This window comes from Pelophylax lessonae (assembly GCF_965119305.1).
Source record: "Pelophylax lessonae genome assembly, chromosome: 11".
NCBI classification, from domain to species: Eukaryota; Metazoa; Chordata; class Amphibia; order Anura; family Ranidae; genus Pelophylax; species Pelophylax lessonae.
The window spans coordinates 231,767,962-231,894,617 of NC_138778.1; the positions used below are offsets into that span (position 1 = coordinate 231,767,962).

The 126,656-nt window shown below is 48.5% G+C and overlaps 1 protein-coding gene across 1 annotated transcript; it reads right to left on the minus strand.

Annotated features, from left to right (window-relative positions):
* Positions 1 to 11,006: 11,006 nt before the first annotated feature.
* BPTF (bromodomain PHD finger transcription factor) lies at positions 11,007 to 120,023 on the minus strand. Its single transcript, XM_082272102.1, has 32 exons — positions 119,477 to 120,023; positions 100,533 to 101,355; positions 91,402 to 91,619; positions 91,075 to 91,245; positions 88,236 to 88,403; positions 84,954 to 85,079; positions 82,389 to 82,573; positions 79,903 to 80,258; positions 79,690 to 79,821; positions 75,861 to 75,990; positions 75,645 to 75,777; positions 75,365 to 75,562; positions 60,153 to 62,247; positions 57,288 to 57,412; positions 57,064 to 57,192; positions 56,824 to 56,974; positions 48,317 to 48,431; positions 43,193 to 43,445; positions 41,952 to 42,113; positions 41,714 to 41,865; positions 39,780 to 39,909; positions 37,926 to 38,140; positions 36,771 to 36,999; positions 32,227 to 33,164; positions 28,104 to 28,186; positions 27,800 to 28,025; positions 26,939 to 27,714; positions 20,891 to 21,064; positions 20,223 to 20,415; positions 18,456 to 18,540; positions 14,599 to 14,785; positions 11,007 to 11,547 (listed from the first exon to the last, which is right to left on the minus strand). The coding sequence occupies exons 1-32, from the start codon at positions 119,895 to 119,897 to the stop codon at positions 11,514 to 11,516; spliced, it is 9,513 nt and encodes a 3,170-aa protein (XP_082128228.1). The 5' UTR covers positions 119,898 to 120,023; the 3' UTR covers positions 11,007 to 11,513.
* Positions 120,024 to 126,656: the final 6,633 nt, after the last annotated feature.

Here is a 126,656-nt window from a genome sequence, read left to right on the forward strand (position 1 = left end):
CCCTTATGTATTTATACATGGAGATCATATCCCCCCTTATGTATTTATACATGGTGATCATATCCCCCCTTATGTATTTATACATGGAGATCATATCCCCCCTTATGTATTTATACATGGTGATCATATCCCCCCTTATGTATTTATACATGGTGATCATATCCCCCCCTTATGTATTTATACATGGTGATCATACCCCCCCCTTATGTATTTATACATGGTGATCATATCCCCCCCTTATGTATTTATGCATGGAGATCATATCCCCCCCTTATGTATTTATACATGGTGATCATATCCCCCTTATGTATTTATACATGGTGATCATATCCCCCCTTATGTATTTATACATGGTGATCATATCCCCCCCCTTATGTATTTATACATGGAGATCATATCTCTCTTATGTATTTATACATGGAGATCATATCCCCCCTTATGTATTTATACATGGAGATCATATCCCCCCTTATGTATTTATACATGGAGATCATATCCCCCCCTTATGTATTTATACATGGTGATCATATCCCCCCTTATGTATTTATACATGGTGATCATATCCCCCCCTTATGTATTTATACATGGTGATCATACTCCCCCCCCCTTATGTATTTATACATGGTGATCATATCCCCCCCCCCTTATGTATTTATGCATGGAGATCATATCACCCCCTTATGTATTTATACATGGTGATCATATCCCCCTTATGTATTTATACATGGTGATCATATCCCCCCTTATGTATTTATACATGGTGATCATATCCCCCCTTATGTATTTATGCATGGAGATCATATCACCCCCTTATGTATTTATACATGGTGATCATATCCCCCTTATGTATTTATACATGGAGATCATATCCCCCCTTATGTATTTATACATGGTGATCATATCCCCCCTTATGTATTTATACATGGAGATCATATTCCCCCTTATGTATTTATACATGGTGATCATATCCCCCCTAAATCTCCTCTTCTCAAAAGAGAATAAATTCAGTTCCTCTAATCTTTCCTCATAGCTGAGCTCCTCCATGCCTCTTATCAGTTTGGTTACCCTTCTCTGCACTTTCTCCAGTTCCCCGATATTCTTTTTAAGAACTGGTGCCCAAAACTGAACTGCATATTCCAGATGAGGTCTTACTAATGATTTGTACAGGGACAAAATTATATCTCTCTCTCTCTGGAGTCCATGCCTCTGTTAATACAAGAAAGGACTTTGCTTGCTTTGGAAACCGCAGATTAGCATTGCATGCTATTATTAAGCTTATAATCTACCAGAACACCCAGATCCTTCTCCTCTATAGATTCCCCCAGATCCTTCTCCGCTATGGATTCCCCCAGATCCTTCTCCGCTATGGATTCCCCCAGATCCTTCTCCGCTATGGATTCCCCCAGTTCCTTCTCCGCTATGGATTCCCCCAGATCCTTCTCCGCTATGGATTCCCCCAGATCCTTCTCCGCTATGGATTCCCCGAGATCCTTCTCCACTATGGATTCCCCCAGTTCTACTCCCCCTAGTATGTATGATGCATGCATATTCTTCCCCCCAAGTGCATAACTTTACATTTATCAACATTAAACCTCATTTACCACATAGTTGCCCAATATAACAGTGCATTGAGGTTGGCTTCTACATTGGAAACATCCTGTGTGGAAGTTATTCCACTGCAAAGCTTGGTGTCATCTGCAAACTGAAACAGTACTTTTAATCCCAGACCAGATATCATTTATAGCGGCCAAGGCATTCCCTGTTCCGCAGCAACACATATACAAGAGGTGTGTCTGCATTCGGCTGGGGAATGTCTTGGCAGCTTACGATTGGTGGTGTGCAGTGAGAGCTTCCTGGCAGGATAGCGGAGGAGGGGTCAGACAAGTTTCCCAACACCCCTCAGCTTATCGCTGCTAATCAGAATGCTGCAGATGACTTTAATGCCCCGTACACACGTGCAGATTATCTGCAGACTTTTGTCTGCAGACTTACCTTTTCTATGTAGTGCAAGGGCCTGCTGGATTGCATACAAATTGAAAGTGTTTAGGTTTGACCTCATATTATATGGTTTTGGTAAGTCTGCAGACAAATGTCTGCTGATAATCTGCACGTGTGTATGGGGCATAAGGCATAAATTTTCCTTAAACCTTAATGTACATCTATAAATCAGCTGAAGCCTTGCACTCCGATTATTTCAAATCGTAATGTGCTAATTTATTAACATTACATGGTTAGTCTGGTTGAAAAAAAAAAAAAAAAAAAGAGGACATAAATTCATCAAAGTCCTTTTCTTTATTTAGGCAGAATTGAATGATGAAGCTGCATGGGTGCCCCTGTTGAGCTGATGGGGCCGGGGCCCAGGGCCAGTATAATAGGACCGGTTGTACTGCCTTAACGGAGGCCTTCTCATTCTTCCAGTCCTGCTTACAGATATCTTGTTCCAGTGGTCATCATTGGTCACATTTGGTTTATTGCCTTTACATATCGAACCCCTGGGTTTATAATTGGAGCGTGTCATATTTCACGGTGGGGCACGCTTAGTTAAAACTCCTCCTGCACCCCCCCCCCCTACAACTTACCTCACATGCACCCCCTTGCAGCTCATCGCTCCTATGCAGTCAGTGCTGAGATTGGGTATGTTGGTGACTGGGGCATAGCAATGCGATCACTTCCCCAGTCATGTGATAGCGCTCGGTTTACAGCCAACTAACCAGGACCGAGCACCTTCATAAGGTGCCAGATATTCTTGCAGGCTGAAGTACAGGTAAGATGCTTACAGCGGGGTCAGGGACTAGGTGACGGTTTAGGTCAGAGGTTAGCACAGGCTCCTCCATCAGAGCCCCCAAACACCGGGAGTTGGGCCACTTTGTTCCAATTTTTTTTATAACTCCATCATCGCTTCCGGCATACAGTCCCAAAGCCGCTGGAAAGTGATGCATGCTGTCTCCTGAAATTACATGCAGATTACAGTGTTGTATGACTTAACAATAAATGACTTGTCAGAGAATAATGGAAATTTCTCATTTAGTATTTATGGCCTTTGGTGTATAAGGACCCCAGCAATCGTACAGGTAACTATGGAAATTGTTACAGGTGCCTATCCAAAAAAAAAAAAACAAAAGAGTCCGATCAGCACTTTCCACCACCCAGAGGAAGTAAAAAAAAAAAAAAAAAAAAACTTGATTCATCAGCCCAGTAGACCTTCTTCCATTGCTCTCTGCTCCAGTTCTGATGCTCGCATGCGTATTGTAAAGGCTTTTGGCTGTGTACACGGTCAGCATGAGCACCCTGACTGGTATTGTAATCATCAATGAGCATCCCCTTCCCCACCTGCAAAAATGAGCCTTCCCTTCCCCACCTCCACCATTGAACCTTTAACCCCCCCCCACCTCCATCAATGAGCCTTCACCCCCCCCCCTTAACCTGCATCAATGAGCCTTCCCTTCCCCGCCTCCACTATTGAGCCTTCAACCCCCCCCCCCAACCTGCATCAATAAGCCTTCCCTTCCCCACCTCCACCATTGAGCCTTCACCCCCCCCCCCCCCAACCTACATCAATGAGCCTTCCCTTCCCCACCTCCACCATTGAGCCTTCAACCCCCCCATCAATGAGCCTTCAACCCCCCCATCTCCATCAATAAACCTTCACCCCCGCAGCCTGCATCAATGAGCCCTCCCTTCCCCACCTCCATCAATAAGTGCTTAACCACCCCCCACCCGCCAGCCTCAATGAGCACTCCCTTTCCCCACCTGCATCAATGAGCCTTCACACCCCCCCCCCGCATCTGTATCAGTTAACCTTCACCCCCTGCATCAATGAGCCTTCCCTTCCCACCTTCACCATTGAGCCTTCAACCCCCCCCCATCAATGAGCCTTCAACCCCCCCATCTCCATCAATAAACCTTCACCCCTGCAGCCTGCATCAATGAGCCCTCCCTTCCCCACCTCCATCAATAAGTGCTTAACCACCCCCCACCCGCCAGCCTCAATGAGCACTCCCTTTCCCCACCTGCATCAATGAGCCTTCACCCCCCCACCCCCGCATCTGTATCAGTTAACCTTCACCCCCTGCATCAATGAGCCTTCCCTTCCCCACCTCCATCAATAAGCGCCTTCACCCCCCCCCCCCTCAATGAGCCTTCCCTTTCCCCACCTGCATCAATGAGCCTTTACCCCCCCCCCCCCTCACCCCACCCCCGCATCAATGAGCCTTTCCTACCACACCTCCACTGATGAACCTTTCCTACCCCACCTCCATCAGTGAACCTTTCCTACACCACCTCCATCTGTGAATCTTTGCAACTCCCACCCCCCCCCCCCACCACCTATATCAACGATCCATAGCCACCTGTCACCGATTCTCCTTGCTTGGACCACTTTTGGTCGGTCCTGACCACGGCACCCTAGAAACATCCCACAAGAGCTGCCCTTGCAGAGTTGTTCTGACCCAGTCATCTATAGACCTTACACTTTACTCCTTGTCAAAGTCCCTCAAATCCCTACACTCCACTTTTTCTACTTCAGGGACACCATTGATCACTTGGTGCCTGATATAGCCCACCTATTTTCAGGTGCCATTGTAATAAGATATTCAATGCTATTAATTTCACATGTGAGTGGTCAGAATGTTACGCTTATTTAATGGAAAATTGTATCAAATACCAACATTTTCCTTTCTGGAGCCAATCCATGGCAGCATAGGAACTCTCCCGTCTTTGATCTGATCTTTCTGGAGAATGGAGGAGGTTGCTCTAGCTTTCCTTTTATAGTTTAAAACGTGTTGGCGCCAGGAGAGATCTATTGCTCCCTATCCATCTCTTTTTCTCTACACATTTACACCAGGACACACATACCCTGCCCCCCCCCCCCCACTTACACTGGCCACTTTATTAGGTATACCTTGTTAGTAGAGGGTTGGACCCCCTTTTGCCTTCATTCTTGGTGACATAGATACAACAAGGTGTAGGAAACATTCCTCAGAGATTTTGCTCCATAGTGACATGATAGTATCAAGTAGTTGCTGGAGATGTCCGCCGCACATCCATGATGCCAATCTCACATTCCACCACATCCCAAAGGGTCTCTATTGGATGAGATGTGGTGAGTGTGGAGGCCATTGGAGGACGGTGACCTCATTGTCATGGTGAAGAAACCAGTGGTGAGATGATTGGAGCTTTGTGACATGGTGCATTATCCTGCTGGAAGGAGCCATCAGAAGATGGGGACACTGTAGTCATAAAGGGATGGACATGGTCAGCAACAATACTCAGGTAGGCCGTGGCGTTTAAATAATGCTCAATTGAGACTAAGGAGTCCAAAGTGTGCCAAGACCCCCCACCCCATTACACCACCACGAGCCTGAACCATTACCTCCCCTCCTCTGCCACATCATTACACCACCACCACCACCCTGAACCATTACCTCCCCTCCCCTCCCATACCGTTACACCCCCACCACCACCCTGAACCATTACCCCTCCTCTACCACCAGCCTGAACCATTACCTCCCCTCCTCTCCCACACCAGTACACCACCACCAGCCTGAACCGGTGATACAAGGCAGGATCAATCCATGCGCCAAATTCTGACCCAACCATCTGAATGTCATAGCTGAAATCCAGACTCATCAGACCAGGCAACGTTTTTCCAATCTTCTATTGTCCAATGTTGGTGATCCTGTGCCAATTGTAGCCTCAGTTTCCTGTTCTTAGCTGACAGGAGAGGCACCGGGTGTGGTCTTCTGCTGCTGTAGCCGATCTGCTTCCAGGTTCAATGTTTTGCACGTTCAGAAATGGTATTCTGTATACCTTGGATGTACGAGTGATTATTTGAGAAACTGTAGCCTTATTATCATTTGGAACCAGTCTGCCCATTCTTCTTGGATATCAACAACGCATTTTCCTCCACACAATTTTCTCTTTTTCCCACCATTCTCTGTAAACTCGAGAGATGGTTGTGCACAAAATTCCCAGAAATACTATGCGAATCCCACAAGCTCCCTCCTGGAGAACTGTTTCGTTATCTGCAACTTAAGCACTTCTATGCACGATCTACACCCTCCCAAGATAGCCCCTCACACTTTTCAACTTTTGAATGCGCATGTAAAACTGACCCACCCAGGCGAGGGCTCGTATCAGACATCTATGCCTAACTCCTGGCTACGCAAACTGCCACTCCACCAATCTACACCACTAAGTGGGAGAGGGACCTAGATCTCACACTCGATGAAGCAGACTGAATAAAAATATGGCAGGTGACTAAATCTGAGTCTTCAAACATTGTGGCCTTTGAGAGACTACAAAGCACTCACCAGGTGGTACTTCGTCCTGGCCAGGATTTCCAAATACGTGCCTCAGTACCCACCTCGTTGCTTGAGGGGCTGCGAAGCTCTGGGCACCAACGTACACATACGGTGGGAATGCCCTATAGATCATGCCTTCTGGTTTGAAGTGTACAAAATTCTATCAACCATTTTTTCCACATGCCTCTCACCCCTGAGCCAGCGACTGCACTCCTGAATCACAAACCACTCGATCTTACACACCAACTTTTACTGCTTATACCCACCGCAGCCAAACAAACCATAGCAAAAGCTTAGAAATCCTACACGCTATGTATCTTGGCAATGACAAGCAGGGTCACGCAAGCCATTATCCATGCAAAAACTGAAGAGGTAATATTAGACAAACTGACCCCTTATGGAAAAACTCTGGAGGCCTTAGATTGACAACTGCCTGCCTCCAGGCTTTGACGACTCCCTTGTACTTTCTTAAACTATGGTCCAAACTATTATACCCTACAAGCCCGCCAGAGCCCACTATGGTAAACCGGGACTCTCTCCGGGCACCCACTATACCCTGCCTTGCCTCTTCCCCCTAGTTCCCTCCTTACCCCCCCCCCCCTTTTCTGCTCCCCGTCACCCTCTACAGCCCTGTACCTGCTCCGTGTACCCAACGCGACTGGGCCCCTTACCCATGATATATTTGAGTCCACAACTATACCCAGCAATCTTACTCACTCATCCACTCCTAAAACTTGTGGTTTTCTTATGTTATTGACGTTCCTGTTGCAACGCACTTTAACCGATTTTATTGTTACCTGCTTATTAGTTATGTGTTTATTTAAGAACTGTTCCTACTCTATGTATAGCCTTTGAGGATATTCAATCGTACCTCTTTTCACATTTCTCAAAATAAAATTATTTGAAAAGGAAAATCCCAGAAATATTCAGACCAGCCCATCTGGCACCAACAACCACGCCACTTTCAAAGTCACTTAAATCCACTTTCTTCCCCACTCTGATACTCGGTTTGAACTTCAGCAAGTCATCGTCACCAAGTCTAGATGCCTAAATGCATTGAGTTGCTGCCATGTGATTGGTAACACGAATTACGGAACAGCCAAACAACTGAACAGGTGTACCTAATAAAAGGTGATTGTACATACAGACAGAGAGAATAGACTGTTATGGAAATGCAATATTCCCCACGCACACATTCAAGAAAACGGGCAGTTCAGTGATGCTGGGTGCTGTAATGACCACAGCTTGGAAACCGTGGAAGCTCAAGGTGAAGAAATGTCACCAGCACACCAAGGATTCCTCTAAAGCAGGGGTCTTCAAACTACGGCCCTCCAGTTGTTTAGGAGCAACAATTCCCATCATGCCTAGTCATGTCTGTGAATGTCAGAGTTTTACAATGCCTCTTTGGATGTGTAGCTCTGCAACAGCCGAAGGGCCGTATTTTGAGGATCCCTGCTCTAAAGGGTCCAAAGCTTTATTCCGTGGTCTCATAGTAGATATGTAGCAACATTTCGGAGCCACGCAGGGCCTCCATCAGGCAAGTGACGTCACTTGCCTGATGAAGAGGCCCTGTGTGGCCCCGAAACGTTGCTACATATCTACTATGAGAACAGGGAATAAAGCTTTGAACTCTTTTGAGGAATCTTTGGCATGCGAATGACATTTTCACTTAGATCAGTGGTTCTCAACTCCGGGCCTCAGGGCACACTAACAGGCCAGGTTTGCAAGATAACTGAAATACATCCCAGGTGATATATTTTGCTGCTCAGTGATTGCAGTATTCTAGTCTGCATCTCCCCGAGGCAAGGGCGTAACTACAGGGGTTGTCATTGCAACCGGGCCCCATGCGGCTCCCCTGTACACCTGGATAGGAGGAGCGGTGGAGGCAGCGTGTAGAGAAATCACTGTCCTCCTTTCTCCTCCTGTAGCTGCAGGAGGAAAATGGAGGCGATTGGTTCCTCTGTATGCTGCCCCCGCCACTCCTCCTATCCAGTTCATTTGTGTTCTGCTGTCTCTGGGCCCCTGTGTGCTCCCATGGTCCCCCTTCTGGGCTGGGCCGCCCCCCCCCTACTGTGCTCTCTCCCCTCTCCTGCCTCTCTCCCCTCTCCAGCTGTTGCAGGGAATGTTTCAAAATAGAGAACCAGGAAGGGGTCAGTAAATATGTAATTTACCAGCTCCTTCCTTTTCTGAATGGACAGAGTCATAGTCAGTGAAAAAATAAAATAAAATGATAAAAAATAATACAATTAAAATACCAATAAATAAAAACTACCGTCACCAGTGGGAGAACTTCCATGATCTCAAAGGTCACACTTGCAACCGGGCCCTGGCATTCCACCACCGTGGGGAGGCCCCAAGATGGCAGGAAGGTGGCCCACTGCAGAACTTGTGAAAGGGTCCTGCAGCAGGACCGTAATAAAGGGCCTAACAATGAGAGTGAAGGGCCCCAGGATCAGTGGGAAGAGCCCCAGTCTTGAAGGGAAGGGCCCTGGCCAGGGATCCGATGGGCCCTTCATGGTTTCTTGCACTGAACACACTCAAACTAACACCCGGTGCATAAAAAAGTGCACACACGCAAACGTGAAGAACACAAAAAGTGCACAGGGTGTGCAGAATGATCCTCCTCTGAAGAGGGTGGACCCTGACCTTGATCCCCTGGGGCGCAAGACTCCTGACTGGGACTGAGGTACTTCACTTTGGTTTGCCCTGCCGAAACCAGGAAAGCCCTGTTCTCTGGGAGGACTGCCGAAACAGCCCACCCCAAGTACTAGGTGGGGCTACCCCGAAGGGAGACCCCATGAGAGAGGGCGAACTAAGCCAGAAGGCCATATTCACCCCCTCCCAAGACTTTCAGGGCAGGCCCGAGGACCCACACCCTACTCATCGTGAAAAAAGTTAAATAGGAAAGGTGACAAACTACAAATAAACACACAAGAGTGGGGAAGGGGAAGTGTAGAAGTGCTGGTAGTGTCAAGGTGTGAGACCTTGACAGGCCCCTTGGCCAGGAATAAAAAATTCCTCTGGTCCTAGCCAAAAGGCCCATCCCAAGAGGCAGGTGCGTAAAAAGTGTGTGTGGTGCAGTGACCAAGGCAGTGGTGTATTTTGGTTTTGTGCTGCCCTAGGCAAGACTAAAATTGGGCACCCCCCCAATTTAAATTTGCCCAGCCCTTCCTGTGTGATGCACCTACCTCCTGCCTTTCCTCATCTTTTGGGCCCTCAGTCAGCCTGTTGATGTCCCAGCTGGGAACAGAGAGGTTTGAGAAGGAGTGCAGGCTCTGGGAGGCGCCAGGGATGCTGCACTCGCTGCTGCTTAGGACAGGGTGGCGCCATGGCAGTTGAGGTCTTCTCCCTCGCAGGTTCTCAGTCCTAGCCAGGTTCCAGGGTCGGCCGGCTGCCCGCTTGCTGTGTGAAGACGTCGCAGCTCAGCAGCAGCAGCTGCTGTCGGCGGTGGATTGGTCAATTTTGGTTTATTGCCCTGCACCCCACTGTAACCGGACCAGCAGGACTCTTTGGGCCCCACAAGCACTAGGTGTGGAGGAGGAGGAAGTTAAAACCTCCTCCACTTTGAATCATGGCCAGGGCGTCACAGCCGTGACGTCACTGGTTGCTAGATGCCAGCCTGCTCTAGCAAATAGTGGCTAATAGAGTCTCAGGTGGAGGTGGGGGCAGCTATTTTGCTGCCCCCCTGCAAAGTGCCGCCCTAGGCCTGGGCCTAGGCCAAAATACAGCATTGGACCAAGGTGCCAAAAAACTCAAGATGAGCTGCCCCTCACCAGTGAGAATTACGGCACCCCTAGGCTGCCACCCTAGGGGCACGTACACCACAGGCTTCTTTCGGTCCCGGCCTCCCTGCAACGGGGCCCTGAAGGTTCTAGCTACGCCTCCGCCCTAAGGTTTTGCTTAAAATCTGTCCCGTTAGTGGGTCCTGAGGACAGGAGTTGGGAACCACTGACTTAGATTGTTATGGAGGTAAATAGATCTAACACCTCCCTCCTTTCAAAATAAGAAAAACAAATAACTATTTTGGCTTTGGCTATACCTTGATCTATCTCCTCCCCCTCATTTTGCATATCACATCAGTCTCATTTGCATATTCCCCAAATCAGTTATTTAAAATATTTACCTCCTCATTGACATACAGCATCAGAAGCCATTTTCTTGCTCTGCTGCTATATATATATATATATATAAATAAAAATAAATAAAAAGCCTCCTCCCCCTCATTTGCATACCAATGAACATAGAAAACAGTAAATAAATGTCATGTGCTCTTAAAATTAGTGAGACGTAACTTACAGATCTCTAGGGAGAAGATCATCTCCATTTATTGGGTCATATACATCCATATTTTCAGTTTTACATACAAAAGAAAAAAAATTTTAAATTCTGACAAATTTGTACAAACAAGATACCTTGAGACAGGACGCCGAGAGCTGGTCCGGAGCGCACAAGTTCGGTTCCCCTAATTCCTTGTTTTGTGTGGTCACCCTCTCTCTGTACCATGAACAAGAAACTCTGCTGAATCTCCACTTATTTGGGGGGGGGGGGGTGGAGAAGGTAGAAACTCCTTTCATAGAAAGAAAAGACTTGTTCTTTATCTGTTTTTTTTTTTTTATTACAGGAATCGTGTTAAAATACAGGACAAATTTAATTGGATCGGGCCCAATCAGCCTCCTCCCTTCTCTCGTCTTTTTTTTTTTTTTTTTGTTTTTTTTTGTTTTTTCGTTTTAGACAAATTTTCTTTTTTTTATATTTTAATAAGAAAAAATAATTAGTCGACAAATGAGAGTAGCGATAAAAAAGTGTCTCTGAACAATAAATAAATACAAAGAAATCTGTGAGTATTTTTTTTTTTTTTTAAACCAGCTTCTTCATTGAAGAACATGCGTCGTCATGATCCATGGAGCTCTCGTCCAACTCCATCGCTGAATCCAAAAAGCCCGCCTTCACCAAAAAAAAAAAAAAAAAAAATGTTCCTGCCCCGCCTTCTTCCTGCTTGTGCCTGCAAAAAAGACTTTCAGTCGGTGCTAGAAAACCGCCAAACCCGCCCCCCCATTGCCCGTCTCTCTCTTCCGCTTCTTGTCCTTTGGACAAATTAATTCTTCGATCAGAAATAGCTTGAGGAGGAATAAGAGTTCAAAGTCTCGAGTCCTGTTCTCTCTCTCTCTCCAACCCAAGCAGAGAGTGCGCAGCTCCGCCTGTCACCGACAGTTAATGGACCGACTGCAGTTTGTTGCTGTGAGACCTGTAAACAACGTCAGGATTGTACTGATTACGTCTGCCGGGCGAAACATAACTGCATGGAGGATGCCATGACAGGGGGATGAATTTAATGGATTTCTCAAAATGAATTCAGGAATTCGGAAACAACTGTAAACATTTGATGTATTTAGTGATCAGATTTAGAAAGAAAAAAAAAAATATACATATGATGAAAAGGTTCAACACATCAACTTCTGCCGATAATGGATATTCACAAACAGTGTCAAATGTTCACCATCTATGTACAAAAATATATACTATATAGTACAAGGACTGCCGAAGGTGGAACCGGACATGAAGACGACAGTCAGGCACTTGGGCCCAGCATCCAAAAAGGTACAGAATGGAGGCCGTCTGGCCGTGCAATGGGTGACCATGCGTGGTGGAGAGATGGCGGGGAGGGGGGTGGCAAAAAAAAAAAAAAAAAGCAAGCTGATGGAGACAACATCCGACTTCCGGGGCTACAAGAATCACAATCTGCAAGAGAAGAAAGAAGTGTTGGGTGACTGAGTGCAGCATGCAACGCGTGGCGGGACGTCAGGTCCGAGCTGCCACCGGAAATGGAACATATAATGGACACCGTGCCAGGACACTTCGTCAGGCAGATGCATGATTTATGACAAATACGGTAAAATTATAAAATGATCGCATTCAGATCATGAATTTTTTAATTCTATATTTATATTATTCTTACAAATAACTATTTGCCGCAAATTTAAGTCCCCGTTCACACTAAGGCGACCTGTGAGGCGACCTGGTCGCCTCACAGGTCGCCGTAGGTCGCCTTCCATAGGGAAGCTGCGGACCCGTTCTAATAGGAGCGACACAAGTCGCTCCGACTTAGAAAAAGGGTCCGGAGCTTCTTTGGGGCGACCGGGAGGCGACCACCATAGACTTCAATGTTATGAAGTCCGTGGCGGCCGCGAGCAGCGCGCTGCGACCTCGGAGGTCGCCCCCCCAAGTCAGATCGCCCCTATGTGAACGGGGCCTAACACAGGCGGCTTTCAGTACAGAAACATTGGCAATCAATGGATGTACATGTGCAGCGTTCGGGCGTTAAAGCCCCCCTTCTTTGCTTCCCCACACACAGTATCTCAAAAAAGTGAGTACCCCCCCTCACATTTTTTGTAAATGTTTTATTCTACAATTAAAATTTACTACAAATCCCATCATGCCTCTGAGCCATGCCTGTGGCAGTTCTCTTGCAGTTCCACAACAGCTGCAGTGGTGGGGTTGCCCATATCTGCATTAGACTGTCCTCTTCCAAGACCATCACCATCCTGGAGGTCATAAGAGACCTTGCCACTTGGCCAATATTAGTTCTCCACATAGATACCCCCTCCCCCAGCATATACAGTATCTCACAAAAGTGAGTACACCCCTCACATTTTTGTAAATATTTTCTTCTATCTTTTCATGTGACAACACTGAAGAAATGACACTTTGCTACAATGTAAAGTAGCGAGTGTACAGCTTGTATAAACAGTGTAATTTGGACATTGTCACTTAGGGGTGTACTGACTTTTGTTGCCAGCGGTTTAGACATTAATGGCTGTGTGTTGAGTTATTTTGAGGGGACAGTAAATTTACACTGTTATACAAGCTGTACACTCACTACTTTACATTGTAGCAAAGCGTCATTTCTTCAGTGTTGTCACATGAAAAGATAGTAACATTTTAGGCCCATTTGTTTTCTGCTACATATTTTTGGTAAAAAAAAATTGCAATAAGCGTATTTTGATTGGTTTGAACAAAAGTTATTGCGTTTACTAACTACAGGAAAGATTTACGTCATTTTTATTGTTTTTTTTTTTTTTAAACTAGCAATGGCGGCTATCTGCAATTTTTTTTGCAGGACTGCGACATTGCGGCAAACAGATCCGACCCCTGACTGACATTTTTGACACTTTTTGGGGTACCAGTGACATTACTGCAGTAATCAGTGCTATAAATATGCACTGTTACTGTAAAAATTACACTGGCAGGGAAGGGGTTAATTTTATTGGTGATCCGTGGGTTAAATGTATCCCTAGGGGCGTGATTCTAACTGTGGGGGGGGGGGGGGGCGTGGCTTGTGATGTAACCACAGAGACATGCGATCCTACATAGCAGGATCATGTAGTTTCTGCAGTTACATCAGGGAGAATGACAGACGGCTGTGTTTACATCAGCCGCCTGCCTTTCTCCCTCTCCAGCGGGAGATCGCGAGTGACCGGCGGACATCGGAGCCGTCGTTCACTCGCGCAGGGATGTCAGGGAACGAGCGGGGGCGGGATCGCGCCTCCAGCGGGCGTGCGCTCGCCCCCTAGAGGCTCGTGGGCGAGTGATGTACCGGTACGTCACTTTGCCCAGGAGGGGCTGACTGCCGCAGTATATAGTCGTGCGGCGGTCGGCAAGTGGTTAAAAGGGATACCGGGAAGGGGTTAAAGTGGTTCTAATGCCTGAGGGTTTTTTTTTTTTAACCTTAATATATTCTCTGCATTAGGGACAAAAACAATCGGAGTGCAGCCCCTCCGAGCTGATCTCCATCCAGCGCTGTGCATGAGAGCAGTTGTTCTCCCGACTCAGTCCTTCCTCATAGGCTCAGAGACAGCAGCAGTAGCCACTGCCTCTCGTTGCTGTCAATCACAGCCAGTGAGGAGGGAGCAAGGAAAGGGGCTGAGCAATGGACACACAAAGCAGGCTCAGGAGTGAGCCCGTAAGAACGCCCCCATAGCAAGCAGCTTGCTATGGTGTGGAATCGACAGGCAGAGGAGCCAGAAGCACCGGCGGGGGACCCAAGAAGAGGAGGATCAGGGATGCTTTGCGCAAAACCAACTGCAGAGAGCAGAAAGGCGAACCCTTTTGCTGCCTCTCATGTGTGAAAGAAATGCAGCCCTGTTTAATTATCGCTATGATAACCCAAGGAGTTTCTGGGCCCCAATAGCTGACCAAGATCACAGCTGATATTTCCGTGCCAACGTAAGACTCCTTAATAAATAACCGACAAGACACGTGAACTGGTCAGAGAAGAAGGGGGATCCCCATCGCTCACCTGCTGGCTTTAAATGATTTCAGCTTCTGTACAAAGAACTTCTCCAGGGCGTCTGCGCTCTTGCAGAATAGCGACTCGCTGGAGTTGTAGTAGCGGCAATTGTCAAATATTTTGGTCATGTCAGCCACAAACTCTGTCAGTTTCTTGTAGTATCGGGTGTGGATTCTCTCCTCCATGGTGGACAGGTCTGTGACATGCAAAGGAAGAAAACATAAAAGATAAATAATCGAATTACAGGATCGCATAAATCCGCTCTTGGAAGTGGAAATCCAGATACATGGCTAAAATACACCCCTCTATACAACCCTGCCAACTGCCGCTACAAAACCCGTCCCCATTAACAAATTCTACCAAATGTTTGGAAAACTTTCTAGTACATTTACCCCTAACCCTGCAGGATGGTGTAGGCAACTCTGGCCCAAACTAGCTTCCGCTATCTTGTATGCGTCTCAATGTTTACTTACCGTGTGCAATGAAGAAGGGCCATCTTCTTCCTCCTCCTGCTATGTGAGGAGGGGGGTTTAAGAGGAGGGGGAGGGAGGCGTGAGGAGGAGGAAGGGTGAGGAGGAGGGGGGTGAGGAGGAGGAGGAGGGGTGAGGAGGAGGGGGGGGAGGAGGAGGAGGAGGGGGAAGGGGGAGGAGGGGGGAGGGGGAGGAGGAGGGGGAAGGGGGAGGAGGGGGGAGAGGGGGAGGAGGAGGAGGAGGAGGAGGAGGGGGGGGGAGGAGGAGGAGGAGGAGGAGGAGGAGGGGGGGAGGAGGGGGGGAGGAGGGGGGAGGAGGGGGGAGGAGGAGGGGAGGGAGGAGGGGGGGAGGAGGAGGAGGAGGAGGAGGGGGGGAGGAGGAGGAGGAGGAGGAGGAGGGGGGGAGGAGGAGGGGGGAGGAGGAGGAGGGGGAGGAGAAGGGGGAGGAGAAGGGAGGGGGTGAGGAGGAAGGAGGGTGAGAAGAAGGAGGGGGGGTGAGAAGGAGGTAACTGGCAGTAAGGATGTCCCAGCTACCACAGGGCACTTAGCAGGCCAGGCACAGGACCCCCTATCCTTCACTGCAGACATGGTCACAAAGGACCTGCAGGGACTGGATTCCCCAGCTCGGTATCACTGCCCTGGACCTGTAAAGCACCCTATTCAGCAGGAAACAGAATTGCGCAGGGTTCCCTGGGTTCAGTGCCAGCTAGCAACATTATGTGAAAGGGGCCTAATAGCAAAGAAGATCATGGGGGTGCTTTTTAACAAAAATTGACAAGGGGGCAGGAACTCCACTTCAACACCGGCACTGTCACCCCCTTCCTGCTCAGGCCAATTTTCAGCGCTGGCACACTTTGATTGATAATTGCTCAGTCATGCTACACTGTACCCATATGAGGTTTTTATCATTTTTTTTCTCACAAATAGAGCTTTCTTTTGGTGGTTTTTAATCACCACTGGGGTTTTTTTTTTAGCAAAAAAAAAAAAAAGACTAAAAATTTGGGGGGGAAAAAAAGTTTTAGTTTGTCAGAAAATGTTGTAAATAAGTAATTTTTCACTGATGGGCACCGATGAGCACCAATGAGGTAGCACTGATGGGCACCAATAGGCAGCACTGATGGGCACCAATAGGCAGCACTGATGGGCACCAATAGGCAGCACTGATGGGCACCAATAGGCAGCACTGAGGAGGCGGCACCAATAGGCAGCACTGATGGGCAGGCACTGAAAAGTAGCATTTATGGGCACAAATTTCCATCACTGATGGGAAGAAATTTGCATCACTGATGGGCACAGATTGGCATCACAAATGGTCACTAACTTGCATCACTGATGGGCACTGTTGGGGCTGCACTGATGATCAGTGCCAGGTTTACATATACAGGTCTCCCCTGTGAGAAGATTCCGCTGATTGGCTCTCCTCTCCTCACACGCTGTTAGTGTGAGGTGAGGAGAGCCAATAAACAACACTTCCGTGTTTACATGATTGGACACAGCCGATCACATGAGTAAAGAGCCGTGTCATCAGCTCTTTGCTAAGATCGGGGTCCCTACAATCGCCACACTGTGTGCCCCCGCACAATAGCGGAGTCGTTAGAGGAGTCATTCTATGACCTCACCCCAGAACGAGAGAGGATCCCATCTGCAGTCTTTCCCTATACGGCGAGCAAGAGGTGGTTAACCACTTGCCGACCGCTGCAAGTACATATACTGCGGCGGTCAGCCCCTCACAGGCAAAGTGACGTACTGGTGAGGCTCTGGGGAGCGAGCACGCGCCGACGGAGGCGCGCTACCGCGCGGTCACGAACCCCCCACGCATGTGACCGGCGGACCCGATGTCCGCCGGTCACTCGTGATCGTCGGGGGGAGAGGGAGAAAGGCAGGCGGCTGATGTAAACAAGCCGCCTGTCATTCTCCCCTGTGTAGAAACAGTGATCATACAGTTCTACTATGTAGGACCGTTGATCACTGTTCCTACAGCTCAAGCCACAGCCAATCACAGTTAGAATCACGCCCCTAGGGACACACACAGCCCCTCCCTCTCAAAAAAAGTTAACCCCTTCACTACCAGTGTCATTTTACAGTAACAGTGCATATGTATAGCACTGATTACTGTAGTAATGTCACTGGTACCCCCAAAAGTGTCACAAATGTCAGTCAAGGGTCCGATCTGTCCACCCCAATGCCGCAAAAAAAAAAAAAAAATAATAAAAAAAAAATAATAAAAAAAAAAAAAATTGCAGATCACCGCCATTATGCGTTAAAAAAAAACAACAAAAATGACAAAAATCTTTCCATTTGTTAGTAAACGCGATAACTTTTGCGCAAACCAATCAAAATAGGCTTTTTGCGATTTTTTTTACCAAACATATGTAGCATAAAACAAATTGGCCGAAAATGTTAAAAAATTTTTGATTTTTACATTTTTTTGGGGGAATTTCTTATAAAAAAATGTGAAAAATATTGTTATTTTTGCAAAATTGACACTTTTTTTGTTTATAGTGCGTGATCAAAAAATCGCACAGGTGATCAAATATCACCAAAAGAAAGCTCTGTTTGTGGGGAAAAAAAAGGACGTCAAATTCATTTGGGTACAGCGTCGCACGACTGCGCAATTGTCCGTTAAAGTCACGCAGTGCCAAATCGCAAAATAGGCCCTGGTCAGGAAGGGGGTAAAATCTTCCGGGGCTTAAGTGGTTAATAATTGAGGCCAATGTCAGGACTGTAAAGGATAGATTTCAGATATTTGCTGCTGTGAGAGGCCAGGCCGGAGTCCAGCCGGCACGTCTATGTGACAAGGTTAATAAAACTCGTAGAACAACTGAGCAAACACTAATTGAGGGTACAGTTAGGAACATTCCAGGTCTGTGTTTGTGTTTCCTGTTATCCCGGGGAGAGCAATAAAATGTCAGCCTTTAGAACGAGGCTTTTGTGATGTGAGCCACTGGACTGTGATAAACGGCGAGCCTGGCAGGACAACAAACAAACAGCCAATGGCTTTACTGCGCTGTAAAACTTGCACGACCTCTGTCTGCTCCCCCCCCCAGCAACCTGAATTTCACCAGACAAGGCTCGCGTCATGATGATGGCGAAAGGCAGAGCGCCGCTGGCGCCCGACCCCATTCCGAACATATTCAACGCGCAGAGTCTATAATAATTCTATTGTATGCGGCCAGCAATCCGTATCCTGATCACAAATACACCCAGACCTCAGATTACACCATAGAAGGAGACCGCCATACAACAGACAGACACTCATACTCGTCTAACGCCTCCCCCCTACACACCGACATAACATTTCATTACTATAGAAAGATGCAGGACTACCTGCACTGACTTCATACTATCTGTGTTGCCTGTAGCAGCAACCAATCATTTTACAGTCTGCAGTACTTACCCATTGGCTCCTTGATCACAGCATAATAATCAGGGGCATCTTCAGGATCAACAGCCTCCAGAAAGGGCCAGGCTTCTTTATGAGTCTAGAGGAAAGAATGACAGTGATAACGGATTAGGGAAGCTGGTCATGTGACCTGCTGAACATAACAGCGGCCATTTTGGTGCAGGATTGCAGCATGTGTTAAATTATAGGCAATCTTGACAATTGAAATAGAAATGCTTAACCACTTGCCGACCGCTGCATGACTATATACTGCGGCAGTCAGCCCCCTACAGGCAAAGTTACGTAGGGGTACGTCGCTCGCCCACACGCCTGTAGGGGGCAAGCGCACACCGCAGCGCTCCCGCCCCCTCTAGTTCCCTGCTGAGCCAGCGCGTGTGACTGGCGGCTCTGATGGCCGCCGGTCACTCGCGATCTCCCGCAGGAGAGGGAGAAAGGCAGACGGCTGATGTAAACAAAGCCGCCTGTCATTCTCCCTGAAGTAATCACAGAGGCTATGTGATTCCCGGTGTCTCTTTAACCACTTGCCGACCGCCTCACGACTATATACTGCGGCAGTCAGCCCCTCCTGGGTAAAGTGACGTACCGGTACGTCACTCGCCCACAAGCCTCTAGGGGGTGAGCGCGCCGCCGGAGGCGCGCTCCCGTCCCCGCTCGTCCCGATATCCCTGCGCGAGTGACCAGCGGCTCCGATGTCCTCCGGCCACTCGCAATCTATCACTGGAGAGGGAGAAAGGCAGGCGGCTGATGTAAACAAAGCCAACTGTCATTCTCCCTGAAGTAATCACAGAGGCTATGCGATCCTTCTATATAGGATCGCATGTCTCTGTGGTTACTTCTCCAGCCACGCCCCCCAACAGTTAGAATCACGCCCCTAGGGACACATTTAACCCCTTGATCACCAATAAAGTTAACCCCTTCCCTGCCAGTGTCATTTTTACAGTAACAGTGCATATTTATAGCACTGATTCCTGTAGTAATGTCACTGGTACCCCCACAAGTGTCAAAAATGTCAGTCAGGGGTCCGATCTGTCCTCAGATCCTCAGTCCCGGCATGGTTTAGGAGATATTTGCACTGCATGCAGCCGCTCACGCGAGCGTCGCATGCGCTCTGAAGGTCCGGTGGACCTCCAGCTTTCCTTGCCGGAAAATGACTCCCGCACGCATGCGCAGGAGTGACGTCATCGCGGCTCCGGCCAATCACAGCGCCGGAGCCGCCGAACCCGGAAGAGATGCTGAGGGATCATGTCAGCTCCCACAGCGGTGTCCGTGTCGGGGCTTCATTCTAATGTAATTCATAATGAGCTAGTATGCGATGCATACTAGCTTATTATGCCTTTGTCTTGCAGGGTTTTTTTTTTTTTAGGTTTACAAGCGGCAATAAGAAAATGTAAAAATAATAAAAAAAAATAATAATAATAATCGCATACAAATAAATTGCATAAAAGGTAAAAAAAACTTATATAAAAGTATGTGTGTAGGCATACAGATCAAAAAAGCACTTTATATGATGAAAATACATGTGACAATCTGAAAATGTAATCAAGAGGAGGAATAGCAGATGGGCAGAAATATAAAAAAAAAATGTGAAAAAAGGGGCGAGGAAAGGGGGGGGGGGTAAGATGAAACAACGATGAAGGGGGGGGTGAAGGGGAGGGGGAACAGGGGTTAAAAAAAAAAAAAAATAGGGGGGAGAAGTATAGGGAGGGAGAGGGGGGGGGGGGGGAGAAAGTGAGAATCCTGCCACCATATGAACCAACCTACCTGCAGCGATCTCAGGAAGCGCTTCAGTCCTTCATAATCCTTATCTGTAAGCGGGCTTAGAACAGTCATGGCATCCTCAGTCGACTGGCATTGCGGGCACACGTACTCATCTATTAAATCCGCCTCGCTCTGTAATATCCCGACGCAGCGTCCGTGGAACCAGTTCTGGCAGCGATCACAGCCAATATAAAATCTGCGCACACCAAACATAAATAAGTAAAAGACAAGGCGGGCATACAAAAAAAAGAGCTAGACATATGGCAGTGTGATAGGATATCTAAAAGGAGCATCTAAGGTGCAGGTACGGTGCTCCCTACACAAAGCTGGACACATCTAGAGCTGCAGTACACGTAGCCAAACAGCAGAGGCCACCAAAGCCCCCAGAAGATGGAAGCCCTTCCATAGCTTGTTTCCCCAGACAGGAAGCAGATAATAGATATGATGCTCAGAAGTTATCAGTCCAGAAAACATGCATCATATATAAAAGGAAGATCCTTTACTACCAGGGGGACCTGGGATTGGCAGGGGCCTGCGCCCCCCATGGCAGGAAAGGGGTGAGAGCATGCTCTGGCCAGGTTAATAAGGGAAGGCACGAGACAAAGCATCTACCGCACAGGACCAGCGAGCGCTGTCTAGTTAGTGCATAAGAAGTTATCACCGGAACTCACTGTGAATCGTCATAGGGTGTCCTGCAGATACAATACAACTCCTCACTGCTGCCCTCTTGTGACCGTTTACACTCATTACAGATGTACACATCCACTTTCTTGGCTTCCGCCTCTGTGATGCCAACACAATCTCCGTGATACCAGTTAGCACAAAGCTCACAGCCAATATAGAACCTAGAACACATTCACAACACAACGACACGACAAAGGTCATTGCAGAGAAGTCATCCTGGCTGTCACAGCTACATAATTAAAGGACAGGCCACACAGCTAGCATGGATGGCAAATTGCTGGTAGGAGGGGGGAGGGGGGAGGAGGGGAGGCGATCATTCCTCCGAGAACACAGGGGGAGATGCGGCATACATCTTTACAATGAATGGAGATGAATGACTCCTGTTCACAAGTGACACAGATCCACAATGATGCCAGAAAACACTATATACTAATCTATCTCCAACACTACAGATATTGCAAGGAATCGGACCACGCCAAGTTAGCTCACAGCACCACATATTATATTTTAGTATAGTATAGCAGTGGAAAACCAAGGGGTGGGGGTTGCCTTCTAAGTAAATAGACTATATAACAGGTGCAAGGATTTGGGGACAATGTTAGTCACACGGGCCATGCTGACAATTCTATATAGCGTTCTAAAGCGGCATTCCAGGAATTTAGCTACTTTGTAAAAACCGCAGGCATACCATGAGGTGCCTGCAGCCACGCAAACTTATCTCAATTATTACATTTCTGGAGCTCTAAGGCTGCTCACTGTGGTCTCAGTTCCTTCAAAAGCAGAGTTGCTGGAACTGCTGTGCCTGCCCCTCCTTTCCTACTGCCCATTCACAGAAGCTTTTGTATTGGGTGAACTCATTCACAAAATACAAAGGCATCTGTGAATGGGAGGCGGAGGGCCTAGCTGCTCTGTGTGCTTTTCTCCTCTAACAGCCAGTTTATCCTGACCCTACCCTCCTCCTGCCCAATCACACAAGCATTTGTAGTATGTGAACTCAATCACAATATACAAAAGCTTCTGTGAATGGGAGGCATAGCTGCTGCGTGTGCTTTTCTCCTCTCACAGCAGGAGTGTATCTTTCCCATTCACATAAGCCTATGTAGTATGTGAACTCAATCACAAAATGCAAAGGCCTCTGTGAATGGGAGGCATAGCTGCTGTGTGCTTTTCTCCTCGCACAACAGGAGTGTATCTTGCCCCTTCCCATTCACATAAGCCTTTGTAGTATGTGAACTGATTCACAAAATACAAAGGCTTCTGTATATGGGAGCAGGAAGGCATAGCTGCTCTGTGTGCTCTCCTCTCACAGCCACAGCATATCCTCGAGGGAATGCACTAAACTTGTCACATATGAGTAAGAGAGATAAGTCCGGGAGGTGACATGCACCTAATCGGACTTAACCCATAGTGTGGCTTCACCATCTGCAAAGTTGAAGAATTCCTGGAAATTTCGGTTTTAATGGTTCATTCACATCAAAGTGAGCTGTCAACACGGATGATTTTTTTATTTTTTAAATACACCACATCACAACCCAGAGCACTGTGGTGTGCAACAGGGCCGGTGTGTTGCAGTCCACTGTAAATGTGCATTGAGGCACAAACGACAAAGGATAGCAGTGCAATGCAACGTTAGCTATAGAGTCCATTACCCACTCAAGTGGATATAGGAGGAGTTCCCTGTAGTGCATTTGCACATTTTTCCCAGCAAGGAGTATTATCTCCATGGGTTAGAAAGGCTGGATTCATCTCTTTTTCATGGATAGTGTAGGACCCACTGGTAATGGGGTACTTTGACACAGTAGTGGGCTTGAGCATGATATGGCCATATGGTGGGACCAAACCCCCATTTTTATTTATGGACTCTCTTCAGATTTGGTAGTAATTTCCTTTGCATTTGCGCGCTATTCTTTTTTAATATACATTACCCATGACATAGGTTATAACGTGTTGTGCGGTGTTATTGGGTTGTAATAACCCGAACCCGGAATGGGCAGGTAACTTGCATCATTGATGGGCACTGTTGGGGCTGCACTGATGATCATATACAGGTCTCCCCTGGGCAGGGATGTTGTACACAATTCTCACTGGTGAGCTTCTGCAGGTCCACCGACTCTTGTATTGTTGTCAGATTGTAAAGCCATTTAACAATAGGGAGAGCAACCTTACCTATTCACTAACCGAGATATCAGCTAAGCAACAACATAGACAATCTGCATGCGGCTACATCCTAAAATTAGGGGACCTAAAGGTAGTCTACGGACCACAAGCAGGAATCTCAGACATCACTGTAGAGGAATCCCCCGCATGACATGAGGACAGGAATGGAGACAAGCATAGCCACATGCAGGAAACACAGATACATGTGGGCTTCATTCAGATCAATGAGCACGCTGATGTGTGTTTCCAGAACAGGATAAAAATAACATTGCTGAACCTTTACAAGACCACAACCCCTTTCGTCTGTCATTTGCCTCCTTGACCAGGGTAAGGTGTGATGGCCAAATATCTCACAGAGGCACCGATCACCACGGGGGAGGGGGGGGGGGGGGGGGGGACAAATCTTACTTTAAACTGGAGACTCCATGCAGGACACAAAAAACAAAATGAGCCCAAATCACAACAAGAATGAGAGTGACACGCATGTCGGGGGACACATGAAAGATAGTGTCATGGCAGACAGGATGGTGGCTCTGTCAACAAGGTGAGATCTCACTTACCTTCTCCTGTCCTAAGATATCCGTCCCTGATACAATAAGTAGTAGCGGTTACACCATCACATCAATGTGGAAATACATCTCTTATTAAGGGAACCTGTCACCTATTACCTGTCTTGAGTCAAAGCCCCAGATCCATCACCTAAGGCTGCCAGGCTCACCTCCCCTCCCCAGCAGCAGCACCTGTTGTGACCTGGCTCCCCAGGTAAGCAATGCCTTGGAACAGGAAGGACAGTCTTCAGTGATGGTTCTGGAGCTTCAGTTTAGACAGGCGTGTAAAGATCTGACAGATTCCCTTTATTACAAACTTCACTGGGGTGGTTAGAGGATATGTGGTCTCCTAGGTGTGCCCTGACAAGGCTTTTATAGCTGTATAAATGACAATTTGTCCCCCCTACTTCATGAACAGGTCTCCCACGAACAGAAATTAGGGGGTTCTTCCCAATGGGGTCACCGATATAGTTAACAAAACTGAGAAAATTAACAAAAGGATTTAGGCTTATATAAATAGAATAATAGAATACAGCTAATGCATAATAAAGCTAAATTCAACTAATTTGGTCCTTTGTAAAAAGTGAAGGCACACTTTGGAGTTAAGTTCAAAGAGGGGCATGACTGTTGCGTTTGAGAGAAAATCAAGGGCGGAACGTGTTGCGTTTTATATATATATATATATATATATATATATATATGCAGAGGGGCATGACTGTTGCGTTTGAGAGAAAATCAGGGCGGAACGTGTTGCGTTTTATATATATATATATATATATATATATATATATATATATATATATATATATATATATATATATATATATATATATATATATATATATATATATATATATATATATATATATATATAATATATAATATATATGCTGTATTTCTGGGAGCCTGACACTGATGTTTCAGGTATAAAACATCCTGTCCCTTCCCTCCTACTGCCCAATCACAGAAGCCTTTCCATTATGTAAACATATTCACAAAAAAACAAAGGCTCCTCTGAATAGGCAGCAGAGGGGAGGGTTGGGTGTAGCTGCTCTGTGTGCCTCTCTCACAGCCCCAAACGTCAGTGTATGCTCTGGCAGAGCCATAAACCGGTCAGATATAAATAATAGATACACGTTCAGGAGATGTGATGCACCTCCTTGGACTTAACTCATAGTGTGCCTGCAATTTTTACAAAGTGGCAAGGGTTCCTGGAATTCAGCTTTAAAGCTAAGTGCCAGAAAACTGAAAAGTTCCTTCTTGCAGTTGTGCTGCACCCTTACTTCAAGGGTGGACTGCTCGTTTTTACCTAGGGGGCCTGTGCAAAGCAGTTTTACCCACAATATTCTCCATACTGGTCCCTGCAGCCTCTTCTCCCCTGCATTCTTGTAGTCTAAGGTCATCAAGACCAATGCACAACACACAGACTTGCACTGGATGTGAGGATGCAGAGAAACCGTGCACAGCCAGAGCAGAGGATCTGGTAAGAAAGTGTTTTTCCCATCCCCTAGATTAAATAAGCAGTTAAACTTTGCAGTGCAAGCTCAGCCCTTACTGCACGGAAGGACTATTTCATTTTCCAGAGTTCAAATTTCAATAATAACCCTTTCCCAAACTAAAGGAAAATATTTAAAAATGAAATCAGATACAGTGTTTACCACTGCTTCATTCAGCTGGACTGTAATAAAGGTCAGCAGTGCTCTATACTGGTCAACTAAAAAACACACTTTGGAAGGTGTTTGGACATGTATGACCCCAGATGCCCATCTGGCCACCTCCTGAGGGTGCTTGGACATTTATGATCTGACCACCTTCTGAGGGTGGTCTGACATGTATAACCTGGCAACCTTCAGAAGGTGTTTGGACGTGTATGATGTAATCTCTCCTAGAGAGCACTTGGACATGTATGATGAAGTGTCCTTCAAAGGGTGCTTGGACAAATATGATGTATCGTCCTTCAAAGGGAGCTCAGACATGTATGGTGTGGTCTCCCTCAGAGGGCGCTCGGACATGTATGGTGTAGTCTCCCTCCGAGGGCGCTCGGACATGTATGGTGTGTAGTCTCCCTCCTAGGGCGCTGGGACATGTATGGTGTAGTCTCCCTCCGAGGGGGCTCGGACATGTATGGTGTAGTCTCCCTCCTAGGGCGCTTGGACATGTATGGTGTTGTCTCCCTTGGACATGTATGGTGTTTTCTCCCTTGGACATGTATGGTGTTTTCTCCCTTGGACATGTATGGTGTTTTCTCCCTTGGACATGTATGGTGTTTTCTCCCTTGGACATGTATGATGAAGTGTCCTTCAAAGGGCGCTTGGACATGTATGATGTAGTGTCCTTCAAAGGGAGCTCGGACATGTATGGTGTTGTCTCCCTCAGAGGGCGCTTGGACATGTATGATGTAGTGTCCTTCAAAGGGAGCTCGGACATGTATGGTGTGGTCTCCCTCAGAGGGCGCTCGGACATGTATGGTGTGGTCTCCCTTGGACATGTATGGTGTGGTCTCCCTTGGACATGTATGGTGTTGTCTCCCTTGGACATGTATGGTGTTGTCTCCCTTGGACATGTATGGTGTTGTCTCCCTTGGACATGTATGGTGTTGTCTCCCTTGGACATGTATGGTGTTGTCTCCCTTGGACATGTATGGTGTTGTCTCCCTTGGACATGTATGGTGTTGTCTCCCTTGGACATGTATGGTGTTGTCTCCCTTGGACATGTATGGTGTTGTCTCCCTTGGACATGTATGGTGTTGTCTCCCTTGGACATGTATGGTGTTGTCTCCCTTGGACATGTATGGTGTTGTCTCCCTTGGACATGTATGGTGTTGTCTCCCTTGGACATGTATGGTGTTGTCTCCCTTGGACATGTATGGTGTTGTCTCCCTTGGACATGTATGGTGTTGTCTCCCTTGGACATGTATGGTGTTGTCTCCCTTGGACATGTATGGTGTTGTCTCCCTTGGACATGTATGGTGTTGTCTCCCTTGGACATGTATGGTGTTGTCTCCCTTGGACATGTATGGTGTTTTCTCTCCATCAAAACTTCCAAAGTGGAGCAAACATGAGCAGTGTAACGATGACATCAGGTCATACACTTACCCATTGTTAAGCCAGAACAAGTTTTGAAAGAGGTGCTGTGTTAAACTATCGAAGATCTGATAGATACCCTGGAAAATATCTGGTGCCATTCTATGACAAAATCACCCAATCAGGTTGAAAATCAGCCAGGTCAGGTGACTCATCTACAAGAAACTGCAGTTCAGACTTCTATGCAGTGCCTTCATTTTTTCATACCCAGTAAACATGAGCAAGGTCCGAAGGTACAAATACTCACTTGGATTCGTCGTAGGGCGTCTTGCAGATGCAGTAGATTTTGTTGTCTTTCTTGGAGTCTTTTGAGGTAGTGGATATCATTTTCTTTTTCTTAGACTTGGAAGGAGGGGACTCTTTCTCCTCTTCTCTCTTCCTCTTATGGGAAGGCAGGCTGGTGGAGCCAGATGTTGGGGAGGTGGGGGTTGCCTTATGGGTTGTTTGAGGAGGTGAAGGTAGAGGTGGTGAGAGCAATTTAGATGGTGGTGGTGAGGGCAATTTAGAGGATGGTGGCGGTGAGGGCAATTTACATGATGGTGGCGGTGAGGACAATTTACATGATGGTGGCGGTGAGGACAATTTACATGATGGTGGCGGTGAGGACAATTTACATGATGGTGGCGGTGAGGACAATTTACATGATGGTGGTGGTGATGAGGGCAATTTACATGATGGTGGTGGTGAGGGCAATTTAGATGATGGTGGTGGTGGTGAGGGCAATTTAGATGGTGGCGGGGAAGGCAATTTAGATGACGGTGGCGGGGAAGGCAATTTAGATGACGGTGGCGGGGAAGGCAATTTAGATGACGGTGGCGGGGAAGGCAATTTAGATGATGGTGGCGGGGAAGGCAATTTAGATGATGGTGGCGGTGAGGGCAATTTAGATGATGGTGGTGGTGAGGGCAATTTAGGTGGTGGTAGCGGAGGCAGTGGGGTAGCAGCTGCAGCAGCCGCAAGAGCTACTGCCTGGGCTCTCTCTTTTTCTTTCTTAATCTTATTCAGGTCTTTCTTTAGGTCATCCTGAAAAACATTTCAAAGTATTGAAAAAAAAAGGCTAAGCACTTCCAAGTTTTGAACCGTTCTCTACAGCAGAATGTCTTCTCACCTGGACCTCAATCTGCAGCTCTTTATCCAGCAGCGCTCTCTTCTTCAGGATCTCAGCCTTCAGCTGCTCTTTGTGTTTGAAGAGTAGGGCGGAGAGCCGGCTGGCGTTCTGCTTGCTCTTCTTTTGCTCTACGCTCTCCTCCCGCTTCCTCTTCTTAGCCGCCTGCTTCTCCTCTTTGTCGATTTTGTCCAGGATGTATTTCATCACCTGGTTACACACGATCATCCTGGAAAGCAGACAGACACTGTAGCGTTACAGACTGTTAAACTCGACAGACAAATAAAAAGACAAGACAAATTCAAACCTCTGATTCTCCTCTCTCTCCACCGGCGTCATAATTTTCTTCTGTTTCAAGTGTTCAATGACTGCATTCTGCTTCATCACCACCTGACAGATGAAAACAGAGAAGTCACAAGTGGCCGATTCCTACCTCACCCGGCAGCCAGCGGGGTTCATCCACCGCTTTCCTTGTTCCTGGAAAGGTTTTAAAAATGAACTGCTCATCCCTTGCAGGTCACCATTAGCCGTGGATTTTGGGGTGATGATTGTGTGCCATATGCAGTCGTGTTTACAATAATACTCAACAACAGAACCCACTTCCAACCAAAATCGGTTCCTCTACTAGTAGGCGCACTGGGCATGCTTTTACCTTTTTATTTTGAATGGTATCAGTGTGTTGGTGTGTTTTTACATTTGAATTTGCCGCCGGTTCCAATCCCCTGCGAACGTCACGTCGCAGGAGACAGAAGCCGGGGCACGGAGACGATCGGGAGGAAGATCCGCCGCGAGACACCGCCGGGACACATCGCTGGATCCCGGTGACAAGGTAAGTAACCCTGCTTACAGGATCAAGCAATGCTTCTGGCGGTACCCCGAGTGTGGCTCGGGGGTACCGTTTTTGGCTCTGAAATGTAACCCCGAGCCACGCTCGGGAATACCGCTAAAAAGGCTAAAGCCCTACGCTAGCGCAATTTTTTTTCCCCGAGTTAGGCTTTAAATGAAAAATAATAAAAATTCTTCCCATACAGTGGGACTAAAGGTGATACTCATCTGACCCACCGATCTTTCAGAAAACCACACTCCCCTCCCCACCCCAACAGTTCAGCATTGGACCGTTCCGGTCTATGGAGCGGGCTGACGGCATTTTTCACCTTTTTGCAGCAGCGTTTTTTTGGCATTTTTTTAGCAGAACTATACTCCCACAAAAGCTTATGCCTCAAAAACGTTTTTAAACACTGAACAGCCGCTTTTTTTCTGCATTTTTTAGCTTTTACCAGAGTTATTGCCGGTTCACACTTCTGCGATGCGGGAACGCTGCGAATATGCAGCCTGTTCCCGCATCACATCCGCACATCTGGCAGTTCACACTGCCATATGCGATACGCAGGGGGTGTCAATTAAAGTGACATCCCCAGTTGCGATCGCATATCGCAGTGCGATCTGCAAGTACGCACAGAATCCGATCGTACAAGTGTGAACCACTGTGCGATCCGATTCTACTGCGGCTCAAAGAAAGCCTCATGTGCGTGTTTGGTGCGGATACAGTGCGAATTCAGTGTATGGCTGAACTCGCATCCGCACATCAGATCGCATGTAATTAGGAGCAGTGCGCTCCGAATTACATGCGATCTCCACAAACACGGATGTGTGAACCGGGACTGAGGGTCCTTTCACATGGTCAGCGTCCGACGAGGTCCGTTCTCTGCTCAGCGGGGGATCGATCCGCCGATCCCCGCTGAGCAGGCGGATGACAGCTCAGTCTTTGCTCTGTGTGCGGAGACGGAGCTGTCAGATCCCCGCTGTCCTCTTTGGGGGAATCGGATGAGAATGGACCGCCTGTCCGTTCTCATCCGATCCGATGGAGGGATGGAAAAAAGGGTTTCCTTCCGTCCGGATTTCCCGGACAGGATTGGAAGCGGATAGCAGCGGGTGTCAGAGGAGATGTCTCCGCTGACATCCGCTGCCCCATAGGGATGCATGGAGCATCCGATCAGGTCCGCCTGAAAAACTGACAGGTGTATCTGATCGCATCGCCCGTGTGAAAGGACCCTTAGAGCGTTTTTACAGCTGAAAAACGCCTCCTAAAACCCACTAAGTGTGAATTTTTATTTTACAGCCAGAAAACGCCCCCTGCCAAAAACTGCTGATAACAGCCTGTGTGTGCGGGGAGACATAGGAGAGCGTGCCGGGGGGGAGACATAGGAGAGCGTGCCGGGGGGGAGACATAGGAGAGCGTGCCGGGGGGGAGACATAGGAGAGCGTGCCGGGGGGGAGACATAGGAGAGCGTGCCGGGGGGGAGACATAGGAGAGCGTGCCGGGGGGGAGACATAGGAGAGCGTGCCGGGGGGGAGACATAGGAGAGCGTGCCGGGGGGGAGACATAGGAGAGCGTGCCGGGGGGGAGACATAGGAGAGCGTGCCGGGGGGGAGACATAGGAGAGCGTGCCGGGGGGGAGACATAGGAGAGCGTGCCGGGGGGGAGACATAGGAGAGCGTGCCGGGGGGGAGACATAGGAGAGCGTGCCGGGGGGGAGACATAGGAGAGCGTGCCGGGGGGGAGACATAGGAGAGCGTGCCGGGGGGGAGACATAGGAGAGCGTGCCGGGGGGGAGACATAGGAGAGCGTGCCGGGGGGGAGACATAGGAGAGCGTGCCGGGGGGGAGACATAGGAGAGCGTGCCGGGGGGGAGACATAGGAGAGCGTGCCGGGGGGGAGACATAGGAGAACGTGCCGGGGGGGAGACATAGGAGAACGTGCCGGGGGGGAGACATAGGAGAACGTGCCGGGGGGGAGACATAGGAGAACGTGCCGGGGGGGGGAGACATAGGAGAACGTGCCGGGGAGACATAGGAGAACGTGCCGGGGGGGAGACATAGGAGAACGTGCCGGGGGGGAGACATAGGAGAGCGTGCCGGGGGGGGAGACATAGGAGAGCGTGCCGGGGGGGGAGACATAGGAGAGCGTGCCGGGGGGGGAGACATAGGAGAGCGTGCCGGGGGGGAGACATAGGAGAGCGTGCCGGGGGGGAGACATAGGAGAGCGTGCCGGGGGGGAGACATAGGAGAGCGTGCCGGGGGGGAGACATAGGAGAGCGTGCCGGGGGGGAGACATAGGAGAGCGTGCCGGGGGGGAGACATAGGAGAGCGTGCCGGGGGAGACATAGGAGAGCGTGCCGGGGGAGACATAGGAGAGCGTGCCGGGGGAGACATAGGAGAGCGTGCCGGGGGAGACATAGGAGAGCGTGCCGGGGGAGACATAGTAGAGCATGCCGGGGGAGACATAGGAGAGCATGCCGGGGGAGACATAGGAGAGCATGCCGGGGGAGACATAGGAGAGCATGCCGGGGGAGACATAGGAGAGCATGCCGGGGGAGACATAGGAGAGCATGCCGGGGGAGACATAGGAGAGCATGCCGGGGGAGACATAGGAGAGCATGCCGGGGGAGACATAGGAGAGCATGCCGGGGGAGACATAGGAGAGCATGCCGGGGGAGACATAGGAGAGCATGCCGGGGGAGACATAGGAGAGCATGCCGGGGGAGACATAGGAGAGCATGCCGGGGGAGACATAGGAGAGCATGCCGGGGGAGACATAGGAAAGCATGCCGGGGGAGACATAGGAAAGCATGCCGGGGGAGACATAGGAAAGCATGCCGGGGGAGACATAGGAGAGCATGCTGGGGAGCATTGGGCACGTTACCAGTTTCACCCTAAAAATGGGTGAAACCTAACACGCTCCCAATGGTGAACTTATCCTTTAACTTTATTGCTATCCAACAAATTCCTTATGTGAAAGAATAGGTAGGTGAAGGGTCCTAATGGAGATATCAGGGGTCTATTACACCTCCAATGTCTCTCCTGCCCTCCACAGCAGCTAATCAAGCAGAGAACATGCCCCATAAAAGAAAATGGGTGCCTCTAGAGGCACTGGGATCGCTTTTACCTGAAAGCGGATTGCCAGCAGTAAACAAATACCAAGCGTATAGCTGCTTGTTTTAACCCCTTGAATACCAAGACATTTATAAATGGTCCTTGTCTGCGGATTTCAGAAAGCTCACACAAGAGTCTGCTTCAATCACAATCTGATGAGTGCTGCCATTTTTGAGATCACATAATAAGCAAGCCCTGATGAAGAGGGTGTGTCTAATCTCCTGAAACGCGTTAGCACTCTTATCTAGTAAAATCTAAAACAATGGATGGTCTACATAACTATTGGTGTGCCACCCTTACGGCTTATAACATATTTGGACTTCTCTCAAGATTTGATGTGCACCCGTTTGTCCCTGTTGCAGATTTTCCAGCAGTAAATAAAACCCTGTCAGGGGTGATTCTACTTCCTATGACTATCCAAAATTAGAAAACCAAGTTATTGGTTGACACATGCTCGAAGCGTTCTCTAATCTATTGCACATTAGACATGGACTCACCTGTTTCTGGATGATCTCGCTCTGGTTGGTGCCCTGCAGACTCTGCTCACGTTTCACCTCCTGCTGTTTCTTCTTTAGCTGTTGCTGTTCCTGGATCTGTTTTATCCTCTGCAGATGCTCCTGAACGCTGGAAGCCTGAACGGTCACCACATTCTGAATCTGGTGGGACTGCGTGGCCCCTGCCTGCTGGATCTGGAGGGGCAACTGTAGTTTGATCTGCTGGGCAATGCCTCCTTGTTGGAGCTGAGCCACCACTTGTGACGGAAGGTGGGAGAGGACCTGGACCTGTTGGTGGAGTTGCGGCATTGTGATGACCTGGGTCTGGGTGGGTTGGATCTGCAGTTGAGCCCGTGACGGAGATTGCACTGTCACCTGACTGGCTGACGGCATGAGAGACTGAGGTTTCGACTGGGCCTGGATGGGCTGTTGCTGAGGAAGCTGGGATTGAATGTGAAAAGAAGCGGGCAGGGTCATCTGGATCGAGGCCTGAGGCTGGCTGACTGCGGGTGACAAAGTCTGAACTGAAGGTCGACTCACAAGCTGAGTCTGGCCTTGTAAGGAAGGTTGAGGCTGCATTTGGACAGCAACTTGCGACAAGCAAGCCTGAGAAGGGACTTGAGCAGTTAAAGTCTTTGCCTCTGCTGACACCGGGGTCTGGACAGGAGCAACTGGCTGCTTTGTCTCTGGTACTGGCTGTGCAGTGCCGACTGACGCCTGAAGATGTTCATTTGCCTGGCTGTCCTCAGAAGTGGCAGAAGACTGTAGATGAGATGTTTGCAGTTGCTGAGGTGTGACCTGAGGAAAGGGCTGTGACTGGGGCGGAATCGTGGATTGATCTGAAGATGGAGCCGATGAACCTGATTGGGATGGAGCAAGTGGAGGCGGCGCTGGCTGGGTACCCTGAGCCACACTCTGCCCTGAAGAAGTCTGCACTGGGGCTGCGGCCACTGGTAAATTAAAAGGTTAAAGAATGCAAAGAGACTTTATCAAACCAAACAGAATGAGGAGAAACTTATAATGAATAAAACATGCCGTATACACCCACACATCATAACCTTAACGTGTTACTAAAGCCTTAAGGGATTTCACCTTAACCCCTTCAATACTGGGCACTTTCACCCCCTTTCTGGCCAGACCAATTCTCAGCTTTCAGCGCTGTCACAATTTGAATGACAATTGCGCGGTCATGCTACACTGTACCCAAATTAAAATGTTATTTTTTTTCACACAAATAGAGCTCTCTTATTTTTTACTAAAAAAAGAAAATAGACAGAACATTTTGAAAATAAGTAATTTTTCTATACTGATGTGCGCTGATGAGGCGGCGTTGATGAGGTGGAAGTTATGGGCACTGATGAGGTGGCGCGGATGAGGTGGCAGTTATGGGCACTGATGAGGTGGCGCGGATGAGGTGGCAGTTATGGGCACTGATGAGGTGGCGCGGATGAGGTGGCAGTTATGGGCACTGATGAGGTGGCGCGGATGAGGTGGCAGTTATGGGCACTGATGAGGTGGCAGTTATGGGCACTGATGAGGTGGCAGTTATGGGCACTGATGAGGTGGCAGTTATGGGCACTGATGAGGTGGCAGTTATGGGCACTGATGAGGTGGCAGTTATGGGCACTGATGAGGTGGCAGTTATGGGCACTGATGAGGTGGCAGTTATGGGCACTGATGAGGTGGCAGTTATGGGCACCGATGAGGTGGCGCTGATGGGCACCGAGGAGGTGGCAGTTATATGCACTGATGAGGTGGCAGTTATGGGCGCCGATGAGGTGGCGCTGATGAGGTGGCGCTGATGAGGTGGCAGTTATGGGCACCGAGGAGGTGGCAGCTATGGGCACCGAGGAGGTGGCAGCTATGGGCACAGAGGAGGTGGCAGCTATGGGCACAGAGGAGGTGGCAGCTATGGGCACTAGTGGACACAGATGGGCAGCACTGGTGGGCAGTACAGATGAGCAGGCACTGACAGGCATCACTAATGGGCACTGATTGTCATGTTTGATGTCATCCTTGTGCATTTATTTTACTGTATTGTAACCAGGCTACTGATCATCAGTGCCCTGATTACTCGTCTTGTACTCCCCTTCGAGGATCAGCTCTCCTCGCCACACACTCTGACAGTGCGGGGCGAGGAGAGCCGAATAACGGCACCTCCTCATTTACATGTGACCGGCTGTGACTGGACAGAGCCGATCAAATGGGTAAAGAGCCAAGTCATTGACACAGAAGGCTTTTTATCTTAATGCAAAGGATGCACCTTCTGCCTTTAAGGTGAAAAACAAATCTGTGCTACAGCTCCCCCCAGACCCCCTCTTTTCCTTACCGGAGCCCATCTGATCCAACAATGTGCACGAGTGCAGCGGTTTCTGCCACGGTCTCTCGTCTCATTGGACAGATGCATAGCAGCAGGGGGGAGCAATTGGGTCCCGCTGCTGTCAATCAACTCAAGTGACATGGGAGCAGGGCCGAGTCCCACTGCCTGTTTCAATGGAGGAAGCAGCAGCGGGACTCGGGAGACACCCTGGACAGGGGGCCCCAGGGAAAGCGGCTTTCCCTGGAGGCAACGGATAAAGAGAAGAGGCCTGGAGTGCCGGTGTGAACCCCAGAAGGGAATCGGGGCTGCTCTGTGCAAAATCATTGCACAGAGCAGGAAAGTATGACGTTTATTTTTTAGGGGAAAAAAAAAAACTGAAGCTTTATAACCACATTCATCAACCGCTTGCTGACCGCCTCATGTAGGAGTACAGCAGCAGAGGCGCTCTCCTGCACTGGATCATGTATCTAGTATGCGATCCGGCACTTCTGGGCAGGCGGGATAGCAGAACCCGATCAGCGAGTGTCGGCCAAAGATTGACCGTCTGCACCCGCTGATCGGTGAACAGGAAGACGGGAAAGAGTAAATGAAACAGATCTCTGTCCTGTCAGCGGAGATATGCCGGTTTTTGTTTCCCTACAAAGCAGGGAATAAAAACTGGCAGGTGCCTTAGTAAAAACCGCTCACAGTGAATGCACCAAGCACTGTGATGCACACATTTAACCCTTTGATCGCCCTAGATGTTTAACCCCTTCCCAGCCAGTGTCATTAGTATAGGGACAGTGTATGTTATTAGACCTGATCACTATACCAGTGTCGCTGGTTCCTATAAAGTGTGAGTTAGTGTCAGATTGCCTGCCATACTATCACAGTCCTGCTATAAGTTGCTGATCACCGACATTACTAGTAAATAAAAATAAATAAAAAAATTCCAGTAAATATCCCAGTTTGTACGCGCATTATAAATTTTGCGCAAACCAATCAATATACACTTAATGATATTTTTTTTATTTTATTTTTTTTACCAAAAACATGTAGCAGAATACATAGACATAAATGTACGAATAAATTTGATTTTAAACTTTTTTTATTGGATATGTTTTATAACAAAGTAAAAAAAAAAATATTTTTTCAAAAGGGTTAATTGTGAGTCTAGGGGAGTATTTTCTAACTGTATGGGGGATGGGCTTGTGAAATGATCAGAGAGACCTGTGTTCCTATATAGAAGGATCACAGGCGCTCTGATCATTTCAGAGAGAAGAACGGTCAGCTGTGTTTACAACATCCGACCGTCCTCTCTTTTGCGGTTGCGGGTGCCCAGCGGCAATAGCGGCTGGCAACAATGGAAGCCACCAGGCCCTGTGGATCAGCATCCTCGCTGCCACTCACCCCCCAGCACCCTGCATGCGACCGACAGAGTTATGTTGGTTCGTGCAGGAGAGCCAGCCTGCCGCGGTAATACTGTGGTGGGCGGTCGGAAACCGGTTAAAGCGGAGTTCCGGGCACAAAAACATTTTTTCAATGAACATACCCCCGGGACAGTCAGGGCTAGTACATTCCACAATGGCTAGCCTCTGATCTGTCCCGGTTTGCACTTACCTGCAAGAAGAAATACTCACTTATAAAATTTCTTCTACAGCGTTGCCATCTCTGTTGTGGGCAGCTGAAGCCAGCGCGATCCTCTTCTGCGTCTTCTTCTCCCAGAATGCGCCTTCACCGGCCCCTCTCGGCATGCCCAGAAGCTGTTTAGCAGGGAATGCGGCGTCGCACCGGAAGTGACGAGCGGGGCCGGTGCCGTCGCATTGATTCCTGGGAGCGATGACGTTCAGCTCCCAGGAATCATTGCAAACCGGAAGTGACAGCGCGGGCCGCGGCCACAGAGGGAGGAAGTGGAAACTAGGGGAGTATTTCTTTCTACAATTACAAGGTAAGTAAAAAAAAAAAAAAAAAAAACAATCCTAACTATCCAATTCCTTTTCAGGTGAAGAAGAGCAAGCGGATGGCCACAAAATCGATTAGGTCGATTTTGTGCCCGGAACTCCGCTTTAAGCAAAAAAAAAAAAAAAAACCTGGTCATGAAGGGGGGGGGGGGGGCAACCTTCGAAAGGGCAAGATTACACCAAAAGACAAAGGAATATGCCAAACTTACACTTCTTTTGCTGCCACCTAGTGGTTTAAAAGCACAGAGGCCGTAGCCGAAATAAGAGACCATTTTCCATGCACATACCTGTTGTGGTGGAGGTGGAAGGGGTCGGTGTCAATGCGGTTGTGACAGTCGTGGTCCCTGGTGGAAGCGGCGTGAAGAGGAACCTCTGTATGGTGCCATTTGGCATTGCGGCCTGCATTAACTGCTGCCCTGGAGAGGGAATAACAGTCACTCCCTGTGGAATGAGCTGCAGCTGCCCGGTGGTCTGGCCCTGACCCTGGACCACAACAGTCAAGCTCTGGTTTCCGCCCTAAATAAAGCAGACACAGAACAGGGGGTGACTGATAGAGAATGAGCAGCAAATCACACACCCTCAAAACAGACACAAGTGGCTTTGACTTCTTTAGATAGCAGCCAGATATATATGCATTGCCTTCTGGGATACTGTGCTCGAGATTACAGCTCCTGTCCTGGATTACAGAGAGCAGCCAGATATATATGCATTGCCTTATGGGATACTGTGCTCGAGATTACAGCTCCTGTCCTGGATTACAGAGAGCAGCCAGATATATATGCATTGCCTTCTGGGATACTGTGCTCGAGATTACAGCTCCTGTCCTGGATTACAGAGAGCAGCCAGATATATATGCATTGCCTTATGGGATACTGTGCTCGAGATTACAGCTCCTGTCCTGGATTACAGAGAGCAGCCAGATATATATGCATTGCCTTCTGGGATACTGTGCTCGAGATTACAGCTCCTGTCCTGGATTAGAGAGCAGCAAGAGCCAAGAAACTAAAAGTGCCTTTACTGAATACAAAAGGAAAGATTCACTACAATTGTTGCACACACAATCTGGTGCAGCTGTGCCTGGTAACCAATCAGCTTCTATCTTCAGCTTTGCCAAAATCTTGAAGCGCATTGGTTACTACGCACAGTTACACCAGTTTTAGTAAATCTCCCCCTAAGCATGTCACTCTCTAGTGTGTGCTCTTCAAAAGTCACATTAGGTTTCTTTTGCTTCCATGCCAAGCTTTCTTTACCCCTAGAACAGTGATGGCGAACCTTGGCACCCCAGATTTTTTGGAACTACATTTCCCATGATGCTCATGAACTATGCAGTGTAGTTGAGCATCATGGGAAATGTAGTTCCAAAACATCTGGGGTGCCAAGGTTCACCATCACTGCCCTAGAAGAACCAATAGGATGTTAGAAATGCTGCCATCCCCCTTTACCTGCTGCTGGGTGAGCTGGGTGAGCTGTGCCATGGTCAGTTTAACCTGCCCGTGCTGCAGCGGTCGCACAGCCTGCGGAGTTGTTGCCTGTGGCTGAGCCTGCTGCACTGGCGTGCCAACCTTCTGCCCTCCACTGGAAACTGCGGTCCCAATGGGCATCGAGGTGGTGACGGGCTGCCCTCGGATGATCTGGGTTACCACTTGCTGGGGTTGACCTGAAAAACAAGAGATAAATGAATGCTCTAGTCAAATGGTAAGGGGAACCAAAATGGTGGGGGGAAGAGGAGCTTTAAAATTCTACCACCTACTTCCAAGATTCTTTTTTATTTTTTATATTTTTAGATCTACATCAGGGGTGCTCAACCTTTTGAAGAGCGCAGCCACTTAACGGGTAACCACTTTTGTGGGGGAAAAAATAATATAGTGCATACAATTGTAGTCATATTGTAATTGAATGTTAATAAAAGTTAATAAATCTGCAGTTGGTAAAAGTTAATAAAAAAGTTAATAAAATCTGCAGTTAAAAGTTAATAAAGCTAAATTTAAATTTAAGCTAAAAAGTTAATAAATCTGCAGCTGCTGTAATTTTCTCAAATTGCAATGCAATATGGCCGCCTGGAGCTGTTCTGTACACAGAATGTATACTGACCACACCCCCAGAAAAATAATTTCCTGCTTGTGTGATTGGCTCACTGATTTTCCCATAAGTCTGCACTAAGATACAAGTCAGATTTCTGGCATCCCCTGCAACAAAAATGTCATTTTTTGGTGAGATCATCCCAATAGGAACACGTCTAAAGGGATGCAGGCCAAGCAGATTTCCTCATTAGAGCCCTGCAGATGCTACAGCTGACTAATAATTATGAAACCACTCCCATTAGACCCACTCAGCACAGAGGAACAAAAAGGGATTTATTCAGAATAACAAAATGTTAGGAATCTGCAACAAAGGTTGTTATAATCCCTGCAATGTAAAGAGATCACCCAGAGGGGAATTAGTTACGCCTTCCGGGATTTGGTATCCGGTCGCGGGCCACAATGAAACTAAATGGTTCAGAATTTAAAAGGTTTTATTTTGAATAGCATAATGAACATTTTCCTCCTGCAGCCGCTGAATGCTCGCGTGGGAAAGAGGAGAAGCCGGATTTCAGCAGGTGGGGGGAGGAATATGAAGAATCGATTCCTGTATATGCCTCCCCCAATGCCCCTCCTGTCCAAGTGTGAAAAAAGGAAAGTGACAGGGAGGTCACATGGGCCAGGGTTACCATGTCCCAACTATGGGGTTTTACTGCCCCCTAAATTGCAAACAAGCACTTAATGTTCTGAGCCCCCCATAGGGCTGCTTTCAGAGTGATGCACTGCGGTTTACCTGCACCGCGGGTGCAGCGAAGTTTGACTGCAGTTTCCAGCGGGCTAGCTGCGATTTGCACTAGACTTCCATTGGGTTTTGCAGGTGTGGTCCATTTTCTGAACGCATACAAAACCTGCAGAATGTAATTGAAGTGGGCTTCCTTGGTTTGAGGTCGCGGGCCTACACATCAGGGGGCTCCGCGGGCCTACACATCAGGGGGCTCCGCGGGCCTACACATCAGGGGGCTCCGCGGGCCTACACATCAGGGGGCTCCGCGGGCCTACACATCAGGGGGCTCCGCGGGCCTACACATCAGGGGGCTCCGCGGGCCACACATCACATAAAGGTGCAAGCTGAAGACCTATTTACTCATTACAAGCAAGGCTTCCTCCTCAGTAATGCAGCACTGTGGTTTTTTACTGTTCCTCCTCTATAAGTCGCTCTCCTGCTGCTGGCTGAACTCTGTTTGAAAAAAACTGTACAAACAATGTGAAAGCATTTACCAGACTGGATGATTCCTTGCTGTACCATCAGTGGAGTCCTCATAATAGGTTTCCCAACAGTGGACTGCTGCAAAGATGGCGTCCTGATCACAGTCATCCCGGCTCTGATCTGGGTCCCTGCGGTTATCACCTGTAAGATAACAAGACTTGGCATAGGTCCAGATATACGTATCACCCACAGAACATCATTTCACACAACTGGAGTTATATCAGAATGCTCTTTGAAACAGAGGAAAGGAGCACCAATGTGTATCGGTGTGGCCCAACGGCTGCCGGTCAGGCATGGCTGATCCTACGAGACCCTCAGTTAGTAAGAAAAAATATATAAAGAAGTGCCTGTTCCCAATCTTTGAGAACCATGTGGGCTACAACTAAATGGTGTCCAGATACATTTTAAATTATAACTTATTATATAAGCCCCCAGGGTGTCATTGGGCTCTCCGGCGCTGCAATGGCGGCATCTAGTGGCTATTGACTGAAACGACGTACAGGTACGTCGTTTCGCACAACACCACCACTTTGCTGCAGTATATATGTGGCGGCGACCAGTCGGTAAGTGATTAAAGTGTTTTTTTGTTGTTATTTATATATTCCACACAATGTAAATACAATACAAAGTGCAGCGCTAAGTAATAATAACTAATACATTGTCACCAATATATTGAAAGTGAAGTTAGTGTAAACAAATTCCTCCGAGAGGGAGTCCAAGTAAAAAAAAATGCTGAAAAAATTGAAAACAGTGTCCTGAAGACTCCAAAACAGGGACTGTAAATCTTCCAAAGCAGTTTATATCATCTAATGGGAACCAAGTGAAGAGCCAAAACCCACAGGAAAGGGATAAAGATGTATGCTCACCGGACTGTGTGGACCCAGGTGCCATATAGCAAGAGGGTCAAACACGCATGGTATTAATCCACAGCTCCCACAGTAATCTTACATGTAATAATAGATCACTGGGGATGGATGACTCAAACCACCAGACACTCCATTTTCCATGTAAAAGATGGTGACTTTTTTCAGATTTAATGATAAAAAAAACAAAAAAAAAAACGACTTTTTCCATCAAAAAAAAAAAATAAATAAATGTGGCCCTTTAAGGCCATTGGGTGGAAGCGACGTCTGATGTTGCTCCAGTCCTGCAAGGGCATAGAGTCACATGGGGGCCATCTTGCCCTCACTCCACTTCCTGCCCAGCACCAGAGAGGATCGGATCGTTTTTCCCCACTACCGACGGTTCCGATAAGCGGGGAAAAAGGACCGGGAAGCGGCAGGAGTGGGGTGGGCACCTCTCCTGCCACCCATAAAAGTGATCCCGTCACAAACCTGCCACTGGGACCACTTTTATAGTAAAGAGGACCACCGGTTCTGTAGGAAAATACTGGGGTTATGGCAGCTATTTGCGGCCATAACCCCGATATTTAATGTCAAAGTAGCAACATAAATACACTGTGGGTGGCCCAGAACTGGTTAAACAAAATATAAAAGAAACATGGAGCAACTTTCAGACTCCAACCTCCTTTAGGTAGAGCCTACATATATATATATATATATATATATATATATACACACACACACACACTCACATAGATACACATATATATATATATATATATATATATATATATATATATATATATATATATATATACATACACACACACACACACACACATACATATATATATATTATACACACACACACACATATATATATATATATATATATATATATATACATACATACATATACATACATACAGTATTTGCCTGTGCTCTCAGAGGGTATTAAGGAATAATCCAGCTAATCTACAGTATTACACGGACAAGGCTTTCTTACACAGAGCCTGGTGCACCTCTCTTACTTTCAGTAGCTGAAGATTGGGACCTTTTGTAACATTGTTTTATTTAGTTTGCTGTATGAATGAATGAAGTACCTGCTGTGTGGTGGCTGTGGTCACCGCTGTCCCCAGGCTGTTGGGACGAATGGAAACGGTTGCCGTCCGTGGCTGGAAAGTGGTGAAGGTCTGCTGTCCGGCTGTGCTGGTTGGAATGATCCCCAGTACCTTCTGCTGTACCTGAACCACCCCTGAGAGACACGATAAGGAGATCTGTCAGCATGACTCGTATACAATAGAGGGGAAGACAATGTACTCGGTCACATCGGACCCTTACCTCCCTGCGTGGAGGGCACATTTAAGGTGACAAGCTTACTGTTGGCTGGCAGAGGCAGCTTGGTGAGCACTTTCCCGGCCACAGTCACAGGGCTCCCAGTGATCTGGAACGTTTGGCCGGACGTGGTGATAGAAGAGGTGGATGACACATCAGTGCTTGAGGCTAGAAGACAGCGGTGTGTGCTTATAAGGACAAATGTCCAGGCGGGTCCCAGATATAAACTAAACCAAATCTCAGAGCCTTTCACTGGACACCCAGGAAGGCGACACCAAAATAACGCATCAGCTCCCGGTCTTACTCCAGGGTACTCACTGAACTGTGAATGAGCATCAACACAGCGGAGGCTTTTCCTGCTCTCTCCCCTCTAGATCTCTTTGCATGAAACACGTTAAAGTGGTTCTAAAGCCTTAAGGCTTTTTTTTTTTTTTTTTTTTACCCTGATGCATTCTGTTCATGAAGGTAAAAAAAAAAACCTGCTGCAGAATCCCCCTCTTAGAAGAAAACCTGTTAGAGTCTGCAAAAGACTTGAGACCGGGGCGGAGGTTCACCTTCCAGCAGGACAACGACCCGAAACATCCAGCCAGAGCTACAATGGAATGGTTTACATCAAAGCATATTCATGTGTTAGAATGGCCCAGTCACAGTCCAGACCTAAATCACATTGAGAATCTGTGGCAAGACTTGAAAATCGCTGTTCACAGACGCTCTCCATCCAATCTGACAGAGCTCGAGATATTCTGCAAAGAAGAATGGGCAGAAATGTCCTCTCTAGATGTGCAAAGCTGGTAGAGACATCCCCAAAAAGACTTGCAGCTGTAATTGCAGGGAAAGGCGGTTCTACAAAGTATTGACTCCGGGGGGTGAATACAAATGCAGCCACACTTTTCACAGATTTATTTGTATAATTTATCGTTTTCCTTCCACTTCTCAATTATGTGCCACTTTGTGTCGGTCTATCACATAAAATCCCAATAAAATACATTTACGTTTTTGGTTGTAACATGGAAAATTTCAAGGGGTGTGAATACTTTTTCAAGGCACTGTCTCACTTTAAAAGAGTGCAGACCCTACCGGAGCGTGGTTGGGCATCTATGCAGCTGATGTACAGAGAGATTTTGGAATTCATTGTACTATTTATAAAGCAGACACAGATATTAAGCCATAGTGACTTCTTAGACGGTGTACAGACAGGCAGCCTGGATCCCTACTTCCAAAAAGTCATTCCCACCCTTCAGACTTACCCGATGTCGTCTGTCCTTGCTTGACCCATGTTGCAAATGTCTGGTGAAAATTCTTGCCCTGCTGGAAAGACACGGCAGGAGACCCGACCTTTGTGGTGAGCACCACTTTGGTCCCGGAAGTCACAGGACTGGCGATAGAACTCATGACAACTTTGTGGGCTGTGGAGAGCGGGGAGACTGCGCGGCTTACGGTGGCGGTTGTGCTGATGGCGGTGCTGCTCGACGGCTGCTGTTTCTGCTGTTCCAGACGTTTCTGAAAGTGCAAGATTGTTCTGTGTTACACGGGGGGGGGGGGGGTCTTACATTTACACACTCCAATCAATTATTGTTGCAGAAGATTATTTTTTTTATCACAAAAACAAGGTCCTTCCATTCACAAAACAATGACAACCTACTCACCTTTTCACTAATCACCCTCCCCTTTCTTTTGGTCAGCTCGTCCTCTTTTCTCCCCTTGGACCATGTGGCGTATTACCCGCCTCAGTCCCGGATCAGACATATACCCTCTGTGTGCATCCCTGCAACGGACTAATTCCTCATGCCTAATATTGGACCCTAGAGTCGTCCCAGTAATTTACTGGTTGATAGTTGAAAAAATATATTTTTTCTCCCACTTGAGATGCAAGTATTCGACTTTCGTATTTGTCGATACAAATCGTTCACAGCATCGGTGCAATTGTCATTTCTAGTTTTTTGGATTAATTGGTTTTTTATTTTAGTTTATGTTATAAAGCTCCTGAAGAGTGGATGCGATTTCCACGAAACGCGTAGAGCTATGTAATGCCTATATGGATCTAAACACAGATCAGGAATCATGCAACATGTATATGACATGTATAATTGTGCCATTGTATGATATGCTTCAATATGTTTTAATATATTTATATTTGTGAATTGTGTACATATATGATATGATATGTTATATTTGCTTTTCTGATCCATGTCCATACTTATGGTCATTCATTATTTATATCTAAATTTATCTTATATATGCTGCGTGATTGTTTATTATCATGTAGCATTAATAAATTAATTTTTTTACATACCATCTTCTTCATTTATTACATGCAGCATTGACCTCATTTAAAGTCCCCCTTTTCCCCTATTTCCCCCCCTTTTCTTTTATGCTTCGATACAGATATAGGGATGGAGGTCCCTGCTGCGATGCCGCAGATCAACTTTTAATTTTTACTGTTTTAATGGCAACCTACTAAGACTTTGCTTTTTCTCCAGGCGACACCCCTTAGTTCCTTCCGACCTAATAAAGGGTTCTACTTATTCACAACCCCTATTCCTGGCACATATAATACAATCAGTGCCCTTCTATGTCATGCCAGTGATTGCAAATCACCGAATAGATTTTTATTTTTAATGGAGCGCCTCAAATTTTTTCTAATGCTGGCGCTTTATTAGGCAATTATATAGTGAGAGGCTTAATAGCAATCCATTACATTATTATCACTCTTTGGGCTACAAAGAGAGACCTCTGCACCGCAGTGAGGGTACAATTATCTAAACCATTATTATCAATGTAGCCAAAAAATTGAATATTTCTAAGGCTTCAATGTACATTTTTGCCAGCACACCACGGATCATCGAATGTCATCTGAAAGTTTTATTAGGGAATGCATTTTTGTAAAAGGTGTTGCGCAAGATCTACAGCGAATGCATGCATTGAATCAATCATATCCATAAAACAAATATGACATATCAGATAAACCAAGTGAATCACATATAAAGTGCATAATAGTGCAGTCCATATCAAAGTGCATAAACAATATATAGTGTATGATTATTCAATCCCCAACGATGAGATATATATATTCGAAATCGACCGATTATCAGCAAAGCCGATATATCGATGGCCGATCTGCACTTTCCCTGATATATCGGAATCGGCCCCTGAGGTTACCGATATTGCCGATATTTCGGGAAAGTGCATATACCGGAGTGATGTCTGCAGCTAGAGGCATCACCCCGACGGTCGGCTGTCTTGTAATGACAACCGATGCGGCTGAGAAGCCGCTCTGCTGTCATTACAAGGAGCGGGAGGGGACGTTCTCCTCCGGCGGCTCACCCGGGTCTCCCGTCCCACCGGGAGACCCGGGCAACCAGCCAGCACGGCCGCCGAAGAGAAGACCGGATCAAAACCGCATTATGCTCTGATCGGGTCTCCATTTAAAAACGTCCAGGGACTGGCGCCAGTTTAAAAAAAAAATTACCCCCAGATCCCTCCACAAGAGTACATGTCGAATAAAAAAAAAAAAAAAAAATGTACGAAACCGATACCGATATGCATTGGCCTAAATATCGGTAGATCACTAACATATAAATATATATATTGGAGCTGCATGATTCTGGGAAAAAAGAGAATCAATTTTTTTGCTTAGAATGAAGATCATGATTCTCTCACGATTCTCAAAAAAAAATAAATAAATATACACACACACAAATATATATATTTATAAACCATTTGAAATAAAGCTGTGGCAAGGATTACCCCTGGGTACTGCTGGCTGGTGGGTATTGCTGTGTGCACTGTTGCGTGTACTGCTGGTTGGTACTGCTGCGGGTACTGCTGGCTGGTAGGTATTGCTGTGTGCACTGCTGGTTGGTACTGCTGCGGGTACTGCTGCGGGTACTGCTGGCTGGTAGGTATTGCTGTGTGTACTGCTGGTTGGTACTGCTGCGGGTACTGCTGGTTGGTACTGCTGGCTGGTGGGTATTGTTGTGGGTACTGCCTGCAGGTACTGCTGGCTGGTGGGTATTGTTGTGGGTACTGCCTGCAGGTACTGCTGGCTGGTGGGTGAGTGTGAGGAGCGGCGCAGAGCTGATGCTTCCTATAGCTCTCCTCGGTCTTCTCTCACATACAGAGTGCATTTGATATCACTCCGCCTGTGACAGAACGGGACCGGAACTATACAGGAAGCATCGGCTCCGTTCTTAACCCACTGCACTGAGAAACGTGAAAATTGGTGACTGAGGTTGCAGGAGGGTGAATTGAGATTGCGATCTTACAATTAATCCTGAAGCTCTAATATAGATGATGGTGTCTGTAGAAAAAGCAGATATAGGCGTGACACCTGCTTTTTTTGTCCCTCCTGTCCTGGCCAAACTGGTCTCTGCATCAGGGACTGTTTCCGTCACTACCACACACTAGTAGAGTATTAGTATATGGTACAGCATGGCACAGGCTAGGGCACACTTTCACACAAGGTCTCAAAAGATGTAAGATGGCTAGCGCATTTTGAGAAACCCTAGCCTGGAACATTTAAAGTTTCTTAAGAGTTACAAAAAAGATTTAAAAAAAAACCCCAAAAAAATTAAAACCCCCAAAAATAGTTGTCGTTTTATGGAGTTAATTTTCTGTTCTTACTGTTTTACTGTATTTTACAATATACTGCTATACTGTAATGTTTTGTTACTGTTTTTCATTGTTACCATAGTTTGCTTTGCAGATACCACCATTGTACTGTTTTACTGCACTATATACTATAATCTAATGTTTTATTGGTACTTTGTTTTATTGTTAACCATTGTTTGCTCTGCAGGTACGTCCATCAGTTGCAGCACTGATTTGTTTGTTTATTCTGACAGCAACAGCATTTGCTCTCAGCATATACGTAAATCAATGATTGCAGCGCTGTAAGTGATTTAAAAAAAAAAAAAAAAAAACATATATGGCGAAGCATAGGGCATGGGGTGGACAGAGGGCAGATCTCCCCTATGCTTTGCCATATATTTTTTAACACTTTTCTTGGCAGAGATTTCTTCATCCATATCAATCGTTGTGAATGGAGGAATCTGTGATGTTCCTTTTTTTTTTTCCTTCAGCCAAAAAAGAACATTACATGTATGCCCATCATTAGAAGTGGGTGGATGCTGGGAGGTCTATTGGTGGGCATACCACACACTTTCTGGTAGAGATTTCTTCATCCACATTGATGTGAATAGAGGAATCTGAAGACATGGATGAGCGAGTTCGGGGGGGGGGGGGGGGATACTTGACTGGCCTGCACCCTGATAGAATGCCTTTGGGATGAATTAGGCTTTCTCGTCCAACATCAGTACCCGACCTCACAAATGCGCTTCTGGAAGAATGGTCAAACCTTCCCAAAGACACACTCCTAAACCTTGTGGACAGCCTTCCCAGAAGAGTTGAAGCTGTTATAGCTGCAAAGGGTGGAGCCAACTCAATATTGAACCCTACAGACTAAGACTGGGATGCCATTAAAGTTCATGTGCGTGTAAAAGCAGGCGGCCCAATACTTTTGACAATATAGTGTATATTATTCTTATTATTATTATAGTGTTTAGTTCTATAGTGTATATAATACTGTAGTCCAAAAAAAAAAAAACAAAAGTGAAAAATCGCATATAAAGTTCATTAGAATCTTCAATGAAGTGCTTGGTTGTGATTTTCAAAAATGCTTGCGGGATCTTCCGGCGAATGTTACTTCCGCTTTCTGGAACGCAAATATTTTTTTCTATCTATGAATTGCTATTTGATTTGCACCAAGCACTTTATCCACAATCACCTAATTTCAACACATGTTTTGTTTATAGCATAGCACTTTATATTTTCTATGTTTACAGAGTTGAATTTTAGGAGTGCGGTTTGTCTTTAAATTTTGTTAAAGTGATTGTAACGTCTCCCATTTTTTTTTTTTTTTTCAAATATTAAACATATTATACTTCCCTCCTCTGTGCAGTTGGTTTCTTCCTCTTGCACAGGGCAGCCCCGATCTTCCTCTTCTCAGGTCCCTCTTCTGAGCGCCTGACCCCTCCCTCTGATCGAGTGCCCCCACAGCAAGCAGCTTGCTATGGGGGCACCCAAGCTGAAGCTCCGTGCCTCCATTCAGACACACAGCTGTTCAGCCCCACCCCCTCTCCCTCCTGATTGGCTGACAGCAACGGGAGCCAATGGCGCTACTACTGTGTCTCAGCCAATCAGGAGGACTCGTGTACATCGCTGGATAGGCAAGTATTAGGGGTGCTACACACAGAAGACTTTTTATTCTAATGCATAGAATGCACCTTCTGCCTTTACAACTCTTAACAGGTCATCATTAGGCACGTGTTAGAAACCAAAGTTGATGCTTTTATTATATTACTATATAGCACCTGCTGGGCTGAGAGTCGCTGCTGCTTCAACTGAGATTCCATCTTGCCATCTTCACCCTTCTTCGGATCAGAACCCTTCCCCTGTTCACCAGACTGGCCCTTCTCCTTCTCCACCCTGGAAAGATGAACACAAAATGGACAATTATGTTATGGCGAGCATCCATCGGGGCAAGCTAGGGCGAGCATCCATCGGGGCAAGCTAGGGCGAGCATCCATCGGGGCAAGCTAGGGCGAGCATCCATCGGGGCAAGCTAGGGCGAGCATCCATCGGGGCAAGCATCCATCGGGGCAAGCTAGGGCAAGCATCCACCGGGGCAAGCTAGGGCAAGCATCCACCGGGGCAAGCTAGGGCAAGCATCCACCGGGGCAAGCTAGGGCGAGCATCCATCGGGGCAAGCTAGGGCGAGCATCCATCGGGGCAAGCTAGGGCGAGCATCCATCGGGGCAAGCTAGGGCGAGCATCCATCGGGGCAAGCTAGGGCGAGCATCCATCGGGGCAAGCTAGGGCGAGCATCCATCGGGGCAAGCTAGGGCGAGCATCCATCGGGGCAAGCTAGGGCGAGCATCTATCGGGGCAGCTAGGGCGAGCATCTATCGGGGCAGCTAGGGCGAGCATCTATCGGGGCAAGCTAGGGCGAGCATCTATCGGGGCAAGCTAGGGCGAGCATCTATCGGGGCAAGCTAGGGCGAGCATCTATCGGGGCAAGCTAGGGCGAGCATCTACGGGGCAAGCTAGGGCGAGCATCTACCGGGCAGCTAGGGCGAGCATCTATCGGGCAGCTAGGGCGAGCATCTATCGGGCAGCTAGGGCGAGCATCTATCGGGCAGCTAGGGCGAGCATCTATCAGGTACAGCACTGGAGAACAGGATAACAACGCTGAATGAAATACTGTCAAGGAGGAGAGGTTAGGACAGGCAGGAACTATCCTGATACTGATTCTGTTGGCAGGACACAATGGGGGTTGATTTACTAAAACTGGAGCGTGCAAAATCTGGTGCAGCTGTGCATAGAAACCAATCAGCTTCCAGGTTTTACAGTAAAAGCTAAATTTAAGTTAAAAGCCGTTTGTCTACCATGCACAGCTGCACCAGATTTTTCACTCTTCGGTTTTAGCAAATCAACCTCAATGTTTGGTGATAGTGGGCCAGTATATACACCGTGTGCACATTAGGCAAGTGAGTTTTTTTTCCCCAAATCATCATTTTCTTTTGCATATTGTCCAACTCCAAGCTGTATAAACTTGAATGCTTATTGGATTTAAGCATAACAGGCAATGTCGATTTTTTGTAATGGGGGAGGGTGTGGCCTAAGGAAATCAACACCCTATATCAAAATGAGCGTAATTATTAGGCAGCGTCTTTTTCTCAGGTAAGAAGGGCCAAAAAAGAGATTTAACTGACTCTGAAAAGTCAAAAATTGTAAAAAGTATTTCAGAGGAATACAGCACTCTTGAAACCGCTAAGATATTGGGGTGAAATAACAGGACCATCAACGTTTTGTTGCAAATAGTCAACGGGGTTGCAAGAAACGTGTTGAGGGAAAAAAAGATGCTAATTAAACGCCAAGTATTTTGGAAGAATCAAACGTGAAGCTACCTGGGAGCCATTCTTCACCATTGCCGTCATATTCCAGAACTGCAACCTACCTGGAGTGGCCAGAAGAACAAGGTGTGTTCAGTGCTCAGAGACATGGCCAAGGTAAGGAAGACCTAAAACCCGACCACCACTGAACAACACAAAAACGTCAAGACTGGGCCAAGAAGTATTTGAAGACAGATTTTTCAAAGGTTTTATGGACTAATGAGATGAGAGTGCCTCTTGATGGACCAGACGGATGGGCCTGTGGCTGGATCAATAATGGGCACAGAGCTCCACTTCAACTCAAATGCCAGCAAGGTGGAGGTGGGGTACTGGTATGGGCTGGTATTTTTAATATGAGTTAGTTGGACCTTTTCGGGTTGAATATAGACTCAAATTCAACTCCCAAACCTACTGCCAATGTTTAAAAGACACTTTCTTCAAGCAGAGGTACAGGAAAAAAATCTGCATCTTTCAGGAAAACTGATATATATGCAGGACAATGCTCCATCGCATGCATCAAAGTACTCTACTGCGTGGCGAGCCAATAAAGGCATTAAAGCGGAGTTCTACCCAAATGTCCCACAAATTAGCAAAAATGAGAACGTCGTTAGAAAGTTATAAACAAGCTCAGGGTTCTCATTGATTTAGCGTTCTAGTGAGTTAAAATGTTAAATAATTATATGGCACTTTTCCACTGCAAGTAGCGGCTCGGCTCTACTCGGCCCTGCTTGGCTTGGTTTGCTTTTCCAAGCTCAGGGTTCTCATTGATTTAGCGTTCTAGTGAGTTAAAATGTTAAATAATTATATGGCACTTTCCACTGCAAGTAGCGGCTCGGCTCTACTCGGCCCTGCTTGGCTTGGTTTGCTTTTCCACTGCTGGTACCGCATGGTACAGTGTTGGAACGGTTCGGTACGGTATGGTTTGCTTTTCCACTAAAGTAGTACTAAAGTTAAGTGGGTGGGATAACAATGGGGTGGGTGGGATTCTCTGACCAATCAGTGGCTAGTAGTGACTGCATGCAAAGGATTGTGGGATATGGTACCGGATATGGTACCTCTTGGAACCACAATCGAGGTGGTACTGTTTTTGAGAGCCGTACCGTTCAGTTCCATGCAGTGGAAAAGCGCCGCCTTACCGTACCGTTCCTACACCATACCATGCGGTACCAGCAGTGGAAAAGCACAAAAGCGAGCCAAACCGTTCGGTTCCATGCAGTGGAAAAGCGCCATTATATTCATTTTTTGGTGTAACTGTATTTTATTTTGAAGGCATGTTTAAATACAATTAAAATGATTAAATCAAAACAATCTAAAGCATAAACAATCAACGCCCCCCCCCCTCAGAGCCGGTTCACATTGCGGGCCGCAGTAAAATGATCAAACGTTGACCGGTCTGCGGCGATAAAAAGGTTGGGGAGCTCTAAAACAGCAGCCTGCAAAACCTTGTGGCCAAAGTAAGCATCCGCAGATGCCAACAAATCCACCTTATAGAACTTTTTGAAAATGTGCACCGATGATCAGGTGGCCGCCTTGCAAACCTGCGTCACTGACGCCTGATGACAAAAAGCCCAGGAGGCACTGAGCGCCCGAGTAGAGTGTGCCTTGACAGGGAAAGGAGGAATCTGACCTGGATGAATAGGCCTGAATCACTGTCTCTCTAATTTACCTGGAAACGGTCGCAGAGAAAGCGGACAACTCTTTCCGAGGCCCATCCGTGAGCAAACTAGCGAGTCTGATTTCCTAAAAGACTCCGTAGCTGCCAGATACACCCTAATTGCCCAGATCACATCCAAGGCATGCAAAGCAATTTCCTTCGGATGTTTTGGCCTGGGACACAGGAAAGGCAACACAATGTCATTCAGAGATAACCTGAAGAACGGACGGCGGACAGGGGCGAAGGAACACTGTGAACCACCAAGTAAGGTGAACAAAAGGGTACGCTGCCAATTTCGACACCCTGCGTGCAGAGGTGAAAGCCCCCAAAAGGGCCACCTTCTAGGACAACGTAAGCAGGGGAATGTCCCTAAAATTCTGGAGGACTAATTGAGGTCCCACGGCAGCAACAGAGACCGCATTGGAGGGGTCAAGTGCCTAACTCCCTGAAGAAAAGTACGTACCAAGGAGTATGTGGCCAAGGGCAGTTAAAAGAAGATCACTAAGGCCGACACCTGACCCTTGATAGTACTCAAGGCCAGTTTCTGCTCAACCCACCATTGAAGGCAGGTCAAGATCCGAGCCATCGAAAAAAGAACGAGTATGAACCCCAAGACACTCATACCATGCAATGTATGTCTTCCACGTATGATGGAAGATCTTCCTAGAAGTAGATATCCTAGCTTTTAACAGTGTTGGAATCACTGACAAACCTCTAACTATCAGCGCCTGATGTTCAACAGTCAAGCCATCAAAGCCAGCGACTGTAAAGCAGGAAGGAAGATTGGTCCCTGGGACCGCAGATCCTCCTTTAGAGGAAGCTTCCAAGGAATGTCGGCGACCAGCTGCACCAGATCGGCATAACAAGCCCGGCAAGGCCAGTCCGGGGTCACTAAGATGACCAGAATCTCTCCTGCCTCGATCCTGTGTAGAAGTCTTGGCAGAAACATGAGAGGAGGGAAGGGGTAAAGCAGACAAAAATTACCCCACTGGGCCACCAACGCATCCATGGCGTCCGCCAAAAGGATCCAGTGATCAAGCCACAAACCTCTGCACCTTTCTGTTGAGCCAAGATGCCAACAGATCCTCCTCCGGAATGCCCCACCGGAGACAACTGATGAAACCCCTCCGGATGAAGGGACCACTCCCCTTGGTCCAACGCCTGCCAACTGAGGTAATCCGCCTGCTAGTTTTCCACCCCGGGAATGTGTACGGCGGAGAGGGCTGGAACGAACATTAGAATGCTGTCTACCTCCAGAGATACCAGGACACATCTTGTGTCCCCCTGGTGATTGAAATAAGCCACGGCTGTGGCATTGTCCGATTGATTATGCACTGGACATCCCTGAGGACTCCCTTACAGGGACCTCGTATTGAACTGTGCACACGGAACCGCCTCAAAAAGGTAGACACCATCAAACCCAGCACCCGCATGCAAGTCTGGAGGGATGACCATCTGCTGGACAGCAGGAGACGAATTGCAGCCTGCAATTTCTGGAGTTTGTCCAGAGGAAGGAGCACATCTCGCTAAGGCCATGTCCAGACTCAGACCCACATAGTCCAGCTTTGTGGGCGGAACCAGAGCAGATTTCTGAAAATTCAGAATTCAGCCAAACACCCTCAAGCTCGTATGGTGATTTTCAGGTTTTTCACCAGAGCAGTAGGAGACTCAGTTCGCAGAAGGAAGTCGTCCAAGTAGCCCAGTACCGCGATTCCCCCATTGGCGTTAACAATGCTAGCAATGGGGCCAACACTTTCGTGAAGACCCAAGGGTAACGCCACAAACTGATAATGCTTCTCTTCCACGGCAAAGCGAAAGAAGCGCTGGAAACCGGCACCTATTGGAATGTAAAGGTACGCGTCCTTGATGTTGATGGAGGCAAGAAAAATCCCTCTGATGCAGGGAAGCCACCACCGTGCGAACGGACTCCATTCTGAACTTCTGCACCCGCACAAAGCAGTTCAGCGCCTTGAGGTCCAGAATTGGACGCACTTTGCCTTCCTTCCTGGGGACTGTAAAAAAATTAGAGTAAAACCCCTGAAAACGTTCTGAAGTCGGAACCGGGACAATCGCCCTTTAACGTAAAAGGTCTTTAAAAGTCGAAAAGAGCCTGTGGGCGGACCAGGGACAGTCACACGTTGGAAAGAAGAACCTTACTGGTGGGTAATAACGAAACTCAATCTTGTAGCCGGGCCGAATTACCTCATGGATCCCCCTGACTTGTACCAGGGAAATCCACGGGTCTGGGAACAAGCGAAGTGGTCCCCCAACCCTAGATACGGGTGTGGGCGCACCTTCATGTTGAAGGGGCCTTGTCCGCGTGTCTGGAGAAGCCAGCTCTTGACTTGCCAGACCATATTCGCTTGGATTCTCCAGAGGAGGCCACGAAGAACTCCGATTCCTTGTCAGTTGACCCTGAGGGACGAAAAAACGTATGAGCCGAGGAGGGGGGCCCACGACTACGACGAGGGTCCTTGCCCTTAGTAGCCTGCAGAAGAAAGGTACTCCCCCCGTGAGACCTTTCAGGGTCTCATCCAGGGTAGCACCAACCAGGCAATCTCCTAGGGGTATCACATAGCAAAATCACTTAGGGACCCCAGAGGGACGCTTTAGTCATCCCTGCTATTTAGTGACAATTTTGTTAAAAGAAAGGGAACCCCCTTTCCCGCTCTGGATGGCTTGTGAATGCCTAAAATCCTCCATCTTTAAGGTCTCACACAAAGCTACAATCAGTGCATCCACCAGGGCCTTTTCGTACGAGGTTGCACAAGTGGAGGAATCCTCCTCACTGAGGATTAAGGATGTGTGGTCACAGACCCAGCAGGGTGACACGCGTCTGCGGTGGGCAAATCAGATTCAGGATCGGACGAGACAGATGAGGCAGGGGAAGGGGCGCTCTTTGCTAGCCCGTCGGCTGAAAGCCACCTCCACCCGGGACACAAAGGACTCCAGGATCACCGTCAGTGCATCGATGAATGGATGGGACCCGAAGGGCCCTGCTGCTCCAGAGAGGGGATCAGGTGGGGGGATGTGCTCCAAAGACTCCATTAGTCACCAGGGGGACCCCACAAAAAAGTGTAAAACACTGCTAAGGGACAACCCCCATTGCTCTGGCAGCCCATCTGGTTGCCAGCCATAGAGCACCAATTGATCCTCAGTAGAGAGGGTAGAGAGGGAGAGGACCCCGCCAGACTTACCACCCTGCAGAAACCACGCACTGCAGCTACCAGGAGAATCTGCACTGCACAAACTCAGATCAGGAAATGAAAAGATCCAGGAGTCAGCACCAGGGGATGAGGAGGGGGTCTTACTGCCGAAATGGCCGCCCAGAGGGCTCCACTGTCATGGCCGCCGCTATTTTCAACGGCAAACCACTGCAGAATGGCCACCAGACTACACAAACATGGCCGTTGTGGATTAAGCACACAGGCTACAAGAAAATGGCGGCTCCACGAGGCTCCCAGGGATTCCTAGGCCTCAGAAAATGGTACAGACAGGAAGGGGGGACCCTGTCTGGAGCCCCCACCAGGTACAGCCCCCACCCCCGATCGCTGGCGGCGCACCCCTCAGCCCCCATCGTCCGCACAGCACCCTGCTTCCACCCTAGCCGGTGGACCAGGCCACCCCACAGCCCCAGCGTCAGTGAAGGGGGGGGGGGGTCAGATGGGGGTGAGATGGCCAACAGGGACCACCAGACCGATGAGGGGGGTGCATAACGGAGGGGAGGGGAACCCAGGGGTCCGACCATTCCATATAGGGGCCCATGTCCAACCCAAAACCCTCCAGTGGTAGAGGGGGGACAGTTACTTACCATACCAGGAACCAGGCGGGCACCACTCCAGACAAAACCTACTCTCCATCGAAATGGGTGGCTGTCGGAACTGTAGGAACACTGCGAATTGGGCCGAGACCCGGTCGTACGTGACCTCGCGAGATGTTGAATGTGCGGGCCAGCCCCGTCCAGTGGGGCTATGTCGCTGAGGTCTGCGCGCTCGCTGGTCAGATTGGGGTGACCACTGGATCTAGATTATCCAGACAATCGCCCAGTCCGGCAGGGGATTGTATAGTTGGCTTAATGAAAAGTCTATGTACAGTACAGTATAGTATGCACTCAATACTTGGTCAAGGCTCCTTTTGCATTAATTACTGCATCAATGCGGTGTGGCATGGAGGCGATCAGCCTGTGGCACTTCTGAGGTGTTATGGAAGCCCAGGTTGCTTTGATAGTGACCTTCAGCCCGTCTGCATTGTTGGGGTCTGGTGTCTCATCTTCCTCTTGACAATATCCCACAGATTTTCTATGGGGTTTAGATCAGGCCTGTTTGCTGGCCAATCAAGCACAATGATACCATGATCATGTGACCAAGTATTCTCCTAAGCAAGCCAAAATCCCACTTTTATTTTCTAAAGTTTGAGGTTTATTAACATTTTGGATTAACTGAGAGCGCTGTAGTTGTTCAATAATAAAATGTATCCTCAAAAATACAACTTGCCTAATAATTGTGCACACAGTGTATACCAGGAAAAGAAGGGCTGGGGGAGATGCAGTGATACTTGTCAGATACAGGTTAGGAAGAAAGGAAAGTTCTAGAACAGTGTTTCTCAACCATTTTTTTTTAGTCAAGGCACCCTTTAAAAACTTTGGACAATCTTGAGGCACCCTTTAAAAATTATGGACACTCTAGAGGAGACCCATTCTAAAATGTAAAAGCTTTTCTAATAGTTTTACATTATGCAGCAACATCCACAAGTCCAAGTAGGACACTCAACATAAGAGGTGATTACTTCTTCCAAAGCAAATAAACTTTTGCAAACTGGTACTTACTAGTATTCCAATGTTCCTCTTCTCCCTCAGTTTGTCTTCATCACGCAGCTAATGTGACGCCAACGCTGATGGAGATGGGCAGAGGAGGGTCAAACAAGGATGCTATGCAGGTGACTGACATCCTCCTTATCAAATGATGATGCAAACCTGTGACTTAGTGTAACTAAAAGGGCAGACTTCATCCACACACTGGCTCATATAGAATTTTTGGGCAATTTTTAAGCATTTTGCCAAGGCACCCCTGAAGGAAATTCAGGGCACACCAAGGTGCCTGGGCACCCTGGTTGAAAAAGGCTGTTCTAGAAGAGAAGCGAGTGAGAACAAGCAGGAACTGTGCAATCACTGCGCTTGCACAAAGTACCAACACATGAAGCTTGAGGGCACCAGGCTAAGCTAAGAGGTGGCAAAACAAAAAAAGAGAGACTTTGGTAGAAAGCAGAAAATAACCTTTCAGAAAAGCACTTTATCTCCCACAGGTCGAGCTCCTCCTCGGGTACCCAGGTCTCCAGAATGATCGGGCCAGTATGTTTAGGAGTTTCAGGCCTTTTTGGTCGCAGAGCACTTGATCGAAGGCCCTTCCTCTGCGGGGTCGGAGTTTCTGCAAGATAATAGGATTCTTTCATCTGTTCTTTTTCTAGATCACAAGTTGAACTAATGGCTGAAATATTGGAGGACAGGATTCCCCACCTTTTGGTGCCTCTGGAACACCGATTGGGCAGATGATTTTCCTAACGCAATACTCTGATCGGATGGCGTACGGACCAACATCTCTTCGCTTGATTATTTCAGTCGTGGTGATCTCTGTTTCAGTAGATTCTGTGAATAAAAAAAGGATACACATTACAAGTTAATGATAATGTGCAGACAGACAAACATTAATTAGAGCCTACATATGCCAACGGATAGCGTACCTGTACGTGTGGTGCTACTACCAGGAGGGGGCTTGGCTGCCATATCGTCCCATCGTAAACTTGCCCAAAGGAGACGCAGCATAAGACTCACTCCAGCCAGAGATTTCACCGTCTGAAGCCGATACCTGAGAACACACCATCAGCAATAACCAGAGAGCGGTCAATGAAATCACACAGAATCTATTATAGTTTAATTCACAAGAAAAAAATAACTTTTTTTAAAACTCAAATGCATTAACCACTTGCCGACCAGTCACTGGGACTGTACTGCGGCAAAGTGGCTCTACGTCACTGGACTCCTCCCCCTGTAGGCGACGCTTGCGCGCCGCCGGAGGCGCGCTCCCGCTGTTTTCAGTCACAGCGGGAGACGGGCCAGGGGAGGAGTGGCGGCGATCGCCGCTGCTCTTCCCCGATCGTCGGGGAATCGAGTTTGGCGATCCGCCCGCTTGTGTAAACAGAGCGGGCGGATCTCCTAAGTGACAAACAGTGACAGATTGCAGTGTTCAGCATAGCTGAACATCCGATCTGTCCCTGTGTCACTCGGTCACCTCCCCCCACACACGTTAGGAAGCACCAGGCATACATTAACCCCTCCCTCTCCAATACAGTTAACCCCTTCCCTGCCCGTGTCATTTTTACAGTAACAGTGCATATTTATAGCACTGATTACTGTAGTAATGTCACTGGTACCCACAAAAGTGTCAAAAATGTCAGTCAAGGGTCCAATCTGTCCGCCACAATGTCGCAGTCCCGCAAAAAAGATCGCCGATCGCCATTACTCGTTAAAAAAAAAAAAAAAAAGACAAAAATCTTTCCCTTAGTTAGGCTACATTCACACCTGAGCGTAGCGTTTTTCGCGCGTTTTTTACCGCGATTTTACCGCGATTTTTGCGGCGTTTTTTACCGCGATTTTACCGCGATTTTTACCGCGATTTTTGTGCAGGCGTTTTTAGATTCAATAGAGATCAATGGAAAACGCCTGTAATCTGCCCAAAAAGAAGCTCATGTACTTTTTTGAGCGTTGGGCGTTTTGTATACAGCTTCAAAACGCTCAGATGTGAACAGGGGCCATTGAAATGAATAGGATTTGTCTTGTTGGGCGTTTTGAGAGCTGATCCTAGAGCAGAAAAACGCCCCAAAAACGCCCCAAAACGCCTACATGTGAACGGAGCCTTAGTAAACGCAATAACTTTTGCGCAAACCAATCAAAATAAGCTTATTGTGATTTTTTTTTTACCAAACATAGGTAGCAGAAAACAAATTGGCCAAAAATGTAAAAAAATTTGATTTTTACATTTTTTTGGGGGGAATTTCATATAAAAAAAAATGTTAAAAATATTGTTGTTTTTTTTTTGTTTATAGCGCAAAAAGTAAAAATCGCACAGGTGATCAAATACCACCAAAAGAAAGCTCTGTTTGTGGGGAAAAAAAGGACGCAAATTTTGTTTGGGTACAGCATCGCACGACTGCGCAATTGTCAGTTAAAGTCGCACAGCGCCGAATCGCAAAAAAGTGTCCTGGACGTAAGACAGCAAAATCCTCCGGTGGTAAAGTGGTTAAATGAGACAAATACTATAATACTTAATAAATTGTCAAAGCGGATTCTCTACTAAACTCTCCAAACTATGTTTTGCATATCAGAAATAGGAAGATGATGCCAAGAAGGTCTCAGATATAGATGAAGTGGGCCGGGTTCTCTCCCTTTCCGGATCTACATTGCTGTACAACACACATACCTGCGGATATCCCCCTCCTCTTAGTGTAAGGCTGTCCCCATGCATTTCCAGAAAGAATACTCTAATATACATGTCGAACGCAAGGCCTGCGGGCCGAGTCCAGCCGTTGCACGTGGCCCTCGCACCTCTCCTGCAGCACCCCCATGTTGTCTCAGCAGTCGGCAGCAGAGAGGATAGAACTCTTCCTGCCCCTCTCTGTACAGATGGAGCAACCCTAGTTTCCACTTCCCCTGGTCTCAGCATTCAGCAAACCCCAGGTCCCCACCAGACCCGGCACTTTCTGCTTCCCAGCTCTGCCACACAGATTCTTCTCAGTAGTGGTACAAGGTAAATAGGGGGTGCACTGTGATGCGATAGGGGAGAGTGGGGGACTCTTGACATCTGATTTAAGGTGGGTGGGGTGCTCTGGATATCTGCTTATAATTAAAATAATACATGTCTATGCCAGTTGAAAAGGAGGGTCGCACACTGCGGATAGATATATCTATTTAAATTCTTACTCCTACAACCAGATTTTTGAGGCCAACCATAACGCTGATGCGGCCAGCAGAGGAAATAGAGTTGACAACTCTGTTCCAAAGGGAGCACATAAAAGAGAAACCTTCAATTACATTTCCATGGGGAAATCCCAGAATGGCTTTTACAGCCAAGCCATGTCACTTTCGAGCTGGGGGGCAGGAATTCCATGCCGAAGTCCTGAATAGTGACAAGGTTCTGTTTGGTGATTAATAACAATTAATCTTAGAACACCTACCCCATTTAGGACATTACCTCCCGATAGCCCACCTTGCCCCAACATAATATTCTAGCCATCCCCTTTTTGTTGCACTAGAACCAAAGCTTTCATGAAGTAGGGCTCCCAAGTAAAGAGGTTTCTTATAAAGTCCCCCACATCACATTAGGTCCTGGGCAACCAAATGCCAGGACTAATTACTGTTACATAAATGCAGCAGTGATATCAGCCACCAGGATAAAGTCCAAAAACATCCAACACTGAAGCCAACCAGGAAGAACTCCCACATTGAAGAACAGTAAGTATACCTAACTATGAGAAGGAGGTTTTTAGGATGTACTATCGCTTTGCCCTGACTGGGTTACAATGTCTCTTTAAAGCAGGAAATGTACCTACCTCCACGTGATCCCAAATGTTGGCCGTGGAGAAGGGTATGGCCAGATATCGTGTGCTGGCTTAGCATTGTAATTGAATGCAGGAACCTCTCGGATTCCTCCCTTACGAGAGATGTTCCTGAGATCATCAAGCGGTAGGACAAATATGCTCTTTTTGTTACTCTTGGTGACAAACTTCCGGTATGAAGGGAGAGCTGTTCCGGACCTTGACTTCTTGGCTTTTGTGAACTTCATGAGTCGAACGCGGTCCTTGGTTGTGTATTCTTTGCTTACAGTCATTAAAGAAGCCTCCGTCCCATCGGAGGTGGTCAAAGAGTCTGCCACAGTCGTCGTCACCACAGTTTTACTACACTCTTTTACAGTGACAATGCCATCAGAGAGAATCGGTGACACAACCTTAGTTACAGTAGTGGTTGTGGTTGTACAGGACATACAGACGTTCTCTGTAGAAGACCGAACCGTTGACGTCTGCTTAGAAGACCCTCCACCACCCACCTCAACAACAGTCTTTGATGTTGACACAGTTGAAGTTGTAGTGGTCACTTCTGTGACAACAGTTTTTATTTTGGCCTCCCCGTTGACTATGTCCACAGGTAAACAGTTCTGCTCAGCAGAATCATTACTCAAACTGGACTCTTCTCCTGAGATGACAGGAGACACTATTCTTTGAGGCTCGCTTGTCTCCATCTCCTTTACACCAGAAACAGCACTGAGCAATGGTTGGGCACCTGAGTCACTAGACCCTTCCAGGCTCTTAACCTTCGTGTGACCGGACCCCCCGGAAAGTTTCTCAGAGTTAGACGAGGTCTTTTCTTTCTCTGTGTTTCCTGAGTCTTTACTTGGAGACAGCGGTGCAGCGACTCCATTTTTGTCCTCCTTGTTCACATCTCCATTCATTAAGGGTCTTGTCACTGGATCTTTTATTTTTGCATCATGATCGGAAAAATTCAGCGAGGTGTCTTTTGATTTTGGCTCATTAACAGGTCGGTCATCACACACGTCTTTTCCCAAAAACACATCCTTACCATTGACTTGGGGCGTGGCTTCTGCCTTTCCTTCTTGAGAATGAATGTTATTGCATTTTATGTCGTGGCCATCAGAGCCCCTGTGTGCAACATTAGTCCTTTCATCTTGGCCTCGCTCTCCATTAGCAGACTGGCTTGCACCACCCATCCGGGAGTCACATGTTTCCCGGTCTGATGTTCCTGCCATTGGTCGACTTTCTGATGCCAGCTCAGAATGTTCAGCTTCCTGATATGTGGAGTCTTGTCTGCTGCAGTTACCCTCCTCCCTGACCACAGTGGAGTTTTTGACTTCTCCAGGCACCACCGGCTTATTGTTTACAGAATTGGAAGAGTCTTTTTCTCGAATGGGCTCGCAAGAAACAGATGGAGAGATTTCTAGGTCTTTTTCTTGGCCTAAACATGACGCAGTTGAGGGCCCAACTGTTGAAGCACCGGAAGAACAGTTCTCAGGGAGTTTATCTACACTGCTCCGACTCTCCTCTTTGGTTTCTGTTGTCTTGGTTGGAACATCAACACTCTGAGAAGAGCTTGGATCGATATCCAGCTTTTCGTTGAGTGCCTTGCCAGTTTCACTTGGTATAGACCCTAAATCCCCTGTGCTTGTCTTGGCACTCAGTTCCTGAGCAGAAGAGGTGCTCTTTGAGGGGTCTGGAACCTGTGGGCCTGGAGTTTTACCTATACAAGGAATAGCAGCTATTGCCCCAAGACCATCGGCAAGATCCATGTTCAGTCTCCTGACTACGGCTTTGAATAAATCATCGTCTTTCTCAGATTTGATTTTGGTGCCTTCAGGTAAGCTCTGCTGCTGATTGGAGGCTCCAGTCTGTTTAGCGGTACTGCCCAATTTAAGTCTCTCAATCCGCTGTTTTTCTTCAAGTGTGAACTGTTTTACTCGCCGGTCCAGAAGCCCATCCAGCCGAGAGGTCTTTACTTTCTTTTTATACCATGTCCTCATCTGAAAGCCAAGGCTGACATTTATCAAATCCGCGTCGGGAAAGGTCTCCTCTTTTCCAGGTGATGAGGATTCCACCTCCATTGGCTCTTCCTTGACCTGCTCAAAATCTTCTTGATCTGCAAAAGATGAGGAAAAATTAAAATAAAAAGGTGAAAACCACAAGATAAAATTTGTTAAAGCGGTTGTAAACTGCTGCACTTTTTTTTTTTTTTTACTTGCCTGCATCGCATACTAGCACATCATGTTAAACTTACCTAAAAACGAAGCGCTCCAGTGATGCCATCACTGGAGTCAGCGTCCATCTATACCCGGTCTTCCTTCCGGGTTCCGACTGGAGCCGCGGTGACATCACTCCCGCACATGCGCGCTGAAGCTGCCAGTCACACTGCTCTGAAGAAACCCCACGGGCGACCATACCTTCAGAGCGCATGTGCCAGTGACGTAACTGGCTGCTAGGTCAGTAAATATCTCCTAAACGGTGCAAGTTTAGGAGTTATTTATATTACCTATAAGTAAGCCTTAATATGGGCTTTCCCTATAGGTAAAACAAAGATGGAAGTTTCCTTCCTCTTTAATGTTACTGAAAACAGGGTGACAAAGAACACATTTCCACAATTACACAGGACCTGGGACAGGGATGGGCACTTGCACACAATTAATAAGACAATGTAAAGCACTAAATATAAATCAGGGGTCTCTAAACTTTATAAACAAAAGGGTCAGTTTACTGTGCTTCAGATTTTAGAGGGGCCTGACTATGGCGAGTGGGAGTAGACAATGTCCCATCTTTGGTATTAAGGGTATTCTTAATGCTTAATCATTGGTATCAGTGGGCGGTATAGAGCTCCGCCAGGAATAGTGTCCCACCATTGACAGTGGGAGGAATAGTGCTCCATTGTTGGTGTCAGCGGGAGGAAAAGTGCCCCATCCTTGGTGTTAGTGGGAGAAATAGTGCCCACTCATAGGTGTCAGTGGGAGGAGTAAAGCCCCATCATAGGTGTCAGTGGAAGGAATAGCACCCCATTATTGGTGTCAATGGGAGGAATAGTGTCCCACCATTTTCATCAGTAGTAGGAATAGTGCTCCATCGTTGGCGTCAGCAGCAGGAATCATTGGTCTCAGTGGGAGGAATAGTGCCCCATCATTGGTATCAGCGGGAGGAATAGTGCCCCATCATTGGTGTCCGCAGGAAAAATAGTGCTCTATCATTGGTGTCAGCAGGAGGAATAACGCCCCATTATTGGTGTCAGTGGGAAGAATAGCGCCCCATCATTAGCATCAGTGAGGGGAATGGTGTCCCATCATTGGTGTCAGTGGGAGGAATAGTGCCCCATCATTGGTGTCAATGCAAGGAATAGTGCCCCATCATTGGTGTCAATGCAAGGAATAGTGCCCCATCATTGGTGTCAATGCAAGGAATAGTGCCCCATCATTGGTGTCAGCGGGAGAAATAGTGCCCTATCATTGGTGTCAGCGGGAGGAATAACGCCCCATCATTGGTGTCAGTGGGAGAAGTAGTGCTCAATCCTTGGTGTCAGTGGGAAGAATAGTGCCTCGTATCAGTGGGAGAAATAGTGCTCCAATGGCTAAATAAAGGAAAGCAAGGGGCCACAGTTTGGAGACCACTGATATAAATCATATAAAACAGGGCAGCACTACTCATGTGTTACGTCCGCCAACTGGGACTTCAGTAGAATTGTTTACCTAACACACATAGGGGGCAGAGCATTGCACACTTACTGGGCCGGACATAGGATATCTTGCAGTCAACGAACGGTCTGTAGGAGTTGATTCATATCTAATGGAGTGTGTAAGTGTGTGTGTATATATATATTTATTTATTTATTTATTATGATGCGGAGCAGTGATTTTCTTTTCTATTTGCGAGGGTGTTTTTATACATTTACTTGTTTTTAATAAAAAGCCCATCAGTGAGCACTATTAGTTAGTTCCCTACTGTTTTTATGTTCCTATACCTGGGTCATGAGCTGGGGATGATCTTTGGAGCAGGGATAGAGAAAATCCTACCATCATTTATACCCCAGCTGGGGAACCTGCGATTTTGACCTCTTAACCACTGAGATCACTACCTTGAGGTGAGCAGATTTATATGCCACGAGGTGGAATGTTTTTGTTCATAGCATACTGGGAAGTCTGGGGAGAAGATCACGAATGGTTTACTTTTAAAGGAAATGGATCACTTTGGACTTTTTTTACACATTGGATTTGGTTTGTTTTTCACACAAATGTCCTATGAAGAGTTGCGCACGGTCATTCTAGTATGCATGCTGCACGTTTTGTATGATTAGTTTGATGGTATCTTTATGCTGATTTGCTACTATGACGGTAGTCACTTTGGTTGGGGGACCTGGGGAACCCAGCTTACCTTAGAGAGGTTGGGAAATCCCTGTCTCAGGTCCCTAGGCCCCTCTTTTATGTAAGTCACCCTGTGTCTATTAGGGACACAGGGTGGCCAAGAAAATGATGGACTTAATGGACACTGAGTATATGGTTTGGATTACTCAAATGGGACAGTAATATTTGTCAACAATATGTCTCAAAGAATATATGAAGACTCTGGGACGCTAGGCCTAGCTGGCTATTGCCAATAAGGCTTCACACAGTCAGACGCCTAGAAGATGCTAATATCAGCTCAACGGCCTGTCTTCCACACATCGTAATTATGCTGATTTTCTCTTCTAATAATGTTTTATTTTGTATTTTGTTTTAGTCTTGTTGCCGGCAGTCTGGTCTTCCAGTCTGATTTAAGTGTGCTGAGTTAATTAGCATGGTAATGATAACCTTGTCTAGATGGGATTAGCCATGAGCCAGCTGTACCTTGTTATCCAACCATTGTGTGATGTTTTGGGTAAATATTTGGATCATAGTTCATGTAGTGACTGACATATTTCTCAAGTATATAAAAATTATGTTTCTTGTTCAATAAAGGAGTAAGTTGTTTTCAGACCCATACAAGCTAAGTTCAGGCTTGTTTTGTATGTAGGGCGGCTGGAATATCTGATACAGTTTCTATGTTCAAGGCTGGATGAAGCCGTATACCGACAGAAGCCCACAAACAGTGTGGGTCGCGGTTCCGTTACAGCTACATATTTTATTTGAATTTTAATTTGGATTTTTCATTTATAATATTTGGGTAGCTCTACACTGATTTTTAGGAATTATATTATTGTAGTAGTGTTGTGGTTAGCTTGCAACCAGCTGTTTTATTGTTTTAGGACTGCGCAGACTAATTTTTGTTTAATTTATTGTGCAGCGTTTTCTGATTTTTTAAAAATGTAAATATAAAAAAATTATTTACTGCCTTCAGCCATCTAAGCACGAATATACATTTGTGATACTTTACTATGAATAGCCTGTGTTGTGACTCAAACCCCAAAACACTCAAAAACTCTCCAATGAATGATTTAGACCAGTGGTTTCTGGTCGGGGGAACCGTTCCGCCCACTGCCACCGCTGACGACGGGGGGAAACGTTCCTCCCACCGCCGACGACAGGGGGAAACGTTCCTCCCACTGCCGACGACAGAGGGGAAACGTTCCTCCCACCGCCGACGACAGAGGGGAAACGTTCCTCCCACCGCCGACGACAGGGGGAAACGTTCCTCCCACCGCCACCGCCGACGGGGGAAACGTTCCTCCCACTAATACCAAAGAAGGGACACTTTTTACTTCCAGCAACACTAGGACATTTTCTACTCCCCCCTGGCCACAGTCCAACCACTCTAAAGTTTGAAGGACTGTAAACTGGCCCTTTGCTTGGAGAACCCTGATTTAGACAAACAGGCAAGGTCATGCAGTCCTGAGATACACCATGCCCTACATATGAGTAAAACAGTTTACCTATCAAGAGAATCAATGGACAAAATGACAGTCTTTTGAAACCTTCCCCCACCAAGCTATGCAAGGATGACGATTTTATCAACCCTTGGATTTCCGTCTCAGAGGAAAAGAGCGGTGGGGAGGTAAAGTGGTGAGCTTTGGTGTGGCATAGCTATCCCTGAACAACTCAATCCAAAATATTAGGATTTTTGACTTACTGTAAAATCCATTTCTCTGATGTTCATTGACGGACACTGCTCCGGATCTTCATGACCATTGGGTTATACTGCCCCCCTACAGGAGTAGGACGCTAGGCAGAAAAACTGGCTACGCCTATGGGCAGTCCCAAGGGGTATACTTCCTCTCTCTGCTATAGTTACTCATTTTTGTTACAAGCAGTGTTAGAAGAATTACAACTCCACAGAGGGGTGGGTGCTGTGTCCGTCAATGAACATCAGAGAAATGGATTTCACGGTAAGTCAAAAATGTCATTTTCTCTTTTGTTCATTGATGGACACCGCTCCTGAAATCTTCGGACATTCAAAGCAGTGTTTAACATGAGGGAAGGGAACAGCAAAAATATTTCCAAGGCTAAATAGCCAACCAGGCAACAGGAGCTCTACCGAAAAACAACTGGAGCCCACCTGAAAAAAACAATACATTCTCAAAGAAGATCAGGTCCCCTAAACAGCAGCCTACAAAACCTTGTGGCCAAAAGAAGCATCCAAACATCCACACTATAGAACTTTGTTAAAGTGTGCACTGACGACCAGGTGGCTGCCTTGCAAACCTGCCTCACTGATGCCTGATGACGGAAAGCCCAAAAGGCAATAAGTGCGCGAGTAGAGTGCGCCTTGACAGAAAAAGGAGGAACCTGACCCTTGATGGAATAGGCCTGATACACTGTCTGTCTCATCCATCTGGAAATGGTCGCAGAGGAAGTGGACAACCCTTTCTGAGGCCCATCCATGAGCACAAATAGTGAGTCTGACTTCCTAAAAGACTCCGTAGCTGCCAGGTACACCCTAATTGCCCAGACCCCAACCAAGCCATGCAAGGCAATTTCCTTCAGATGTTTTGGTCTGGGGCACAGGGAATGCAACACAATGTTTTCATTCAAATGAAAGTTAGAGACAACCCTTGGGAGGAATGACAGACAGGGGTGAAGAACCACCTTATCTCTGTGAATCACCAAGTAAGGTGAACGACAGGATAACGCACCAGTTGCGACACCCTGCGCACAGAGGTGATAGTCACCATAAAAGCCACCTACTGAGACAGCGTAAGCAAGGAAATCTCTCGAAGATTCTCAAAGGGAGGCTTCTGGAGGACCAAAAGCACAAAATTGAGGTCCCAAGGTGGCAACAGAGACCGAACTGGAGGAACCAAATGTCGGACCCCTTGAAGAAAGTTACGCACCAGGGAGTGTATGGCCAAAGGGTCGTTTGAAGAAGACCGCCAAAGCCGACACCTGGCCCTTGATGGTACTTAAGGCTAATTTCTGTTCAACCCCCCCCCCCCCCCCCGATAAGAGGAAGCCACAAACCTTTGCACCTTTTTGTTGAGCCGAGACATCAACAGATGAAACAACTCCAGATGAAGGGACCACTACCCTTGGTCCAACGCCTGCCGACTGAGGTAATCCGCCTGCCAGTTTTCCACCCCGGGAAAGTGTATGGTGGAGACGGCTGAAATGAACCGTTCTTCCTACCTTAGAATGCTGGCTACCTTCAGAGCTGCCGGGACACTTTTTGTGCCCCCTTGGTGATTGACATAAGCCACAGCCCTATTGTCCGATTAAATGCGCACTGGACATGCCGGAAGACAAACCGTACAATGGTCCAGACACAGTCTGAGTGCTCGGAGTTCCAAGACATTGATCGGTAGTCTGGACTCTTCCAGTGTCCAGATCCCCTAAGCAGAATTTTTCCGGACGCCGCCTCCCAAGCCGGACAGCCTGGCATTCATGGTGACCACTGTCCAATACAAGGGGAGGAAGGATTTGCCCAGCCGAAGTGCCAGGGAAAGAAGCCACCATATCAGGGACTCCTTCATTCCCCGAGTCAGCCGGATCTGATTGTCCAGAGACTGCGGAGTCTTGTCCCATTTGGCCAGAATCTCACTTTGCAGGGACCTCGGATGGAACTGTGCAAACAGAACCGCCTCAAAAGGTGGACACCATCAGGCCCAGCACCCGCATGCAAGTCCGGAGGGATGACCATCTGCTGGACAGCAAGAGATGAATGGCAGCCTGCAATTTCTGGAGTTTTCCCAGAGGAAGGAGCACACTGGTTAAGGCCGAGTCCAGAGTCAGAGCAGACTTTTGGAAATTCAGAATCCAGCCAATCTTCCGCAGAGTTCGTATGGCGATTTACAGGTTTTCCACCAGAGCAGTATGAGTACCACGATCCCCTGTTGGCGTAACAATGCTAACACTGGGGCTAACGCTTTTGTAAAGACCCGAGGAACAGAGGCAAGACCAAAGGGTAACGCCACAAACTAAAAAAACGGAGGAAGCGCAGGTATTCACATATTGGAATGTGAATGTAAGCATCCTTGATGTCAATAGAGGCAAGAAAATCTCCCTAATGCAGGGATGCCACCACTGTGCGATTGGACTCCATCCTGACATTCTGCACCCGCACAAACCAGTTCAGCGTCTTGAGGTCCAGGATTGGATGCACGTTGCCTTCCTTCCTGGGAACCGTAAACAGGTTTGAGTAAAAACCCTGAAAACGTTCCAAAGTCAGAACCGGGACAATCACCCCTTGAAGTAACAGGTCTTGTAGCTGTACCGAATGACTTTGTGGACCCACTTGTCATGTACCAGGGAAGTCCATGAGTCTGGAAACCAGCAAAGACGTCTCCCCACCCCCAATACGGGTGAGGGCGCACCCTTATGCTGAAGGAGCCTTGTCGACGGGTCTGGAGAAGCCCACTCTCGGCTAGTCAGACCAGGTTCGCTTGGATCCTCCAGATGAGGCCCTGAAAGGCTTTGAGCCCTTGTTAGTTGATCCTGAGGGCCGAAAAAACTTCTTACGAGCCAAGAAGGAGGGCCTAAGTCTATGACGAGGTTCCTTGTCCTTAGTAGCCTGTGGAAGAAAAGTACTCTTTCCCCCTGTGAGACCTTTTAATGATGTCATCCAGGGTAGCCCCAAACAGCCGATCCCCTTGAAAGGGGAGATCAGTCAAAGCCGTTTTAGAAGTCAGGTCCGCAGACCAGTATTTAAGCCAAAAGACACGCAGAAGGACCACTACCGAAACGGAGCTGAGCTACAGAAACTGCAGCCCCTGGACAAGCTGGTCTGCCAGCTCAGCAAAGGCAGCGGGGAGCTGTTCTCCCTCCAGATCGTGGTGTAAAAGCTTAGCCCTCTTGGTCAGTTTGTGACACCAGGGCAATGGTGACTACCGGCCTCAGTGCTGAACCAGCCAAAGTGTACATATTGCGGGCCACAGCCTCCGCCTTCCTGTCAGCCGGATCCTGAAAAGGCCAGGGACTCTTCAACCAGAATCATGGTTGCCTTGTTCAATCTGGAAACCAGAGGGTCCACCACCGATGAAACAGTCCACTTCTTAATAAGGGACTCCTTATAGGGGTTAACGCCTAGTAAATTGCTTAGGGACCCCGAGCGGACGCATTGGTCGTCCCCACTCTTTAGCGACAATTCTGTCAAAATAGGCAGGGAAAGAAAACACCTTTGCCGCTCTAGATGGCTTGTGAGTGCCAAAGTGAAACCTGCGCCACCGTCGCAGCTGCGTCCTCCATCTCCAAGGTCTCATGCACGGATACAATCAGTGCTTCCACCAGCGCCTTTTCGTGCGCGGTTGCAGATGTGGAGGAATCATCCTGCCTATCTGAGGACTCCAGGAGTGTGGTCACAGACCCAGTAGGGTGACCCACGTCCACGGCGGCTAAATCAGATTCAGGATCTGATGAGACAGATGAGGCAGGGGAAGGCGGGAGCGCTCTTTGCTAGCCCATTGCCCCAAAGCCACCTCCAACCGGTACCTACAGAACTACAGGACCACCGTCAGTGCATCAATAGATGGTTGGGACCCGAATAGGATGGTAGGTAGGATGGGGAGGCGCCTGACAGGAACCTGAAGGTCCGACCATCCCAAGGAGGGGCCCATGTCCACCCCCAAAACCCCTCCAGGGGGAAAGGGGGCAGTTAGCCACCATACCAGTAGCCAGAACCAGAACCTCCTCTCCATTTAAATGGGGGGCTGTCGGCCAGGAGGAACGCTGCGTCTCGGGCTGAGACCCAGTCATATGCGACCTTGCGAGGCATTTAACTCGTAGACCAGCCCTTGTCCATTGGGGCTGTGTCGCGGCCGACCTAACGCAGAGCTGAGGTCTGTGCGCGCTCGCTGGCCAGACTGGGGTGACCACTGAATCTAGATTGTAAAAGGGATAAACCTATGCGCTACCAGTAGGTATAAGACGTAGGAGACGAAAAAACAAATTATTTATAAATAGTGGAACACCAAGGACTAAGCAGCCAATTCAGTAGTCACCACATACCACAATAATATATGAAATAGAGAGAATCAGCGCTCAGATCCTTAAAGATGGGTGGACCACCCAATAATTGGAAGAATAAATATGTAAAACACGTAGTAACAGATGTAGTAAAAAAAAAATTGATGATGCAGCAGTAAAAAAATATCCGCAGTGTAGTATAAAAGATGACATGATCAGTCAACGGTCATAAATAGATAGAATAAATGCATAAAAAGTATACTATAGATATAATAAAGTGATAAGTGCAGAAATGGTGATAAACTACTAAGGACCAGTAGCTGAAAATGTAACGGTGATTCAGCTACATAAAATAAGTATAGACAAAATATAAATCCAAATGTGAAATATAGTGAAGAGATTGATGAAAAAAAATTAACACTATAAATCCAGAAAGTCTCAAAATATTATATATATATATATATATATATATATATATATATATATATATATAGATATGTGCTAATATATACAAGTGCTGATATTAAACATGAATCAATGAAGTGCTAGAAAGGCCATAAAAAAATGTAGTGACTATAAGAAGATGATTCCGGTGAATAAGTAGAGTGCTCAAACGTCCAAAAAAAGATCAAGTGGCTAAAAAGATAAAAACAATAATTCCGGTGACAGCCAGGTGCAGTGGTAGGTGAGCTAAAAAAAAAATCCAGCATTGAGTGTAATGGCCGCTCACCTCCATTAACACTCAAATGAGCGTTTAGGTGCAATCGTTCACCATATAGGACCTCTTGATCTTCTCCAGTAAGTATAATGCTAATACAGGTCCTTCTCAAAAAATGAGCATATTGTGATAAAGTTCATTATTTTCTGTAATGTACTGATAAACATTAGACTTTCATATATTTTACATTCATTACACACAACTGAAGTAGTGAAGCCTTTTATTGGTTTAATATTGATGATTTTGGCATACAGCTCATGAAAACCCAAATTCCTATCTCAAAAAATTAGCATATTTCATCCGACAAAGAAAAGTGTTTTTAATACAAAAAAAGTCAACCTTCAAATAATTCTGTTCAGTTATGCACTCAATACTTGGTCGGGAATCCTTTTGCAGAAATGACTGCTTCAATGCAGCGTGGCATGGAGGCAATCAGCCTGTGGCACTGCTGAGGTGTTATGGAGGCCCAGGATGCTTCGATAGCGGCCTTGAGCTCATCCAGAGTGTTGGGTCTTGCGTCTCTCAACTTTCTCTTCACAACATCCCACAGATTCTTTATGGGGTTCAGGTCAGGAGAGTTGGCAGGCCAATTGAGCACAGTAATACCATGGTCAGTAAACCATTTACCAGTGGTTTTGGCACTGTGAGCAGGTGCCAGGTCGTGCTGAAAAATGAAATCTTCATCTCCATAAAGCTTTTCAGCAGATGGAAGCATGAAGTGCTCCAAAATCTCCTGATAGCTGCATTGACCCTGCCCTTGATAAAACACAGTGGACCAACACCAGCAGCTGACATGGCACCCCAGACCATCACTGACTGTGGGTACTTGACACTGGACTTCAGGCATTTTGGCATTTCCCTCTCCCCAGTCTTCCTCCAGACTCTGGCACCTTGATTTCTGAATGACATGCAAAATTTGCTTTCATCCGAAAAAAGTACTTTGGACCACTGAGCAACAGTCCAGTGCTGCTTCTCTGTAGCCCAGGTCAGGCGCTTCTGCCGCTGTTTCTGGTTCTAAAGTGGCTTGACCTGGGGAATGCGTCACCTGTGGCCCATTTCCTGCACACGCCTGTACACGGTGGCTCTAGATGTTTCTACTCCAGACTCAGTCCACTGCTTCCGCAGGTCCCCCAAGGTCTGGAATCGGTCCTTCTCCACAATCTTCCTCAGGGTCCGGTCACCTCTTCTCGTTGTGCAGCGTTTTCTGCCACACTTTTTCCTTCCCACAGACTTCCCACTGAGGTGCCTTGATACAGCACTCTGGGAACAGCCTATTCCTTCAGAAATTTCTTTCTGTGTCTTACCCTCTTGCTTGAGGGGTCAATGATGGCCTTCTGGACAGCAGTCAGGTCGGCAGTCTTACCCATGATTGCGGTTTTGAGTAATGAACCAGGCTGGGAGTATTTAAAAGCCTCAGGAATCTTTTGCAGGTGTTTAGAGTTAATTAGTTGATTCAGATGATTGGGTTAATAGCTCGTTTAGAGAACCTTTTCATGATATGCTAATTTTTTGAGATAGGAATTTTGGGTTTTTCATGAGCTGTAAGCCAAAGTCATCGATATTAAAACAATAAAAGGCTTGCACTACTTCAGTTGTGTGTAATGAATCTAAAATATATGAAAATCTAATGTTTATCAGTACATTACAGAAAATAATGAACTTTATCACAATATGCTCATTTTTTTTGAGAAGGACCTGTATATGCCGACAATCTTATGGTATTCTGGAACAATATGCAGTACTTCAAGGTATATATATATATATATATATATATATGGGTCTCAGCAATGGTAAACTGTATAATCCTTTCCTTTTTATGCAATATCCTCCTTTAACCACGATATGTCATCAATTTCTGGGACATTCACTCATTGCGATTAAAATATAAGAGGGAAACTCTCATGGTGCAGTAAATATGGGTAAAATTTTAATCAAAAAATGCAGATAACTTACAGTTCGATACAGGAAGATGCGTAGAACAAACACAGAACCGCTGATGCGGTATACTCCGATACTTCCGGTCTCAGCCGTAGACAGGAAGTGACGTCACCACGGCTTCTCCCGACGCGTTGCGTCACAAACCACGTGACTCTCAAGGGGTTGACTACCCTCGGCGGTTCTGTGTTTGTTCTACGCATCCTTCTGTATCTAACTGCAAGTTATCTGCATTTTTTGATGCGGTATTACTCCGATACTTCCGGTCTCGGCCGTAGACCGGAAGTGACGTCACCACGGCTTCTCCCGACGCGTTGCGTCACAAACCACGTGACTTTCTCAAGGGGTTGACTACCCTCGGCGGTTCTGTGTTTGTTCTACGCATCTTCCTGTATCTAACTGCAAGTTATCTGCATTTTTTGATTAAAATTTTACCCTGATTTACTGCACCATGAGAGTTTCCCTCTTATATTTCAATCGCAATGAGTGAATGTCCCAGAAATTGATGACATACCGTGGTTAAAGGAGGATATCGCTTAAAAAAGGAAAGGATTATAAATTTTTTTTTTTACCTGTTTGAGACCAAGCGTCCCTGTCGGCTGTTTTGTTTCAGAACAGACAGGGATAGTAGGAAGCAATTTATTATTTGCAGGGGGAACGACAGAACAGCACTTCACAGCTATACTGTAACTTAACCTGCGTTAAAAAAAAAAAAAAAAAAAAAGAAAAGGATTATACAGTTTACCATTGCTGAGACCCATATATATATATATATATATATATATATATATATATATATATAATGTGTATGTATGTATATGTGTATATATATATATATATATATATATATATATATATATATATATATATATATATATATATATATATATATATATATATATATACACACACACACACACCTTAAAGCACTGCATATTGTTTGGAGAATACCATAAGATTGTCGGCATATATAAGCATTATACTTACTGGAGAAGATCAAGAGGTCCTATATGGTGAACGATTGCAACTAAACGCTCATTTGAGTGTTAATGGAGGTGAGCGGCCATTACACTCAATGCTGGATTTTTTTAGCTCACCTACCACTGCACCTGGCTGTCACCGGAATTATTGTTTTATCTTTTTAGCCACTTGATCTTTTTTTGGATGTTTGAGCACTCTACTTATTCACCGGAATCATCTTCTTATAGTCACTAAATTTTTTTATGGACTTTCTAGCACTTCATTGATTCACGTTTAATATCAGCACTTGTATATATTAGCACATGAATATATCTATATATAATTTATTTTATTGAGACTTTCTGGATTTATAGTGTTAATTTTTTTTTCCATCAATATCTTCACTATATTTCACATTTGGATTTATATTTTGTCTATACTTATTTTATGTAGCTGAATCACCGTCACATTTTCAGCTACTGGTGCTTAGTAGTTTATCACCATTTCTGCACTTATCACTTTATTCTATCTATAGTATACTTTTTATGCATTTATTCTATCCATTTATGACCGTTAACTGATCATGGCATCTTTTATACTACACTGCGGATATTTATTGTGATTTTTTTATACTGCTGCATCATCAATTTTTTTTACTACATCTGTTACTACGTGTTTTACATATTTATTCTTCCAATTATTGGGTGGTCCACCATCTTTAAGGATCTGAGCGCTGATTATCTCTATTTCATATACTGAATCTACTGTATTTTCTGGCGTATAAGACTACTTTTGAACCTCAAAAAAATCCCCCAAAAATGGGGGGTCGTCTTATACGCCGAGTATAATATCTCCAAGGTAACCGAAGTATAAGTATTACCGGTAGATGAAAATTAGGGGGGGGTCGTCTTATACGCCGGAAAATACGGTAGATTATCCAGCCCGTCACCCAATCCGGCAGTTGATTGGAGATCTCACAGGAAAAATCAAGGAGAAAATATTGCCAGGACCAGAGATCCCAGCAAGGAACTAGGTCCTTACTCCTGACTAGTTAGAAGAAAACTGAGTACCTATAGCAGAGAGAGGAAGTATACCCCCTGCCCAGTGTCCTATTCCTGTAGGGGGCTGTTTATATAACCCAATGGTCATGAAAATCAGGAGCTGTGTCCGTCAATGAACCAAAGAGGAAATTAGATTTTTGGGGACACATGGAACACACAATTTAATCAAAGAGGAACACCCTCAGAAATAAAGCAGGCTGAAGGATGTCTGTGGGTTGTTTTTTTAATGGACTGTACCTTTCTCCGCAGGCCCAGTGTCCTGGTCCATCAAATGTTCCCTCTCACTGGCCTCAATCTGCTGTTTAATTTGGTCCCTCTGGTCCTCCTCCTCCTCCTCTTTTTTCACGGCCTTTACTGGTGGTGGATCCGGTTTGCTCTCCTCCGCCTTGGGGGAATCAACATCCATCTTGCTTTCAGCATTTTCACTGCTCTTTTCTGGAAAGATTCATTTACATTAAACACCCCGATAGAAATAAGAATAATCTCTTACATACAGACAGAAGGCTTTCCAGCTCACCCAACATCTTCCTATAGTTCACGTTGGTGTTCCCAGGAAGACGCGTTAGAAATCGGTGCACGTGAGTTTTGCTGATCCAGCACCACCCTCCGTAGCCGGTGACTCTGTACTCCTCTCCCTTTTGTTTCCAAACCTTAAAAAAGGAGAAAAAGAAAAGGCTCTGGTATATGTATTCACAACTCTTCCCTATAGCTCAAACCCTGGAAGGCCCAATACCTGATGTTTTATGGGGAACGTGTACTTGACCCAAGTCGCCTGCTGCATCGTTTCCTCCTCCTCCTGCTTCCGCTCCTTCTTCTTCCCTTTGTCCTTCTCTTCTCTTTCCATGGATGTCATCCTCCGTAACCTGGACAAATAACACGCTGTAAATGCCTCGAACATTCACCGGGAAACGATGCCAGTAAAAGTTAAATTGCCTGAGCCCTTATCCTAAAAAATGTCTCCATCATGACCACCAGGAGCAGCCTACATTCTTTATGCATCATTCATTGTCACCATTTAATTCCTGGAAGGAGATGGTGGCTGAGGATGACACATTTTCGTAAATCCAGGCATATGTGCAGGTTTTGATTTTATGTTTGACACAGATCATCCCACTGCTGCTGCCTCTTACTTTGTGATTTGCTATGAAGGTACAATGTTGCAGTCTGATCACTGGGTGAGAGGTGACTGAGGAAATGCTTCTTCCTGCCTGCAGCAGATGAAGACATCATCTCACTAATCGGAACTCAAGAGCAGCTTTACAAGTGGTTGTAAAGGCTGCAGGTTTTATGCATGAAGGTAGAAAAAAAACCTTGTATGTGCTGCTCCCACCCCTAAAACTTATTTGAGCCCTATCGTGATCCAATGAAATGCACAGGAGCCTCGGCTGCCCCGGGTCTCTCTTTCCTCATTGGCTAAGACAGCAGCGGGAGACATTGGCTTCCGACTACTGTCAATAACAGCCAATGAGCTAATAAGAAGAGAGCTGGGGTGGGGCCGTGCCGCAGCTCTGTGGGTCTTATCGAAGCACAGAGCGGCACTCCGGAGCGAGCACCAGTAGCCACACACAAGCAGCTTCCTATTGGAGGCACTGGTCAATGGGGAGGAGCCAGAAGCACCGGCAGTGGACCCAAGAAGAGGATCGGGGCTGCTCCGTGCAAAACCATTACTACAGAGCAGGAAAGTATGACACGTTTGTTATTTTTGTAAAAAAAAAAAAAAAAAACTTTAATATCTCTTTAATGATAAAACGTGGCGTCTTTATGGACTTTGTTTTGTGCACTGGTGTGCAGTCATGTTGGAACAGGAAGGGGCCATCCCCAAACTCCTCCCACAAAGTTGGGAGCATGAAATTGTCCAAAATGTCTTGTTATGCTGACGCCTTAAGAGTTCCCTTCACTGGAACTAAGGGGCCAAGCCCAACCCCTGAAAAACAACCCCCACACCATAATCCCCCCCTCCACCAAATGGTTTGGACCAATGCACAAAGCAAGGTCCATAAAGACATGGATGAGGGAGTTTGGGGAGGAGGAACTTGACTGACCTGCACAGAGTCCTGACCTCAACCCAATAGAACACCTTTGGGAAGAATTAAGAGTGGAGACTGTGAGCCAGGCCTCCTCTCCAACATCTGTACCTGACCTCACAAATGTGCTTCTGGAAAAATGGTCAAACATTCCCATAGACACTCCTAAACCTTGTGGACGGCCTTCCCAGAAGAGTTGAAGCTGTTATAGCTGCAAAGGGTGGGCCAACCCAATATTGAACCCTACGGACTAAGACTGGGATGCCATTTAAGTTCATCTGTGTGTAAAGGCAGGCGTCCCAATACTTTTGGTATTATAGTGTGTATCCCTCAATGCCCAGGCAGTGTATCCTTGGGTCACCATATTTTCACTCTGTGCTGGACACTGCTATCCACTTGAAGATTAGGCCTTTTCTGACACTTATTTACATTTAAAAATCAGCATTTTTTTCATAGATAATAACTTCTATACATTTTTTTTTTTTTTTTTTAGCAGAGGCCTTAGAGAACAAAATGGCGGTTGTTACGGTTTTTTTCAAAGCTCAATAAATAACCTAATTTTTGGTAAAAAAAAAAAAAAACAATATGGTGTTACGCAAGTAAATAGATACAAACATGTCGCTTGTGGAATGGCACAAAACTACGATATTTAAATATCTCCACAGGAGACACATTAAAAGCATTACAGGTTACCCAGTTTAGAATTTCAGAGAAGGTCTTCCGCTTCATGTATTACTCTCACTCTGGCGTTCGCGGCAATACCTCAAGCGTGGTGCAATTTACGCTTACATATGCATGCGGGACGCAAGCATAGGGGGACGAGGGTGCTTTAAAAGTGTTTTTTATTTTATTTTTTATTGCAGTCACAAGGAATGTAACTATCACTTATGACAGCAATAGGCAGTGACCGGCACTCTTTATGGAAAGATCTGGGGTCTATTAGGCCCCAGATGTCTCCTCTGCCCTTAAATCATCTGATTACACCAAGACAGATGTGATCAAATGCTTTTAAAGCAGAGCCCCACCCAAAAGGGGAGGATCACTTATTCCCCCCCCCCCCCCGCTGCCACATTTGACACCTTTCCGGCCCCACCCCCGCTGCCAGATTTGGCACCTTTCTGCGCCCCCCGGTCATCCAGCGCGAATTGCGCTTGCGCAATAGGAAGCAGGAAGTAAAGTCTCGCGGCTTCACAGCCTGTTTCCCTTAGTGGAAGTGCCGGCGCCTGCACCCCGAGCTGATGGACACATCGGTTTGAGTTGCCAACATCATGGAATCCTTGGACAGGTATTTGTAGCTGCTGACTTTAATTTTTTTTTTTCCCCAGGCTGGAACTCTAACCTTTAAAGCGGAGTTCCGGCCACAAAATCGACATAGTCGATTTTGGGCCATCCGCTTGCTATAGCTCACCTGAAAAAGAAATGGGTAGTTAGGATTTTTTTTTTTTTTTTACTTACCTTGTAATTGCAGAAAAAAAATACCTTCTTTCCACTTCCTCCCTCGGCCGCACGGCCCGCGCCGTTACTTCCGCTTTGCAATGATTCCTGGGAGCTGAACGTCATCGCTCCCAGGAATCAATGCGCCTGCACCGGCCCCTCTCGTCACTTCCGGGGCGACGCTGCTAAAACAGCTTCTGGACATGCCCAGAAGCTGTGAAAGAATGCGGCGTCGCAGCGGAAGTGACGAGAGGGGCCGGTGCAGGCGCATTCTGGGAGAAGAAGACACGGAAGAGGATCGCGCTGGCTTCAGCTGCCCACAAGAGAGATGGCAACGCTGGAGAAGAAATTTTAAAAGTGAGTATTTCTTCTTGCAGGTAAGAGCGAACCGGGACAGATCAGAGGCTATCCATTGTGGAATGTACTAGCCCTGACTGTCCCGGGGTATGTTTATTGAAATGTTATTTTTGTGGCCGGAACTCCACTTTAAGATTTAAAAATGGCGCAGTTTACATCCAGGGAAATCGCAAGTGATGACAGCACTCGTCACTTTCGGTTTCCTAAACCAGAGAGTCCATTGGAGACCTTCTGGTCCTCCATGGGCTTTGTGGTGAGCCGGAGGAAGAGGCTTCAGTTCCAGTCTCTTTGGTGGGACAGAGATGCTGGTGAGGTTCTGGCGGTGGGGCCATACCTCCCGCCACCTGTAAAAGAAAACGTAAATGTACATTGTACATATGGGGTAGTGATGGTGAACCTTGGCAACCCAGATGTTTTGGAACTACATTTCCCATGATGCTCAACTACACTGTAGAGTGCATGAGCATCATGGGAAATGTATGTACATATGGGGATCATGGGAAATGTATGTACATATGGGGTAGTGATGGGGAACCTTGGCACCCCAGATGTTTTGGAACTACATTTCCCATGATGCTCAACTACACTGCAGAGTGCATGAGCATCATGGGAAATGTAGTTCCAACTCATCTGGGGTGCCAGGGTTCCCCATCACTGCATAGGGTATAATAACAACATTATGGGAGGACAGGCGCCTGCTGAAACAAGTGACCACATGACACTCAATGTTTTTAACACAATCATTACCTGGTGTGACCCAAACAATCTTTCCATATTGGTAACATGACAACAGGTTTAATAGCACACTCCAGTATTGCTAGCGCCAGTGCAAATTCCCGGGGTTTGCTGCACATCTGGACTGCCTTAATCCAGTTGGATCTGCAGAGAGAACAGCCAATCATGTTACATCCCACGCTTCCAATCGCAGGTATCTTGGACTCACAGCGCTGCATACGTTACCTGTGAGAGGCCCAATTGGGATGCAAGAAAGGTGCCGGGATATTGTTCTCCAGCTGAACGATGGTCAGCCTCAGCGTGGAAACGGTCAGTACCTTGGACCCGTGCACAGAGCCGTTCCACTTAAACTCTCCGTTGGGCGACATGCAGAACTTGTGGGCCAAATGCCTGCGCTTGTCGTGGTCCTCCCGGTGTTGGTGCTTGTTCAGTGCGTAGGAGTTGGTGGTGTACTGATTGTGATAAACACGGTACTTGCCCTCTTGTCCCAGTTTGAAATAGGTGCTGAGAATGCCCCTCATCACCACCTCCTTTCTGGTGCTCATCCGGGAGATCTCCCCTTGGGAATTCACCACCAGGACCTGTAAGAGCAAATTCATGGAAAGTTAATAAAGTAACTAAAATCTGACTTGGATTCCTCCCTCGCTGCAGCATGTGGCCATGGAATAGGGCGCTGGATGGCATACATGTCCCAGAAGACTAAGATCAGATGTCACTTAAATCTAAAACTACTACTGGAAAGAAAATACATTCACAATCTACTTCCAGAATTCTACATTCATCTTCCCAGTGTGGGCTCCTGGTCTGATGGATATTGTACCGATGGATGTGAATTTTACAGCAAGAGATTGCTAACAATACTGGAGAGAAAAACGGAACAGCCACCCAGAAATGGATCCAAGACTGCAGGAAGAAATACAAATTGTGTGCAATGTTATACCTCCATATAGTGACCCTGGGCTGCGCCCATGCAGGGGGTACTAAAATCCCCCCCCATATGGTACTTTTCCTCCCCTGCCCTTCTGTTCAGCCACTAAGAGCAAAAGATGAGCCCTGTGTAAAGGATGGGGTTAATTCATTTATTAAAACCGGAGAGCGTAAAATCTGGTGCAGCTGTGCATGGGAGCCAATCAGCTGCTTTGAAACCTGGAAGTGGATTGGTTACTATGCAGAGCTGCAACAAATTTTGCACTCTCCAGTTTTAGCAAATCTCCCCTCATGTGTCCGTGGAATCGAAGTTTATGTTATTTATATGGATTTCCCAACCTGGTAGCATAACAGAGCGAGTCACATGTGGTACGCTATTCCTCCAACTAATACCTATAATGGGGCACTATTCCTTCCACCAGTACCAATGATGGGAGACTATCCCTTCCACCAGTACCAATGATGGGACACTATTCCTTCCACCAGTACCAATGATGGGACACTATTCCTTCCACCAGTACCAATGATGGGACACTATCCCTTCCACCAGTACCAATGATGGGACACTATCCCTTCCACCAGTACCAATGATGGGACACTATTCCTTCCACCAGTACCAATGATGGGAGGCTATTCCTTCTACCAGTACCAATGATGGGGCACTATTCCTTCCACCAGTGCCAATGATGGGGCACTATTTCTTCCACCAATACCAATGATGGGACCCTATTCCTTCCACCAGTACCAATGATGGGGAATTATTACTCCCACTGACACCAAAGATGCATTGTTTACTCCCACTGATGCAAAAAGACCTTCTGTTCCCAATGGCCACAGTCTGCCCCCCCCCCCCCCCCCCATAGTCTGAAGGACAGTAAACTGGCCCATTGTTTAGAAGGTTTGGAGACCCCTGACAATTCGTACACTACCTTACGCCCCGTGCAGGGCTGCGTTTACCTGCACAGCATTCCCCTGCAGGAAGTCTCATTGATGTCTATTGGGAAACAGCCACTGTATGCAACACCCATACATCCTCATGCAGGTAACCCCGGCTTTGCATGGGAGTACAGTGTTGTATACACTGTGAATGAAGCCTATTTCCTATTTCTGGTGCTGAACAGAGAGGCAGAGGAGCAAAGACAATATAGGTATAAGCTGGGCTGAGAGTATAGAGGGATATATAGAGAAACAAAGGAAATTCCTAACATGAGTGCAAAGTATAAACAGAAACCTATTCTGACCCTTCATAAAACACACTCTCTTCATTACCTGGGGAGAAACAAGGACAAGGCCTCTAACCCTCCTGCTCACAGTTTATTAATACAAAACCTCAGGTGCATGTTAACCCCACAAAACTGGGGCGCCTTCCAACCCCCTACAAATAAAAAGTTTGCATCTATTCTACAATGAACATCATATCCTTACAAGAAGAATTATTAAACTCACAGAAACAGAAGAATATAAGAGACATGATTTAGCCTAAGACGGCTCCCCTGATTCGCTGAGCGGAAGATGGAAAGGCAGAAGGTAGAAGTAGTGAAAGTCACAGAACAGTCCTCAAACCTCAATCCTGGAAGGAATCCTCCACCGCCCCAGGCAATACCTAGGGGATATTACTTAGAAAAATCCAGACACCAGAAAACAGGGGATTAAAACTTATAAAGATAGATTGAGTAGGCCCGGTCACTCAGCTGACACCAGAAAAGAACCGGAGGAGAGGGGGGGGGGGAGAAGTCAGTCCACTAAGTGCAGCTGGATCAACATGGCCGACACAAAACACAAACCTCTCTGCCATCCTTATAAATCTTATTAGCTTCATGGGCTGCAGCAATGCACTGGTGATTCTTCAACAGACTTAACTTGCTGTCTGGATTCCGTAGTCTGGTCACCATCCTAGAGGGCGTCTTCCCGATTCCCGGGGTCTCGGCTGCCTCTGAAGGACCCTTGTCTGGTTTCACCTCCGCAGGAGCTGGAACAGAAAAAAACAAAACATTGTACAAAATGGTTGCCAAATAACAAAACACTTCCAGCCTTTACACCCCATTCATACTGGTGTGATTTGTCAGGTGACTTTGGACAGATAAAGATTCTTATGTGCTCCTTAAAAAGTGTTACTAAACTCACAACAGTAAAATCAGTCTGTATATGCAGCAAAGCATGCTTGTTATACTCACTGTGGAACCTAAGGGGTTAATCCTCTACATTGTGGAAAAAGGCTGTTTGATCCTGTCTTCTCTGATCCTCCCCTTCTTCCACAGTCCCCAAACCATCTCCTGATAGTACATAGTAAAGAGCCTTGGAGGAACTCTGCACATGCTCAGTTTGATGTCTATTTCTACAGAGTTTCTTTTTTTTCTTGGGAGGGTGCATGTGATCAGCACAGGGCCAATCAGCGCTGTCCAGACAGAGGGTCAGGAGTCATTCAGCCTGATAGGACAGAGGAGAATGAAAACTCCTCCTACAAGCTTTAACCAGACACTAACAGAAATCACAAGACTGCTATATACGGCTGAGAAAAGATATTTAGCAATTTATATTTACTAAAAGAATTGCATTTCAAAGTTCTGGGTACTGTGGGAGACCAGATATAGTGACTGCAGGCTCCTGGGGAGATCAGATATAGTGAATGCAGAGTCATGGGGAGATCAGATATAGTGAATGCAGAGTCTTGGGGGAGGCTCCTGGGCGAGCGACGTAGGACTACCGACGGCTGACCGCCACAGTAAATGTACTTGTGGCAGTTGGCAAGCGGTTAAATTAATCAAAAATACAGTCTAGAAATTATTAATGTGGTAAATGACTATTCTAGCTGGAAACGGCTGATTTTTAAAGGAATATCTACATTGGTGTACAGATGCCCATTTCCAGCAACCATCACTCCTGTGTTCTAATGGTACAATGTGTTAGCTAATCGTGTTAAAAGGCTAATTGAGGATTACAAAACCCTTGTGCAATTATGTTAGCATGGCTGAAAACTGTTGTGCTGATTAGAGAAGCTATAAAACTGGCCTTCCTTTGAGCTAGTTGAGTATCTGGAGCATCAGCATTTGTGGGTTCGATTATACTCTCAAAATGGCTAGAAAAAGAGAACTTTCTTCCGAAACTGGACAGTCTATTCTTGTTCTAAGAAATGAAAGCTATTCCATGTGAGAAATTGCCAAGACACTGAAGATTTCCTACAACGGTGTGTACTACTCCCATCAGAGAACAGCACAAACGGGGCTCCAACCAGAATAGAAAGAGAAGTGGGAGGCTCCGGTGCACAACTAAGCAAGAGGACAAGTACATTAGAGTCTCTAGTTTGAGAAATGGACGCCTCACAGGTCCTCAACTGGCAGCTTCATTAAATGGTACCTGCAAAACGCCAGTCTCAACGTCCACAGTGAGGATGGAACTCCGAGATGCTGGCCTTCTAGGCAAAGTGGCAAAGAAAAAGCCAAATCTGAGACTGGCCAATAATGATGATGATGATGATGATGAGCAAAATACATTGGACAGAGGAAGATTGAAAAAAAGTGTTATGGACAGACGAATCCAAGTTTAAGGTGTTTGAATCCCACAGAAGAACATTTGTGAGACGCAGAACAAGTGAGCAGACCTGACGCCATCTGTGAAGCATGGTGGAGGTAATGTGATGGTCTGGGGCTGCTTTGGTGCTGGTAAAGTGGGAGATTTGTACAAGGTAAAAGGGATTTTCAATAAGGAAGGCTATTGCTGCATTTTGCTATGCCATGTCATACCCTGTGGACAGTTCTGGATTGGAGATAATTTCCTCCTACAACAGGACAATGACCCAAAACACACCTCCAAACTATGCAAGAACTCTTTAGGGAAGAAGCAGTCAGCTGGTATTCTGTCTGTAATGGAGTGTCCAGTCACCGGATCTCAACCCTATTGAGCTGTTGTGGGAGCAGCTTGACCGTACGGTACATAAGAGGTGCCCATCAAGCCAATCCAACTTGTGGGAGGAGCTTCAGGAAGCATGGGGTGAAATTTCTTCAGATTACCTCAACAAATTGAAGCTAGAATGCCAAAGGTCTGCAAGGCTGTAATTGCTGCAAATGGTTCTTTGATGAAAGCAAAGTTTGAAGAACAAAATTATTTCAAATAAAAATCATTATTTCTAACCTCATCAATGTCTTGACTGCATTTTCTATTCATTTTGCAATTTGATGAATAAAAGTGTGAGTTTTCATAGAACACATGAAATTGTCTGGGTGACCCCAAACTTGTGAACAGTAGTCTAAGAATTCTGATCATATATCAGTCAGAAATCCATGGGTGCAGAATTAGTAACAAATAGGGGAGCTCAGCATGCCGCAGAGACTTGCCCTGCCCTGTATGCTCACCTGCATCCTCCGGCTTTGAGACCGGCGGTTGAGTCTCCTTCTGTTGGTCAGACGCCGTGGTCTTGTCATCACTGCTTGAATGGGACACAGGAGGTACACTGGTGCCAGAGGAGGCTTCCACAGCTTCTGTTTAATAGAAAAAATGTTCAGCTTATGGATGGACAATTAAAAAATTTCTCTGCAACCTGACCAGCAGTAGCTCCCTGTAGTTATCGATATATACAGTATGCATTCGTATAGGCGCATAACCAGAAATGCCCAGCAGGTGGCGGAATTGTACAGCCACACAACCGGTCTGGCCTCCTTTCTAGGAACGGTTAAGGGTGATCTGAGGGCACACAAGGGGGAAGGCAGCCATGCAGCAGGTAAGCAAAAGTGCCTCAAAAGTCATACAAATGTCATGTGACATAATAATAGGTCACCCAACCAAAAACAAGCAGATAAAACATACAAAGCCAAAAGATGATTGGATCCACCAGATTCTACCTATTACTTTACTACTACATTTGGAAGCAGCGAGCCTTTAAAAGGTTTTCCGATGTTGCTGAGCTGAAGTGTGTAAGGACTGAATAGGTGGATCAGGACAGGGATATTATGGAGTGGATAGATGGATCAGGACAGGGATATTATGGAGTGGATAGATGGATCAGGACAGGGATGTGATGGAGTGGATAGATGGATCAGGACAGGGATGTTATGGAGTGGATTGGTGGATCAGTACAGGGATGTTATGGAGTGGATAGATGGATCAGGACAGGGATGTGATGGAGTGGATAGATGGATCAGGACAGGGATGTGATGGAGTGGATAGATGGATCAGGACAGGGATGTGATGGAGTGGATTGGTGGATCAGGACAGGGATATTATGGAGTGGATAGATGGATCAGGACAGGGATGTGATGGAGTGGATAGATGGATCAGGACAGGGATGTGATGGAGTGGATTGGTGGATCAGGACAGGGATGTGATGGAGTGGATAGATAAATCAGGATAGGGATGTGATGGAGTGGATAGATGGATCAGGACAGGGATATTATGGAGTGGATAGATGGATCAGGACAGGGATATTATGGAGTGGATAGATGGATCAGGACAGGGATATTATGGAGTGGATAGATGGATCAGGACAGGGATGTGATGGAGTGGATAGATGGATCAGGACAGGGATGTTATGGAGTGGATTGGTGGATCAGGACAGGGATGTGATGGAGTGGATAGATGGATCAGGACAGGGATGTGATGGAGTGGATAGATGGATCAGGACAGGGATGTGATGGAGTGGATAGATGGATCAGGACAGGGATGTGATGGAGTGGATAGATGGATCAGGACAGGGATGTGATGGAGTGGATAGATGGATCAGGACAGGGATATTATGGAGTGGATAGATGGATCAGGACAGGGATATTATGGAGTGGATAGATGGATCAGGACAGGGATATTATGGAGTGGATAGGTGGATCAGGACAGGGATATTATGGAGTGGATAGATGGATCAGGACAGGGATGTGATGGAGTGGATAGGTGGATCAGGACAGGGATATTATGGAGTGGATAGATGGATCAGGACAGGGATGTGATGGAGTGGATAGGTGGATCAGGACAGGGATATTATGGAGTGGATAGATGGATCAGGACAGGGATATTATGGAGTGGATAGATGGATCAGGACAAGGATGTGATGGAGTGGATAGATGGATCAGGACAGGGATGTGATGGAGTGGATAGATGGATCAGGACAGGGATATTATGGAGTGGATAGATGGATCAGGACAGGGATGTGATGGAGTGGATAGATGGATCAGGACAGGGATATTATGGCGTGGATAGGTGGATCAGGACAGGGATGTGATGGAGTGGATAGATGGATCAGGACAGGGATATTATGGAGTGGATAGATGGATCAGGACAGGGATGTGATGGAGTGGATAGATGGATCAGGACAGGGATATTATGGAGTGGATAGATGGATCAGGACAGGGATATTATGGAGTGGATAGATGGATCAGGACAGGGATGTGATGGAGTGGATAGATGGATCAGGACAGGGATATTATGGAGTGGATAGGTGGATCAGGACAGGGATGTGATGGAGTGGATAGGTGGATCAGGACAGGGATATTATGGAGTGGATAGATGGATCAGGACAAGGATGTGATGGAGTGGATAGATGGATCAGGACAGGGATGTGATGGAGTGGATAGATGGATCAGGACAGGGATATTATGGACTGGATAGGTGGATCAGGACAGGGATATTATGGAGTGGATAGATGGATCAGGACAGGGATATTATGGAGTGGATAGATGGATCAGGACAGGGATGTGATGGAGTGGATAGATGGATCAGGACAGGGATATTATGGAGTGGATAGGTGGATCAGGACAGGGATGTGATGGAGTGGATAGATGGATCAGGACAGGGATATTATGGAGTGGATAGGTGGATCAGGACAGGGATATTATGGAGTGGATAGGTGGATCAGGACAGGGATATTATGGAGTGGATAGATGGATCAGGACAAGGATGTGATGGAGTGGATAGATGGATCAGGACAGGGATGTGATGGAGTGGATAGATGGATCAGGACAGGGATATTATGGAGTGGATAGATGGATCAGGACAGGGATGTGATGGAGTGGATAGATGGATCAGGACAGGGATGTGATGGAGTGGATAGATGGATCAGGACAGGGATGTTATGGAGTGGATTGGTGGATCAGGACAGGGATGTGATGGAGTGGATAGATGGATCAGGACAGGGATGTGATGGAGTGGATAGATGGATCAGGACAGGGATGTGATGGAGTGGATAGATGGATCAGGACAGGGATATTATGGAGTGGATAGATGGATCAGGACAGGGATATTATGGAGTGGATAGATGGATCAGGACAGGGATATTATGGAGTGGATAGGTGGATCAGGACAGGGATATTATGGAGTGGATAGATGGATCAGGACAGGGATGTGATGGAGTGGATAGGTGGATCAGGACAGGGATATTATGGAGTGGATAGATGGATCAGGACAAGGATGTGATGGAGTGGATAGATGGATCAGGACAAGGATGTGATGGAGTGGATAGATGGATCAGGACAGGGATGTGATGGAGTGGATAGATGGATCAGGACAGGGATATTATGGAGTGGATAGATGGATCAGGACAGGGATGTGATGGAGTGGATAGATGGATCAGGACAGGGATATTATGGAGTGGATAGATGGATCAGGACAGGGATATTATGGCGTGGATAGGTGGATCAGGACAGGGATGTTACCTGAAGTAGAAGCGGAGGACGAAGAGGCGGACGCTGGGTCAGTGCTGCTTTCGGACGCTTTGCTGCTCTCTGCGGGCTTATCTTCCGAGTCCTTAACGGGGGTCTCTGGGGGTTTGCTGTCATTGGTGGATGAGGGGGGCTCCATGCTGCTTTTATCATCAGCTGTCTCTGTATTAAAAAAAAAACAACAGTAAGCATTAGGGGAAATTTCAAAGCGATGGGGCATTCTTCTGCCAATAATTCAGACAAGCCAACTACACAAAACGTCCACCAACCGGACTTCTACTTCAGGACTGCACACCTTATACACTGGATGATGCAACTCAGAGCAACTTCAATCATGCAAACACATATCAGGTTATTTACTAAAAACAGGGATGTTATGGAGTGGATAGGTGGATCAGGACAGGGATGTGATGGACTGGATAGAGGGATCAGGACAGGGATATTATGGAGTGGATAGGTGGATCAGACAGGGTCACGACCTCCAAAGCCGACACCTGGCCCTTGATGGTACTCCAGCCCAATTTTTGTTCAATCCCCCTTGAAGAAAGGTCAAGATCCGAGCCACCAAGAAGGAGCAAACATGACCCAAGAGACTCACACCACAAAATGTATGTCTTCCACGTACAATGGTAGATATTCCTAGAAGTAGATTTCCTAGCTTATAACAGTGTAGCACTCAGACAAACCCATATCCGTCAGCACCTAACATTCAACAGCCAAGCCTTCAAAGCCAGCGACTGTAAAGCAGGATGGAAGATCGGTCCTTGGGACAGCAGATACTCCCTGAGATACGTCCACCCCAAAAACCCTCCAGGAGAAGGGAGGGGACGGACGGACAGCTACTCACCAAACCAGGAACCGGATTGGCACCTTTCCAGACACAACCCCTCTCAATTGAAATGGGGGGGCTGTCAGCCAGGAGGAATGCTGAGACTTTGGCTGAGACCCGGTCGTATACGACCTCGCAGGCCAGCCTCCGTCCAGTGGGACTATGTCACAGCGGACCTAGTGTGATGCTGAGGTCTGCGCACGCTTGCTGGCCAGACTGGGGTGACCACTGGATCTAGATTATCCAGTTGCCCAGCAAAGAACTAGGTCCATACTCCTAACTAGGCAGAACAAACTGAGTACCTATAGCAGAGAGAGGGAGTATACCCCCTGGGACTGCCCATAGGCGTAGCCAGACTTTTTCTGCCTAGTGTCCTACTCCTGTAGGGGGGCAGTATAACCCAATGGTTAGGAAGATCAGGAGCTATGTCCATCAATGAACGAGAGAAATTGGGATTTAAATCAAGCCTCTTAACCGCTTGCCGACCGCCGCAAGTACATATACTGCGGCGGTCAGCCCCGGCCAGGCAAAGTGACGTCACTAGCCTGTGAGCCAATAGCGGGCAGGCGGGCGCGCGCCCCCGGAGGCGCGCTCCCGCCCCGGCTCCTTCCCCAACAAGTCCGCGCGTGTGACCGGCGGACCCGATGTCCACCGGTCACTCGCGATCGTCCGCAGTGAAGGGAGAAAGGCAGGCGGCTAATGTAAACAAAGCCGCCTGTCATTCTTCCCTGTGTAACAGCAGTGATCTAACGGTCCTGCTATGTAGGACCGTAGATCTCTGCTGTTACATGTAAAGCCACATTCCTGCACAGTTAGAAGCACACTCCTAGGGACACACTTAACCCCTCCTTCCCCAATAAAGTTAACCCTGCCAGTGTCATTTTTACAGTAACAGTGCATATGTTTAGCACCGATTACTGTAGTAATGTCACTGGTACCCCCAAAAGTGTCAAAAATGTCAGTCAAGGGTCCGATCTGTCCGCCGCAATGTCGCAGTCCCGTAAAAAAAAAAAAAAAAAAAAACCCAGATCGCCGCCATTACTCGTTATAAAAAAAAAAGACAAAAATCTTTCCCTTAGTTAGTAGCTGCGATAACTTTTGCGCAAACCAATCAAAATACGCTTTTTGCTTTTTTTTTTTTTTTTTTTACCAAACATATGTAGCAGAAAACAATTTGCCAAAAATGTTAAAAAAATTTTGGATTTTTACATTTTTTTGGGGGGGAATTTCATATAAAAAAAATTGAAAAATATTATTTTTGCAAAATTGTCGCTCTTTTTTGTTTATAGCGCATGATCAAAAAATCGCACAGGTGATCAAATACCACCAAAAGAAAGCTCTGTTTGTGGGAAAAAAAGGACGTCAAGTTCGTTTAGGTACAGCGTCGCACGACCGCACAATTGTCCGTTAAAGTCACGCAGTGCCGAATCGCAAAATAGGGCCTGGTCAGGAAGGGGGTAAAATCTTGCGGGGCTTAAGTGGTTAACTAGTGATTTAAATCATGAATTAAAAATTAGACTTGATTTAAATCAAATCCACCCTGTTAGTAGCCGCCCCCCCCCCCCCCCCAAGTACCTTTTCACAGAGGTCTTTGTCCACATTGCTCCTGACTTTACAGGGCTAGACATTGCTCCAAACATTGCTATATTAAATGGGAGCTTTAGACCCCGTTCACACTGGGGCGACCTGGTCGCCTGACAGGTCGCCTGCCATAGAGAAGCTGTGGACCCGTTCTAATAGGAGCGACACAAGTCGCTCCGACTTAGAAAAAGGGTCCGGAGATTCTTTGGGGCGACCTGGAGCGACCTGCATCGACTTCAATGTTAGGTCACGGTGCGAGCTGCGCACCGCGACTTGTGAGGTCGCCCCGGGAAGTAGCGTCGCCCCAGTGTGAACGGAGTCTTACTGTTTTGCACTGCCGGATGCTTTATGCAGTAAAGTATTACCAACAAAATAAACACCAACCAAAATGGTTTTCATGTATAAATCGGGAAGGAATCTCACCTCCTTTCTGCTCTTTGTCCAGCTCCTCCCCCTCTGGTTTGGAGATGGAATTCGGCTCTTTGCTACTCTCCCCCTCCGTTGCAGCAACCTCCGATGACTTTTCCCCCTCCTCCAGGACCTTGTTCTTCTCCGCTTCCTCCTGCTTGGCTTTCTGACGTTCCGTTATCTCGTCTATAAAAGACAAAGCGTTACAGAAGACCTTGGGTGGGAAATGACCGATGGTCTGAATGTTTATTTAAATGCAACCGCTCTCTATCTATGGGGCCTTTTGAAGCCCTCAGAACCACCAAAAGGTTTGTGAGACCCGACAATCCTGGGAGCACCTACCATTGACCACTGACAGATAAGACCGGTTGTTCCCCTTGGCCTTGTTGGTCAGTTCCTCAGTGATAGCCATGTGTCGATGGATCTCCTCTTGGAGGTCGGTCAGGGTTTTGCACAGGTCGGCCTCATAATACGTCTTGTCCAGGCAGTCTAGTAGCTCTTCAAGCTGTAGCTTTGTACTGAAGTACCAGATCTTCTTCTCCTTCTCAGACTCCTCTTCTCTGTATAGGAAAATAAGAGCAGAACGTCACCTACTGGCCGCCATGGCCGGACTCCCTTTAGACTTTTTAAATTAGAGACACTTTTCACATGGTCACATCCTACAACAGGTTAGAAAGGGCCATCTGAGGGGATAGGGTAAAGCAGTGTTCTCCAAACGGTGGCCCGTGGGGGATATGTGACCCTTTACCATTTCTTTATTTGACCTACAGGGTACTATTCCTTCTGCTGACACCAGCAATGAGGCATCATTCCTCCCACTGACACCAACAATGGGGAACTACTTCCCTCATTCAAACCCACCACTATAGAGGAGGTTGGTAAACTACTTGCTAACATCCACTTAATTCAGGGCTCAACAAACCCCGGGCGCCAGGTTGCATTTGCGACTAGAATTAGCAACCTAGCACCTGGGGTGCCCTGCAGGAGGTGTCCGGTCCCTTTTGCGCCCCCACCTCCTCCCCGAGTGCATGGACTTCCGCGCCGTCCGAAAATTGAGGCCCCGGCTTTTCGGCCTTCTTCTGTGAGATGAGAGGCTTCAAATGGGGAACTGGCGCCCTCTTGTGGTGGCCGGGAGTAATGACTGTTTCCACTGCCTGTTCTCAATGCATTCCCATCTCCTTCCCAAGAGGAAATGAGAGGGAAGTTTTTGCAGGCTTCATCTCCCTGTCCAGTTACCTTTGCTTAAAGGTAAGTGGGCAGGGAGTGTGGTTATTATTAATTTATTTTTTTAATTTAAAAAAAAAAAAATTTTTTTAAATTATTAAAAAAAATAAAAAAAAAATATTTTTTTCTTAAATTATGAAAAATGTTCTATATATATATATATATATATATATATATATATATATATATATATATATATATATATATATATATATATATATATATATATATATAATCTTTTTTTTCCTCGCCATGCCACACCCGAAGGCCCCTTTCACACAGGCTGTTTGATCAGGTCCGCCTGTCAGTTTCTCAGGCAGACCTGATCAGACCCTTCATTCTCCTCTATGGAGCGGCAATCTGCCACCATCTGATCCTGTCCGCCAAAAACAGACAGATGGTGGTTCTATTTTCTATCCATCCCGACCATGGATCGGATCAGATGGCATCAGATGGAAAGAGACAGACAGTGTTTCCATCCAATTGCGCCATAGAGGAGAGTGGGGTTATAGTCGTATTTATGTGTAAATTTAGTATCCGTTTTATTAAATAAAGCTTGGTTGTTAGTTTAAAAAAAAAAAAAAAAACTGGCTCCTAACTTTTTTAGCTGGCTCCTAGATTTCAGGCAAATTTGTCAAGCCCTGCTTTACCATTTCTTTATTTGACCTACAGGGTACTATTCCTTCAGCTGACACCAGCAATGAGGCATCATTCCTCCCACTGACACCAACAATGGGGAACTACTTCCCTCATTCAACCCCACCACTATACATGAGGTTGGTAAACTACTTGCTAACGTCCACTTTACCATCTGTCCTCTGGATCTTGTTCCCTCGCAAATGCTATGTTGTTCCTCTGGCTCTATTCTACGCTCTCTAACCCACATCTTCAATCTCTCCCTCTCTTCTGGCATCTTCCCCAACTCTCTAAAACATGCACTAGTCAGACCCATACTTAAAAAGCCCTCACTGGACCCAACCAATCTTAACCTACTCCCTTTATCTCCAAACTCCTCGAACGTCTAGTCTACAACCGAATGAGTGACCACCTTGCTGAGAATAGCCTCCTTGATCCCCTTCAGTCTGGATTTCGTCCTCAACACTCCACAGAAATTGCTCTCCTAAAACAAAAATGATCTACTAACGGCCAAATCCAATGGACACTTCTGTACTCCTGCTGCCTTTGATACGATTGACCACCCGCTCCAGCTCAAAAAACTCCATGCCTTTGGTCTCTGTGACTGTACTCTTCACTGGTTCTCTTCCTACTTATCCAACCGCACCTTTAGCATTACTTACAATTCTACTTCCTCCTCTCCTCTTCCTTTCTCTGTTGGGCTCCCTCAAGGTTCTGTTCTTGGACCCCTCCTATTTTCAATCTACACCTCCTCTCTGGGTCAGCTGATAGCATCCCATGGCTTCCAATACCATCTCTACGCTGACGATAACCAAATCTATCTCTCTACCCCTCAGCTCTCTCCTTCACATATCACTAATTTACTATCAGATATATCACTAATTTACTATCAGATATATCGGTCTGGATGTCACACCACTTCCTCAAACTCAATCCATCCAAAACCAAGCTTAAAATTTTTCCTCCACGTGCCCCTTCCCCGGATCTCTCTGTCAATATCAATGGCACAACTATCAGCCTGCATGCCAAGGTCCTAGGTATAATCCTGGACTCTGAACTCTCCTTCAAGCCCCACATCCAATCACTGTCCAAATCTTGCAGCCTCAACCTCCGCAACATCTCCAAAATACGCTCCTTTCTAACCAATGACGCAACAAAGCTCCTAGTTCACTCCCTGGTCATCTCACACCTCGATTACTGCAATTCCCTTCTCATTGGCTTACCTCTACGCAGGCTCCTCCCCCCTTCAATCCATCATGAATGCTGCTGCCAGACTCATCCAACTCACCAATCACTCAGTGTCCGCTGCTCCTCTCTGTCAATCCCTCCACTGGCTTCCGCTCACCCAACTAATTAAATTCAAAATACTAACTTACAAAGCCATCCACATCTCTTCCCCCAACTACATCACTAAATGACAATATTGCTGCGCTAACACATAAAATAATTTAAACGTAATATAAAAGATATGGAAAGCAGCCACACAAATCTGGAATACTACACAGATCCAAGTAGAAATATTGTAAATAATGTGGCGCTACTCCTAAAAACGCCCAAGAATGACTGGACCAAAAAGTCTGTTTAGTGTCCTTTTCAAACAGAAAAAGTGCAAAGCTGTAGATCCGGAGAACCACCACCAGACACCCTGATCACACCGCCTCTTACCAAATGGAGATGATCCCCATAATAGAGATCCGATATAGCCAAATGATATGGAAGCCCAGGGCGATCCTCCTCCCGATATAACAGGATTCGCAGATTCCACCATATGTTTGTATAAAACAAAGAGCAGGACACTACCATAGCGCAGAGTGTTAAACATTTATTAATGGCACAACAGATTAAGAACACTTATAAAATGGTAGGTAAAATCAGGCATCTCGACAGATAACTGGTGTTCCCCTCCGTGCGTCACGCCAGCACGGAGGAGACGCAGCGGCCATCTTTCTGATGGTTTGTGGAGCACAGCGTGACGCACGGAGGGCAACATTTGCACTTTTCAGCGGACAGGACAGCCCTGGACAAAAGACGGCCGATCGGTCGGCCGACGATCGGTACGTGTGTACGGGGCTTAAACAGACTTTTTGGTCCAGTCATTCTTGGGCGTTTTTAGGAGTAGCGCCACATTATTTACAATACAACTACATCACCAGCCTGGTCTCAAATTACCAACTCAATCGCTCTCTTCGTTCCTCCTAAAACCACCTGCCCTCTAGCTCCCTCGTCACCTCCTCCCATAATCGCCTCCAGGACTTTTCCAGAGCCTCTCCAATCCTATGGAACTCCTTACCCCAATCTGTCTGATTATCTCCTACTCTATTAGCTTTTAGACAATCCCTGAAAATCCTCCTCTTCAGAGAAGCCTATCCTACCCATCCCTGAAAATCCTCCTCTTCAGAGAAGCCTATCCTACCCATCCCTGAAAATCCTCCTCTTCAGAGAAGCCTATCCTACCCATCCCTGAAAATCCTCCTCTTCAGAGAAGCCTATCCTACCCATCCCTGAAAATCCTCCTCTTCAGAGAAGCCTATCCTACCCATCCCTGAAAATCCTCCTCTTCAGAGAAGCCTATCCTACCCATCCCTGAAAATCCTCCTCTTCAGAGAAGCCTATCCTACCCATCCCTGAAAATCCTCCTCTTCAGAGAAGCCTATCCTACCCATCCCTGAAAATCCTCCTCTTCAGAGAAGCCTATCCTACCCATCCCTGAAAATCCTCCTCTTCAGAGAAGCCTATCCTACCCATCCCTGAAAATCCTCCTCTTCAGAGAAGCCTATCCTACCCACACCTAACCACTGTACTTCCATTTTCTCCATCAGCTCATCCCCCACAGTTTTTGCCTTTTGTATCACTTGACCCTCCCTTCTAGATTGTAAGCTCTAACGAGCCGGGCCCTCCGATTACTCCTGTATTGAATTGTACTGTAACTGTATTGTCTGCCCTTATATTGTAAAGCTCTGTGCAAACTGTTGGCACTATATAAATCCTGTATAATAATAATAACTATTCTCCCCATTGATACCAATGAGCATGATGCCTCCTACTACTGACCAGAGGTGCTGAAGCTCGAAGCTCCAAAACACTAAGGCTGCATTCACATGTCAGCTTATAATCGCGGGCAGAACCGCCGCGGTTCCGCCCGCGATTCGGAGATTTATTGCAAATCGCGGGACGCCTAGCGTTGCCCATTGATTTGCAATAGCCCCCCAAACGCCGAGCGATGTTGCCGCGATTTACGCCCGCCAAATCGCGGCATCATCGCGCAAACAAAATCGCGGGACGCAATACGCTCCAAAAAAGTACAAGAGCTTCTTTGGAGCGTATTGCGTCCCGCGATTTTGTTTGCACGATGTTGCCGCGATTCGGCGGGCGTAAATCGTGGCAACATCGCTCGGCGTTTGGGGGGCTATTGCAAATCAACGGGCAACGCTAGGCGTCCCGCGATTTGCAATAAATCTCCGAATCGCGGGCGGAACCGCGGCGGTTCTGCCCGCAATTATAAGCTGACATGTGAATGCAGCCTAAAGGGAAGTGTAAAAAAAATAAATAAATAAAAATAAATAAATTATTCTCTACGGTGTTCACATCTCCACTCCAAGTGGCGTGAAGCAAAATGCCTGAACCTCAAAAATGTTGAGTCACTTGGTGCATTTTTAATGCATTTTATTTCTCCAAAGAAATGCATGGAAAAGAACGTTTTTTTTAAACATTTTTTGAGCGCTCAGAGACACTCAGTATACCTCAACTATCTATATTCTCATGTGCTTATTACTTCAATGTCTACAAAAATATATCACTAAATATGTGTTTGTTTCTTTGGTTGCATATATCACCCTATACATCAGGGATCCTCAAACTACGGCCCTCCAGCTGTTGCAGAACTACACGTCCCACGAGGCATTGTAAAACTGACATTCACAGACATGACTAGGCATGATGGGAATTGTAGTTCCTGAACAGCTGGAGGGCCATAGTTTGAAGACCCCTGCTGTATAATATATATATATATGTAGAGCAGCGATGGCAAACCTTGGCATCCCTGATGTTTTGGAACTACATTTCCCATGATGCTCCACTACACTGCAGAGGTCATGAGCATCATGGGAAATGTTGTTCCAAAACATCAGGGATGCCAAGGTTCCCCATCACTGATATAGAGGTTTATGTACAGTGCTTTGAAAAAGTATTCACACCCCTTGAAATTTTCCACATTTTCTCATGTTACAACCAAAAACGTAAATGTATTTTATTGGGATTTTCTGTGATAGACCGACACAAAGTGGCCATAATTGTGAAGAGGAAGGAAAATGATAAATGATACAAAGAAATCTGTGAAAAGTGTGGCTGCATTTGTGTTCAACCCCCCGGAGTCAATCCTTTGTAGAACCGCCTTTCCCTGCAATTACAGCTGCAAGTCTTTTTGGGGATGTCTCTACCAGCTTTGCACATCTAGAGAGGACATTTCTGCCCATTCTTCTTTGCAGAATATCTCATCTCTGTCAGATTGGATGGAGAGCGTCTGTGAACAGCAATTTTCAAGTCTTGCCACAGATTCTCAATGTGATTTAGGTCTGGACTGTGACTGGGCCATTCCAACACATGAATATGCTTTGATGTAAACCATTCCATTGTAGCTCTGGCTGGAAGTTTTGGGTTGTTGTCCTGCTGGAAGGTGAACCTCCACCCCAGTCTCCAGTCTTTTCTTCTAAGATTGCCCTGTATTTGGCTCCATCCATCTTACCATCAACTCTGACCAGCTTCCCTGTCCCTGCTGAAGAAAAGCATCCCCACACCATGATGCTGCCACCACCATGTTTCACAGTGGGGATGGTGTGTTCAGGGTGATGTGCAGTGTTAGTTTTCCCCCACACATAGCGTTTTGCTTTTAGGCCAAAAAGTTAAATGTTGGTCTCATCTGAGCAGAGCTTCTTCTTCCACATGTTTGCTGTGTCCCCCACGTGGCTTCTCCCAAACTGCAAATGGGACTTCTTATGGCTTTCTTTCACCAATGGCTTTCTTCTTCTCACTCTTCCATAAAGGGCAGATTTGTGGAGCGCACGACTAATAGTTGTCCTGTGGACAGATTCTCCCACCTGAGCTGTGGATCTCTGCAGCTCCTCCAGAGTTTCCATGGGCCTCTTGGCTGCTTCTCTGATGAATGCTCTCCCTGCCCGGCCGGTCAGTTTAGGTGGACAGCCATGTCTTGGTAGGGGCCCGGCCGGTCAGTTTAGGTGGACGGCCATGTCTTGGTAGGGGCCCGGCTGGTCAGTTTAGCTGGACGGCCATGTCTTGGAAGGGTTGCAGTGGTGCCATACTCTTTCCATTTTCCCATGATGGATTGAACAGCGCTCGGTGAGATGTTCAAAGCTTGGGAGATTTTATTATTACCTAACCCTGCTTTACACTTCTCCACAACTTTATCCCTGACCTGTCTGGTGTGTTCCTTGGTCTTCATGATGCTGTTTGTTCACTGAGGTTCTCTAACAAACCTCTGAGGGCTTCACAGAACAGCTGCATTTATACTGAGATTAAATGACACACAGGTGGACTCTATTTACTAATTAGGTGACTTCTGAAGGGAATTGGTTCCACTAGATTTTAGTTAGGGGTATCAGAGTAAAAGGGGGGTGAATACAAATGCAGCCACACTTTTCACAGATTTATTTGTATCATTTATCATTTTCCTTCCACATCACAATTATGGCCACTTTATGTCGGTCTATCACAGAAAAACCAATAAAATTAATTTACATTTTTGGTTGTAACATGACAAAATGTGGAAATTTTCAAGGGGTGTGAATACTTTTTCAAGGCACTGTACATCTAGTAGAGATTCTCACCCCCTGAAGACGTATAATGCTGAAACGCGTTGGGGTTCCTTACCTCTGTATAGTTCATTATACACTCATTCATTGTGTCTATAAGCAGGCATTTTAGCAGAAAAGCCCTTTGTGGTCACACTCGTGTTGCCCTACTTTGATACATTATCCCTTCATGGTTTGGTATCTCATAGTTGCACAAATCTTCCCCAGCTCCTCCCCTTGTGGGATTTGTTCAAGTTTGAGCATTTTTCTGCTCAAATGCAATCATTTATTAAAAATAAAAAACAAATAAATAAAGCACTAATAAATCAATTAACAATAAATAACATTATTCCATATTAAAATAATAAATTAACCCCAAACCCAAAAAATTAAACAAATTATTTTCTAACCCCAGCCTTAACCCTAAAAAAAAAAAACAAACTACAGAATATAAATAAAACAAACAAAAGCAGATAAAAAAGCTGAAAAACAAGTGATGAAAGAGATATTTTTTTTATATATTGGCTATATTGAATAAAAATCCTGCAAGACAAAACAAAACTAAAATAGCGCACATGAAGCTCTGGAAAAATAAATGCTCAGGTGTAAATGCAGGGGGGGGGGGGGGAGAGGGATGCTGGGGGGGAAGAAGAAGGATGCTGGGGGGGAAGAAGAAGGATGCTGGGGAGGAGGGAGAAAGGATGCTGGGGAGGAGGGAGAAAGGATGCTGGGGAGGAGGGAGAAAGGATGCTGGGGAGGAGGGAGAAAGGATGCTGGGGAGGGGGGAGAAAGGATGCGGGGGGGGGGGAGAAGGATGCTGGGGGGGGGATAGAAGGATGCTGGGGGGGGGATAGAAGGATGCTGGGGGGGGGGATAGAAGGATGCTGGGGGGGGGATAGAAGGATGCTGGGGGGGGATAGAAGGATGATGGGGGGGATAGAAGGATGATGGGGGGGATAGAAGGATGATGGGGGGGATAGAAGGATGATGGGGGGGATAGAAGGATGATGGGGGGGGATAGAAGGATGATGGGGGGGGGATAGAAGGATGATGGGGGGGGATAGAAGGATGATGGGGGGGGGGGATAGAAGGATGATGGGGGGGGGGATAGAAGGATGATGGGGGGGATAGAAGGATGATGGGGGGGATAGAAGGATGATGGGGGGGATAGAAGGATGATGGGAGGGGATAGAAGGATGATGGGGGGGGGGATAGAAGGATGATGGGGGGGGGGATAGAAGGATGATGGGGGGGGGGGATAGAAGGATGATGGGGGGGGGGGATAGAAGGATGATGGGGGGGGGGGATAGAAGGATGATGGGGGGGGGGATAGAAGGATGATGGGGGGGGGGGATAGAAGGATGATGGGGGGGGGGATAGAAGGATGATGGGGGGAAGAAGGACAATGGGGGGGGGGGGGGAGTGATGCTGGAGATGAAAAGAAAGTCATGTGAGGCAGTAGGAGCCCAAACCCGTACTTCAGGGACATTTCCTGCACTGCTCCTGTGTGAACTCTGAAGTCGCTATGACAAGCCGGGGCTCACACAGGAGCAGTGCAGGAAACTGCAGCAATTCAGACAGAAATCGCTCCACATTTCCGTTCAAACCATATGCCACTCTTTGCAATGCGATTTGCTGCCATTATTTTGTATGGACACCACAAAGTATCAGTACTTGGTACCGGCTAGTACTTGATGAGAGTGTTGGTGCCTCCCTAGTAAACAAGAACTTGGCCCGGTTGCCCTGGTTACAGCACTTTGCATTGATATAGAAGTCGCCCCCGACAACTAAAAAAACCAATGGACTTACATGATAATGCGTCTCGTTAGAAACCAGTATTTCCGTCTGTGGCGGTCGTAGCCGATTGGCTCGTGCCTTATGTAAGGTTTGTTTTTTTGGATCTCCGCCACACAGTCAATGACGCCTGAAATTTTGTGTGCGACGCACACCTCGCACTGCCACTCGTCCTCCGGCACCTCCTCCAGAGGAGGCTTTACACACTCCAGGTGGTAGACGGCCGAGCAGGTCTCGCAACAAAGCAAGTCCCCCAGTTTGTGGCACACGCGACAGTGGTCATCGTACTGGATGACGCCCTCGGACATCAGCTCCTCGCGGGCTATGTTGGTGGTCAGGAACTGGTCCACCAGGAAGAGCAGCACCTGCACCTTGCTCTCTATGGGGCCATAGGGATAATCGTCCACTTCCTGGAAGGGAAGAACGTGCTGGAACTCCTTGTCGCTTTCACAGTAAACACGCAGCACCTCCGGCCAAGTCATGCCGTCTATAAAGTAGAGGGTGGAGTTGACGCTGTCCTTTAAGTCAGCTGGTCCAAAGGTAGTATTTGAGGTGTCCTCCTCCCGAAGGACGGCCTTCAAAAGGGCGACGTGCGTCTCGGCCAGCAGGGTGCACTGTTCCTGGCTGACCAGAGCGGCGCAGAAGTCCTCGAAGCGGAAAGGGGAGAGCCGCAGAACCGTGCCGAAGTTCCTCAGCACCTCGTAGACTGCTATCACGTTCATCAGGTGCTCAGAGGGCAGCAGCAAATCTTCCGAAGACTTGGGGAACTCCAGAGGCGGGACGTCCTTCTCCTCGTATATTGGGGACCGCGGCCTGTGGATCCGGGGTCTTCGCCTTCCTGTTAACAGAAGGAGAAAAAATCAGTTAGATGGGAATTGGAGACGACAAACATCTGAGCTTCAGGGATGGATTTTATTGCAGTTTTATTGGTCAAACTTGGACCAAATTATATATATATATATACCCAGGAGCTTTTTGTCTGAGACAATAGGTGCAGGAACTCCCCTGTCTGCGTCACCGCTTGTCTCCACCCCCTTCCCACCTCCTGCACCATTCCTTGGTTCCACCTCCCAAGTACTGCTCCTTTTAGAGAATACAGAACCATATAACAATTGTGGTACTACTGTACATCATTTGTATGGAATTTATTAATAACAAGAAAAACAGTAAACTAGAGCACAAGCAGCCAGCAACAATAGACCCCCCGCCCCTCAGCAACAATGAACCACCCGAAACGAAATACCCCCTCCCCCAGCAGCACCAACAGACTATCCAGCAGCCAGCACCAACAGACTATCCAGCACCAATAGACTATCCAGCAGCCAGCACCAATAGACTATCCAGCAGCCAGCACCAATAGACTATCCAGCAGCCAGCACCAATAGACTATCCAGCAGCCAGCACCAATAGACTATCCAGCAGCCAGCACCAATAGACTATCCAGCAGCCAGCACCAATAGACTATCCAGCAGCCAGCACCAATACACTATCCAGCAGCCAGCACCAATACACTATCCAGCAGCCAGCACCAATAGACTATCCAGCAGCCAGCACCAATAGACTATCCAGCAGCCAGCACCAACAGACTATCCAGCAGCCAGCACCAACAGACTCTCCAGCAGCCAGCACCAACAGACTCTCCAGCAGCCAGCACCAACAGACTCTCCAGCAGCCAGCACCAACAGACTCTCCAGCAGCCAGCACCAACAGACTCTCCAGCAGCCAGCACCAACAGACTCTCCAGCAGCCAGCACCAACAGACTCTCCAGCAGCCAGCACCAACAGACTATCCCGCAGCCAGCACCAACAGACTATCCCGCAGCCAGCACCAACAGACTATCCCGCAGCCAGCACCAACAGACTATCCCGCAGCCAGCACCAACAGACTATCCCGCAGCCAGCACCAACAGACTATCCCGCAGCCAGCACCAACAGACTATCCCGCAGCCAGCACCAACAGACTATCCCGCAGCCAGCACCAACAGACTATCCCGCAGCCAGCACCAACAGACTATCCAGCAGCCAGCACCAACAGACTATCCAGCAGCCAGCACCAACAGACTATCCAGCAGCCAGCACCAACAGACTATCCAGCAGCCAGCACCAACAGACTATCCAGCAGCCAGCACCAACAGACTATCCAGCAGCCAGCACCAACAGACTATCCAGCAGCCAGCACCAACAGACTATCCAGCAGCCAGCACCAACAGACTATCCAGCACCAACAGACTATCCAGCAGCCAGCACCAACAGACTATCCAGCAGCCAGCACCAACAGACTATCCAGCAGCCAGCACCAACAGACTATCCAGCAGCCAGCACCAACAGACTATCCAGCACCAACAGACTATCCAGCAGCCAGCACCAATAGACTATCCAGCAGCCAGCACCAATAGACTATCCAGCAGCCAGCACCAACAGACAGACTATCCAGCAGCCAGCACCAACAGACTATCCAGCCGCCAGCACCAACAGACTATCCAGCCGCCAGCACCAATAGACTATCCAGCAGCCAGCACCAACAGACTATCCAGCAGCCAGCACCAACAGACTATCCAGCAGCCAGCACCAACAGACTATCCAGCCGCCAGCACCAACAGACTATCCAGCAGCCAGCACCAATAGACTATCCAGCAGCCAGCACCAACAGACTATCCAGCAGCCAGCACCAACAGACTATCCAGCAGCCAGCACCAACAGACTATCCAGCAGCCAGCACCAACAGACTATCCAGCAGCCAGCACCAACAGACTATCCAGCACCAACAGACTATCCAGCACCAACAGACTATCCAGCACCAACAGACTATCCAGCACCAACAGACTATCCAGCACCAACAGACTATCCAGCACCAACAGACTATCCAGCACCAACAGACTATCCAGCACCAACAGACTATCCAGCACCAACAGACTATCCAGCACCAACAGACTATCCAGCAGCCAGCACCAACAGACAGACTATCCAGCAGCCAGCACCAACAGACAGACTATCCAGCAGCCAGCACCAACAGACAGACTATCCAGCAGCCAGCACCAACAGACTATCCAGCAGCCAGCACCAACAGACTATCCAGCAGCCAGCACCAACAGACTATCCAGCAGCCAGCACCAACAGACTATCCAGCAGCCAGCACCAACAGACTATCCAGCAGCCAGCACCAACAGACTATCCAGCAGCCAGCACCAACAGACTATCCAGCAGCCAGCACCAACAGACTATCCAGCAGCCAGCACCAACAGACTATCCAGCAGCCAGCACCAACAGACTATCCAGCCGCCAGTACCAATAGACTATCCAGCAGCCAGCACCAATAGACTATCCAGCAGCCAGCACCAATAGACTATCCAGCAGCCAGCACCAATAGACTATCCAGCAGCCAGCACCAATAGACTATCCAGCAGCCAGCACCAATAGACTATCCAGCAGCCAGCACCAACAGACTATCCAGCAGCCAGCACCAACAGACTATCCAGCAGCCAGCACCAACAGACTATCCAGCAGCCAGCACCAACAGACTATCCAGCAGCCAGCACCAACAGACTATCCAGCAGCCAGCACCAACAGACTATCCAGCAGCCAGCACCAATAGACTCTCCAGCAGCCAGCACCAATAGACTCTCCAGCAGCCAGCACCAATAGACTCTCCAGCAGCCAGCACCAATAGACTCTCCAGCAGCCAGCACCAATAGACTCTCTAGCAGCCAGCACCAATAGACTCTCCAGTAGCCAGCACCAATAGACTCTCCAGTAGCCAGCACCAATAGACTCTCCAGTAGCCAGCACCAATAGACTCTACACCAGCCAGCACCAATAGACTCTACACCAGCCAGCACCAATAGACCCTCCCCCAGCAACAATGTATCACTGGCAACACAATACCCCATCCCCTAGCAACAATAGACCCCAGCAGCAACAACAGATTTTCCTGCAAGCCAGCATCACTAGATCCCTCTCAGCAACAACTGACCCCCAGCAACATAGGTTTCCCCCCTCAGCAACAGTAGAGCCCCACCAACAATCGATCTCCTAAGCAACAGTACAAACCCCTCCCCACCCCACAAAAGTAGATCTCCTCCAGAACCATTAGATTCCCCCCAGCAGATAGCATCAATAGACCTTGAACCCCTTGCCATTACATACAGTCAGTGCTCTAGGTGCCGGAAACCGCGTTCCCCCCTCGCATTCCCGCTGAAAAAAAGCCCTGTGTGCACCAATCATGGAACGCCTTGCATTTTGGTCAATGAATGCAAAGCATTTAGTGATTAGACAAGGCAGAGATTGTGATGTCATCATCCCGCCTCTCTACCTCATCCAACCAGAGAATGCCTTACATCACGGGTCAAACACAAGGCCCGCAGGCCGAATTCGGTCCTCCAGGCTATGGACTACTGGGGAAGCAGAGAATCACCGCAGTGGTCACGGACAATACAGTAATTGCCACAGTCTTCCAGGTCCTGTGCCAAGCAGCTTCCCTTCTGCAAAATAAACACCAGGGGTCACTCATGCCACACGGATGCCATTATCAGAATGCCTTGCATATTGGTCAATGAATGGAAAGCATTCAGTAATTGGACAAGGCAGAGATGATGTCATCACCCCACCTCTCTACCTCATCCAACCAGTGAATGCCTTACATCACTTGTGTCAAACACAGGGCCCGTAGGCTGAATCCGGCTCTCCAGGCCATTCCATGTGGCCCTCACACCTCTCTTGCAGTAGAAGGAGAGCTCCAGCCCCCCTCTGGTCCTCCTCCAGAAGGCTGAATTCAGCCCTCCAGGCCATTCCATGTGGCCCTCACACCTCACGCAGTAGGAGTGCTCCAGCCCTCCTCTGGTCCTCCTCCAGAAGGCTGAATTCAGGCTGAATCCGGCCCTCCAGGCCATTTCATGTGGCCCTCACACCTCTCTTGCAGTAGCAGGAGCGCTCCAGCCCTCCTCTGGTCCTCCTCCAGAAGGTTGAATTCAGGCTGAACCTGGCCCTCCAGGCCATTTCATGTGGCCCTCACACCTCTCTTGCAGTAGCAGGAGCGCTCCAGCCCTCCTCTGGTCCTCCTCCAGAAGGTTGAATTCAGGCTGAACCTGGCCCTCCAGGCCATTTCATGTGGCCCTCACACCTCTCTTGCAGTAGAAGGAGAGCTCCAGCCCTCCTCTGGTCCTCCTCCAGAAGGTTGAATTCAGGCTGAACCTGGCCCTCCAGGACATTTCATGTGGCCCTCACAACTCTCCTGCAGTAGCAGGAGCGCTCCAGCCCTCCTCTGGTCCTCCTGCAGATCCTGCACTTTCTAGCAACGCCCCCAAGCATCAGCACACGGTAAGGGGGGGTGCACTGTGACGTAAGGGAGGGTGGTATGCTCTGGACATCTGGTCTTACAGCCAAGTTTGACTGTTTTGAATGCTGTCAGTTTTTTTAATCTGGCGCCGAGTACCCGGAAGTGATGTCATGACATCACTTCCGGGTTTTTTACATGGAGACCCTATCAGAGCCGAATGCGGCTTTGATCGGGTCTTTGGCGGCCGTGCAGGTAAGATGCCCGGGTCTCCTGGTGGGACGGGAGACCCGGACGAGCTGCGGAAGGCGGCAGGAGGGGGGGGGGCGTCCCCTCCCGCTCCTTGCAATGACAGCCGAGCAGCTTTTCATGCCCATCGGTTGTCATTACAAGACAGCCGACCGTTAGCTATGGACGCTGGTACCGGGGTGATGCCTCTAGCTGCAGCCATCACTCGGATACAACACTTTCCCGAAATATCGGCAATATCGGTAACCTCCGGGGCCGATTCCGAAATCTCGGGGAAAGTGCAGATCGGCCCCCGATATATCGGTGGTGCTGACAATCAAGTCAATCCCTAATTTGAACACCATGTACATTTGTGGGTGTTACTTACGTATGCTTTTTTTTTTTGCCGCGCAAGCTCACGGGGACGCTTTAAAAAATATATATATATATTTTTTTTTTCCCTATTTTTTTAAAAAAAATAGAAAAATCTGATCACTTTTTTTGCTGTCACAAGCAATATAAACATCCCTTGTAAAAAGGAATAGGAGTGACAGGTACTCTTTATGGAGGGATCGGGGGGAATGTGACAGTAATAGGCAGTGACAGGTACTCTTTATGGAGGGATCGGGGGGAATGTGACAGTAATAGGAGTGACAGGTACTCTTTATGGAGGGATCGGGGAGGAATGTGACAGTAATAGGAGTGACAGGTACTCTTTATGGAGGGATCGGGAGGAATGTGACAGTAATAGGCAGTGACAGGTACTCTTTATGGAGGGATCGGGGGGAATGTGACAGTAATAGGCAGTGACAGGTACTCTTTATGGAGGGATCGGGGGGAATGTGACAGTAATAGGCAGTGACAGGTACTCTTTATGGAGGGATCGGGGGGAATGTGACAGTAATAGGAGTGACAGGTACTCTTTATGGAGGGATCGGGGGGAATGTGACAGTAATAGCAGTGACAGGTACTCTTTATGGAGGGATCGGGGGAATGTGACAGTAATAGGAGTGACAGGTACTCTTTATGGAGGGATCGGGGGGAATGTGACAGTAATAGGAGTGACAGGTACTCTTTATGGAGGGATCGGGGGGAATGTGACAGTAATAGGCAGTGACAGGTACTCTTTATGGAGGGATCGGGGGGAATGTGACAGTAATAGGCAGTGACAGGTACTCTTTATGGAGGGATCGGGGAGGAATGTGACAGTAATAGGAGTGACAGGTACTCTTTATGGAGGGATCGGGGGGGGGGGGATGTGACAGTAATAGCAGTGACAGGTACTCTTTATGGAGGGATAGGGGGGAATGTGACAGTAATAGGAGTGACAGGTACTCTTTATGGAGGGATAGGGGGGAATGTGACAGTAATAGGCAGTGACAGGTACTCTTTATGGAGGGATCGGGGGGAATGTGACAGTAATAGGCAGTGACAGGTACTCTTTATGGAGGGATTGGGGAGGAATGTGACAGTAATAGGCAGTGACAGGTACTCTTTATGGAGGGATCGGGGGGAATGTGACAGTAATAGGCAGTGACAGGTACTCTTTATGGAGGGATCGGGGGGAATGTGACAGTAATAGGCAGTGACAGGTACTCTTTATGGAGGGATCGGGGGGAATGTGACAGTAATAGGAGTGACAGGTACTCTTTATGGAGGGATCGGGGGGAATGTGACAGTAATAGGCAGTGACAGGTACTCTTTATGGAGGGATCGGGGAGGAATGTGACAGTAATAGGAGTGACAGGTACTCTTTATGGAGGGATCGGGGGGGGGGGATGTGACTGTAATAGCAGTGACAGGTACTCTTTATGGAGGGATAGGGGGGAATGTGACAGTAATAGGAGTGACAGGTACTCTTTATGGAGGGATCGGGGGGGGGGGATGTGACAGTAATAGCAGTGACAGGTACTCTTTATGGAGGGATAGGGGGGAATGTGACAGTAATAGGAGTGACAGGTACTCTTTATGGAGGGATAGGGGGGAATGTGACAGTAATAGGCAGTGACAGGTACTCTTTATGGAGGGATCGGGGGGAATGTGACAGTAATAGGAGTGACAGGTACTCTTTATGGAGGGATCGGGGGGGGATGTGACAGTAATAGCAGTGACAGGTACTCTTTATGGAGGGATCGGGGGTCTAAAAGACACCAAACCCCTCCCCTGCACTTAAAAGTAATAAAAACGCCTAAAATCTGCATTTATGAATACTGACAGTTTTATTTTTATAATCGGCGCCGTTGGCTGCCAAGTAAGCTGGAAGTGACGCCGTTTTCGGGTTACTTCATTGGAGACTCGATCCAAGCCGAATCCAGCTTTGTTCGGGACTCTAAACAGGCAGCGGACGTGCCGGCTGGTTGCTCGGGTCTCCCGGTAGGACAGGAAGACCTGGGCAGAGGGGGCATCCACTCACCTGCTGCCGCCACTTGCCGACCATCCACCGCAGTTATACAGTAACAGGTTGCTGCGAATCGCTGTACCTGTATGGTGGTGGTTCATGAGAGCGCTCCTGTGGGCACACGCGCGCGCCTACTTGACCGCGGGTGAAGCCGAGGCGCATGGCGGGCGGCTCCGAAATGCTGCCGGGCACCCGCGATCGCTCCCCGTGAAGTTGTAAACACAGCAGACCGCTATTCTCTCTGGTATCAACACAGAGCGCCTGTGATCCTCCTATATAGGATCACAGATCTCTGTATTGATTTCACAAGCCACGCCCCCCACAGTTAGAAAGCACCCCCTAGGGACACAGATAACTCTTTGATCACCCCTGGATTAACCCCTTCCCTGCCAGTGTCATTATTACAGTGACAGTGCATATTTTTAGCACTGATTACTGTAGTAATGTCACTGGTCCCCCCAAAAAGTGTCAAAAATGTCAGTTCGGGGTCCGATCTGTCCGCCGCAATGTCGCAGTCCCACTAAAAATCGCAGATCGCCGCCATTACTAGTAAAAAATAACAAGACGACGACAAATCTTTCCCCTAGTTTGTAGACGTGAAAACTTTTGCGCAAACTAATCAATATACGCTTATTGCGATTTTTTATTTTTACCAAAAATATGTAGCAGAATACAAATTCGCCTAAAATGATGACAAAAAAATTATTTTTACATTTTTTTTCCTTGAGAATGTTATCTAGCAGAAAGTAAAAAATTGTTTTTTTTTTCTTCCAGAATTGTCGCTTTTTTTTTGTTTGTAGCGCAAAAAATAAAAAAAAATAAAAACCGCAGAGGTGATCAAATTTCACCAAAAGAAAGCTCTGTTTGTGGGGAGAAAAAGACATCAATTTTATTTGGGTATAGCGTCGCATGACTGCATAATAGTCCGTTAAAGTAACGCAGTGCCAAATCGCAAAATATGGCCTGGTCATTAACCGGGGAGGAAATCCTTCCGGTCCAGAAGTGGTTAAATCAATTCCACCCGGCGTTCAGCGGAGGTAAACGGCAGATTTCAGAGCGGCTGACTCCATGCGACTTTCTTTCCTTCTATCGGATTCTGTGTTCCTCTTTCTGTGCCCAGAGCGGGGTCTCAGGATGTGGCCCAATCAGTGACCCCCACAAAGTGAGACCGCGTTTCCTGCATTCTTATCAGACCCCCCCCCGAATGGAAGGATTGTGACGCGCTCAGCCGCCCCATAAATCCAGGTTTGTCAGTGCAGACAGCAAATCCTGACCACTGCCATAGACCAATATATCTGCTGCTTTCTTCTCCGTTCAACACTCCTACAATTCCCAACAGAGTGAGAGCTTGGGTTGTATAGACACTATCGGGATATAAGGGGAGGAGCATAACCCCAGGTTCGGGGTCAGGTCAGCCTCTGCATTCTGCGCTATTGTTGGTATCCCCCACCGCCCAGGCCCGCCCCGAGGCCCCACAACTCCAGTGCCCCCCCCCCCCCCAAGGCCCCACAACTCCAGTGGCCCCCCCAAGGCCCTACAACTCCAGTCACCCCCCCACAACTCCAGTCGCCCCCCCAAGGCCCCACAACTCCAGTCGCCCCCCCCCCCAACTCCAGTCGCCCCCCCCCCCAAGGCCCCACAACTCCAGTTGCTCCCCCCACAACTCCAGTCGCCCCCCCCAAGGCCCCAAAACTCCAGTCGCCCCCCCAAGGCCCCAAAACTCCAGTCGCCCCCCCAAGGCCCCACAACTCCAGTCGCCCCCCCAAGGCCCCACAACTCCAGTCGCCACCCCAAGGCCCCACAACTCCAGTCGCCCCCCCAAGGCCCCACAACTCCAGTCGCCCCCCCAAGGCCCCACAACTCCAGTCACCCCCCCAAGGCCCCACAACTCCAGTCGCCCCCCCCACCCAAGGCCCCACAACTCCAGTCGCCCCCCCCACCCAAGGCCCCACAACTCCAGTCACCCCCCCCCACCCAGGGCCCCACAACTCCAGTCGCCACCCCCACCCAAGGCCCCACAACTCCAGTCACCCCCCCCCACCCAAGGCCCCACAACTCCAGTCGCCCCCACCCAAGGCCCCACAACTCCAGTCGCCCCCCCCCCCCCAGGCCCCACAACTGTAGTCGCCCCCCCCCCCAAGGCCCCACAACTGTAGTCGCCCCCCCCCCCAAGGCCCCACAACTCCGGTCACCCCCCCCCCCCCCGCCGAGGACCCACAACTCTGGTCACCCCCCCCGTTGAGGACCCACAACTCCGGTCGACCCCAGCCGAGGACCCACAACTCCGGTCGACCCCAGCCGAGGACCCACAACTCCGGTCGACCCCAGCCGAGGACCCACAACTCCGGTCGACCCCCCCCGCCGAGGACCCACAACTCCGGTCGACCCCCCCAGAGGACCCACAACTCCAGTCGACCCCCCCAGAGGACCCACAACTCCAGTCGACCCCCCCAGAGGAACCACAACTCCAGTCGCACCATGAGGCCCCAACTAGATCGGCTCTGTGAGGTCCTTTCCAACACACGGCTAGTGAGCACACATGGCGCAATGAATAGCGAGGTGGAAGGAAGCACATTTACCGAGAAAACCACAGCCGGCCCCTACAATGAGCTGCAGGACCTGCAGGAAACAGACGCAGCCACTGGAACCAATAATTCTGTGCCCCCCCATGTTGAGCTGATGAGGAGGAAACCTAACACCCCCCCCCAAACCCCCCCATCTCTGTACAAAATCTCACCAACAGCAGACAATAGGCAGATGTGTGAAAGCCAGAATTACTCCAATGTGTGACACAAACACTTCTTTCCACACTTCATGGAGCCGGCGCCCCCTTACTACAGATATCAGCTTCCTACCCCGTCTACTGCACCCCCTTACTACAGATATCAGCTTCCTACCCCGTCTACTGCGCCCCCTTACTACAGATATCAGCTTCCTACCCCATCCAAAATTCTCCATCTACTGCGCCCCCTACTGCTCCTCCTCTCATTTCACACCTTTCCAGCAATCCTGAGATAGCAGCTGTGAAAACTCAGACCGGAAAAGTAAAGTTGCTTCTTACTGCCTGGATACAATGATATCACCCCCCCCCCCTATTCCTATTGGCTGGAACTATATTTCTTAAATAATAATTCCAACCTATAGAGGGAGAGGGCAACCTGTTGTCACCTATGTAACACTCAAAGTAGAGCTGCACGATTCTGGCCAAAATGAGAATCACGATTTTTTAGCTTGGAATAAAGATCACGATTCTCTCACGATTCTCTGTGTAACAAAAAAAAATTGGGATAACTTTACTGTTACGTTTTTTTTTTTTTTTTATTCATTAAAGTCTATTAATTGCGTTTGAAAGACTGCTGCGCAAATCCAGTGTGACATCAAATATTACAACAATCGTTATTTTATTCTGTAGGGTCTCTGCTAAAAAAAATATATAAAATGTTTGGGGGTTCTAAGTACTTTTCTAGCAAAAAAAAACAGATTTTAACCTGCAGGCAACAAGTGTCAGAAAAAGATCCAGTCTTTAAGAGGTTAAACTTCCTTTCTCCCTGGCAGAGGGAAGGAAAAGATACAATGTAATCATTTTGTTTATAGTTACTGGCTTTGTTTGCAGGAGGCTCTTTTTTTTTTTCCACAGCTGTTCTCTCTGCAGCTATGCAAAGAATCGAGCATATGTCAGGTTCAGATCGTCAGGAGGGGTGAACCGAGATCGCGATTTTCATACGATTAATCGTGCAGCTCTAACTCAAAGGGTGGGCGGTAACGCAAGCATTCCGCACATGTGCTGCTAAGTCGCTGATGTTTCTGTAAAGAGAGAGCTCACAGCACAGAGACCAAACTGTCAAAGACCGCTCTCAGCACTGGACTAACGATTGGTAGGTGGCGGGACCCCCTGCACCCTGCAGGCTATCGGCACACCCCCCCCCTGCAGGTTACCGGCACCTTGCACGCACCCCCCCCCCCCTGCAGGCTACCGGCACATAGCACGCCCCCTACCCCTGCAGGCTACCGGCACCTAGCACGCCCCCCCCCTCCTGCAGGCTACCGGCACCTAGCACGCCCCTCCTGGAGGGCTACCGGCACCTAGCACGCCCCTCCTGGAGGGCTACCGGCACCTAGCACGCCCCTCCTGGAGGGCTACCGGCACCTAGCACGCCCCTCCTGGAGGGCTACCGGCATCTAGCACGCCCCTCCTGGAGGGCTACCGGCACCTAGCACGCCCCTCCTGGAGGGCTACCGGCACCTAGCACGCCCCTCCTGAAGGGCTACCGGCACCTAGCACGCCCCTCCTGCAGGCTACCGGCACCTAGCACGCCCCCACTGCAGGCTACCGGCACCTAGCACGCCCCCACTGCAGGCTACCGGCACCTAGCACGCCCCTACTGCAGGCTACCGGCACCTAGCACGCCCCTCCTGCAGGCTACCGGCACCTAGCACGCCCCTCCTGCAGGCTACCGGCACCTAGCACGCCCCTCCTGCAGGCTACCGGCACCTAGCACGCCCCTACTGCATGCTACCGGCACCTAGCACGCCCCTCCTGCAGGCTACCGGCACCTAGCACGCCCCTCCTGCATGCTACCGGCACCTAGCACGCCCCTCCTGCAGGCTACCGGCACCTAGCACGCCCCTCCTGCAGGCTACCGGCACCTAGCACGCCCCTCCTGCAGGCTACCGGCACCTAGCACGCCCCTCCTGCATGCTACCGGCACCTAGCACGCCCCCCCCCCTGCAGGCTACCGGCATCTAGAACCCCCCCCCCCCCCCCTGCAGGCTACTGGCTCTAGTAGAAGGTAGTAGAGTAGATAGAGAAGCCTGTCCCCTCCAGCATGCAGCATAGAAGGGAGATTCCACTCTGTGTAAAAGCAGCAGTCTCTCTGCAGAGGCCTGAGAACTACCCCCGCTGAGCCAGAGCCTGAGAACTACCCCCGCTGAGCCAGACCTATAGCTGTGCAACAAGCAAAACTCACTCTCCCCGTATAACTCTAGATGGAGACCCCACTGCTTCTACACAGAGCAAGGGTCCTCCTCCGCAGCATGCTGGCAGCAGACCGGCTTTTCTACTCATGCTGAGGCTGCTTTACAGAGAAAAAAACAGTAAAAAGTTTACAAATCTTTTATTTCCGATTCACCTGGAGGTGTACAGCGGATTTTATCTCAAACCACCTATTGGGCATTCTGAAGGAAGTACAAACCTTCTATGGGCATCACTGCTTCTCTATTATACCCCAATCACAGCTCAGCATTAGGACGCACCCACAACCTACACCCTGACCCCCACCCACTACCCACACCCTGACCCCCACCCGCTACCCACACCCTGACCCCCACCCGCTACCCACGCCCTGACCCCCACCCGCTACCCACACCCTGACCCCCACCCGCTACCCACACCCTGACCCCCACCCGCTACCCACACCCTGACCCCCACCCGCTACCCACACCCTGACCCCCACCCGCTACCCACACCCTGACCTCCACCCGCTACCCACACCCTGACCTCAACCCACTACCCACACCCTGACCTCAACCCGCTACCCACACCCTGACCCCCACCCGCTACCCACACCCTGACCCCCACCCGCTACCCACACCCTGACCTCCATCCACTACCCACACCCTGACCCCCACCCACACCCTGACCTCAACCCACTACCCACACCCTGACCCCCACCCGCTACCCACACCCTGACCCCCACCCGCTACCTACACCCTGACCCCCACCCGCTACCCACACCCTGATCCCCACCCGCTACCCACACCCTGATCCCCACCCTGATCCCCACCCTGACCCACACCAGCTACCCACTCCCACTACCCACACCCTGACCCCAACCCTGACCAGCTACCCCCACCCGCTACCCACACCCTGACCCCAACCCTGACCCACACCAGCTACCCCCACCCGCTACCCACACCCTGACCCACACCAGCTACCCACACCCTGACCCCCACCCGCTACCCACACCCTGACCCCCACCCGCTACCCACACCCTGACCCCCACACCCTGACCTCAACCCACTACCCACACCCTGACCCCCACCCGCTACCCACACCCTGACCCCCACCCGCTACCCACACCCTGACCCCCACCCGCTACCCACACCCTGATCCCCACCCGCTACCCACACCCTGATCCCCACCCTGACCCACACCAGCTACCCACTCCCACTACCCACACCCTGACCCCAACCCTGACCAGCTACCCCCACCCGCTACCCACACCCTGACCCCAACCCTGACCCACACCAGCTACCCCCACCCGCTACCCACACCCTGACCCCAACCCTGACCCACACCAGCTACCCCCACCCTGACCCCCACCCGCTACCCACACCCTGACCCCCACCCGCTACCCACACCCTGACCCCCAGCCGCTACCCACACCCTGACCCCAACCCTGACCCACACCAGCTACCCACTCCCACTACCCACACCCTGACCCCCACCCGCTGCTACCCACACCCTGATACCCACCCGCTACCTACACCCTGATCCCCACCCGCTACCCACACCCTGACCCCCACCCGCTACCCACATCCCCACCCGCTACCCACACCCTGACCCCAACCCTGACCCACACCAGCTACCCACTCCCACTACCCACACCCTGACCCCCACCCGCTACCCACACCCTGACCCCCACCCGCTACCCACACCCTGACCCCCACCCGCTACCCACACCCTGACCCCCACCCGCTACCCACACCCTGACCCCCACCCGCTACCCACACCCTGACCCCCACCCGCTACCCACACCCTGATCCCCACCCGCTACCCACACCCTGACCCACACCAGCTACCCACACCCTGACCCCAACCCTGACCAGCTACCCCCACCCGCTACCCACACCCTGACCCCAACCCTGACCCACACCAGCTACCCCCACCCGCTACCCACACCCTGACCCCAACCCTGACCCACACCAGCTACCCCCACCCGCTACCCACACCCTGACCCCCACCCGCTACCCACACCCTGACCCACACCAGCTACCCACTCCCACTACCCACACCCTGACTCCCACCCGCTACCCACACCCTGACCTCCACCCACTACCCACACCCTGACCCCCACCCGCTACCCACACCCTGACCTCCACCCACTACCCACACCCTGACCCCCACCCGCTACCCACACCCTGACCCCCACCCGCTACCCACACCCTGACCCCAACCCTGACCCACACCAGCTACCCCCACCCTGACCCCCACCCGCTACCCACACCCTGACCCCCAGCCGCTACCCACACCCTGACCCCAACCCTGACCCACACCAGCTACCCACTCCCACTACCCACACCCTGACCCCCACCCGCTGCTACCCACACCCTGATACCCACCCGCTACCTACACCCTGATCCCCACCCGCTACCCACACCCTGACCCCCACCCGCTACCCACCCGCTACCCACACCCTGACCCCAACCCTGACCCACACCAGCTACCCACACCCTGACCCCAACCCTGACCAGCTACCCCCACCCGCTACCCACACCCTGACCCCAACCCTGACCCCCACCCGCTACCCACACCCTGACCCCAACCCTGACCCACACCAGCTACCCCCACCCGCTACCCACACCCTGACCCCCACCCGCTACCCACACCCTGACCCACACCAGCTACCCACTCCCACTACCCACACCCTGACTCCCACCCGCTACCCACACCCTGACCTCCACCCACTACCCACACCCTGACCCCCACCCGCTACCCACACCCTGACCTCCACCCACTACCCACACCCTGACCCCCACCCGCTACCCACACCCTGACCCCAACCCACACCAGCTACCCACTCCCACACCCTGACCCCCACCCACACCCTGACCCCCACCCGCTACCCACTCCCTGACCCCCACCCGCTACCCACTCCCACTACCCACACTCTGACTCCCACCTGCTACCCACACCCTGACCCCAAACCGCTACCGACACCCTGAACCCAACCCTGACCCACACCCGCTACCCACTCCCACTACCCACACCCTGACCCCCACCCGCTACCCACACCCTGATCCCCACCCGCTAGCCACACCCTGATCCCCACCCGCTACCCACACCCTGACCCCCACCCGCTACCCACACCCTGACCCCCACCCACTACCCACACCCTGACCCCCACCCTGACCCCAACCCGCTACCCACACCCTGACCTCAGCCCGCTACACACCCTCACCCCAACCCGCTACCCACACCCGCTACCTACACCCTGACCCCCACCCACCACACACACGCGCTACACACACCCTGACCCCAACCCTCTACCCACACCCACTACCCCCCCATGCCATACAATCTTCATATTCACTCTTCTGCTCGGTGTCAGTAATGGAGATAAATGGGGTTCTCATAGAAATGTGACCAATAAACATTTCCCCCCAACATTCCATACATGTCATACAATAGCATTACATGTGACTCTTCCTTTATCCCCCCTCCCCCACCACAGTCCTCAAAATAAAATCGTTCTTGGGTAAGAAGAAAGGGGTACGGGGGGGGTAAGAGATGGGGTACAGGGTGGGTATGGAGGAGTAAAGGATGGGGTAATGGAGGAGTACGGTGGGTTAGGAGGTACAGTATGGGTATGAATGGACAGATGGGTAATAAAGGGGTACCAGATTGGTATGGAGGAATATATATTGGGGTACAGGAAGGGTATGGGGGAGTATATATCAGGGTACAGGGAAGGGTGGGGGGGGGGGGAGTATATATCAGGGTACGGGGAAGGGTGTGAAGGGATATATTTTGGGGTACAGGAAAGGTACGGGGGAGTATATATCAGGGTACAGGGAAAGGTGTGGAGGGATATATATTGGGGTACAGGGAGGGTACGGGGGAGTATATATTGGGGTATGGGGGAGGGTGTGGAGGGATATATATTGGGGTACAGGAAGGGTAGAGGGGAGTATATATCAGGCTACGGGGGAAGGGTGAGAAGGGATATATCGGGGTACAGGAAGGGTGTGGAGAGATATATATCGGGGTACGGGGAAGGGTGTGGAGAGATATATATCGGGGTACGGGGAAGGGTGTGGAGGGATATATATTGGGGTACAGGAAGGGTACGGGGGAATATATATTGGGGTACAGGAAGGGTGTGGAGGGATATATATTGGGGTACAGGAAGGGTTTGGGGGAGTATATATCAGGGTACGGGGGAGGGGTGTGGTGGGATATATATTGGGGTACAGGAAGGGTAGAGGGGAGTATATATCGGGGTACGGGGGAGGGTGTGGAGTGATATATTGGGGTACAGGAAGGGTGTGGAGGGATATATATTCGGGTACAGGAAGGGTACGGGGGAATATATATTGGGGTACAGGAAGGGTGTGGAGGGATATATATTGGGGTACAGGAAGGGTACGGGGGAATATATATTGGGGTACAGGAAGGGTGTGGAGGGATATATATTGGGGTACAGGAAGGGTGTGGAGGGATATATATTGGGGTACAGGAAGGGTTTGGGGGAGTATATATCAGGGTACGGGGGAGGGGTGTGGTGGGATATATATTGGGGTACAGGAAGGGTTTGGGGGAGTATATATCAGGGTACGGGGGAGGGGTGTGGTGGGATATATATTGGGGTACAGGAAGGGTTTGGGGGAGTATATATCAGGGTACGGGGGAGGGGTGTGGTGGGATATATATTGGGGTACAGGAAGGGTAGAGGGGAGTATATATCGGGGTACGGGGGAGGGTGTGGAGTGATATATCGGGGTACGGGGAAGGGTGTGGAGGGATATATATTGGGGTACAGGAAGGGGGTGAGGTAGAAGAGGGATATAGATGAAGGTATATAGAGGAGTATATATTGGGGCACAGAACTGGTATAGAGGGGAATACATTGGGGTGGAGGAGGGGTGAGGGTTCTCTCATTTGGGGCCCCCCCCAGTAGGGAGTGTTAGGTGTTGTCTCACCCAGGGGTGTAGTGGGGGGAGGGGTTAGTAGTCAGGAATGGGGAAAAGGTTGGGGATGATGGTGTACTCCCCGGTAGGGGGTGTAGTGTGGGGGGATGGGGATGATGGTTGGTAGTTCACCAGTCTCCCCAGTAGGTGGTGGTGTGTGGGGGAGGGGGGTGAAGCGGGAGGCGGAGATGATGGTAGTTCCCGGTAGGTGGTGGTGTATGGGGAAGACAGTAGTTCCCGGTTCCCCCGGTAGGTGGCGATGTGGGGGGATGGGGAAGCGGGGGATGGAGATGATGGTAGGTCCCGGTGTGGGGGGATGGGGATGACAGTAGTTCCCGGTTCCCCGGTAGGTGGTGGTGTGTGGGGGATGGGGAAGCGGGGGATGGAGATGACAGTAGTTCCCGGTTCCCCCGGTAGGTGGTGCTGTGTGGGGGATGGGGAAGCGGAGGATGGAGATGAAGGTAAGTCCTCGGTAGGTGGTGCTGTGTGTAGCGGGGGATGGGAAGGATGGAGATGAAGGTAAGTCCCCGGTCCCCCCGGTAGGTGTCGCTGTGGGGGAGGGGGAAGTGGGGGATGGAGATGACGGTCGGTAGTTCCCCCGGTAGGTGTCGCTGTGGGGGAGGGGAAGGATGGAGATGACGGTTGGTAAGTCCCGGTTCCCCCCGGTAGGGGTTGCTGTGGGGGATGGGGATGACGGTCGGTAGTCCCTGGTCCCCCCGGTAGGTGTCGCTCTCTCACCCGGTGTCTCGCTGTAGTCGGTGTTGGGGGGGGGATGGGAAGTGGGGGATGGAGATGACGGTCGGTAAGTCCCCGGTCCCCCCGGTAGGTGTCGCTGTGGGGGATGGGAAGCAGGGGATGAAGATGACGGTAAGTCCCCGGTTCCCCCCGGTAGGTGTCGCTGTGGGGGAGGGGAGAAGTGGGGGATGGGGATGACGGTAAGTCCCGGTTCCCCCCGGTAGGTGTCGCTGTGGGGGATGGGAGAAGTGGAGGATGGGGATGACGGTAAGTCCCCGGTGTCGCTGTGGGAGAAGTGGGGGATGGAGATGACGGTCGGTAGTCCCCGGTCCCCCCGGTAGGTGTCGCTGTGTGGGAGGGGAGAAGTGGAGGATGGGGATGACGGTCGGTAATTCCCCGGTAGGTGTCGCTCTCTCTCACCCGGTGTCCCGCTGTAGTCGCTGTAGTCGGTGCCGTCGCTCTCCTCCCCCCGGTAATCCTCATCATTGAGGTCCTCGTCCAGTAGGAGGAGGGGATCTTCCTCCGGGGGGGGCTCCTCCTCCTCCTCCTCATCCTCGGTGTCCCGGATCCGTTCCTCCTCGCTGGAATCATCGTAGACGATCCGGTTGATGTTATTGGCGGCGGCTGCGGCCCTTCCCCGCCCTCCTCCCCTCCCCCTCCTCCGCCGTCCGGTGGTGTTGGTGTACGGGACCGGTCCGGGGGGTGGCGGGGGGGACGGCGCTTTCCTCCTCCACCGGCCGCGGCTGCTTCCCCTCAGGCGGGTGCGGAGCCCGGGGGGGGCGGAGGGCGGCTCTACCGGGACGGCCGGTCTCTTCGGAGGTCTCCCCCTCCGGCCCCGCATCCTCCCCCGCAACGTTCTGTCCGTTCTCCGCCCTCCGCTTCACTCCCGGGGCACCGAATCTCCGTCCGGAGAGCCCGCGGCCGCCATCTTACCCAACGCTGCCGGAGCCCAGGCCTACAGTCACGTGACCCGCCACAGCGCCGCACCACACTGACATCTGCTGGTCACAGCCGGGAACTGCAACTCCGCCGCACCACACTGACATCTGCCGGCCTATGCCGGGAACTGCAACTGGAGGGAACTGTGTGTTATACAATCCTACTACTACCTACCCTACTACTACCACAGCACCCCCACACTGACCCCTACCGGCCAACACCGGGAACTGCAACTGGGGGGAACTCTGTGTGTGTGATACTATCCAATCCATCCACTTACCTACTGTACTACATCTACCTACCCTACAACCACCCATCCATCTGCCAACCTACTCTACTACTACCCATCTATCTACCTACTCTACTACTTCTACCCATCCATCTACCTACCCACCCTACTACTACCCACCTTCCCTACTACATCTACCCATCTATCTACCTACCTACTCTACTACTACCCATCTACCCACCCTACTACTACCCATCTATCTGCCCACCTACTCTACTACTTCTACCCATCCATCTACCTACCAAACCTACTACTACCCATCTACCCACCCTACTACCCCCCATCCATCTACCTACCCACCCTACTACTACCCATCTACCCACCCTACTACCATCTATCCATCTACCCACCCTACTACTACCCATCCATCTGCCCACCTACTCTTCTACTACCCATCTACCCACCCTACCACCACCCATCCATCTGCCCACCTACTCTACTACTACCCATCTACCCACCCCACTACTACACATCCATCTATCTACCTACCCAACTACCTCTACCCATCCATCTACCTACCCACCCTACTACTACCCACCTACCCTACTACTACCCATCCATCTGCCCACCCTACTACTACCCATCTACCCACCCTACTACTACCCATCTACCCACCCTACTACTACCCATCTACCCACCCTACTACTACCCATCCATCTGCCTACCTATTCTACTACTTCTACCCATCCATCTACCTACCCACCCTACCACTATCCACCTACCCTACTACCAATACCCACCCTACTACTACCCATCTCTCTACCTACCTACCGACCTACTCTACTACTACCCATCTACCCACCCTACCACTACCCATCTATCTGCCCACCTACTCTACTACATCTACCCACCCTACTACTACCCATCTATCTACCTACCTACTCTACTACTACCCATCTACCCACCCTACTACTACCCATCCATCTGCCCACCTACTCTACTACTTCTACCCATCCATCTACCTACCCAACCTACTACTACCGATCTACCCACCCTACTACCACCCATCCATCTGCCCACCTACTATACTACTACCCACCCCACTACTACACATCCATCTGTCTACCTACTATACTACTACCCATCTGCCCACCCTACCACTAACCATCTATCTGCCCACCTACTCTACTACATCTGCCCACCCTACTACCACCCATCCATCTGCCCACCTACTCTACTACTACCCATCTACCCACCCTACTACTACCCATCCATCTACCCACCTACTCTACTACCTCTACCCATCCATCTACCTACCCACCCTACTACTACCTATCTACCCACCCTACTACTACCCATCTACCCACCCTACTACCACCCATCCATCTGCCCACCTACTCTACTACTACCCATCTACACACTCCACTACTACACATCCATCTGCCTACCTACCCAACTACCTCTACCCATCCATCTACCTACCCACCCTACTATTACCCATCTACCCACCCTACTACTACCCATCTACCCACCCTACTACTACCCATCCATCTGCCTACCCTACTCTACTACTACCACCCATCTACCCACCCTACTACTACCCATCCATTTGCCTACGTACTCTACTACTTCTACCCATCCATCTACCTACCCACCCTACTACTACCCATGCATCTACCTACCCTCCCACCACTACCCACCTACCCTACTACCACTACCCACCCTACTACTACCCATCTCTCTACCTACCTACCCTACCACTACCCACCTACCCTACTACCACTACCCACCCTATTACTACCCATCCCTCTACCTACCTACCCTACTACTACCACCACAGCTCCCCTACACTGACCCCTACCTGCCAACACCAGGAACTGCAACTGGAGGGATCTCTGTGTGTGATACTATCCTACCTACCCTACTACTACCACAGCACCCCCACACTGACCCCTACCGGCCAACACCGGGAACTGCAACTGGAGGGATCTGTGTGTGTGTGTGATACTATCCTACCTACCCAACTACTACCACAGCACCATCACACTGACCCCTACCTGTCAACACTGGGAACTGCAACTGGAGGGAACTCTGTGTGTGTGATACTATCCATCTACCTACCCTTCTACTACCACAGCACCCCCACACTGACCCCTACCTGTCAACACTGGGAACTGCAACTGGAGGGAACTCTGTGTGTGTGTGATACTATCCATCTACCTACCCTTCTACTACCACAGCACCCCCACACTGACCCCTACCAGCCAACACCAGGAACTGCAACTGGAGGGACAGCGGAGGGAACTGTGTGTGTGATACTATCCATCCTTCCTACCTACCCTACTACTATTACTCCCACTGTGCCACATACCTACCTTACCCATCCATCTATGTATCTACCTACCTTCCCTATTACTACCACTACTATCCATCTACCTACTTACCCACCCCACTACTACCCATCTACCCACCCTACTACTACCCATCCATCTGCATACCTATCCTACTTCTACCCACCCTACTAGTACCCATCAATCTATCTACGTACCCTCCTACCACCACCCACCTACCCACCCTACTACTACCCATCCCTCTACATACCTACCCTTCTACTTATCTACTGTATCTACCTACCCACCATACTACTACCTATCTACCCACCCTTCTACTACTACCCTTCTACCCACCTTACTACTACCACCACTACCCACCTACCTACCCTACTACCTACCTTCCCACCCTACGACTACCTATCCATCTACCTATCCACCCTCCAAATTAACTGCCCACCCTACTACTTCTACCACTGTTCCACCTACCCACCCTACAAACACTACTCATTTATCTACCCACCTACCTACCCTACTACCGCCCATCCATCTAGCTACTTACCCTACTACTACCCATCTACCCACCTTACTACTACCCTTCCATCTGCCTACCTACCCTACTACTTCTACCCATCCATCTAATTACCCACCCTACTACTACCTATCCATCTACCTACCTACCCTACTACTTATCCATCTACCTACCCATCTTACTACTACCCATCCATCTAGCTACCCTACTACTACCCATCTATCTATCTACCCACCTTACTCTTCGCCATTCATTTATCTACCCACCTACCTACCCTACTACCGCCCATCCATCTAGCTACTTACCCTACTACTACCCATCTACCCACCTTACTACTACCCTTCCATCTGCCTACCTACCCTACTACTTCTACCCATCCATCTAATTACCCACCCTACTACTACCTATCCATCTACCTACCTACCCTACTACTTATCCATCTACCTACCCATCTTACTACTACCCATCCATCTAGCTACCCTACTACTACCCATCTATCTATCTACCCACCTTACTCTTCGCCATTCATTTATCTACCCACCCTAGTACTACCCTTCCATCTACGTACGTACCCACCCTACCACTACCCATCCATCTACCTACCCTACTACTACTACTATCACTGGGCCACCTACCCATCCTACTATTATTACCCTTACCTACCTACCTACCCTACTACTACTACCACTGTTCCACCTACCCACCCTACTACTACCACTGTGTGCCCACTACTACCACTGTGTCACCTACCTTACTACTACTGCTTTCCCTACTATTTCTACTACTGTGTGCTGCCCAGCTACTGTCATTGTGCCACCTACCCTACTACCCAGAGAATAGAGAGGGGGAGAGAATAGAGGGGGAGGGGGGGGGTAATAGAGAGGAGGAGAGAATAGTGAGAGAATAGAGAGGTAGAGAATGGAGAGAGGGGTGAGAATAGAGAACGAGGAATGAATAGAGAGAGGGAGAGAATAGAGAGGAGGAGAGGGAGGGAGAGAATAGAGGAGGGGGGAAGAGCAGAGAGTAGTAGAGAATAGTGAGTGGATAGAGAGAGAGGAAACAATAGAGAAGGGGAGAGACTAGAGGGAGGTGAGAATAAAGGGGGGGGGGGTAGAGGGAGGGGGAATAATAGAAAGGGGGGGATAGAGGGAGGGGGAATAATAGAAAGGGGGAGAGAGAATAGAGAGGGGGAAGAGAGAATAGAGAGGTAAGAATAGAGAGAATAGAGAGGTAAGAATAGAGAGGGGGAGAGAGAATAGAGAGGTAAGAATAGAGAGGGGAGAGAGAATAGAGAGGTAAGAATAGAGAGGGGGAGAGAGAATAGAGAGGTAAGAATAGAGAGGGGGAGAGAGAATAGAGAGGTAAGAATAGAGAGGGGGAGAGAATAGAGAGGTAAGAAGAGAGAGGGGAGAGAGAATAGAGAGGGGGAGAGAATAGAGAGGGGGAGAGAATAGAGAGGGGGAGAGAATAGAGAGGTAATAATAGAGAGGGGGTGAGAGAATAGAGAGGGGGAGAGAATAGAGAGAGGGAGAGAGAATAGAGAGGTAATAATAGAGAGGGGGGAGAGAATAGAGAGGGGGAGAGAGAATAGAGAGATAAGAATAGAGAGGGGGAGAGAGAATAGAGAGGTAAGAATATAGAGGGGGGGATAGAGAGGTAAGAATATAGAGAGGGAGAATAAAGAGAGGGGAAAGGATAGGGAGGGAGAATAGAGAGGTGAGGGAGAATAGAGTGGGGGGGGGGGAGTAGAACAGAGAGAAGAGTGAGGGGATAAAGAGTGCAGATAGAGAGGTAGAGATAGAATAGAGAAAAGGGAAGAAGGAATACATGGGGTTAGTAGGGGCAAAATAAAAGAAAGGGGGGTGGGAGATAGAAAAAGAATGAAACCAAGGAGAAGCAGGGTGCAGGGATGATGATAGAGATGCAGGGTGCACCGATGATGATAGAGATGCAGGGTGCAACGATGATGATAGAGAAGCAGGGTGCACTGATAATGATAGAGAAGCAGGGTGCAAAGATGATGATAGAGATGCAGGGTGCACCGATGATGATAGAGATGCAGGGTACACTGATGATGATAGAGAAGCAGGGTGCAGGGATGATGATAGAGATGCAGGGTGCAGGGATGATGATAGAGATGCAGGGTGCACCGATGATGATAGAGATGCAGGGTGCACTGATGATGATAGAGATGCAGGGTGCAGGGATGATGATAGAGATGCAGGGTGCAGGGATTATGATAGAGATGCAGGGTGCAGGGATGATGATAGAGATGCAGGGTGCAGGGATGATGATAGAGATGCAGGGTGCACCGATGATGATAGAGAAGCAGGGTGCAGGGATGATGATTGAGAAGGAGGGTGCTGGGATGATGATAGAGATGCAGGGTGCAGGGATTATGATAGAGATGCAAGGTGCAGGGATGATAGAGAAGCAGGGTGCACCGATGATAGAGAAGCAGGGTGCAGGGATGATGACAGAGATGCAGGGTGCAGGGATGATGACAGAGATGCAGGGTGCACCGATGATGATAGAGAAGCAGGGTTCAGGGATGATGATAGAGATGCAGGGTGCAGGGATGATGACAGAGATGCAGGGTGCACGGATGATGATAGAGAAGCAGGGTGCAGGGATGATGATAGAGATGCAGGGTGCACTGATGATGATAGAGATGCAGGGTGCACCGATGATGATAGAGAAGCAGGGAGGATGACAGAGATGCAGGGTGCAGGGATGATGACAGAGATGCAGGGTGCACGGATGATGACAGAGAAGCAGGGTTCAGGGATGATGACAGAGATGCAGGGTGCAGGGATGATGATAGAGATGCAGGGTGCACCGATGATGATAGAGATGCAGGGTGCAGGGATGATGATAGAGATGCAGGGTGCAGGGATGATGATAGAGATGCAGGGTGCAGGGATGATGATAGAGATGCAGGGTGCACCGATGATGATAGAGATGCAGGGTGCACTGATGATGATAGAGATGCAGGGTGCAGGGATGATCATAGAGATGCAGGGTGCACCGATGATGATAGAGAAGCAGGGTGCACCGATGATGATAGAGAAGCAGGGTGTACCGATGATGATAGAGATGCAGGGTGCACCGATGATGATAGAGATGCAGGGTGCAGGGATGATAATAGAGAAGCAGGGTGCACCGATGATGATAGAGAAGCAGGTTGCACCGATGATGATAGAGAAGCAGGGTGCACCGATGATGATAGAGAAGCAGGGTGCACAGATGATGACAGAGATGCAGGGTGCAAGGATGATGATAGAGAAGCAGGGTGCAGGGATGATGATAGAGATGCAGGGTGCACCGATGATGATAGAGAAGCAGGGTGCAGGGATGATGATAGAGATGCAGGGTGCAGGGATGATGATAGAGAAGGAGGGTGCTGGGATGATGATAGAGATGCAGGGTGCAGGGATGATAATAGAGATGCAGGGTGCAGGGATTATGATAGAGATGCAGGGTGCAGGGATGATAGAGAAGCAGGGTGCACCGATGATAGAGAAGCAGGGTGCAGGGATGATGACAGAGATGCAGGGTGCAGGGATGATG

Excerpts from the sequence above, each read along its gene's own strand:
- BPTF (XM_082272102.1), bottom strand. The coding sequence starts at position 119,897 with ATGCGGGGCCGGAGGGGGAGACCTCCGAAGAGACCGGCCGTCCCGGTA. Across the intron at positions 43,446-48,316 it reads AGCGACTCTCAGCCCAGCAG|AAACGTCTGGAACAGCAGAA; the intron begins GTGCTATATAGT and ends TTGCACTTTCAG. Across the intron at positions 14,786-18,455 it reads TGTGATCAAGGAGCCAATGG|ACCTGTCCACCATGGAGGAG; the intron begins GTAAGTACTGCA and ends TGCATGTCACAG.